This window comes from Lissotriton vulgaris, chromosome 8, assembly GCF_964263255.1.
Source record: "Lissotriton vulgaris chromosome 8, aLisVul1.2, whole genome shotgun sequence".
Classification (NCBI taxonomy): domain Eukaryota; kingdom Metazoa; phylum Chordata; class Amphibia; order Caudata; family Salamandridae; genus Lissotriton; species Lissotriton vulgaris.
Window position 1 is genome coordinate 1,277,269,129 of NC_141696.1, and position 144,179 is coordinate 1,277,413,307.

The window sequence follows — 144,179 nt, forward strand, 5'->3', positions numbered from 1 at the left end:
CTCGGCTGCTTGACATCTGGGGTCGCACTCAGTGAGTGGCCCTCGGCACCTACAAATCAGCCCCTTTCACCCTCCTGTGTGGTGTGCCACAAGGCTCATCCCTGAGTCCAACGCTGTTTAACATCTATGTGTCGGACCTGGTCAGGGTCATCAAAGCCCACGGGATGGGACTCACTTCCTATGCTGATTATACACAACTGGTGCTTACTATCCATAATAATGGAGGAGCCATCGCTGCCAGCTTCCAAGATGGAAAGCGTGCAATCAGCAGTTGGATGGCTAACAATTGCCTAAAGCTAAATTCCGATAAAACTGAAGTTTTGATATTCGGCAAGTTATTTCCTGTTTGGTCCCCCACCTGGTGGCCGACCAACCTGAGACCACCACCTACCCAGGTAACCAAAGTGAGAAATCTAGGTGTCATATATATTTTTTTTAACTTGATTTTTCGTTTTTACCCAGTTATAGCAATACAGCATTTTTCAGTCACTGCCTATCATAATGATAAGTTGTAAAAGCAGACTTGTATACACTAATATCGTACATATATAATTTGGAGCTTCAAGATGTCTGCAATACTACATCAATCAGAAGTCGGTCCCAGTAGCCTCCCCCGATGCTCCGTTCATTTATCATCAATACAGTCACCTCCTGGTATCCCTTGACAACTCAGAAAAATCAAATCCCCAACTGTCAGCATGACTATGACCCCAACGAAGGGCACAAAAGGAGTAACTCAGTGTGTTCGATGCAATTCGGTAGTTACCCCACGCCCTCTGGGACCAGTCCCTTCTCCAATTGAGAGAGTGAGTTCTCTCGCATTGCCTCTAAATATGACCAATACGGGCCCCATATGTCCTTAGGACGAGATGAACTCGGCATCATGCTAGCATACGCTTCACTATTGATGTTACAATATGCCAGGCTGTGCAGCCATTCCCTCAGAATCTAGGTGTCATATTTGATGATAAACTCACTTTCATAGCGCATGCCACCACAATTGTCGTCTCATCTTTATACATTCTTCGAAAGATTTTAAAAAACTCCTCTCATTTCTACCATTAAGTGCCAGAAAAACCCTAATCAGCACCCTAGTAATGTCAAAAATTGACTATTGCAACGGCCTGTTCCTCAATGCCCAGAAAAAGGTCACCAACAAACTTTAGAAGGTGCAGAATTCAGCGGCCAGATTGATAACAGGCACCCCCAAATATCAATCAATCTCGTCTGTAGTCCAAAAACGCCATTGGCTACCCATAATAAGCTGCATTAAATTCAAAGCCCTATTCATCGCATTCAAGGCCATCCACAACACAGGACCTTACTTCCTGATAAAGGCATTTTGTGCCTTTTTCCCCCTAACAGACCCTTGTGCCCACTAGCAGCCAACCTTCTAAAGGTCCCCCTTTCTTCCCTTGCACATCAAATCATGTGAAAATCTTCTTGCCTTCAGGAAACTCTTGAAGACATGGCTTTTTAATCAATAAGCTCCCACCACTGGTTCGACCTCTAGACACTCCATAGCTCAGAGACACCCCAGGGTATTTACGCGCTCTACAAATCACCTAAATAATAAATAATAATGACGTATGTGATGCACTCTCCTGTTTAGCGCTGGGGGCACATTTCAAAAGACATGCGGGCAGGGAAAGAGTTGAAAGTAAGGCACCTGCAAACAGGAAACTGCATTTCCAGCAGCTTCCTGCATGCAGCAGCAATGCCGGCTCCCGCAGGAGGTGGGGAGCCATCTAGGACCGCGGGGGCCTTTAGGCCCCCACGGTCCTCGGGAAAGGTGAGAAGGGAGCAAACAGAGGGATAATTAAGTTCAGGGGGGATGCCCGTTTGTTTTGCTGTTCTGCCCCTCGCTGGGGACCAAGAGACCGGGAGCCAGGACCACACTACCCAGCATCCCTTGCAGCCAGTCTGCTGCCGCCGACGCATGCATGCCACAGCGCCAGGAGGCGCTTTAAAAATCGTAAGGGGCTCCCGCAGCACGGGGTGCCCGTTTGCTTTGCTGTTCTGCCTCTCACTTGGGGCAAGGAGACCAGGAGCCAGGACCACATTCCCCAGCATCCCTTGCGGCCAGCCTGCTGACGCACGCATGCCGCAGTGCCAGGAGGCCCTTTAAAAATTGTCAGGGGCTCCCACAGTGCGGGACGCCTGTTTGTTTTGCTGTTCTGCCCCTCGCTGGGGGCCAGGAGACCGGGAGCCAGGACCCCACTCCCCAGCATCTCTTACGGCCAGCCTGCTGCTGCCGACGTATGCAGGAGGCGCTTTAAAAATTGTCAGGGGCTCCGGTAGCGTGAGACAAGTGCGGGCGTGCCCGGGCAAAGCCCAGGCCAAGGGCTGGTCCATCAGGGGCAGGAGTAGGCAGGGCTGGGCCCCTCTTCTTTGCTGTGCGATCTGGAACTGTCCTTCATCCGTCCGCCCTTTGCACTTGTGAGGACTTCTTCTGCAAAGGTACTGTAAACTATGGATGTCCCCTTGATTTGCTGTTGTTTCATCATTTAGAGGCCCATTAGGATGGTGGGCAGATTGCCCCCGCCAGGCTGGTGGTAGCCACTGGAGCCTGGCGGGGGCAATCCACCAGCCATCCACACCTAAATTCCCCCCCCCCGCCATATTAGGATGGCGGGGGGACCGCGGCGGACGGAAAGACCGTCCTCCGCTTTTCCGCCCCGGTTGCCTTGCCAAGTTCCACTCCTCCATCTAAACGCCCTAAAACCACAAAACCTATCTCTGCTAAGACCAATATAACTTTGTATGACAGGAAAATGAAGGCAACAAAGAAGAAGGCATCTTCCTTAAAAACACGCCCAGGGTCAAAAATCCAGAGAGACTTGAGTAAGGAATTGCCCTCTGCATCATCTGACTCTTTGGTCTTTTCCTCAATAGCGGCATGTGTGCAAGAAATGATAGACCTTATTAAAACATCTGTATGTAGCCTTACTGACCGCCTGAAAGCTGTTGTATGCGCTATATTATCATGTGCAGACAGATTGGGTTCACTGAATATGTAAACTGGGATTGGGAGTGAAGAGCCAAATGTTTCTGACAATACTGCTGGTGCACTTTGTACACTCCCAGTACAGCATCTTGCGGAGGGGTCTTGTGAGGTGCCCCAGCAATTACCTCAACCCCATTATGGAGTTTCAACAACAGTGACCCAGACACAAGCCGTTCCGGTTACGGACGTGACAAGGGTTCATAATAAGGCGACACCACCAATCCCCAATTCCAACACCTATGCAGGGAGTACAACCCATAAATAGCCTTCGTCTGCCAGGGATTGACTAGACCTACCGCCTGATTTCTTAGAATACCTGTATTCAAATAGCTACTCAAGTGTACGGTTTGGTATAAAAGGAGAGCGCACTCGCCCTTTCAGAATAGAAAAAGGGGTTCGGCAGGGGTGCGTTCTTGCCCCTTTTTAATTTAAATTATATATTAATCATCTGAGTAACACACTGACTAGTTTGTGCATGGATCTACCACAAGCAAAGCATGGGACAATGCTTGTTTTGCTTTACGCGGACGACACGGTTCTCATGGCGCGCACTCCTTTGACCTTGCAGCGCCTCCTTGATAGTTTTGCACTATTTATGGATCATCTGGGCCTATGTATTAACGTAAACAAGACATTTGTTATGAAAGTGGGCCGTAGTGTAGCTAAGTGTCATGAAGTTTACATCGGAAAAGAGCTATTACCTCAAACCCCGACTTTTTCTTATTTGGGTATTTAATGTGATTGTGAATGAAATTGGAAAAGTGCTATTAACTCCTGAATATTGCAGTTCGTAAGATCTATTACGTTCCTTCACAATTTTGCCAGGAAATTGGGGAATATCCAACCAAATCAAATGCTAACCACATATTATGCAAAATGAAGAACTATTGCAATGAATGAATCTGAAATATGGGGATACGCAAATGTTGCATCTTTACAGGTGGTGGAAATGCCTTTTTTAAAAAGCTTTTAGCACTTCCTTCCAGTTGGTCAAATCATGTAAGCCACTCAGAATTGGGAGCTAGCTATCTAATAGACCTGGTTGGATTCAACCAGGCCTGCTCTGGCACAAAATATGGACCTCGGAATACATGGACTTGAATCGTGTCATAGTTAAGTACTGTTGTGATTCAGAACTGGCCTAAAAGATTTCTTGGTTAAAGTTTATCAAGAATTTTATGTTAGATATCAGTCGTCTGGAATTTTATGATCAACCTGAATCTCTGTCAAACATTTCTAGAAAAGCACTAAAACAGAGTGCCTAAACCATCTGGAGGACTCGAGATTATGTGTGGAACTGGCCAAACCAACTGTGCAATACAACCAAATGGTCTTCACCACCTTTTTAATGCAACCATACCTTTTTTATGTTGTTAACGCTCAACATAGATTTGTTTTAACACGTTTTAGGCTAAATATATTTCACCGGCTGATAAGATTCCCAACTTTCAACAACTGGTCTAATGATTTACAGCTTTGTCCTTGTGATAATGTGTCTACTTAATAAACCATGCACATTGTATTTTTCTGTACATTGTATATGGATTTGAGAAGATTTGTATTATACCGCTCCTGAAATTACTACATTTTAAACAATTTAGGCCAACATTATTCTATTTGCAACTTCTTCCAAATCTTTATACGTGCGTGATACTTGCAAAATTTCTTTGGGCAACCCAAGTAAGAAGAAAATCTTTACATGCTAAGTGCTAATAGATGAATTGTTTGTTAGAATGTGATTAGTATATTTTTTTATTTTCTAGTTTTAATGTATTTTAATTGTTTGTTCCACTTTTATGAATTTTAGAGTTCATGTATTCTTGTATGATACACCTTGTGTGAATCAAATAAAGATGATTTAAATGTTTTTTTAAAGTTCAGAAAATATCACAAAGAGGCAAGCTAAAGGTGAGAAACGGGCAGAACGAGGCAGAATAAAGGGCAGCAGTGAGCAGAAAGAGGGAAAATAAAGGTCAGAAGGGAGCAGAAAATGCAGAGTAAAGGTGAGAAATGAACAGAAAGAGGCAAAATAGACAGCAACTATGAACAGAAAGGCAAAATAAAGGTGAGCAACGAGAAGAATGAGGAAAAATAAAGGTCAGCAACAAGCAGAAAGAGGCAAAATAAAGGTGAGAAACTAGCAGAAAGAGGCAGAATAAAGGTCAGACAGGAGCAGAAAGAGGAAGAATAAAGGTCAGAAACGAGCAGAAAGAACCAGAAAAAAGTTCAGAAACTAGCAGAAAGAGGCAAAATAAATGCAGGAGTGAGCAGAAAGATTAAAAATAATGGGCAGAATGAGCAGAAATAGGCAAAATAGAGGTGAGAAACAAGTAGCAAGAGGCAAAATAGAGGTGATAAACAAGCAGCAAGAGTCAGAATAAAGGTCAGGAGTGAACAGAAAGAGGCAAAATAATTGGCAGAACAAACAGAAAGAGGCACCATAGAAGGCAGGAGTGAGCAGAGAAGAAGCAGAAACATGAGAGAAAACGATCAGAGGAGACACAAAACATAAGGCAGCAGAGAGTAGCAGACTGTAGGCCTGCTGGATAGGAGGACCGTCACAGGGGGAGCTGGGACGGGGACCTGTTCTCGTGTACCTCCCTAATTCTGTACTGGGCACCTACTGACAGACCTACTCATACACTAACACACCCACTCATAGATCCACTTACACATTCATGCACCCATCTGTATCAATGATGTCATGAGGGATGTCACTGACCATGTCATGAGTGATGTAATATATAAGGTCATGAGCGTTGCATTGCTGGGTTGTAAGTTATAGTTAGCTCTGGTAACTATAGCTGCTGAATTTCAATGCTTTTATATGAGTGAAAGCTTAGCCTAACTATATTGTCCTTCTAACCTTTGTTTTTTTCAGTGAATATATATGTGAATATATATATATATATATATATATATAGATAGATAGATAGATAGATAGATAGATAGATAGATAGATAGATAGATAGATAGATAGATAGATAGATAGATAGATAGATAGAGAGAGAGATAGAGAGAGAGATAGATAGATAGATAGATAGATAGATAGATAGATAGATAGATAGATAGATAGATAGATAGATAGATAGATAGATAGATAGATAGATAGATAGATAGATAGATAGATAGATAGATAGATAGATAGATAGATAGACAAAATCCTAACTTTACTTCTACTAAATGCCTTCTGTGAATACCAAAAGTAGCAAGTTTAGGATTTTGTCGTAAGTTAGTTCTGTGAATCGGGCCCTTAGTTTCCATTTCAAAAAATCCCCAAAATTTGAAAAACAAACAATCTATTAAATTCACCAGTTCTAATATACTAAGCTAATTGTAACTTGTGCCCCTACCATGCACTGCTGATGACTTCACATATTACATCACTCATGACATTTTAAATGGCATAATTAGTGACATCGCTGATGACATCACTGCTAATGGCATAGACATATACAGCAAAGAGGTACTGAGTGTACACATGTGCATCTATAGCATGGAAAAGGTGTAAGCATTGGAATCAAGTGAGTGGCCATGTTGACATTTATATGACACACCATTTATAAATCGCCAATGTTTGGGGTTCAATTATTGCACCATGTTATACAATATAAAGGCTGAGAGTACCTGATTTATTTTGCAGAGGTGTGTTTGATAGTAGGTTGTGAGAAAGATTATCCACCAGTATCTGGGTATGTGTCCATGTTGGATGGTTGTAATACAGTGCTATAGACAATTCGATGTAGTGAGGATGGTAATAAGTTATAGACAGCAACGGCCCGTGTATGGTGTGCCACCGGGCGGTGACATGGAGCGGGGGAGAGACAGGGTGGGGGGTTGTAAAATGCGGAATACGTACGATTTCAGGTAAGTTTTTTTTGGGTACTTACCTGAAATTGGCTGTTTCCCCCATTTTACAACCCCCCCACCCTGCCCCTCCCTCACCCCACGTCAACTCCCTGTGAGATGCCCTATACGGGCCGTAGCTGGTTGTAGATGTTTATTTTCAGATTTTTTTCATAAAGCTGAAGATTTTGAGACATTACAGATTCTTGAACGATGTAGAATGTTGGGGTGTCCCATAGAGGTGGTTTATTTCACCCAGATACATATATGTTAGACCTGTCATCCTTACGGTGGTCCTCCCCCCAACTTTTTGCCTGATTACCTACTCGTTTTGCTGTATCTTTTTGATGTCCTTAGGACTATGAGCACTTTACCACTTCTGACCAGTGCTAAAGTGCATGTGCTTCTCCTCTAAATATGGTAACTTTGGTGTATAGACAATTGGCATATTTAGTTTACTTGTAAGTCTCTTGTAAAGTTGTATACCATATACCTAGGGCCTGTACCCTAAATGCTACTAGTGGGCTTAAAACACAGATTGTGCCACGCACATAAGAACCCTTTCAAAACGGTCTCAGACCAGCTACTGCAGGGATTGTGTGTGCAGTTTACTGCCACTTCGACTTGGTATTTAAAACCACTTGCCAAGCCTTAAAATCCCCTTTTATTACACATAAGTCACCCCTTAGGTAAGCCCTAGGTAGTCATAAGGGTAGGGTGCTGATGAAGTAAAACATAGGATGTGTCCTTTTAGGTTTTACATGCCCCGGTACTGAAAGACAGCTAAAATCGTTTTTCACTACTGTAAGGCTTACTCCTCTCATAGGCTAGCATTGGGAATTCCTTAATTAACTTTTAAGTTGTAATTCCTGATTAGAAACGATTGGCTGCTACATGTTTCATGTCTTTTAAATGTTAATGATAAATCAGTTTTACTGGTACAGTTGGATTTAACATTACTATTTAAAAAATGGCACTTTTACAAAGTGGACATTTCTCTGCTCTTACTGCTCTGTGTGCCTTGCAGCCTGTCTCCAAAACACCTCTGGGGTGGGTGGCAGCTACCCTTTGTGCATTCCCTTTAGACAGCCACAAACACAGGAATGGTGGGTGTGACAGAGAACTCATCTGCATTCATCTACATTCTGATACCTCTTCCTGTGCAGGAAGAGAGATGGGAAACTAACACTTCCACCTAAATAGGCATGTCTTATTTTCAACAAAAAAGGTCTGATTGCCCCCTACTGATAGTCTGGAGCCAGAGCTGGGGAAAAAGGGGATCTGTGCATGTCAAGGTCCTGCTTTGATGCAACCCTCACTGCAAAGGCACATATGGATATGAGTACTGGGGCTCTGACCGTACCAAGGCAGTATACTACTGGACCTGTGAAGATCTGTGACATGGAATAAAGACTGCTGTGCTGCAATACTTGCCACTGCTTGAAAGCTGATCTAGAACAGCAGCACCTGGAGTCCTGCCGTGCCAAGTGGTGCCAATGCAGTCCTGGACCCTTGAAAGGTGACTTCTGCTGTCCAGAACTATCAGAATCAATGCAATGCCGATCGGAACCAATGCATTACCCTTCAACGTCAACGCAGGAGCTGATCGATGACATCACATTGACGGGCTGCGCGGCTCGATGACAATGAACAGCTCAGCTCAATGATGACACGGTGCCTGTATCGTAAGGGGTTCGTCGACGATGCCTTCATCGCCTGCACGCATCGAGTTTTTCTATGCCGACGCTTGCTCCATCCAAGGTACTTTTTCAGCAGGACCTTCGCTATTCCTGTAGCCAGCCTGTCATGCATCACAGTCGGCCAGAACCTTGGATTTACTCTGGTCCAGTGTGACCTCATGTGACCTCTAATCATGATTTGCTTCTAAGCACTACTTTTTTATTTCTTCTTTAAAATTCATACCTCCGATACTACATATTGGATTTTTGATTTAATCATAAAAATAAATTCTATTTTTTTAACTCTGTGTGGAGTATTTTTGAGATGGTTTCAATGTGTTACTGAGTGTGTGTGCGTCTGTGTGTGTATATGTGTGTGTTGCATAAATACTTTACACATTGTTTTTATAGATAAGCCTGACTGCTGGGTGATAAGCTACACGAGTGAGAGCACAGGTTATCTGTTAATGTGTATCTATCTTACCATGACTAGAGTGCTGGATCCGACTTCTACAGGGTGCATACTCTGACAACCAGAAAACCCATTTCTAACAGTATGGTATTTTTTTTTTGAGTTTGATATAGTGCAAACTTGACTTCAAGGTATGAGAGCGCTTTACATGACCAGCAGTTACGTTACAGACGGACACATTAATTTTTATGGTAGGCACAGGGAGATTAAGGGGCAGATTTACAATAACTGGCGCATCCCTGCATATCAGCAGGGATGTGTCAGCTATTGTGCGCCACGGCTCTGCCACCATGGATGCGCCACATTTACAATGCGGCGCACCATGGGGCCAAAACGGCACCGATGCCTGAAGCATCTGTGCCGTAAAGGCGGCCCATTGCTGGAGTTGCGTTGCAAGCGCGACGCAGCTCCAGCAATGCTCTGGGGGCCCTATCTTTACAATGCTGCGTCAATCCTTATGCCTGCTTCAAGCAGGCGCAAGGTTTTCACGCAGCATGGGCTCAAAAGTGCCTGAGTGAATTCTTGCAGATTTCACTCAGCCACTTTTAGGAGGCGTTCCTGCATCGGAACGCCCCCCGCGCAGGAAAGCCTCCTGGATGTGTCACGCTGTAAACACCCCGCAGCATGGCGCTGGTTTTGTGCCGCCGCTGTGTCACAAAAATGACGCAACAGCCGCGTAAAAGAGGCGCATGGGACTTGTAAATCTGCCCCTAAGTGATTTGACCAGAATCACAGGATGTTGAGTGTCCCTGCCGAAACTCAAACCCAGTTCCCCAGCTTCAAGGTTGACTGAGCTAGCCTTTAGGCTATATCTTCCCCCCCTTCCCTCCTATCTCAAAACCCTGTTTGGAATTGTTTAATGATTCTTTTAAGTCAGTGCACCCCAACCATGTGTCACACCTGTCACAAACACATTCACTGGTCCATGTCACACATTGCAAAAACTCGTGATGCACTTCCTCAGTCCAGTTCCTGTGGGTAAAAGAGAAGCCATCGACATCAATTATGATTACTAATTTCTGCTCTGTGAGGGTCCCAATCCTTTGTCTGTGCATTGGTTTATATTATAATTAGGTCACTGTGAAGGGGAGGTCCTAAAAGAATGGAGTCTACCTCCTCCTCTGTGTAGGTCAATTCAAGAGACTACCACAAGAAATAGCATAGAGAACAGGTTTATCTGTGTCACTACATTTAATATAGCAGCCAACCACGTGAAGAAAAGTATCCAAAAACTGTCATCCCCTCAAAACAGGGTCGCCATCCCTTGAAAAAACCCTGTTTTGACACAAGAGGGTCCTAAATCCTGAGGGTTGCATTAGTGGACACTAAAGAGAAAGAGCCAAGATCAGACACCAATATGACACCCACTCTGTGAGGCTTTCTTAGACTAGTTGGACATAATCTGTGTCGTCAAGGCAGTGTATGTGAACTGACTGCCCATACCAAGACCCTGAAACTGGGCCTAAAAAACATGGATATTGTGAAAACATACCATCGTATTTACAAGTTCACAAGCCATTGTAAGTTGAGGTACATTGGAATGACCTGCAAGAAGGTGAAGATTTGCATAGGGAAACATCGGAGTAATGTACGTTGTTAGAAGAACACAAGAAAAATGGCCGATCACCACACTACAAAAGGCCATACAATAAATGACTTTTGATTGGTGGTGATAGAACAGTTAGATACCACTACAAGGAATTAAGAATGCGTTCTAGTTGAAAGAAAGCAACTCTGACTTTATTGTTTACATACCCATATTCCTCGGGTTTCCTTGATTACATAAGTAAGGTGATCTGCCATATGTCTCTCTCCTTTGTGATATCACCTGTCCTCACACATGAACCAAAATATTCACTCATGCACAAGCCCAATAGGGGAGTTTTTTTCTAAAACAATGATCTATTAGGAGTATACCCCAAACAAAGTTGAATATGAATGAAATGTACATTCCCAGATGTGAATGTTATTGGTAAATGCACGTTTTAAAAACATATATAAACGGTCTATTAATTTCTCTGCTCTAAAATAAATATTAATTATTTTAATTAAAAAACACATTTGTAGATAACAGAGGTGTCAATGCTAATGGTATTGGAAGTATATGTAAGCTACCAACCCAATTTAAACAAAGACATGCTTACAGCAGAGTTTCGCTATTTTTCCACATATTGATACCACACAAAATAAGGAACTCTGGCAGGCAGTCAGTGGACTAGAATACGTCAAAGCCTGCATGTACATGCAGCATGTGCCCGTGGTCATGAGACCGGAAATAAGCGCTAACCCAATAGTAACCGCACACTATACCTGACGAAGTCAGGGGACAGAGAGTGCAGTAGGTGATTCCATGGGTCATGACCTTTAATGAAGTAATTTAAATAAAATGGGGGCAAATCCATGGCTATGTGAATCACAGGTTTTAACTAATGTCTACTTTGCCCACCGTTTAAAGATTGACCCCTCATTGCATCCTTATGGTGCCTGACTTAGGAAGTCTTCAATTATGGGTAAATGTTACCTCTGTATTACCACTACTGAATGTTGCATTGAGAAATGCATTACTTTACATACCACACAGTTATTTGTGAGCCACTAATGAATGTTTGATAAGGATGTATAGGGTTCATAATAATTTCTGATTAAGTATTGGGCTTATGTGTGCTTTCATGGTTTCTTCCACCAGCTACAACTGGAGTGCAGTACTCTCGATGTGGATCACAGAAAACAGAATAGTAATTAGTAATTAGTGTTATTAGTGTAATTAGTGTGATGAGTGATCGAATCATAGATACTTTAGGGCATGAGTCATAGTTACTTCAGATAACAATAACTGGTGAATTTCAGTGTTTTTTTTAATTAAAATGGTATAATGTAACTGACATTTACACTTAACTGTAACATCTCTTTAACCTTTGTTTTTTAAAATAAATGTAGATTTTTTTTATGTAAGTTAAGATATTATTACTCCGAAACCGGTCCCAGGATGCTTGTTTCTGGTCCACGGAATACCTGGCCTGGAAGTTTGGTCTGGACTGTTCCAATGAGTGACAGGGTCAAGACTGATTTGCATATGGCTGGGTCTGAACGGGGGTTTCGAATTGAGCAGAAGAATGATGATGGATTCAAACCAGATCTAAAATGAATGGGGTGAGTGTCTGAAAAGTTTCAGCTCTCCGTCCATCATCTCATTGTGTTTGCTTTGAGTCTTTTTTTTTTAAATATCAAGCTACAAAATGCAGCCATAGAACCAGCCACAAGGTGTCCCAGCACGCCAGCTGAAGAGCTCCAGCTCATAGTGCCTTAAAAAATGGTCAGCTTTCCTATAGTCATGGAGTCTCTGTTTTTTACATGTTTCTGGGGCTGCTGCGCTCCTTGAAACCCATTACAACATAAAAAAGGGTTGGTTGCATCCCTGCCCCTTCTTTGGGTACCAAAAACCCTTGCACAACATCGTGTGCTTCATACAAGCTATGTTTCATGGCCCATGCAAACAAGGTGGCAGCTAACGCCCATTTTAAGCTCAAAGTAATAAAAAAGATCATTCCTTACTTACCAGATTCAGCAGCCAAGACGTTAGTCACCTCCTTGGTCCTGACATCGTTGGACTACTGCAACGGTCTTCTGCTTAATGCACAAAGCAGAGTCACGAAAAAGCTTCAGACTGTGCAGAACGCAGCGGCACGCGTACTATCCAAAAAACCCAAGTTTACTCCCATCTCGGACACCCTGAAAGATTACCACTGGCTAACCATTCAAAATAGGGCTAAATTCAAAGCATTATGCATAGTTTATAAGACCCTGCAAGATCAAGGACCGCGCTTCCTCACAAAACTACTAATTCCTTATAACCCGTCTAGAACACTTCGGTCCTCCTCACTGAACCAACTTGTGGTTCAACGAAGTAGAACAGTCTCATGGGGTGATCGCCGCTTTTCTATCGCAGCCCCTAAAATCTGGAACTCCTTACCGAACCACATTAAAATAAGTTCCACGCTCCTCCAGTTCAGAAAGAAACTGAAGACGTGGTTATTCAACCAGTAAACCCAGATACCAATCTGCTGATCAGGGATACACAGCATTGCATACCAGCGCCGAGACGCCTACGGGTATTTGCACGCGCTCTATAAATATCATTAAATAAATAAATAAATACCGCCCCATTTCTCTGCTAAATGTTGACATTAAATTATATACCAAAATTCTAGCCCAACGCCTAGCTTCCAATCTACCTTGTCTGATTGAGCCCGACCAGTTGGGCTTCATACACGAACGACAAGGGGTAGACAGTCTCCGGTGAGTAGCCCACTTGGTGAAGAACGTCCAAGGCCATATTATCCCGGCTCTCCTCATCTCCCTCGATGCAGAGAAAGCTTTCGACCGGGTCAACTGGTCCTTTCTCAGAGCGTTGCTGCAGAAGATAGGCCTGGGCTAGGGTCATGATTGCCCGTATTATGGCCTCCTATGCGGTGCCATCAGCGCAGATTAGAGTCAACAATCGCCTTACCCCACCCTTCTCCATCCATCGATGGTACGTGCCAGGGTGTCCTTTATCACCACTGCTTTTTGCTCTGGCCGTTGAGCCCCTGGCAATTGCCTTCCGCCAATTGGCGAATATTAAAGGCCTCCGATTTGGGGGCGGCAAGCACAAAATCGCTCTCTTCGCTGATGATCTCCTTTTGACACTTACTAACCCCGAGAGTTCCCTCCCAGCGCTGCTTGATATACTTTCCCAATTCAAGTTTATCTCTGGGCTTAAGATCAACCTTGATAAGTCACAGGCGCTTAACCTTACCCTCTCTTCGCAACAGCTTGAGGAGCTTGGGGATGGTATGGTATCCCCTTCCAGTGAGCCTCCCAATCCATACGCTATTTAGGTATTAATATCACGGCCACTCTAGAATCGTGGACACAGGCAAATTGGCCCGCTTACAGAACTTCAGTTAGAGATGACCTCCGGCTATGGAAATCGCTACCTATCTCTTGGTTGGGTCGCCTTAACGCGGTCAAGATGGCAATTCTCCCCAAGATCCTTTACCTCTTCCAAGCACTTCCAACCCTTATACTTCAAAGGGACAGGAGTTTACTGCATTTATTTGGGGTGGGGGGCGGCATGGTTTCCCTACTTAAGTATTAAAGCTGCCACAAGACCGAGGAGGACTGGTGTGCCCTGATTTTATTGTTTTTTATTGGGCGTCCCACCTGCGCAATGTCTCAGAGTGGGTGGCTTGCGAAAGCGAGAAGCATTGGTTCCACATGGATAGAGCTGTGGCCTGCAGCCCGCTGTGGGACCTGGCCTGGTTGCCAAGGGGTGCTCGCCATCACAGCGCTTATATTGCCACCTCAACACAAACTGCTTTAGAGATCTGGGACAGAACTGCAGTGGCTCGTGGCCTTACCTCCTTTCCCTCCCCTAACACACCCTTAGTGCGCAACCTGGGTTTGACCCTGCCCTCCAGCCCACGTCATTTTCAGCATGGGCAGCTGGAGAGTGTTGTACAATCACAGATCTATTTGAGGGGGGGATTTTTAAATCCTTTGAGCAAAGAAGGCATGAGTTCCACCTCCCCAAAGCAGCGCGTTTCGAATACTTTCACCTTCGCCATTGGCTACACACTCCTTCATACACAGAGGGTGCCACGCGCCAACTCACCCCTTTTGAATCCTTAGTCTGTTCTCTTGATGGCTCCTGAGGCCTGATTTCTAGAACTTACAAGGTCCTTCAACACTCACATGAGCTACCACCACATACCTACCAAGAACGCTGGCACACAGATCTTGAGGAAGACATTCTCCCTGATCAATGGTAACAACTATTGAGGGACATTCCTGGCATTTTTAAAAGCAGGAGGCAGCTTACAAAATCATGACTCGTTGGTACTACACCCCCCTCAGGTTGCAAAATATGTTCCCCAATTCCTCGCCTATCTGCTGGCGTTGCCAGGTCGCCCAAGGTTCGTTCATGCACATATGGTAGTATTGTCCACTAATAACGATTTTTTGGGACGGAGGTCTTGAGCCACATCAGCGAGGTGGTGGGATTTCCCATTCTGAGTGCCCCAGGGGTAGTGATTCAAGGACTTCGACCAAGGTCTCTTAAAACCACTACACACTCGGATTGGCGCCTGATCTTCCACATGCTTAATGCGGCGAAGCAGGTTATAGTGCTCCATTGAAAGAAGACCTTGACCCCCTCTCGGTGTGGCTCACCCGTCCATGACAGGTAATGGCGATGGAGCTCCTCTCCATCGTCTAGCCCACACTGAAGCTAAATTCAAGCGCACTTGGCAACCCTGAGTTTTACAACTCTCTAAACTGGAACATGCTCGATCTGTCCCTCCCCGCTTACGAGCCCTCCAACTGTTCAACAACCCTCTGCTCCCTAGGGGAGAATCTTATGAGGAGGAGCGGGGGTAGGCGGGTGAGGGTGGACATTTCTCCCTGGGGTTGGTTGGGCCTGACGCTCTGACCCGCGGACTCCACGCCAATGAGACACTGCGCCATCTCCTCTTATTCTTTTCTCTTATCTTTCCTTCTCTAGTTTTTTGTTTGGGCTCTCTTCGTTTCTCTCCTCCTTCACAGGCTAGCAGAAATAGGGGTTCCTTCGATAGCTTGTTGCAGGCTGCATTTTGTGCCTCTAGAAGCTGTTGGTCCTTGATAAGCTGGGTACCAGCAGACCGCGACAAGCCTATGAGGTTTTCAATGATATGTTACATACCACCAGGGCCTGAGGTGATAACGCACAGTCAGGACTCCCTTCTTGTTATAAATATTATTGCTATCCATGTTCTTATTTGTTTGTTGTATTCATTGCTTGCTGATACACAACTGTCTTCGCAGCTTTCGTAATCTCTCCACAGATTTATAATAGATGCAAATGTTATCCCAGTTATCCTATGCTCAAGTAACTGAGGGACCCCTTTCTGCTTGGGTAGTATTGGCGTTTCTGAGCTGAGAGGGGGCTTCTCCTATTCATTTTGCCATACCGAGTCCTCCTGTTGTTTTTATATTTGATGGCTAAGTGATGTGCTGTATGTTTTATAACTTCACTGATGTGGACCTACGATGTATACACTGTATTCTTGCCTGACTACCATTGGTTATTGCCTGGTGTCTGTTAATACTTTCTCTTTGTTTATAAACTTAATAAAAGAGATTGAAACAAAAAGCCCTTGCAAGGCATTATGGGGCACTCCTCAGCTGGAGCAGTGAATGTGAAATGCGTGGCCAGTACACTCATTTCACATTCACTTGTTTTTAATTTGGGGGGAGGCATGGGGCTCCCCTCCCTGAACCTGCTTAAGGCCCCGTGGGCCTCATCCTTAGGGCCAACCAATTTTTGTAATGGGAAGGGGTGCATGCAGCCCCCCTCCCAGAGCATCACAATGGCCCCAGGGGACCATGTTTATTTTTGGGGAGAAGGGCATATGGCCTCCCTCCCTGAGCATCTTAAGTTCCCCGGGGACCCCATCCTCCGAGCCGATCATCTCTTTCTTGGATCTTGGATCTTGGGGCTTGCGACTCCCTCCCCAAGTCTTCTAAAACCCATGGGGCCCCATTCACCGGTGGTGATGTTTACTGTGGGAGTGGCATGTGCCCCCCTGGGGCCATTTTTAGGTCTTGCCTGAGCCAGCGCATGCGCTGCTCTAGCGAGACATTTAGTAACCGGGTTAAAAAGTGCTACCCACAGGCTTTTGCCGGCCACCAGCTTGCTGTCACACGCACAAGCACGCGTGACGTGCACAGCTATGCTTCTCCTTTTTTCGCGCGCACCACTCATGTGTCTTTTAGCGTGCGCACGCACACACACAACTCCCGGTCTCTGTTCCTCGTGCACCTTCAATGCTTGTTATACAGGCTTTACTAATTCACGTTTGAATTTTAATCATCTGCAAAGTGGAAAGTGGTCACAAGACAGCGTTGTGAAATAAATTACATCAATCCTAGTGCATGCACCTTGTCCCTCTCACCTTTGCGCTCGCACACTCCAGCCCACTCTGCAGTCATCGCTTCTTAAATATACAGTCAGAGGAGTATGTCTGTATCATTGACCTTCAACCCCAAGAGCTTCCCCCAAGCAACATACTGTTGACAAGAGCTCAGCAGTTTCATGTTACCCTCCCTCTCACCTTGGCACTCGTATACTCCAGCCCACTCTGCAGTCATCGCTTCTTAAATACACAGTTACTGGAGTATGTCTGCATCATTGACCTTCGACCCCAAGAGCTTCCCCCAAGCAACATACTGTTGACAAGAGCTCAGCAGTTTAATTTTACCCTGGAAGTTGGAAATGAGGGAGAATACCGAGAAACATCAGATGACCGCCCCTGAGCTGCGGACGCCGTCTGCACGCCCTGTTTCCGATTGTTCATCGCAGGCTGTCTCTTCCTCCGACATCAATGGCTCCCCCGTCCCTTTTGCCTCAGAACAAGCCCAGGCCTGCACAAGGCAAAGGCAGATATTTGATCATCTTATGGGTCCAATATTTATATTAAAAAAAGTATAGACTAATTATTCACTTAAGCAAGATTATTTTTTAATATTTTTTTTATTGAGCTTGTGTAGTAACAACCCTTGTATTTCCACAGTTTTAACTCTATCTTCTTATCCTGAATAATAGTTACATTTAATTGTGACACTATATAATAAATTATTTAGTATTGTAGTGCTATCGACACAGCAAATTCCTTTTTTATGACTTATATGTTAGTCTGTAAGTAGTTTGTATGGTCGAATTCTGTTTGAAAAATCAATATGCATAAAGTGGTAAAGAAATGCAATAGTTGCATTTAGGAAGGGCCTGCATAGGAGATGTTTTGAGATGCAGGTACCACACGTACTTTATTGTTTTAATCTTAAATTAGTGAATGACTTGTAGTTTCCACACCTTGGATAAGCAATATGTGCTTAATTAAGCCTGTGGGGCACGGAAATGGAATGACCCCAGCCTGGGATTCTATGTAGGGTACTGCTTCTTATCGCAATGTGACTCCCGGCGCTCCACTACGTCATCATACGACCCTCTTGTAGGAAGCGTTTTCTTTCAAACATGTATTTGACATGTCTCAATCTTTCAACCTTTTGCTTTAAATGCTTTATTAATGGTTGGGTGGATAATCATTTATCCATAAGAATTCATTCTTTTGCCTTTCCTTTTTAAGCTTTTACGCAAATATATTTTAAAGTACCCATGGCCAATGTATGACACTATACCCAAGATAACCATATCATCCTAGAAAGATAATCGCAAGTACAATCTACCGTTTATAACTCCCTCTCTGACAAGCACTTTTCCTGCCTCCACGCCTTCTCTCCTCAGCCCACGCACTGCCTGGGCTCCAGCCTCTGGCAGAGCTTATCTTTGGGCCCGTGCACCTCAATAGAGAAAACCCAACTTTAAAGGCAGGTCTTCAGGGAGGCTGACATAATGTAGTCAACAACCCACCCTGCCCACCTGCACTGTTAGCCTTTTGAAGAAAACTCAGTGACATCTGTATCCATTACAGGGAGATGTTGGCGCTGTTAATTGCTTATTGGCCTTTACCAGGACAGTGAAGATTTGTATTCTATCGGGGGTCTTTTGCTGTTTGCCTGAGTCAGTCACTACTCACTGCACCCTACCTCACTCACGGATCAGACTTCACTCACTGATATACCCCTTGCTTGCACGTACATGCCAACTATTTTAAAATGGAAGATTTAACAAACAAGCATTGGCAAAGCCAATAGGTGTCACCTTTGGGACCTTATAAGTGCGTAGCCATGCAACAGTTGATGTTGTTGCACCAAGGATATTGGGCTGCATAATTAAATACTTATAAGGTCCCAAAAGCGAGACCTATTCTCTATGCCAATGCTTGTTTTGTGAGGAGAGGGAGTAGGAACCTCCTCCACAATACTGGAGAGGGTCTAGGTAATGCGTCAGCAATCCCCAAACCTCTGAAAGACACTGGGGTTCCCATCTTCCAAGGCCGAATTCGTTTTTGTGCTAAGGAGATTCTTTACTTTACAGAATAAACTGCAGAATGGAATGATATCAAACTTGACATGAAAACAGCATATTTCTCAAGGTTGTGCCATTTCCTGGTTTTGGTGTAAAGGGTTTTGCTAATTTTCAAGAAATTAGTGTTAAAAACGAATATCAGAGATGAAAGTTAAAGATATCTGGAGTGGACGGTTACTCCACTGTTGGCCAATGAACCCAGGTTAGCTAAAAATGTGTGGACTAGATTTTTTAAAAAAATGAATGAATCTTTTTGGCTGGCGGGTAGTGTGCAGGGCCTGGCCAATCAGTGAAGGCTCGTGTTGTTTGTAAATGTATGGGCGGCCTTGCAGAAAGCGTTCAAGAAATGTATTGGTAATGAAACGTACTGTTTATTATTGAGGCATTTCGAAAACAAATAGCTGGCGGTGGTTAATCTTTGACTGACTAACAGTCAAAAGAAAACTCGTCTCGGCTGTATGTGACATTTTGATGCAATGTGGAGAAAAACACGCATAGCTTGTGTGCACATCCTTGCCTTCACGTTAATGCACTGCTCACCTGTGAAAGAACGAGAGCCAAGCTTGAGCCATGTTTTCTTTTCACGTCACACCAAATCAAACCCATGGCAGGCTGAGTTGGGGAGAACAGAGAGCTCGCGATTGTAATCAGGAACACAGCGCATAAATAAAGCGCCGCAGGCGGTCAGCCGCTCTGCTTTAAACCATTAACCAGTCAACGCGGATTAAATCCATTCCCCTCAGTAGCATCCTTCATCGATCAGCTAATGGGTAAAATGATAACCTTTAAGAGATGTGTTCAGCCGAGATAATGCACACAGGCGTTTCATTGTGGGCGCGCAAAGCACACTGGGAGTATTCTCTCTCGAGCCCCATCTTCCACGGTGACACCAATCTCCAGTTTGGGCTCGAAGATATAATGTCACAACTATTTTCCAAATGCCTCAATCATTAATTAATAGTACATTTCATTACCAATAGATTGACAACCAACAAGTATTTCCGGTGCCTCTAAAACGCTGTCTAGGGTTGAGAACATTTTGTTATGATCAAAAGTGGAGTTTTTTTTCGTGTTTTTTGTTGCAGTTTTATATAGCGTGAACTAGACCCGAACCGAATCAGGTATCAGAGCGCTTTACATATCACCAGTAACGTTACATGAGGACACACATTCATTTTAGGCACGGGAGATTAAGTGGTTTGCCCAGAATCACAGGAGGTTTTGGCGTCGTTACCGAGACTCGAACCCAGACCACCAGATCCGAGGTCGAGCGGTGATTCGCATTGAATTGTTTATCATCTGCTATTTGGCAGATTGTTCACCCTCAGAAAATGACACAAATAAACCACTCCATGGTAAAACGAATCAACAGGTTACAGTTTCCAATGGCAGAAATTAACCCGTTCTTAAATAAGGAAAATATTCGCTTTAATTGATCTGTATCTTAATAAATAAAAGATTCAGGCTAAAAAATAGACTGCAGTGATTCTCATTAAGATGTATGTTCGCAAAGAATAACACTGTTCCCTACAACCCCACCAACTTTGGTGTTTACTTCTCACCTCCTTCCTGGTAACTGATTTACTGCTCCCACATTGACATGAGTAATTCTCTGACGATGTCTAGAGTGTCAATAAGCTGAGAAAAATAAGGAATAACGCTAGACTCACAAGTTAGTAGGTGTTTCCAAACTTTATGGCCATTGCTGCTCTCAAAACAACACTGCCTAATCTAGGTAGTAGATTTACTCACACGAAAAGTATGTGTGATAAAATAGTTTTACTAGTGTAAAAAAAATAGTGTTTTCACCCTAACAAGGTCATTTGAGTGCAAAGCGGAACTCGAGTGGGCGAATGCATTTGAGAGTCTGAAAAACAAGTTGCTGGAGGAATTTTTCTACAAGTGCGTAGTCTTTTGTAAATCTACTGAGGAAAATCCCTTAATTTTATTTTAGAAAATGAATAAACTACCAATGAGAGACATGTATTTCAACGTTCTATGGCAGTCCATCCGATATGCTGCGCGCGCAAGCGCAGTTAAAAGCAAGCAAGTGCTCTCAGGCACCTTGGAAAGGAAGGAAAGACTTACGTCTGACTCCACTATGGGCCTCTTTCAGAGTTTGGCGGATGGGTTACTCTGTAACAAATGTGACAGATATCTTGCCTACCTTATTACAAGTGCATTATACCCTAATGCACTTATAATAAAACGGACAGGATGTCCTAACTTTTGTGAAAGGGTACCCATCCGCCAAACTCTAATTGTGGCCCTATAGATTTATTTTCTTAATTCTTTTGTTATTTTTCTTTTTTGTTTAAAATTAGCTCTGATCTTGCGAGACCATCAGCTTCCATTATAAGTTGAAGTGCAGTCATTAACTATTGAAGACATTGACTCATTTCATGATAGTCGTGCCTGCATGCAGTCCTTAACATGCAAAGAATACATAAGCGTGAGATTTTTTTAGGAGCCAGCGGCCAGTGCTGCCAAAGTCTGGGTTGACAAATACTAAGACTGCACAGTTTTGTTAAAACAAGACCACTTACTCCAAATGTCACGCGGGTAACCTCGAAAACTCCCCACTTCTAGACCCAACTAAGGTCCAGAGTCCCCCCCAAAAAAACTCAAAGAAAACAATGTACACCTACAACTGAAAAATAAGGCAAACTGGACAGACTTCAAACCTATGACAGAATGGGAAGTCTTCAATATGATCACATACATGAAGCCCAAATTCCACACTGCTGATCCCCTACACCCTATTAGAGAACATCAACCACGTCAGCTCCCCATTTTGGACCAAAATCATTCATGCTTCTCTTTCATCAGGCCATGTACCTGACTCCCTCTAGCTAGGACAAGTCACACCCATTCTAAAAAATCCAGGGCAGACCCCAATGGCGTCAGTAACCTCAGACCAACCACCAACTTTCCTTTACTGGCCATAACAATGGAGAAGTGTGTCCTGCTAAAACTCAACCAACACATAGACATATTCAACCTCCACGACGCATACCAGTCAGGATTCAGAAAAGGCTGCAGTGCAGAAACTGCTATTCTCAATATAACAGACGCCATTCACAGAACCTTAGATGAAGTTTGCTCTGGTCTCCCAATCCTACTAGGTCTATCTGCGACATTTGATACAGTTACTCACCAAGTTTTACTCGAAACACCCTACAACTGCACTGGCATTAATGGCAGAGTCCTGAGATGGTTCACATCCTATTTACAGCACTGCTCACAATAAATAAAAATCAACAGCTGTGTCTCTAAGCCTGCACTAGTTCCACAAGGTGTACTGAAAGACTCAATCCTCTCTCCCGCCCTCTGCAATCTCTTCATGGATCCCCTCACAATTATTCTAAACCAATCTGGAGTTAAATATCATCTATATGCTGACAACATTCAACTCTACTACAAAATGAAATCACCCAATGACATTGGCCATCTGAAAACCACATTAATCAAGATTCAAACATGGCTAAATAACAACAACCTAAACATCAACCACAACAAAACTGAATTGCTACTCCTCTCCCCAAAAAACAACCCTTACCAATACAAGAATGGATCAAGAACCTGGACACTCTAAATTGTTCTCTCTCACTATCTAACTCCATAAAGTCTGTGGGTAGCACCTTGGACAAAAATATGTCAGTGAAGGAGCACATCAACAACTCAGCCTAAGGAGCATTCTTCACCCTAAACATCTCATGAAAATAAAACCTTTCATTCCCTCCCCTCCATGATATTAAAACGGTAGTACAATCATTAGTCCTGTCGAAACTTGACTATAGTAACGCCATCCTCACAGGAGCTCTAAAAAGCCACCTTGCCCCCTAAGAGCAGTCCTCAATATGGCTGCCAGGCACTTCACAGTAATTAAATGGTTTGATCACATCTCACCTGTCCTCTTGAGTCTCAACTGGTTTTCAAATGAAGGAAGATGCATCTTCAAGACAGCTTGTATCACACAAAAGCCCTTCATACAAAACCCCCCAAATATCTAGAAACCAAACTTTCAAGAGCAAGAGGGAGCCAAACTCTACGCAGCTCCTTTTGCTCAGCTGCATTATCATCTAAATCATGCAGCAAATACTGCAAATTATACAGTGCAGTCTCTTTCATTATTATTTGTATCAATTTGAGCTATAAACAACATTTTTGATGAAATGTGTAAATGTAACAAATTATGTGATACATTTTTAATTGTGCGGTAAATGCTGCAGATGCATAATTGCCTAAATCAATTGGCCCTCACCATTTCCCAATATTTTATTAAATATTTCTCCATTAAAAGTATACAAAAATTAGATATTCTAATTCCAAGGTCCCTTTGTCAGCTGCACTTTGAAGAAAATAGACTTTTCAAGTATGCTGTCCCAAAATAAACATGTAAGAAAATGAAGCACAATGGGGGACAGTGTAACTCTTTGCTGATGTAGCGAAGGCAGGCCTCTGCTTGCGCACATTGCTATGTTAGCATAAGCTTATTAGAAGTTTAAATGCCATTTTGCCCTTTTGTTTCTTTTGCACACAACACTGTAGGTAGCTGTTGTTGTAAGTTTGACTGCGTGAATATCTTCACATGAGAATGGCTTGTTTTCAACATCCCTAGACTTACACCTTGACCTTAGTCTGCACAGTGAGTGCTAAAGCCTCCAAGGTTATCATAACAATGTTAGCTGTTATTCGGGCTGATCAGCTCGCGCTTAGACACAACGTACACGCAGCTGCAGCTAACTGAAATTCTGGCGCCTTTAATATTGCACTGCATACATGATTTTAGGCACTTGGGGAAATTCCGTTTCCAGAGAAAAAGAGAGTTTTTTCAGATCCTGATGTGATTCACCTCTGCTGATCTTGGAGGTATGGGGTCCCCTATTCAAGCCTAAGAGACCTTCTATATTTTATAAAACATAGTTCCTAGCTAGGGAGCGTGGCATACAAGGCACTATACTACCTGTTCCCACTATCATTATAATATGATTTCTCCTTTTGTGTTTTATGGAATTGTAACAATGCTGATCGTATTATTTTTTTTCATATGCCTGCCTATGTTCGCAAAAATACTGCATCTTAGAGCAAGTCGTTAAAATAAACATTTTAAACTTTACTGTGTCTCTTTTTACCCATGTTGTTGGACTGGTATGAGAATAACGAATGAAAGAGTGTCTTGATTCCCACAATTCCTGAGAGTAACTTAAGTCGCATGTTCTGGGTTGTCTAATCATTGGTTCCTTTGCTATAGGACGAAGGGCTAATGTGACACTGATGCTAGTCGGTTAGGTGTTCTAGATACTGAGGTGAGTTTTTTGGTCCACCACAATTCACTGATGCCCGGGGTCTCTGTGCACAGTTCTGTGTATGAGTAGAATCCCTCACCTAACGTAGTGGTCTTATTTTGAGACTCTCAAGTATGCTTATATCAGTCCACGGCATCCTCATTGTTGTTTCCAGTTTACAGTGGTGGCGGTATAACCTACCAATAGTTGCATAGGTTTTTTCAAGCTTCATAATTTAAAAAGGTTTGTACTTTGAGTTACTACCCATTTAGTGCTATGCTACATTTTCTTTGTGCTTCTTCTCTACCGTATCCTTATGGCTGACGTTAAGATCCCCCAACATAGTAGGGTGGCCGTCTGCAATCATTTGCAGACGTATGGCGTCACTGTGGATGGCATGGCAGTAGTTTTTGTGGTGAGTGCTGAGGCGACATACCTGTTTGAGCTTTTCTACTCATGGGTTACCTTTCCTGCAGTTAATGCAGATTCTGGTCTGTTTCACGTTTATACTCCCACGGCCGTGCCTATAAACTACACCCCATATATGACGGTAGAGATTCCTATCTCAGCCTGGCTGCATCGAGTTTGGTTTAATGGTGCCCTTCCCCATTCGTGACGGCAGTTCGGTAGGGCCCTTTGTCTATTCCCGGGGACACGTGGCCGGTTTTGGCCAGTTACACACCACATCCGCATTACCTTACAGTCACTATTGATGAGGTACGTGTGCTATATGCCTCTTTGGTTGGAGTGCACCGGGCTCTAGTTCAATACGTAACCCGCAACGTCCAAGTGAAGGCACCTGGTGCTGTGGCGCAACCAGCTGGACCGGCCATGATGAAAATTATATGGCCTGGTACTCCCCCAAGTCCCCTCTTTTACCTCTGTTACCTACGGCCAGCCCTTGGCCGGATGGGGTCTCCCTCCCTCCTTCAAGGCAAGTATTGAGACCACACCCATTTTTGGATTTTTGGATTAGGGGGTGTAACCCCCCCCGGCTGTATTTATTACAAAATGAAAAAACATTATTTATTAATATTATTTACAATTACGCAGAAAGGCCAGATACATTGTTAGGCCGATGATGTCACATGGCTAAGCCCGACAGCCTACCTACCGGCTGTCACTGCCACTGGAGTTACATGTTTGACCGCTAAGGACCGAAGGCTATGCTTACCAATCATGACCTTACCGCCTGACAGGAGACGCACGACTAAATACGACATTATTACCTGATATCAAATAACATAAACTGACATTTATTCAATATTACACACTTCAATTAGATAACTCTGTAATAACCACTCCTGTTCTTGAAAAGCTTACAAATATTGACACTTTTTTTATAAATTCACCAAAACATTGCATTTACATTGACTATCTACTGAGATCAAACATATCAAATTTACGTTACTTCTATCTCCTGAGAAACCTGCAATAAAATGTAAAAGAACAAAGCAAATACATCACTGACAGACATCATTAACAGGTACCTACTCATCAAGCTTACATTAATGCTATCACCCGAGATATCTGTAATGAATATTTTTTTAGAGAAACCTCAAAATACATTCCTGACCAACGCATTTAGATTACCTGCCTTAGGGGATGGTGGGTGGGGAAAAGAAATTACAGGCCGCTGGTGGCCCGGGTGCTGTGCCCGCGGGGAGCGTGAGAACAAGAGACTGTTCTGCTCCCCACACCCCCTTTTAACAGGGGGGGCACTGGCCAGTCTAAACTGGTCTGACCCCACTGTTGGGTGTCCGTGTGAACCAGAAGCACTTAAAGTGCTTCTGGTTCACGCCACGCCGTAACCTGCCTACTGGATGATAATGGGGGAGGTAGGAGTGCTCCCACCTCCTCGTTTCCCCCAGGGACAGGCTCGACGGCCATAAGGGCGGCCCGCACTATTTTAGCGCTTGGCCTGGTCCATCTGGCCTGGTACTCCCCCAAGTCCCCTTTTTTACCTTTGTTACCTACGGCCAGCCCTTGTCCGGATGGAGTCTCCTTCCCTCCTTCAAGGCAAGTATTGAGACCACAACAATTTTGGGATTTTTGGATTAGAGGGGTGTAACCCCCCCCCCGGCCGTATTTATCACACAATTAAAAAACATTATTTATTAACATTATTTACAATTACACAGAAAGGCCAGATATATTGTTAGGCCAGTGATGTCACATGGCTAACCTTAACTCTAATACACATGACACTCCTACTGTAAATCTAACAATGCATATGTACACTTTCCTTGTGTCCCCTCTAGTCCCTACGGCAAGGTCAATGACTGGCAGCCTCCTGATCCCAGCAAAATACGAGAAATTATTCTGCCGGAGTCGGCTTGCACCGGGGGTACAGCTTATCGGACGGATACTTTCCCCCGGGCCCCCCCTACGCCCTGTGCCTTAAACTCCAAAACGGGGGCTGCAGAAATTCTGCATACTTGCGCCCTGATGCGCGTGCGGTGTGGCCACAGGCCCACTGGGAAGAATGCCTTCCCCGGCCCCCGCACCCTGACAGCCTCCCTACCGGCTGTCACTGCCCCTGGAGTTACATGTTTGACCGCTAAGGACCGAAGACTATGCTTTCCAATCATGACCTTACCGCCACAGGACAGCATAGTTGCCCATGACTATATGTCCTGCCCCTAAGCCCACTAGAAAAGGTCATGCCCTGTAATTTGCCTGCCCCTGGACTTGAACAACCCTTCGTCCCAGGCGAACCGGGTCGTCACACCCTAGGTGTATGTCTACGACACTTCTCTAGTTTCCGACTTACGCACCATGGCCTCGGGGAAACTGCAAGCGAACATAAATGTAGCCCATCCGTCAGTGTATTGCCTTACTGACAGGCTAAAAACGTACACTACTGTACACAATACTATGTAACAGTGTACTGCTGCACCCTTCTCCCATGAGTCACAGGGTCAAGAAGCTTGCAATTCACGTAAACAGAGCCAATGGTACAGCACAGATGGTTAGTGCTCCTAGCCTTTGGATGAGGGGTGCGGTTTGTATGCCAGGCCTAATGCCTACTTTATGAGACTGCACCCCTCTTGATCCGCCCTCACACTTAGCCCGCTCTTCATAGGTATGATAATGTGTGCCACCACATACGAGTCAGATGCGAAAAATGGTACATAAACCAGGGTGCTTAGGTAGTGAATGCTACGACCTATGCATCTAATTCCGGAATGGGACCAAGCACATGCAACATGACACAAACACTGGATAACACTGTAATAAAAGTGCAGGGAACGGGGCGCTGTGTGGCACAATACTTTAATAGTATAAGTGTACGAGCACAAAAAGGGGGTGACGGACCCCAGGCATTTAAATCTTAATTGTACAAGCACAAAATGGTGCCCAGGTACCGTGTGATAACACGGACATCCCAATGCCCACTAGGGGCCGCAATACTGTGTGAAATAATACATAACTCCTCTAAAGTGTATGACCATAAGGGTGCATAGGCACTGTGTGCAAACACTACAGTTGATGGACAGAATGCAGAACCATGTCATACATTCACGCCAGTAGAGAGATCTGGGCCTAAATCCATCATTTTTTTGCACTCCACACCACCCCAGTTTAGACATGGCCATATGGAAATCAGCCTTGACCCTGTGCCTCATGGGAACACTCCAGCCCGAACTGCCAAGCCATGTCTTTACTGGACCGGAATCAAGCATCCTAGGACCGGTTTCTGGCTATCAGCCATCTTCAGCCAGGATAGCTTGACTGCAGTGGTGTGGAGAGCATGGAACTCAAGTCTGAGCATACCCATCCCACTCGGGGTGACAAATGCAAACACAACAGTTGATGGACAGAATGCAGAACAATGTCATACATTCACCCCAGTACAGAGATCTTGGCCTAAATCCATCGATTTTTTGCACTCCACACTACCCAGTTTAGAAATGGCCATATGCAAATCAGCCTTGACCATGTGCCTCATCGGAACAGTCCAGCCCGAACTGCCAAGCAATGTCTTTACTGGACCGGAATCAAGCATCCTAGGACCGGTTTCTGGCTATCAGCCGTCTTCAGCCAGGATAGCTTGACTCCAGTGGTGTGGAGAGCATGGGACTCACGTCTGAGCATACCCATCCCACTCGGGGTGACAAATGCAAACACAGCAGTTGATGGACAGAATGCAGAACAATGTCATACATTCACCCCAGTACAGAGATCTGGGCCTGAAGCCATCGTTTTTTTGCACTCCACACCACCCCAGTTCAGACATGGCCATATGCAAATCAGCCTTGACCCTGTGCCTCATGGGAACAGTCCAGCCCGAACTGTCAAACCATGTCTTCCCTGGACTGGAATCAAGCATCCTAGGATCAGTTTCTTGCTATCAGCCGTCATCAGCCAGGATAGCTTGACTCCAGTGGTGTGGAGAGCACGAGACTCACGTCGGAGCATACCCATCCCACTCAGGGTGAAAAATGCAAAACAACAGTTGATGGATGGACAGAATGCAAAACAATATCATACATTCACCCCAGTACAGATATCTGGGCCTAAATCCATCATTTTTTTGCACTCCACACCACCCAAGTTCAGACATGGCCATGTGCAAATCAGCCTTGACCCTGTGCCTCATGGGAAAAGTCCAGCCCGAACTGCCCAGCCATGTCTTCCCTGGACCGGAATCAAGCATCATAGGACCGGTCTCTGGCTATCAGTCGTCATCAGCCAGGATAGCTTGGCTCCACGGGCGTGGAGAGCACGGGACTCAGGTCTGAGCATACCCTTTCCACTCAGGGTGACAAATGCAAAACAACAGTTGATGGACAGAATGCAGAACAATGTCATACATTCACCCCAGTACAGAGATATGGGCCTAAATCCATCGTTTTCTGCACTCCACACCACCCCAGTGCAGACATGGCCATGTGCAAATCAGCCTTGACCCAGTGCCTCATGGGAACAGTCCAGCCTGAACTGCCAAGCCATGTCTTCCCTGAACCGAAATCAAGCATCCTAGGACCGATTTCTGGCTATCAGCCGTCATTAGCCAGGATAGCTTGACTCCAGTGGTGTGGAGAGCACGGGACTCACATCTGAGCATACCCGTCCCACTCAGGGTGACAAATGCAAAACAACAGTTGATGGACAGAATGCAGAACAATGTCATACATTCATCCCAGTACAGAGATCTGTGCCTAAATCCATTGTTTCTTTGCACTACACACCACCCCAGTTCAGACATGGCCATGTGCAAATCAGCCTTGACCCTGTGCCTCATGGGAACAGTCCAGCCCGAACTGCCAAGCCATGTCTTCCCTGGACCGGAATCAAGCATCCTAGGACCGGTTTCTGGCTGTTAGCTGTCATCAGCCAGGATAGCTTGACTCTAGTGGTGTGGAGAGCACGGGACTCACGTCTGATCATACACGTCCCACTCAGGGTGACAAATTCAAAACAACAGTTGATGGACAGGGTCAAGACTGATTTGCATATGGCCATGTCTGAACTGGGGTGGTTTGGTAAGCAAAATAACTATGGATTAAACCCAGATCTGTGACTGAGGGTGAATGTTTTGCCATTGTGCAACATTCCGTCCATCAATTTGCGTGTTTTGCTGGTATAAATGGGTGACAGGTATTGGATTGATTCGTGTTCTTTAAAAGTGTCGGTGTAGAATTGAGAGTTGTGTGGAGGGTCTCAAAGTGGAGTCAGTGATACGATTCCCGAGACAATTCTATTTGACAAGAATGACAGGAGGTTATTGCAGAGTTCGTAAGATTAATTAAGGGAGTTTAGGCTTAACCCAGGGTCTTTACAGGGTTTGGTGTACCAATTGTTTGCATTTTTGGGGTCATGTTTCCAAAATATGGTGGGGCCGAGCACTTTAGAGCTGTTGTGAACTTGCCAGTTAGGTGGTGGTTCAAAATGGGTGAATGAGCAATGGGTCTAGGATTTAATCAAGCAACTTAATGAATACTTCAGGGTGCATGTTTTTAAAGTTGTGCCATGAGGATGCAGGTGTTATGTTGGGCTTGAAGGCTTTGGCTGGAATGATATCTATAGTGAAATTGATCAGGTGCTCTGACCATGAGGTGACCAATGCTGTAGAGTTTGATTTGTGGGCAATAGAGGTCAGGAGGTCAAGAATATTACTGTCTTTGTGTCAGTTCACATATTCATCGACTACATCAGGACCTGTGGTCCAAAAAATACTCGGTCGAAAATTATTTTTGTTGGGGAAAACCCAATTTTAAAGATAAAAGATTTCAATTTCCTAGTCCTATGTTTAATGAGAATATGAAGAGGGAAATATTAATAACCCAGAGGTCCCTGGGAATGTAGGACTCAAGTTCAAGTTCAAAAAGCTTTATTCGGTTTGTTTTGTACAACCATATAAGCTGAACATAGGACTCTTGTGAATCAATTTTTAGGTTTGCCAGGAAATGAGGACACAATCCCTTTAAAGAAGTGACTATGCTTTATAAATGCAAAATCCTTAATGTGGGTACACATGGAGCGGGTGCCTGGGGGCACACAACAGTAATAGCCCTACAGGGGGCAAAGAATATTTTTTTAATTTAAATAGGTTGTTTGGGACTCTTTTCTTACTAAATCTACCCCAAGTTTCATAACTCATAACGAACTAGGGGTAGGCCTTTTGGAAGATACAGCAGGCCTGGCTCCTATTCAACTGTGGATCAAAATTTGGTCCTCTCCTGGATTGGGCTTTACACGAAGAATAGTGTAAGATTATCTTGAGCTGACCAATACGATAGCAATCCGTTGGCTCAAGTATATTAAAAATACTCTTCGAGACCTAGGATTGAACTTCCTTTTTAAAGAACTGGATAAGATAAGTCCACTTTTTAAGAGTCAGGTTACGGAAACGTTTCTTGCACACAAAGAGGAAGTTAGGTTTCCGAAAGTATTGCACCTGGTTACTGTCCAATCATATATGCCACTATATGCCACTATCAACTACCAATGGCATGGAGCCCTATTTAACATGGGTAAAGGAGCTGAGCTTGTTAAATAAAAATGGTAGGAGGGATTGCCATTGCTTTTAAAAAGCATCTGACAGTAAACTGGATATCAACAATCAGCAATGATTGTTTAGAATTGGGGATATTTAAAGTCACAGTGTCCGCATCGGATGGATGGTATGGCGCCTTAATTTATCGGCCACCTGGACCAAACGTCAAGTTAACTGATCGCCTGATGGAGCATATTGTTCTGCATGTGTTGGCTACAAACAGATTTATTCTGCTGGGAGATTTTAATTTTCATGGGGAAAATCGGTCCGATTCGGAAGTAAATAAACTTTTATCCGCACTAGAATTAATGGGACTAACACTAAGAGCAGAAGGGGCTACACACATAGCAGGCCATCAATTGGACTTAGTTTTTTCTAATATCGACCAGCCTATGTGTAAGGCTCCGGTACCCCTCCTTTGGACTGATCACTTCCTGATCGAGATCAGTGTGCAGCATTTAAACCTACATTCAGCCAACCGACCTGTTCATACAGGCTTCAATCAGGGGAGGAAATGGCATAAACTCACAGCAGATGCCTTTGAGGAGGCCTTTCCCTCAGGATTCTCTACACCCGTCAGTGAGGTGGGGCCAAACTGGAAGCCTTCAACTCAACTCGGCCTTGGAAATAGCATTGGACACCATTATTCCCACACAGAAACAGAGTATCCTAAATAGACGGGCATCTGCCCCCTGGTATACCAGGGAACTAAAACAAGAAAGAGCACGCTGTAGAGAATTGGAAAGAAGGTGGAGGGCAAATAAGACTAATGATAATAAAATACCGTATAGACAGGCATTGGCCAAATATCATTTGAATATGAAAGGGGCTAGGCGGCTGTTTATAACGACCCAGATAGAAAGTGCTTCCAACACCTCCAAAGCACTGTTTGGGATAGTAAAAGAGTTTGTGACCCCTACAGTATGTAATTAGGCCCCAGTGGACCCTCAAGCGCACAGACCACAGACGCGGCTAGCCACCCACACGAGGGCTCTCCAGCAGACGCCGCCTCACAATTCGCCCCCAGCTCCAAGCCACTGACACCGCTCCCGCAAGTACACTCCACCCCCCCCCCACCCTTTCCCCTTATATGTTCCCCATGTTTATAGTATCGGACTCCTGATTCCCAGCTGTAGCCATAGCACCCTTCCACGTCACGGTGGAAAGACGCCACTAGCCGTGCCTTCGACAGCGAGTCCAGGCGCGGGCGACATCTGCTACAACAACAGCTAGGCTACTCCACTTGTCTGCTACACACACTGCTAGCCAGGCCGACGACTGGCGAGGCACCACGGCCCACAGGAGCTGTCCCTCATCAAGTCCGCGATTATCTGCACATGCGCACCACTGACCCCCCAATACACCGACACATTATCAGTGTACACTGCACCGTCTAGAGGGGTCTTCTTTTGGCACCATGCATGCAGGACAGGCACGACGCGGCGCAGCCACGAAAGGAACATTGGGACACGCCGATACGAACTGTTCTGATTCGTTTGCAGAATTCATGGTTTAATTATAGAAAAATTGTAAAATAAGACGTCACTTATGGAACTGTTTATTTGCTGAACAAAAGTAATGTGAACGTAATACCTGAAGTCTAGCATGCCAGAGACAAGTAGGGCGCCGCAGAGCACCCTCCCCTGCAGACCCTCACCCTTACGATCTCCCGCTTTTTTGCAGCCGGCCCGCAGGGTTGTAGGCTTTGCTATATGTACTGCACTTTTGAACACTAATAAACGTCTTACAAAAAAAAAAAAAAAAATTAGGCCCCAGTGGAGTCACAGGAGTTATGTGACTCCTTAGCACACTTTTTTCACATTAAAATCTCAAAAATCTATGAAAACTTCCCCCCTCCAGACCCACACCATGAGGGGCCTCTTAAAATTTTAGGAAGGGCGGATGAAATTGCAGCATGCTCCTTGTGCAATTTCACACTAGTCACGAAAGAGGAGGTCCTGAAAGGCTTAATGACAGCTAAGTCTGGGTCTCCTAGTGATATCTGTCCCCCAAGGATAATGATGCTGCTGGCAACCAGTTGTGCTCAACCGATTACAGACATCTTTAATCAGTCAATACTTACTGGTGCGATCCCTCCAATATGGAAGGAGGCCTTTGTGCGCCCAATCTTAAAAAAACCATCGGCGGACCCATCCACACTGGGAAACTACAGACCGATCTCCCTCCTGCCACTTCTTAGTAAAATCTTGGAAGGGATCATCAATCGGCAATTAAGCTCTTATCTCGAGGTAAACCAGCTTCTGGACCCCTCACAATCAGGCTTTAGGCCAGTGTTTAGTACCGAGATGGCGATCCTAGAAGTAACAGATTCGCTAAGACTCACTGTCGATGCAGGAGGTTCAGCAATCTTAATTCTATTGGATCTCTCCGCAGCCTTTGATGCCATCTCGCACTCTAGGCTGGCAGAGAGATTCATGGAGGCAGGGATTAACGGAACGGCACTTAAGTATCTTAACGACTTACTGTCAGAGAGATTCCAAACAGTGATGTTGGGTCCCTATACATAAAAAAAGGCTTCTGAGCAGAGGGGTCCCACAGGGCTCCTGTTTAAGCTCCACGCTTTTTAACCTGTACATGGCCCCATTGGCCAGGACTGTGGAGCAATTAGGCTTTGGAATCATCTCTTACGCAGACGATACACAGCTGATCGTTAACATCGGATCGAACCCCACTCTCGATAAAACTCGCTTTGCCAAGGGGATGCTTACCATTGCGAACTGGATGACTGCAAACTACCTCCAGTTGAATTCGGATAAGACCGAACTGATGTTATTAGGTAAAGCAGCAGACGTCTGGTCAGATGACTGGTGGCCACAGGAGCTAGGAACCGCACCATCACCTAAAGGGGCAGTGAAAAGTCTGGGATTAAAGCTGGACCAAGCCCTAAACATGAAAGCCCAAGTCTCGGCAATATGAAGCTCATGTTATTACGCCCTCCGACTTGTGAGGAAAATACTACCTTACATCCCGCTTCCTTATCGGAGAACCCTAGTACAAGCAATGGTCACCTCACAATTGGACTACGCGAATGCCCTACTTGCGGAAGTCGGGGAGACGCTTTTCAAAAAAAGAAAATTTTATTTATAGAACTTTCAGATACAAGGTATAGTCTTACTAACATACCCCTCACCCCTCGCCCATCCACCAACTGTGCAGTACTTCCACTTAGCATCAGACACCCGTCCTCACAGTTTCCAATGGTTACACAGCAATTTAGCCAACAACCCATTCATTAGGGCAGGCGGCATTGAAGGTATGTATCTTTGCAGACATATATTATCCAGGCAGCGCTAGGAAACTCCAGTATCAAAACTCACAACGCCCGGTCCCTAAATCAAAAGAGTGCTCAACGTTCCAGGTATGTCAGACATAGCGTCCAGCTTTCTTAGGTCCCCTGAGGCCCCGCCGCAGCAGTGCTGTCAGCCTGAGCCGCCAAATAAGTGTGGTAAAGCCCCCAGAAGTTCTTGGGTCTACTGGTTGGGGGAAGGAGTTCACTATAGTTCTCGGATTGTGTACAGCAGTACAACATGTCATGTGCCCATCTCTTAGGTGTCGGCTTTGGTCCTCTCATCCAGCAGCATGCTACTACTCTGCGCGCAATTAAAAACCCCATGTCAGCCAGCCTGCGGACTGTTCTCGGAAGTTGTTTGGTGTAACCTAATAATGCTATCATAGGGTCTGGGGGAATGACAACTTCTGTGACGGTGCTAATTTCCTCAAAAATCTTGATCAAGAAATCACTTATCCCTGGGCATAGCCACGCTAGGTGCAAAAAATCAGCGTCAGGAGCATGACACCTCTCACAGTCCGCTGTGGCACGGTAACCATATCTGAAAAGCCTAGCAGGTGTGTAATATATCATATTCAGGAATTTAAAGTGTACCAATCTGTGTCGGCCATTCAGCGAAATTTTCCTGGTGTTGGTGCAGCAATATGCCCATGTATCATCATCTAATACCGTTTGTAAATCTGACTGCCAAGCCAATCGCGCTTTGGTGTATGTATGTTCCCTGTGGGATTGTGATAGATTGTATAAGTGAGATAGCAGCTTCTGCGGTGACGTCGCCTTTATGACATACATGAGTTCTTTAACTTCTGGCGGTTCCGCCATGTCCCCCCCCCAGAAGGTCCGAGAGAGCATGTCGAACCCTGAAGTATTGGAAACGCGTCAAGAGTGATGGCGCATCAATACCAGCTACCACCTGCTCCCAGGTCTTTACCACTCCATCCTGAAACAGGTCTCCAGCCGTCTCTATATTGAGTTTCAGCATGTCAACTACCACTCCCTTCTCTCGTAGCGGAGGCAGCCATCTAGTCCAGTCAATGGGCATAATAGGGGAGTACAGCAGAACTCCGTTCTGTCCCTGAAGGAGGCAATGCCACGCATGATTCGTAGCCGCTAGTGAGTCTAGATTCCCCGTACTACGATCAGTTGGTTCAAAAATCGTGTGCGGGAGGGAGAGAGGGCTGGCGAACAGGGTTTCCATTTTATAGTGCAGTATGTCACGATTCCCATGCACCCATGTTTTTAAATGAGAGGCCTGTGCCACTCGATAATATAGCTCCAGGTCTGGTGCACCTAGAACCCCCATTCTGTACGGCAGTGTGATAAGTGACCATTTCGCACGAGGCTGACCGCCCGCCCACGCAAGCTTCGTCATCACCTGCTGCAGCCGCTGGAAAAATATCTTAGGAAGCACCATCGGGATGGTCATAAATAAAAATAAATATCTGGGGAGCACTACCATTTTCATTATGGCAATCCGTCCCAAGAGAGAGAGCGGAAGTTTGCACCAGGCAGTTATATCGTCCTCCAGCTTACTGAAAGCGGTTCCGTAGTTTGCTCTAAATATGGTCTCTGGGTCCGTATGCAGGTGAACCCCCAGGTATCTAATTGGGTCCGTGGTCCAAGTAAGTGGGTACTCCATGTTGGTAGGTTGCGTGATAGGGGTCAAGGGAAATGCAAGCGACTTCGACCAGTTGACTCAGAGTCCCGATAATGCGCCAAATCGGACCACTTCTCTTAGGACCGAAGACAGATTGTTATCAGGGTCACGGACGTATAGCAATGTATCGTCCGCGTACATTGACACCACTATCTTGTAGTTCGGAAAGCACACGCCTTCGTTGCCATGGTATTCCCTTAAGGCGCAAGCCAAAGGCTCCGCCACCAGTGCGTACAGGAGAGGCGAGAGTGGGCACCCCTGCCTGGTGCCTCTAGTGATCAAGAATGAGTCCGTCACTAGATCATTTATTCTAATTCGAGCCCGTGATCTGCAGTATAGAGCCCCTATCATCTGTAGAAAAGGCTGTCCAAGTTCCATGCGCCGTAAGACCATCCTCATAAACGTCCACTCCACCGAATCGAAGGCCTTTTCTATGTCTGGGGGAATTTTTTGAATTCGCAATCTGCGAATTTGCAGATTTGCGAATTCGCAATCCGCAAAATTTGCGAAGTCGCGCAAATTTGCGGATTTTTTATTTTTGCGTGTTCACGGGTGTTTGCGGGTGTTCGCGGGGAACTTTGCGTATTCGCGGGGCGCTTTGCGTGTTCGCAGGTTTTTTTTGCCTGGTTCATCACTGCCACCCTCTCGTTTTTTATGCCCTTCTGCCCTCTGTACCACTTGTTTTTGTGCCTTTCTTCCCTCTGCCCCACTCCTGTTTGTGCCCTTTTTGCCCTCTGCCCCACTGGTTTCTGTGCCCTTCTGCCCTCTGCCTAACTCATGCCCTCTGTCCCACTTTGTGCCCTTCTGCCCTCAACCATAAGTCAGCTTCAACAGGAAGCACTAATAGATAAAGTATAGCAGGTGCTTGAGTTGAAGGTCAAATTAAGTTACACAGTCATTAATCACCCCAAGTTTGGGGTGATTAATGATTGTGCAAATGAATTTGAGATTCAACTCTAGCACCTGCTTTACTTTATCTATTAGTGCTTCCTGTTGAAGCTGACTTTTGTAACTATTTTAGAGGCTCTGGCAGCTTTCCGGCGCCATTCTAAAATATTTACAAAAAGTCAGCTTGAACTTTTGACCCAATCCGTTCTGCTCGCGTATTTTGCGGAAAATTCGCGAATCTCGCGGATTGCGAATTTACCGAAAATCCGCAAAATCCACGAGCGGAACGGATTTTCCGCCCATGCTTAGCCTTTTCCATATCTAGGAAAACTGCTAGCGCTTTCCTGTCTTGTCAAAGATGTTGCATCATGCCCAATACCGTTCGGATGTTATACGTCAGGTTCCTGCTCGGAATGAAGCCAGCTTGTTCTGGAGCTACCAGTCTAGGCACCAAGAGAGCCAGCCGAGTGGCCAAAACCTTAGCGAACAGTTTTGCATCTACATTCAGCAAAGACAGGGGTCTATATGAGCTATACTCCTCCGTGGGCTTACCTGGCTTGGGGATAGTAACTATGAGTGCCTCCCTCATTGATTCCGGCATGCATCCCTCAACACATATATCATCAAAAAGAGCTGACAAATGCGGTATCAGCTGATCTTTAAATGTTTTGTAGAAGCCTGCCGTCAGACCGTCCGCACCCGGGGCGCTTCCAGACTTCATGCTCGCCAGAGCGTCAGTTATTTCATCTTTTTCAATTGGGAGCATGAGGAATTCCCTGTGTGCGTTCGTTAGCTGGGGGATGTCAATATGGCCTAGTTAATCCTCAATGTCGTCCTCAAGGTCCCCCCCCCCTTAGTCGTGTACAGTTTCTCATAGTAGGTTTTAAAGGCAGTAGCTATGTCAACCGGGTCAGTTAGTGCTTCCCCAGTGTCAGATTTTAACTCTGTTATTTGTTGGCGTTTTCTCTCTCCCCCTATGACTCTGGCTAACAGCGCACTAGGCCGATCACGCTCTCCGTACACCCTAGCCGTTGCATACTTACCCATATGTTTAACTTCCCTGTGAAATTCCGCCAGAAGCGTTTTTATTTCCTTGCCCACCTCACTATCAGCACTCTCTCCGTGCCTCTTCTCCAGGGCTTCTAGCTTTTTCTCAATTTCTGCCAATCGTGCCCGAATGGCTTTCAGTACGCCTGAGTGTTTGGACATCACCATTCCCCGTATATATACCTTGAAAGTCTCCCAGACAGTCTGAAAACTCTCCACCGAGCCTATGTTAGTTTCAAACAATACCTCAATTGCCTCAGCGATTTCCCCCCTGCACACCGGATCTAATAAAGAATATGGCGGGAACCGCCAAGTGAATGGCGGAATGGGCTTGCCCCTAGTTATCAGCCAAGCATCCTTCAGGCCCAGGCACGTCATCGCACCCTGCAATTCGACGGCAGCGGCCGCAGGTTTGCGGTATGGGCCCGCGGATCTATCAAGGGCAGGGTCAAGATTGAGGTTCATGTCCCCCCCCCCACCAAAGGTCGCTAGAGTCGTAACGTCGAATTTTGCTCGCCAGGGCCCGATAAAATTCGGGGGAGTCAAAATTGGGACCATATGTGTTAACGATTACCAGTGACATGCCTAGGCCAGTACATCTAGTGATTACATATCTACCCTCCGAGTCCGCTTCTAGGGTTTGTTGTGTTAATTTAGACTTTGGGTTAACCCATGTCATGACCCCGCTGGCGTGTGTTGTGAATCCCGCTACTGCCACATTGCCCTCTAAGCCGCTACATTTCAGCATCGTACTATTATTCGGTAGGTGCGTCTCCTGAATCAAGGCTAGGTCTACATGATGACGCTGCAGGTAGCTGAGCACTTTACGTACCTTCCTGTGGTCATTGAGACCCCGCACATTCCACGTGAGCGCTCTAAGCCTAACAGGAGTCGCGTTCTCTATGCAGTCAGCCATAGCCCTGACATAGCATCAATCGGGCGCGCAGTGAGGGTGTGTGGCATCTGGACGCGCAGTGTGGCGCGTTTGCCGCAAACGTGAGCTGTATTGCAATGAGCTGTGCCTAAACCTGGTTTCGAGGAACTCAGTGTATCCGCACTAGTACAATAACATTTCCCCATTTTCAGGAACCTTCCCTCCCCCACCCACAGCAGACCAACCCCAACTCGACCTAGCATGGCAAAACATCCCCCTACAAACAATCCCAAATTCCCCAAACAGGCCCCAATTGGAACCATTAGTGCTTACAGCGCTAGGGCAGAGGTCGCCAGGAAGGCAAAAACCAACACTACACCAAAGTGTACCTCAATATCCCCCCAAGCGCCATCACCCCATTTGTATCAGTCAATGTGAGCCTAAAGCGTACCACAGTGTGTCTTCGTATACCCCACCACCACAGTTCTTTCACTCCCCTCAATAGCGTTCGGGCAGATCACCAATATACATTGTTCTAAATGTGGAAGCCACCACCGCACCCAGCAGGTCGAAGTGTCTGGCTGGCAAACTGGCGAATATATAATGGAAAGATCTCACCCAGTCTTAGGTCGGCGGTCCGCTCATTGGCCCCCTTAGTCCTCGTGGCCCGTTGCTGTCCAGCGAGCAAAGGTCTCTGTTGAATGGGCTCCAGCCTCTACACAAATATCCAGCTTCACCACAGTTCCACCAGGGGAAAGACCCACCATTGAAACGGCCAGCCTATTCCTGTTCGTCCAGATGGCTGTTATTGTCCTGCTCTCCATTTTGGCTCCTGGGGCTACTCCTTCGTTCCTTAGTCCATACCTTCAGAGACTTTTGGAGCTCTCTAGGGTCAGTGAAGAAGTGTGAATGTCCTTGTCTGTTGATCCGCAGCTTTGCCGGGTACAGCATGGCGTAATCAAGCCCCAGGTCGCGGAGTTGCTGCTTATACGGAGCGTAGTGCCACCGTTCCTGCTGTGCTTTCGCAGTAAATTCAGGGTATAGGGAGATATCCGTACCTTCAAACTGTAGCTTCCCTTTCTCTCGGGCAACCCGCAACGCAGTGTCTCTGTCCCTATAATTCAAAAGTTTTGCAATGATTGGTCTCGGGGGAGCCCCCGGGCGCGGGCGAGGACCTGACATACGATGCGCTCTCTCCACAATGAACATGGGTGAGAAGGTGTCGTCTCCCAGCAGGGTGGTCAGCAGTTTTTCCACAAACAGCTCCATTTTCCCGGTGTGCGTCGTCTCTGCAACCCCCGTGATGCGTATGTTCGAGCATCTTGAGCGGGCTTCCAAGTCTTCTGACTTATCTTGTATGACCTGGAGGAGTTTACCGATCTGCTTGCGATCTTCATCCAGTTCCATCTGCGCTTCTTCGACTTCGGTCAGAATTCTCTCCGACATGTCGAGACGTTCCGTATGCTTGTCCACCCTCTCTGACATACGATCCATGCCGTATGTGAGGGCATCGATCTTAGTCCCTATCGACGCAATACTGTCCTGGAGACCCTTCTCCATTTTCACCAGCAGATCTTTAATATCTGAATATATTGAGCCCTCCTGGCTTTTATTCTGCTGCGTTGGCTCAGGCTCTTGAGATTCGGGAGCTCTCGATCGCCTCTGTTCGAAAGCTAGCTTTGTCTGAGTCTTGTCGCCTTTTCCCATGTTGGCCAGCTAGGCCGCAGAGACGTCGGGCCTCACAGCACGTGTTCAGGAGTAGACCACGGTGCTGTAATCCGGCCACTGGTCCCGCGTCAGACTGCTCTGGCGATTCTAATAGGGTCCCCACTCCTCTATCCCCTCAGAATCTAGTGCCCTACCTCGTAGAGCGGCGTAGGTGCAGTGTGCGTCCACTCAGCCCAGCTCTCTCCTCAGCCTCTGAGCGCTGCCTTTTCGCACTTCGCTTCTCAAAGGAGAAAGCCAAGAAAGGTGGATAATCAGTCTTCAGTGCCCTCCAAGTGGGCGGCTAAAATGCCCGTATGGTATGCGGGGGCCACGGTGGTGCGTTTTGGGTGTGCCAGTCCTTACTTTTTTATGCAGCCCTCTGCCGCGCCCACCTGCATGTGTCCTGAGCAGGCTGGTGATGAGGCTCGCTAAATGTCAGCAGCCCTTTAGAGCTTTGCTGCAGGTGTGGGCTCAGCCCCTTGCGTCTGTAACTTCGGGCCGGGGGCTATCAGTTCCGAGGCCCCCGATGCTCCCCGCAGGATTGACTGCAGCCACAGTGCAAGCGCCAGGCATATGGGTCCCCACCGGTACTCTGGATCCCAATCGCTCACCGGCAGTCCAAGTCCCCACTTTAGCGTATCTTTCACCTCGGGGCAATTTCCGTCCGCCGTGCCCGCCGGGTCCAAGGCCTCAGTTCCGGCCGCACGTCGGGTGACGCACACCGGGGAGTGACTTAGGCCAGTCCGCGGCTTCGCGGCCTAGTCCGCCAGAGCGTCTATGTGCTTGCACGCTCCGTTCTGGCAGTCCGGTGTCACCGCGGCTCCCCACACTGGTGCCGGCTGTCGCAGGGGCGCTCGAGACACCTTTTTCAACGCCAAGGCTCCGCTGATGTCAGGATTATTAACAAGGATCGTGGGTGACGGCGCGGAGCTCCTCTCTTAGGCGTCCGCCATCGATGCTGGCAAGCTCCGCCCCCCCGGGGAGACGCTCTTGGCCAAGTTACAGGTGGTGCAGAATACTGCCGCTAGAATGATCCGTAACCAACCGGCAGGCTCCTCCTCAGCTCCCCTTTTGAAGAAATTGCACTGGCTGACAGTAAAAAAAGGTCATTCTTTAAGATCTGCTGCTTGACTTTCAAGGCAGTCAATGAGAATGGCCCGGCGTACCTACGGAATAAATTACAGAAATATATTCCAAGTAGGAACCTAAGATCCACAGCCCAGCATTTGATACAGACCCCTCACATCTGACTGGCCAGGACGGGAGGCAAAGCCTTCTCGTACCTGGCACCAAAGTACTGGAACCAACTTCCATTGGGACTACGTACAACAACTAGCTACAACGTTTTTAGGAAAAAAGCTGAAAGCATATTTGTTTTAAACTTTGAGCAATTTCCATATGTCCCCCATTAGGCTGGTTGTCATTTTTCTGGATAGCGCCGCGATGCCCCAGGGTGATGTGAGCGCTTTATAAACTATTAAACTAAACTAAGCATAGATTTTATCTCACATGGCTGAAAGGGGTTAAGATATATTTTTTAGCTGCTTTTCCTGTTACAGGCACTTTGTTTTCCTCTTCATGGGTTGCCCATGTGATGGGAAGTCACACCAGTCAACCAAGCACTTTATCTCTTTTACAATAAGGTTTTTACGCCCAATTCTTATTGGAATATCTTTCACTAATCATCAGGAGGGTTTGCTTTTTCTTCAGCAGCTTGAGCGCCCATTGATATGCAGCTCAGTCCTGAATTTTAGTACCCAAGCACTGAAATTGAGAATGAAATGTGAATTGCGATTTAAGGAGAGATAGTCTTTTAAACATGAAAAAAATGTGACTGCCTAATATTTTATAATTGCAATATGTTAAAGGGAGGCATGACAAGCATAGCCTCTTGTTGATAACATTTTATAGTAAAGAAGAATTTTTTAGACGAGATTTTAATATGTCAATGGGGTATGGCATTGCAGTCTGATTGTGATACAATTCCATTGTAAAGTGATATTTTTAGATGAGATTGTATTATGAACATTCCCTCTTGACTGTTAGATATTTTATAATCATGGACATTCCTTCCTGACTGTTTGAGATTGATAATTGTTTTATACCAAAGGGTGGCACATAATCCGCAACTCAATTGCAAAATGATTTTATTGTCATATGATATTACCCAATGAGGTTTTTTATTGTGCTTTTATGGTCTAATGACTAAATAAAGTTAATGACTTGTCACATATTCATATCTCCAAGGATGATAATACGGTTGGAAAGCAATAGAGCATGCTGGACAAAGTTGAATTGGTCTGATTAGAATGTGGGCAGGCAGCTTTAAGGTGATTGATAGACAACCAAGCATATCATGAAGGAGTTGGAAGAGGTGACTGCCTTTGTTAGGGTGCTCTCAAAGGAGGTGAGGGAGAGTGTCTCCTTAATCTTGAAAGGGAGGGAATCATGATGTACCAGATCAACCTCTCCTCCTCTTCCTTGGACTTTATTTCACAGTAAGATGTTCTAATTTGAAGGGAGAGGTTGGAAGTATCGGTGCCAGAGGAGTCTCTAAGCCATGTTTCAGTGATGGTAAGTAAGTGAAATCCATTGTGAGTGACTAGTTGAAGCAGGGGCGTAACACAGGGCCCTGCAGCCCCCGTGGTGCGGGGGGGGCCCTCCAGGGGGCCCCATCAGCACCGCACTTCTGCTGGGGAGCTCTTGATTGAGTCCGGAGGGGGCCCCTTCACGTACCCTGCGGGGGGCCCCCTCAAGGTTCATTACGCCACTGAGTATATTAGAGGCATTTTTTGGCAGTGAATCTAGCATCTATTTGTCTGTCCAAAATGTGATCTTGGATAGCAATGTAGAGGGACATCCGATGAACTAACAGTTGCAGCAATAAGAGAGGCCTGAATTGACTGACATGAAATATCAGGGATGAGATCAGGGAAATGCAATGTTGAAGAAACATCATGAGAAGGGACTCTCAGCGAGTTGGGAGAGGCAGGAATTAAATTAAATGTGGTTTCGAGAGTAAGGTTCACCAGTGGAGAAGAGTGAAATAAAAAGAAGCCAATATCAGGTAAAGGGAAAGTTCCTGTTTAGCTGACCACTTAAGTGTGTTAAATTATTGAACTCACCTTCATTCAACTGGTTTCTCAAGTGAAATGACAGATGAACATCAGCACCATCTATGTGTTTGGGTTAATTCTCTAAGTGGCCTGAAGTATGTCCAGGCGTGGATCCTGTGCTCACTGTGCCACTGGAACCAAAGTAAACCCATCTAGAGAGCCCCAGTGAGGGCAAATCTGGTCCTGGGTTGCTTGTGTGCTAGTTTAGGGTGGACCCGGCCTGAAAGTTCTGGCTGAACTGTTCCTATCGGAGCAGTTCAGGATTGAACTGCATATGGTTACGTCCAAACTGTGATGAACAATGGCTTAACATATTTCATAGTCGGTCATAGATGTAAACATTCAACTAAAGTTATTTTGTCTTCACCTGCCAGGAATCCACAAAGGGATTCCTAGCTGGCTTATATGGAGTTATGTGTGTGGAGAAATCCGCCCACTTAAATCCTACAGAGGGGATGGAAAATTGGTGGTTCAAGGCCTGTTTTGTGTTGGAAAATTGGGAAAGCTCCTAAACGTACATTTGTGGACAAGAAGTTTGGTTGACGTCCAGGTAGTCAAGACCGTATAAGAAGAGAACAGGTCTTCAAGCCTCGTCAGAACTTTAGGATTTTTTTTTTACATTTTTATGTGTTGAGGGAGGAGGTAGTAAACCTGTTTACGGTGAGATGTCTCACTTCATCATGTAAACTTTGATTGTTTAATAGCCAGGAGATTCACAGAAAATAATTTTGGAATTTTTGAATATTTATACACACTGGACAGATGTCATGGAGCAAGGCCATGAACAGACATATGTACGATGCACAGTGTTTTAAAGTGAGATATCTTTTAATCTGGTGCCAATGTAGTGGTAGTTTGAGGGCAGGGTAAGGACCATGTTTGACATAGTGTGTGCAATTAGCAAGGAATAAAGTAAAACAAGCGTGGATACATCAGCCTACAGATTAATGTTGCAAAAATGTAAATTCTTATTTTTAGCAGTATTTGGACTATTTCCAAATGGGACTAAGAAGATTCAAGATTTGCACAAGTAACCAAATAAAAGTACATATATAAAAGATGTAATTTGCCAGAAATGTAGCTGTTAGAATCAACTGAGGAAAAGATAGACTGTCATGGCCCTCTCCACCTCTACTTCCCCCCTCCCCCCTCCCCTCAACGCCCCAATCCACATCCACCGGCACACCTGCTGGAGTATTCCGTCTGCTTAGAAGAGGCAGAACATTTTAACAATTTTCTTCCTGTAATCAGGAAAAATCCCACAGTAGAGGATCTGGCATGCCCTGCCCCGAGTGGTTACTTTCTTTGCGCAGGTTTTTCGTAACTAAGTCGTCGACTTAAAAATCAGCTTATTCTCATTAGTTCCACTGCTATGCAAATGTTCTATATTTTGTTATCTGTGTCAATTGATCCAGGTTCATTATGCTCAGCACCACAACCAACTGTTCTCTAAGGGCCTAATTATTGGTAGCAGTACCCCAGAATGCATAAAAACATTCAGATCTAGGAGTACAGGGTCAGTTTCTTCTCGTCATTTTCGGTTTTGGGCTCCATAACATGTCCTTCACCACTGCTGTTTACCACCTGCTTTCGGCATGTGGCGGCTGCCAATGGGGGGTAGCGCCAGTGCAGGCTAGGGTCTGGTGAGGGAATGGCTGGCCAGGGCAATGCCTGGGAAAGGAGGACAGACCAGGAGGTCAGGGCTGGACTGGCCGTAGCGGGCATCGGGTGTTTCTGCGGGAGGCTGGAAGGGTGAGGGCCGTGGGGGTCGGTTTTGTTACTGGGGGCTGGTTTTACAGCGGTGATACAATATCGGCTTCCAGTAACAAAAGCAGCAGTGATTCACCCATGCACGATCCACCCCCAAGCCCTATGGGACTGCTCCAACAAATTGGCCAAGGCTGCTTTGGGTTCCCAGTCGGCCCTTGCGGGAGGGGACCAGGCTGCGCTTTTGCCTGCAGCCTCTGACTGGAGTGATCTACAGCTTCAGAGCTATATTGTCAAAAAACCTGCATTGATTTCAAGATATTTCGATATAACATATGTGCTTGAGATACCAAAAAAGAAGCACACAGATCCTGTCTGCGCTGGCGGGCAGTGCAGAAAACTACATCATGGTACAGCCCCTAGTGTTCGTTTGCAAGCTAAAAGCGCAGTACTACCTACATGGGCGCTCCTATCCAGTCCCAAAAATGCTGGAAAACTCACTGAGAGGCTCATTACATATGGACCTTGACCATTGATTCACAAATGGTTACATAGGAGGTGTTCTGACATTCAGCACAGCTTAACTGTGAATTCGAGACTTACAGGATGCACATGGATCATGCCTTTTAATATTATGTTTGCATGCCTTACTTTCCTTCTGTCTAGACTGTGCAGAGATTCCCATGATATAATCTCGAATGATACCAAGACATTTCAGCAATTACGACAAAATTCACAGCTGTTAATTCCATGAAAAGTGGAAACCCCCCAGAAAATGAAAGCAAGTGAGGAAAACTGAAAACAATTCCAGGAAAGTGATATCATTTAACAAGTATGAAAAGTGCTTTGGAAATATGTGTGTTCTGAATTTGAGTTATGTTGTGAAGAAAAATCTATCCTGTCTCGACCTAGTCTGCATAAATCTGAGCTATAATAAAAACAATTGAAAACAACAATAGTATGTAGTTGTCCATCCATAGCAGAAATAGCATGAATCAGTCAACTTTTGGGAGCCCAATATTTTCTATAACAAATTACCTCTAAGCACTTGTAACAGGTCATTTGATAGGCGGAGTTGCTAATCCATGTAAATATGATATGAGTGTGATTCATAGTAGCTTGCCAACTGGCACAGGCTGTTTATACAATTAATATGATTGGCTTATTTACCATGTCTATGACTTATTTTACATCCGTTAATGTTCTGTACGTTAAGAACAATTAATATCAATATTTAAGGCAACGTGTTTTTGTGAGAAATTGAGTTGTTGGTTTATAGGGGTGTGAGCCCTGGTCACGCAACAGCCACGATCCCTTGCAGGGTGAAACACAAAAAGTTACTAAATTAACCTGTGTATATTTAACACTAGGTAACTTGGCACAAAAAGCAGTCAGGTTTAACTTAGAGGCAATGTGTAAAGTATTTATGCAGCACACAAACAGTAATAAAGTGAAAACACAAAAAAGAAAAATCACAAACCAATTTAGAAAATTGAGTGAATTTTATTAAATTATTTGTCATCAAAAAGCCAAAATCCAATTAGCAGAACCAGAGATATTGAATTTCAAACTTTTTAGGAAAAATAGTGCCATAAGGAGTCAAGTGCCAACTGCGGCTATCTGGACACGCCAAACAAAGCCGACGACGATGAGACGGGTACAGGGGCCCAGTTAGAACCGCTGAACAAAGTACCTTAAATCCTAGTTCGCTGAGCGTTGCGAGGGACTGCATCGCAGATGTGATGCGCACCCAGAGTGATTAGTCTGTTCCAAAGTGTGGCGAGGCAGCAATACGAGGGCCTGCATTGTCATCAAGTATTTCGTCTATGGTACTTGCAATGTGAAGTCCAGCATAGGAGCAGCACCCAGTCGGGCGATGTGGCTGTTTCGCAAAGCTGAGATGCTATGCAGGTCTTCATGACATGTCCAATCTACTCTGCAGCGGCGATGAGGCACTTCCTCTCGTGTTTGTGCCATGCAGCATGGGAGATGCATCAGGTCCTCTGGATCCACAACAGCTGGCAGAGCACATTAAGCCCATTTCCAAGGGCCCAGGACTGGGGTGGCACCACTTGGCGGTGCAGACTCACAGATGACAGTCCATGTGCAGATGCAGGGTGGTTGGAAGCTTTCCATGTCCCTGAGGCTTCAGATAAGGAGGCCAACCAACAAGCCCTAGGAGTCACTCTGGGTCCTGGGTTCAATAGTTGCAGGTCCAGTCCTTTTCACCCAGGCAGCAGGGCAGCAGTTCTTGCAGAGCAGCAGTCCAGTATACTGGCAGTCCTTGTAGCAGCAAGGCAGTCCTCCTTCCTGGCAGACTATCCACAGGTCCAGAAGTGTGCTGAACAGTTGGGGGCCTTCTTTTATACCCTGGTGTCCTGGGTCTGGAAGGTGGGAGAAGCTTCTTTTCAGAGTCTTTGTAGTACATGGAATTCTGACAGGAAGTAGTGGGAGCACACTGCTTCACCTCCCAGCACAGTTCGCCCCTTAGCATTCTGTTCAATGCAGTTCATGGTACATACTTGCTTCAAATTTCACTGGAGTATTCCACCAAAGTTGGTGCAGGTTAGTGATATAAATCTGTAGACACATGTTTCTGGATAGCATCCGTCATCACTACAGATAAAAACGAATTCTATTTGGGGTTACTGAGCAGGCAGCCACAACCTTTTCAGGTCTCAGTACCTCTCACAGGCACATCTCCACAAGCTTGTCAACTCAATGGCTCAAGGGAACATTTTCAAACAGAAAGGGTTGAAAGCACACTTCATCACCTCCCAGCACAGTTCGCCCCTTAGCGTTCTGGTCAATGAAGACTCAAAATAGAGTTAGTTGCTTTTAGAAACTTACTTCTACTATTGGCAGCATGGTCTGCCCAGGATCCAGGGTCGAAAAATACTAAACCCAAATAGGGAAAAGTTTGGGTGCGTAGTAGGCGTTCCTGACCTGAGGTTATTGAGTTGATGCAGTGTTTTCTGGGCCACAAGTCATTATAAAGGATTTCTTAAAATTGGTGCAGAGCTCTAGGTCTGCCATAAAAGATACAAAACCCCCAACTAAAGTGTGTAGTGCATAATCTGCATATAAGAGCGCGGGAAATACATTTCTATTAATATTTGGTGCATCATTAGTGAAATCTGGCAGGGCATTATGCAATTTGTTTATGTAAAGAATAAATAGGAGAGGGGCCAGTACACATCCCTGTCTGAGCCCTCTACCAATAAAGATGTCCCCTGAGACCTCCCCATCATTACTAAGCATTACCCGCGCCTTCAAATCCCTGTGCTAGTGTGCCAAAAAGTGAACCAAAGCCTTGTCTAACCCATAGTTTAAAAGAACCGACCACAAGTGTGACCTGTTGACAAAATCGAACGCTTAGGTGAGGTCCATAAAAGCAAGATAAATAGGTGACTTCTATGCTATCGTATACTTGCCAATAATGAGTTTTAAATTAAGACACTGTTCAATTGTTCCCATTTATTTGGGACAATGTCTTTTGGGTGGGTCAAAAATTGACTGTTCATAAGGCCTGCATTGACCTCATTACCCTCGTTGTTTGTCAGCTCATGACCGCCTTTCTGGGTTGGTGAGTGATTGGTGGTGTTGACGGTTACATTTGGTGTCAGAGGAGGGCAAATGTGGACCTCCTGCTCCACTCCTTCCATCAAGGTATGTTGGGGTACCGGCCATTCCGGAGATAATTGCCTTTCTGTCAACTCAATCTCTGTAGAGACAATGCTGACTGCTCTTTCTAACATGATGTCTATGGCGGTGGTAGTGGTGGGACGGAAACCTGGTGTGGTGGTGGGTTTCCCTATCACAGTGTCTAATTAGCACTCACCTCACTCCTGCAACACAGCAACTTCTACAGCACCTCTCAGAGGGGTGGCCCAGCCCAGTCTCTTCTGGCCTCTGATGGGTGCAGACGGGCCCGCTGCGGGAGGCCTGTCCCCCTTTAATACGCCTCCCAGCATTTTCTCCTGGCGTGTGCGGCGTATGCGCCGCCTAGGGTTCTGGGAGTTGTGGTCTTGGGTTGCCTTTCACTGAGACCGGCTCCTCTCCCCAAATGACTCCGGTGGTGGTGGCAGAGTGGACAGCAACAACTGGTGGCAGGTAAATTCAAATCCTGTGCTGGGGGAGGCCTGTCCCCCTTTAATACGCCTCCCGGCGCTTTCTCCTGGCATGTGCGGCGTATGCGCCGCCAAGAGTGCTGGGAGTTGTGGCCTCGGGTCTCCCTTCACCGAGACCGGCTCCTCTCCCCAAATGACTCCAGCTGCGGTGGCGGCGTGGACAGCAAAAACTGGTGGCAGGTAAATTCAAATGCCGCGCTGCAGGAGGCCTGTCCCCCTTTAATTCACCTCCCGGCACTTTTTCCTGCCGTGTGCTGCATATGCGCCACCAAGGGTGCTGGGAGTTGTGGTCTGGGGTCTCCTTTCACCGAGACCGGCTCCTCTACCCAAATGACTCCGGCGGCAGTGGCGGCATGGACAGCAACAACTGGTGGCAGATAAATTCAAATCAATCACAAATGACAGTCCATGTGCAGATGCAGGGTGGTTGAAAGCTTGCTATGTCCCTGAGGCTTCAGATAAGGAGGCCAACCAACAAGCCCTAGGAGTCTTTCTGGGTCCTGGGTTCGGGGTTCAATAGTTGCAGGTCCAGTCCAATCCTTCTCACCCAGGCAGTAGGGCAGCAGTTCTTGCAGAGCAGCAGTCCAGTATACTGGCCGTCCTTGCAGCAGCAAGGCAGTCCTTCTTCTTGGCAGAGTATCCACAGGTCCAGAAGTGTCCTGAACAGTTAGGGGCCTGATAGCCTTCTTTTATACCCTGGCGTCCGGGTCTGGAAGGTGGGAGAAGCTTCTTTTCAGTGTCTTTGTAGTACATGGAATTCTGACGGGAAGGGGTGGGAGCACACTGCTTCACCTCCCAGCACAGTTCGCCCCTAAGCATTCTGGTCAATGCAGTTCATGGTACATGCTTACTTCAAATTTCACTGAAGTATTCCACCAAAGTTGGTGCAGGTTAGTGCTGTAAATCTGTAGACACGTGTTTCTGGATATCATCTGTCATCAGTACAGATTGAATTCTTTTTGGGGTTGCTGAGCAGGCTGACACAATCTTTTCAGGTCTCAATACCTCTCCCAGGTGCACAGGTGCATCTCCACAAGCTCGTCAGCTCAATGGCTCAAGGGACCCTTTTCAAACCCTCCCCTGTCCTTGCTCCTGACTGGCTCAGTGACAATGCAGGGTCATTAGGTCCTTTGTTTGAAGACAGGACACAGCCTATTCAAGTGTAAGTGGGACTGTGCTCAGCTCCTCCCTCCTATCCTGCCAGTGATGGCCCACCCAGTCACACCTAAGCTCCCATTGTGTGCAGCTGTCTAGGATGAATACACAAAACCCAACTGTCAGCTACACCCAGTCATGTGACCCAAGACAGGCTGCAGGCACAAAGGGCATAAGGCAGGAAAGTACTAAACATGATATATCTTCAGGCTCCCAACTAGGACTTACAGATTATTAAATGTAATACGGAATCCCTAATGTTATCCTATGGGAGGGTGTCACTGTTCCTATTATTCCCTCAATGTTCGGAATCTATAATAGCCCACCCATCAACCTGTGCACCACCACCTGTGTATGTGAAGTGGTTATGCACATAATACTATGATTCACTGGCACTGTGTGTCAATTTGTAATTATACCATCATGTTTGTAAATATGTGTTTTCCGATAACCTTATATGTGTACTCACACTGCTGTCAAATGTGATTGACAATATGTGTATCCGTTCTTTATTGTCCCTGTAATCTCAGCCCCCCAGCACAACCATGCTGAGCTCAAATATGGTCCCCAACACCGTGTTTCAGTTGGGAACTGTAGCCAAGCAGTACCGCAGGGTTTTCCCAGGTCTCACGAGATTGAAGCAAATCCCGGTGGCCATCTTAGGCACAGTTTGGTTGTTTGTTATTTAAACCGTGCCCAAGACTCCAGAAGGTGCTTTGCCTCAAGACAACCATCGAGAGAACACCCCATCCTGGAGTGCTTCCAGAGATCCTGAAACCTACATGAGAATTTCGGTGCAGAGTGATCCTAAAACCTTACCTGAGAGTCCCTGCTCACTCTGCGACGCCGCAATGGATTCAACAGCTGCAGCTTCTGCAATGGCACATCTATGCATCTTATATCGCCGCTCAGCCTCACCTGAAAAAGACATAGAAATTGGAAGTAATGCCTCTTACCTCCACACCTAAGAAACTGGAGAAGATCAACATAAAGGGTACCCAATGCAAGCGAGCTCATTAATGAATGCTAATTACTGACAGCTTGAAACTGATAACTTGAACTAACTGGTGCACTAATGATCCTCTGATTGCGAACATTAATACTAACAGTGTCCAGAGTGTGACCAAAGTAACTGTATTGTAGGATATTGTTATTCTTAGTTTGTTTAGTGTTCATGCTTACTACTCCGTTGCCTGTCAATCCTCCACCACATTTTGAATCATGGAATATAGCCTGCAGAGGTGCCTGGCTCAACATTGTACATGAAAGACAAATCATGCAGAAGACATATAATGTAAAATAATGTAAAGTTTAATACTTGAATGAGTGGTAATATATGTATTCTATGTTTGTTACTAGATTTATATATACCAAACCCACATCTTGGCTTCAACCCCCAGAGAAGGATCTGGGAATATCTTACAAGACCAGCAAACAACACCACGATTGCAACTAATGCAAGCAACTTCACAGACATCACGACTCCTGTAGTTGACTCACAAATAGGAAGGGTGGTTTTAAGTGCTAGAGGGTTACCTCACTGGGGTAGAGCAACCCTCAAAAGCTTTAATAATTCATACACATATTCTTACCCTAAAGGTTGACAAATACACAAGGGCATTAACGATGATGTCCATCCAATCAGGCCTCCTTCCCTGGCCCTTACCAATCTCCCTCATGGGAACTCATATACACAGTTAGAAAGGTAAGGTACGTGGAGTTGGGTCCCTGTCATCCCTCCAAATGAGACAGTACAGGCTATCAGGTAAGCATGCATTGTTGATTTCTGAAAGAGGGGTAGGCCTCAAAGTAGTTAAATGACTTTAGCTGTGGCGTGGTGTGTTCGCGTGCTTGCAAATCGCTGCTTGGAGCCGGAGCCCGGAGCTCGGAGCCTGGGGGTAGAGAAAAGCTTGTCCGGGTTAAGGTGAGGAACCCGGGAGGAGACCGGAGCTTTGTGCCGGATGCTGGAAAGCGTAGTGTACCGCACTTTTCACAGCGACTAAGCGACCAGAAATAGCATCGGGAGGCAGGCGGCGGCGGCGGCGGCGTCAGCAGGTGAGCGAGGTGCTCGCACTCACCTCCCACGCACTGCCGTGTGTTTGCTGTGCCCGCAGCCCGCAGCCGACCCGGTGCCCAGTTACACCCCCGTGGGTCTCTTGTCAGCTTCTAGCCCCTGGCCTCGTGGACGTCTTGCCGTATTCTGTGTGTGCTCTAGGCTTTGAGGGCTGCAAGGGGGGAGCGCTGGGGGCCAGAGATTGGGGCTTTTGAGCCGCGGTTTTGAATACCGCGGGGGGGAGCAGCCATCCCGGCGGCCCTGAACATTGTGACAGGCTGTGAATGACCCCTGCGAGACCCTGTGAGACCCTGCAACCGATTCGTGAGTGTGGCGGGGGAGCAGGGAAGCGAAGGTTGTGAGAGGGCTGTGAAGAGTGGCAGTCTTGATTGCTAGTCTATTGCCACAGTCTCTAGTCAGCAGGAGTCTAAGTCTAATTCTAAACCAGCTGAATTTCTGAATTTCCGTTCGGGAGTCATGAACTCTTGACTGCGGTGTAAATTTAGTAGGAGGAGCTTGTGAGCGGCAGCGGCAGCAGTCTGGTGTGTGGCGGGCTCACTGTGAAAGAAAACTTCGCCCACAACCCGCAGTTCCTGTAATTTCGATAAACCCCCTCCCCCCACGCCGTAGCGGGAGTTTGGCCAGCGGACAGTGTCAGGTGAAGTGAAACCCGAAGTGAAACAAGTGAATATCTCGCAGTCTAAGTGAGGCGTGTACTGCTTTGGGCTGCTTCCCTGCCGGGATTTGGATATCGGACCTCCGAAGTTCTGTGGATTGCTGGGGGTCATTGGCACGAGCAGGACTGCGAGTCCCAGGGCTGATTGCAGCGCTCAACCGGCGGCACCTGAGACTCTTCCCGCCCGCCTCCTCCTATTTAGCTATTCCCACCACCGCGTTCGCGATCAAGACCGGACCGGGCCACCCCTCTTGCATGCTAAATCGCGTGGGACTAAAAACCGTATGTACTGCAAATCTTCTTATTGACTGCGTGAGTTTGTGTCCCATTGTTGAGCTAGTGCTAACAAGATGGTCACTCGAGAAAGCAGGAGCAAGGCAACAAAGGGGGGGGGGGGACAGCTAAGAGGTACTCTTGATAACTTCATCACTAGAGCTAACTCCGTAATAGACCAATGCATAATTTTGATGGAAAAAAGAGTATCATTGGACTTAGCAGCAGCCAGAAGAATGTCACAGGACCCTGCAATGACCAAAAGATCGTCCCTGGGTCAGATAGCATCTGCCAGAACCCCGGAACATATTGACTGCTCAGTCCCTATTGTATTACTTGCAGATGTTCACCACACTCCTAATTCACATCCCGAGTCATCTACTGTTGCTCAAGTACCAATGCATCAACCCAATGACTATATAATCCGTCCAGGGACAGTTGCTGGGAATGAAGATTTAATCGAAACCTTGGAGCGGGAGGGCCAGGAAGATGAGGCCAGCAAAAGACAATTACGTGGGAGACGGGAGGGTGCTATATCAAAACGGAAACGCCTGATGGCGCCTGCACCTGCTCATAGTAATAGTAAAAAAGCAAAAGTTACAAAAGCACAGGAGAATAGGGACATAGTAAATAAAAAGGGGGAGGCGACAGAAGCAATGCGACAGGTAGCACAACGTGGGAGTAACGAGGCTGATGTTCAAACCATTGTTAATCTAGATATATCAGAAGAAACTCAGGACCCCTTACTTAGAAATGAGCAGTAGTACCAATAGTACCAGTACCTGATAAGACTATACCTGAACCTGCTATCCAGGGCATTAGTCAAAACAGTAATAACGCTATTGTGGAAAAACTAGTAAACCCTGATGCAATAGCCAAAGAAAACCCAGTACAGAATAATAAAGTCTATAAAACCAACCAGCAGAATCAGAAAGGGCATCTGATCGAGAAAAAACCTAAGGGAGGCTACATCAATATCCCACCAAACGTCAGCCCCTATGTAATTGTTCTGACAGGGGTCCCTGAGCTAGGTATCCAACATGAAGAATCCTTTTGGTCACTCAAAAATAAAGTATCCTATTGGTTAAACGAAAATAGGCCCCTTCCTACACACATAAAGAGTAAAATGTTAATGGTACGAAGGGTTCCCTGGGTAGGGCCCACAAGAAAAACAGTAAGTGGTGATTGTGTGGTAATCAATTTTGAAGACCCACGAACTGTGCACCACATATGCTTATGGGATTCACAAGGAGGGAACTCCGCAATTGAAACTAGACCTCTCTCGTTTTTTTTATCCTCCCAGGATGTGTCCTGAAGGTGGCGGAAGTTGGACTAGGGTCAATTATCATGCTCGGAGTGGGACATGTGATAGGGGCATGATTAATCCATATCAATGGGCAGGGGTACCAACCTATAATAGATTCAGCTGTTTAGATGCAGTTGATTGACTGAAGTTAGCCACGGGCTGTGCATCCAGAATCGAGGCAAATTACATACGCCAAGCCACATGCCCAATCATGACCATGGGAAAGGATATATAGAAGTTTCTAGTGCCCTTGGTAGTGAAGGAGAAGCCATGGCAGCTAGTGACCAGGGGATCGGACCACAGGACCTACCAACACACGTATCAGGGCATTTAAACTGTGTATTTACACAGGAAGAGCGAATGGAATCCCTGGAGGGACAGAATCCCTCGGGAGAGCTTTCTACGGGAAATATAATTCCAGATACTAGGACATCAAATTTGGGACTGTTACCCACGAGAAGTAGCAATGATGAGACCCTGAAACTAATATCATGGAACGTAGCTGGTGTAACAAAGAACTTGAGGGATCCTGACTGGGCTAAGTACATCGATTCTGCTGATGTTTGCCTTCTACAAGAATCATGGGCACTTGATACGCCACATAGGGTAGGTTACAAGTCTTTTGGAATTGGTGCTATTCCTTCTGCAAGGGGAAGACCATCAGGCGGTTTAATCACTTGGGTTAGAGTAACGCTGAGGATTAAGGTAGAAATTATAGACACTAGCTCATTGGACATATTGGCATTAAAAATCACAACCAGTGAGGGCAAATCACTTTATCTAATCAATGTCTATAATAGACCCGCTCCAGCACATAAGGAATCATTAACTTTGACAAAGCTGGATTCCTTTTAAAGTAGAATAGTTGATAAAGAAGCGGCCGTTATAGCTGGTGATCTAAATTGTAACTACGAACCAATCCCAGGGCTGAGTGATGTTTTTGATGAAGAGGACCAGGCAAATAACATTCCCCTGCTGGATAATAATGATCCTGTACATTGTACAGCTCTGGCAGTTCAGTTAGTGAAGTTGTCCGCGGAACATGGTCTCAGGGCCTGTAACGGCCGTCTTCCATCAGATACGATCAAAAAACCAACATTTCATAGGAACAGTTGCAAAAGCAACTTAGATTTTGTAATTGTTTCATTGGCCATTTGGCACCATATGATTGACCTAGAGGTGAAGGACAGGATAGAGAGTGACCATTGTCCTTTGGAACTTCAGCTAGAAGCATGTTTGGTATTAGGGGCTGGGAGTGTAAAGATAACTGATTTATATACTGGCAATGTGATGAGATTCTTGTTAGTAATAACAGACGAGCTTTAAAGTGGTCCCACATACTGGAACATGGTGATATTCTTGCTGAAATTTATCTACAACTTGCAAGCTCATTGTCGACCTTTATGAGTTCACCACTTAAGGCAGCTAACCCTGGCCGCTTTATTGCTCTCCACAATGAGCTCTTTAATACTTTGAAGCTCCTTGTCACAAAATTACCAAAAAAGTGCTACCAGAAATCACAAAATCTGTCTCATTGCAAAACCTGGTATTATAAAACATGTAGACAGTATAAAGCAAGTCTTCTACTAGCGATTAAAACTAATTCCTTGGACCAGGTTAGGTTGGCAAGGAAAGCTAACAAGGAGGTGCAGGTTGCTTCAAGGAAAGCCTGGGAGGAGAAAAAATGGGCAGACATGCTGGTAGCTGTAAAGGCCAAAGACAATATAGGCTACTGGAGGTTAGTTGCCAATGGGAACCATGAAGGGAGAATTGTTAAAGATGTTTACCTTGACAAAGCGACATGGGTTAATCACTTTACTACTCTCTACAAGAAATATGATGATACCTCCAATGTAACCAGCGAGGAGGTTTTACAGTTTATACCTTCTGGCGCTAGCATGGATTTTACTTTAGAGGAAACCGAGGCAGCTATTAATTCTGTGAAAAATGGTAAAGCACCTGGCTTAGACAAAATCCCTGGGGACCTCTACAAGCATGATTTAAAGGTCTGGGTACCTTACATTAATCATCTGTGTAACACGCTGTCTTGTAATGTAAATTTCCCTGAAAGCTGGAGTGGAGCTGAGATTGTTTTAATTTTTAAAAAGGGTGATCGGTCGGGACCCTCTAATTACCGACCAATTAGCCTAATGGATATTCTCCAGAAAATCTATTCTAGGCATATTTTAACTCGTGTTAACTTGTTGTTGGAAGATAACTCGGTCGTCACAAAGTTCCAAGCTGGGTTTAGGAACAAAGTGAGCACCATTGACCAAGTTTTTAGACTTTGCTGCCTTTATTGGAAATATGTTCAGATCAAAAAGGGACATTTATATGTCGCCTTTGTCGACCTCAGGGCAGCCTTCAATCTAGTGCCACGAGATCTTTTATGGAGGTCACTTTATAAGGCAGGCCTTCCCAACTGTCTGTTGGTTCAGATAATTGGGTTACACGCAAAGAATTTCGCCAAAGTAAGACGGGGCCCAAACGGGGAACTGACCCAGAATATACCCATTGAGCGTGGGGTTCGCCAAGGCTGTGTTTTGGCCCCTACTTTATTTTCCATCTTTGTGAATGACATTCCTGCTCATTTGGAGGGTTGTAAAAACGACTCGCCAAAATTAAATGGAGAAAAGGTACCCGCGTTATTATTCGCGGATGATACCATTTTAATTTCCCAAACTAAGAACGGTTTACAGGCACTACTACATTCATTTAGCGAATATTGCAACAAGAAAAGTTTGGAAATTAATGCCAAAAAAACTAAATGTATGGCCTTAAATCCCATCAAACCAGATAAAGGTCACCTATCATTAAATGGCCAAAGACTAGAATCTGTCCAAAACCTTTCCTATTTGGGGGTCACAATCGACTCTAATCTTATGTGGAGACGCCAAATTGAGAAAAGTAAGTTAATATTCACCCAGAATACCACACCCATTCTGAAGAAGCAGGGTGCAAGTATTAGCAAAGCTGTGTCACCAGCACTTGAACTGTTTAAATTCAAAGTTCAATCCGCTACACTCTATGGTGCTGAGATCTGGGGGCCAATGTCAAAGGATGTGTTTATGACCTCTAATAATAATTTTATGAGAAGTCTTGTAAGGGTTCCAAAAGGCACCCCCCTAGTACCATTACAGTTGGATCTAAATATCAGATGAACTGACCACTATACCATTATCCGACCGTTAATGTTCTGGGTAAGACTTTGGCAAACACCAGAACTGCTTGACTACAAAAATGGGATAAAAGAGGTAATGGGTATGATAGATCGAATTCTAATGTGTGGCTAAAACACGTTAGGTTGTGGTTAACTAAAATAGGTTTATCACAATTTTGGGAGAATCCGGAAAGGTTGTCACATAATAAAAAGAAAATGGTGAAAATGGCCTTCTTGGGCTTTATTAATAATCAAATGACTAATGGAAATAGTGGTGGGACATTAGTAAATAACTTTCTACGGTTCAAGGATGAACCATTTTTCGAGAACTTTTTAGACTAAGTTGAGCCCCCGCTAGCTAAAACCCTTTTTTTGAAATTAATATATGGGAACCTTGTGACCAACACAACCTTGGCACGCTGGTCCAGAAGGGGTAATGTTGATGAGGACCATATGACTAGTGAAACATGCACTATGTGTGAGGGTAATTACAAGGAGGATGACCAGCACATCCTATTCTTCTGTCCAGCTTATGTGTTGGCCAGGAGGAAGTGGATTAAACCTTTATGTAACCTGTTGGGAATAAGGTCATGCACGACGGCACTGAGAATGATCAAATCTGATACAACGCAAGCAATTGTATTTAGTGTCAGTCGTTTTTTGCATTCCATCTATATTGTGCGTAGGAAAAAAGGCCTAAAGCTATAAGGTCCAAATCATTAACCACTTGTTCACTCGGTTTTATCTGTTTTGTGGTGTAAATGTATGTATTTATATTGTATATTTCTCGGCTCCGCGTCCTATTGCTTTTAAAGCTAGAGATGTACCATTTTTCACATTTGTATCCTTTTTAAATCTATATTGATTTTAATGGCATACCAATCAATTGTTCTAACCAGGGGATTTATTGTGTATATTATTAATGAAATGTTTATGATGTGTAAATCTTTTATGGCAAAGTATTGCCGAAATAAAGATCAATTGAAAAATTGATTGAAATGACTTTAGGAGTTTTTCACTACTAGGACATGTAAAACCTAAAAGTATATGTGCAACCTTTTAATTATACAGTGTTTTCTAATTTCTTTACATATTTTATTTTTTTAAGTAGCCCAGTACTTCCTAGCGAGTAATTAAAAAATATATAGAAATTATATATACTTTTTCTCCAACTAGTACTACTTTAATAAAGCTGCAATTGTTAGGGAAAATGTATTTTAAAAAGTAATGCTTACCTATATCCAAGCCCCTAACCCGCAATACAGGGAAAGTGGCCTTAAAACTAAGGGTGGGCGTAGTAGGCCTAGTGGGGCTACACGAAGCTACGTGAAGTGGGCATGATGCTACGCCCGCTCACGCGCTTCGCGTAGCCCCACTACGCGCCTCCAGCCTCCCTCCCGCCCTCCTTTACATACATAAATGTAAGTAATAAGTGCAGGAAAAGTCAATAAAAGCACTTACCTGGTCCGCGGCGTCCCAGGGCTCCTTCTTCTATTTTGCGCCGACTTCTCCCATCAAAATGCACATGCGTGGCCGCCCGTGCATGGGCATTTCTCACGAGAAATGCGCATGCGCGGGCGGCCTCGCATACGCATTTCGATGGGAGAAGTCGGCACAAAATAGAAGAGGGAGCCCCGGGACGCCGCGGACCAGGTAATTGCTTTTATTTACTTTTACTGCACTTATTACTTAAATTTATGTATGTAAAGGAGGGCGGGAGGGAGGCGGGTGGCGGGCAACTTCGCTCTGTCCACGGAGCGTGCGTAGTGTTGCCTACAACGCCTACTTTGCAAAATGCAAAGTAGGCAACATTACGTACACTCCGTGGGCGGAGCGTAGTCTTGCGCCCACCCTTACTTAAAACAACATGACACCCTTTAACTTTTGTAAAGGCGGTCATTAGCCAATCACATAATGACTTCTCATCACCATGCACCGTGGGAATTTTACAAAATACTGCAACATTTCACAAACCCACAGCAGCCACAGATATCACTAAGTTTAGATGCCTTATAACTTTAAAAATATGAACCCTATTTAACTCTACTACCCAAAAGGATCATCTTCACACCTTAAGGTATAATCTTGCCACATATCATGGAAATCTGGTGAGCCATTTGGCTGCTATGAGTGAGTAAAAAGTAAATGGAAAATTAATTGCCACCAAAATGCGTTTTGAAACTCCTTCTTTTTCTTTGCACCCCCAAACCAATCTCTGCTAAACATTGCATCATCCGGCAATGTAGAAAAAGACATAGTTCAGGACGTTTTGTGATTATTCGTCAAATGGGCGCAAAGTTATTAGCTAGCAAAAATCCGAGGAATTCCTATCTCTGGGTATCCGGGGCCTCATTTATGAGGCTGTGAGTCACTTTTACGCTGTCGGTGCGTCATTTTTGTGACGCAACAGTGGCGTAAAAAATGCGCCCTGTTGCGCCATATTTACAAAGTGACGCATCTAGGTAGATGCGTCACTTTGTAAACCCCTGCGCCACATTATACCTGCGCCAGGTATAATGTATGCAAGGGGGCGTATTGACGCAAGGAAGAGTCGTAGAAGTGACGGAGTGAAATCTATGAGATTTCACTGCGTCACTTTTAGGATGCCGTTGCGTCAAAATCTTGCACCTGCCTCACAGCAGGCGTAAGGCTGACACACGCCCTTTCACATGGGGCTTGCCCCATGTGAAAGGACGCATTTTTGGAGTTGCGTCACTTTTGTGACACACTCCAGCAATGCGTCACTTTTGCGCCATACAGATACGTCAGAAATACTGACGTATCTGTAACTCCTTGCGACATGATGCGTCATACATTAAATATGACGCATCAGGAATGTCGCAAGGAGTGCGCACTGAGAAGTGACGCATCGCTGCTTTCACGCAGCGATGCGTCATTTCTCATAAATGAGGCCCCCTGATTTTAACTACAGAGTGGCTACCACCGCCTTGTATATGTATGTTGTCAACATATTTACTACAATATTTTTGTGGATGAATATTTTTGTGGTGGTCGAAATTTTAACATAAAACCCTCTTAGTTCCAATCTGTCACCTTAGACAGCCCAGCAGGAGGCGGAGGAGAGGGAACGTTTATTTTTTTTTCTAAATTGCTTTATCATCGTCCAGACTAGATCAAGAGTAAAAGTACAATGGTCCAAAAGATGCTGGTAAGAAACAGATCAAGAGTGTGACTGCATGCTCCCTACACACAACACTATTGCCCTCTCCGTCCCGAGCGGCTTTCTGTTCTAAATGGCCCCCAGTCAAATACTAAAGTTTCAGCATTGGGAATGCCTTAAAACCCCCTCACACAAAACTTCTTCCTTCAGAACAGAACTGTCTGGACTCAACGACAAGCAACTTTGAATTTGAAATTAAATGCTCCATTTCTTTTAGGTGATTTGAGGGTTCTAACACCTGCAGGCACATGAAAGGAACAACCCGTGGCACGTCTTATTGATGTATTAATTGGGCATCTCAGACTTTTAACAACATCCTGATATGGACGCAGCAACACCGCCTTTTTTAGTTTTTGAAGTGGTAGCTAAGGGAGTACGTGCTATTTAAGTACTTGTGCCTCTTTTTTAAGACAAAATCATAAATTAACTGCTTGAAAAAAACGATGCGAAATTTCTTTCATCATTCTCGGCACCTAGAGTGATTTTCCAGATCTTCATTCTTCAGTATAATTGTTCTTGAAGAGGTTTTAGATGCTGTAACGGATTTGACCAGGGTTTTTACTACATTTAATCTTGTTGAAAAATATCAGGCTTACCTGGGGATCAACATTCGAGGTTACACTCCGCACTTTTTAACTTGTTTTTCGTTACTACTTAAATTTTTTTAAAGAATATTTGACAATAATCCTTGCATCAAATATAAGTGTTCGGCTCCTTGAGAATTGGCGCATTGCTGCTCTCCTGAATGTTTGGCTGTGCTTGGGAATTTTAGAAAGTCGAAATAGGAGGGTGTATCTGAATCTGATGATTCACGGACATCTGATCCCAGACTCATTTTCAATTTAGATACATCCTCTTCAAAATTTAATGACAGTGAGATTTCAAGACTACAGGCTGCACTACCGACCTTTTCATAGTTCCACGAACTAGCCTTTTAGGTCTGGTTACATACAGCTTTATATGTATGGTTGACCTCTAGTCATCAAGTGATCAAAAATATATAAGAAAGGTTACAGAGAGAGAGTATGGGCACACATGAGTTATCATGTTAGATGTAGAGCTTTTCTTGTTCTGAAAGTAAAAATGTGCATGCACCAAGGGTCTCTTAACGCTGCAACAAAAATACTGGCCCTATGTCAAAACTATTTAATATGCAATATTTAGTTGTTTAGTTGTTGGTGGTTCAGAAGTATTATGTGAGAAACCCATTACGCGGCACACATTTTCTTTACTGAGGACATTTAATGCAGAGTTACTCCATCAAACCCCTCTTTCATTTAGTGTCTAGTGTCCTTGTTATGGCATTACTTTTTTCAGCTAAGCACATTCTCCCATTTCCTATTTCTTTCAGTCTTACTCCCCAAAATCGTTCTAGTCACACCCTCCATGAAGTAAGTGAACGCTCTACCCTGCCTTTCCAATATCCATTGCTTACAAAGGTCCATTGGGAACTAAGGATTGGTGGGCAATCCTGACCCTTGTTCCATGATTGGCTATTCTGGTATTGGTTGTAACTTTGTACACCTTGAACTCATCTCACTTGCTAAGGCGAATAAATTATCAGTTTGGGCCTCAAACCGCATTGGGTGGCCCCCTTTGCCTAGGTAAGTGGACAACGGGCATCATACACTGTACCACAGTATGTCTTTAAAGTTCACTACTTACAGACAAAATGTCATCTTATTCACTCCTTCTCATGAAACTTTGAGGACATAGCCTAACTATGCTAATGCAGTCTGTTCATATGATAGCTGCCCAATAAGTTGCTCTACTATAGGATTTTCTTTGTAGGGCAACTGCTTTCAACCCCCCCGTCGGCAGTTTCTGTGTAGGGGTGTTGGGGCTCTGCCCCCTTTACTTTCACCGTGAAAAATAAAGCAATGTGCAATGATAAATCTGCTTTTGCTTTTTATTTTTTTAAACAACTTGTATGCACACACACAATCAGAAAGTTGAATTAGGGCTTTTCTACACTGTCTTCCACTCACCGTTTTGTTGTGACCCTACAGTGCATCACCGCAAGTCTAAAGAGTATTTACCGGGTCATCGTGTAAAATTATCTGCCACATTAGCGCCGAACGCGGAATTGTACTTTGGCTATATTTTGTACTTAAAGACAACAAACTTGCCTGCCCTGGGAAGCGGTCGATTCTATGACCGGGATCAGGTGGGACAAAAGATAGGCTGTGAGTCAGGCAGCGGCCATCTTTGTGAGGGCTCGCGCTGCACGTCGCGCTATCGAGCGCTTAAAACCAGGAAAATCCAGCAGAAATCTGATTGCTTTTAATCTACTCCTGAGGCTTGAGCCGGGAGGCTGTTTTTATAATTTGTGCTCTGATTTATTCACAATCTTCCCGTGTGTTCGCTCCCTCCCCCTTGCACTGAATTAATAGTGTAGAATTATCTGCCACATTAGCGCCGAACACGGAATTGTACTTTGGCTATATTTTGTACTTAAAGACAACAAACTTGCCTGCCCTGGGAAGCGGTCGATTCTATGACCGGGATCAGGTGGGACAAAAGATAGGCTGTGAGTCAGGCAGCGGCCATCTTTGTGAGAGCTCGCGCTGCACGTCGCGCTATCGAACGCTTAAAACCATACATCCATGGCTCCGCGCAGCGGACGCGCATTGCGTGCGCGCCGATTGCGCGCCGGAGTCAAGCCAGAGTTCTGCCCGTCTGCGCCCGTCCGCGACCAGACGGGGCGCGGGGCAGGGCACTCTGGTTCTAATGTCATCGATCTGGCACCCTACATGGCGCACACTCACCAGCAAATCCGCTACACACGCGAGACTTTACTTGAAATAGGTAAGACCCCTATTAAATCATGCTGGCACTCCGCAGACCCCAGTGCGCTGCCATCACAATGCACTATATGCAATTATCGCTTTTATAATGGTTCTAATTCTAACCATCATGTACCTATTCTAAAATTGATGTTGCTTAACTGTAGATCCATGGTTAAACACAAACTGGAACTTCATGACCTATTACAGAAACATGACTTTGATATGGTGTTTCTAACCGAAACCTGGCTAGAAGAATCCTCATCCCCCGAAATACTTGAGACAGTCCCTCTGAATTACAGCTTATTGAGAATTGACAGGCCCATACAGCGAGGTGGAGGACTTGCAATGATCTTTAAAAAAGAACTGGAATGCACCCTCACCTATAAGGGCATCACTAACAGTGAAAGCGGTACCTTCTCTATTAAAGTGACTCCCTATATGACCATTACTGGGCTTCTCATTTATCGGCCCCCTGGCAACGCCACCCCCTTCTGCCACCAGCTAATAGAAACGGCGACACAACTAGCTATTAAATACAACAATTTTATGATTTTAGGCGATCTAAATCTCCATTTTGAAGATTCTAATGCTAAGGAAGCCCAACTACTTAAGACTGCCCTACACGCTTTGGGGATAACACTGCTCTCTACCTCCCCCACACACAAACATGGCCATCTTCTTGACCCTATCTTTGCAACCTGGGAAGGTATTGATATACAACCCCCTGTCCCAATTATCTGGTCAGACCACCATATGATCACTTTTAACATACCTAAGACCAGGACTAAGAACACTGTCAACAAACCCCTGTATTCTAAACGGCGTAACTGGAAAAATTACACCCCCGAACGTCTGATTGACGAATTAAAAACCCACCCCCCTCCCCAAGGTCAGTCCTTACAAGATACCTGGAACAATTATGAACTATGGTTGGGTAAGGCACTCGACAAAATTGCCCCATGGACGTGCAAGCCCCCAGCCAGGAGAACAAAATCTGAACCGTGGTTTTCAGAAAAATTAAAAATTGCTAAAGCCCGATGTAAAGCGACTGAAAGAAAATGGAGAAAGAACTATTCTACGGAACTTAAGGAGACCTACAAACAAGAACTGAAGTCTTGTCAGAGACTTATAAGAGAGGAAAAAGTCTCTTTTATCAAAACAGAATTGAAGAGGCTATAAATCCATCTAAAGAACTATTTCGGATTTTCAAGGAACTAACAGACACGTCGAGCTTGGATACGCAGGACACATACTCTAACGAGTTATGCGAACAAATTGCGGACTTCTTCGTCAATAAAGTAGAGAAAATTCACGCTACTTTCCCCACTCCCCCCACATCTGGTAAGGAAATACCCCCACCTCAAAAAACCACTCTCACCCAATTTCATACTCCCGACAAAGAAAAACTGTCCAACATAATTAACAGTATCCATTCTGGCTCCCCTAATGATGTGTGTCCGTTAGAAAAGTGTAAAGACATCATGGACCATACTCTTATGGATCAAATAAGTCAATTGATTACCCTATCTTTCAAAGAATGTTATGTCCCGGAGGCTTGGAAAACCGCTCAGGTCATCCCTCTGAAGAAAAAACCCAACATTCCGGTCACCCAATTTCAAAATCTCAGGCCGATATCTCTACTGCCTCAATGCGCCAAGATAATTGAAAAAATAGTCAATACTCAACTCATGGCGTTTTTAGAATCAGAAAACATTCTCCACCCTACTCAATCCGGCTTTAGACCCAACTATTCCACGGAAACAGCGGTTTTGTATTCCACGGAATGTATCCGCAAGATGGTGGACGAGGGTGAGACAGCAGCGTTGGTCATGCTCGACTTAAGCGCAGCTTTTGATACTGTGCTACATGCCACGTTGCTGTCCCGTCTTTCAGACATCGGAGTAAAAGAACATGCACTGGCGTGGATTAAATCTTTTCTCACTAAGAGATCTTTCCAGATACATTGCCCACCCTTTAAATCATCTTCTCGTGACGTGAGCTATGGGGTTCCACAGGGCTCTAGTTTGAGCCCCACATTGTTCAACATCTATATGGAACCCCTAGCTCAGGTCATAGAGAACTTCGGGGTGGGCATTGTCAGCTACGCCGATGACACCCAGCTTATATTTAAGCTCACTCCTGACACCGAGAAGTATGCTTCCAACTTCTCGGAGTGCATGACTGCTGTCGCCATGTGGATGGACAGCAACTGCCTCCGGCTGAATGGAGACAAAACAGAGGTGCTAGTAATAGGGAATAAAACCTCACTATGGTCTCAAGCGTGGTGGCCCACAACTTTGGGCGACTGCCCTCGCCCTGTTGAGAAGGTCAAAAACCTAGGGATCATGATCGACTCTGATCTATCAGGAAAATCCCATGTCAATAAAATCATAGGCAAATGCATCGGCACATTAAGAATTCTCAGAAAAATCATCGACCTCATCCCTACTGAAGCCAGGAAAACTATCGTTCATGCACTTATTACTCCTCATCTGGGTTAGGTACCAAAAACATCTCCACCAGCTTCAATGCCTACAAAATGCGGCCGCCCGCTTAGTACTGGGTCTTCCCAAAAGAACATCAGCCAAGGCGGCATTGTCCAAATTGCACTGGCTCCCCGTTAGGGAGAGAATCAAATTCAAGAGCCTCTGCTATGCCCACAAGATAGCCCACAACAAGGGTCCCACCTATCTAAGAGGCCTCTGACCATCCACCGCCCTACCAGAGACCTTAGGTCCTCAGGAATGTCTCTATTCAAACTCCCTCGCGTCCACAGAGCGAAAATTGGTGGACGTTCCTTTCGCTACCTCGGAGTGAAATATTGGAATGCCCTACCGGTTCACTTAAGAATGGAACCTTCAGAAACTCTTTTCAGAGCCAAACTGAAAACCCATCTCTTTCCTCAATAAGCCTGCGATGATCTCCTTCCGTTCCCTTCTCGATTCTTTGTGAGTTTTTTTCAGCAATCAGCGCGGGGATACACAGCTGTGCAGCCATGCGCTTTAAAAATGTTTTTATTATTATTATTATTATTATCAGCTCAGCATAAACATAGCATCAAGGGCTAGTCTCCGCTCCTGATGATGTGGGGGTAAAGTGGGGGTAAAGTTAGCCCTGGGTGTTTTAGACGCAAGCCCTGCAGTGCTAAACTTCCATGTCAATCAGGGAGTGGAGAGAGCATTGTCATCCCACCTTTCCCAACTCGTCGCGGGGAGGAGTGATCGTCACAGGTCGGGGTGGGTGGGGTGGGACTCACCCTGTGATGAGGTGTGAAGGGTGTGGTAAGACGCTGCACAGACTCGACTTGAGGTGTCTGTGACTGCTTCCCATGTGAGTCACTCCTGGAAGCCATTTTGGATCCGGTGTGCGTGCATTTGTTCAGACACATGATTTACTGTCAGACTAGTGTCAGGCCAGCTAGACTCATGGTGGCAATGGCGGGGGAGCAAAAATCAGTGAGCCCGAGACATAAATAAATTACTTCGCTCAATTGGCCTGGGAAGCTCCAGAAACAGAATAATTAATTGTACATGGTGTGGAGAAGTTAAAATAGGAGACAAGGACTGCATATACAACATAGTCAAGTTGAGGTAAAAACAATATGCCAGCCGGGCCCGTCTGCCTCTTTGACTGAACTGTTGCGAATATGTTTCAGGGCTGTGGTCAGGCCTGAAACAGCTGAAGTTAGCTGTAAATTCTACATGCCCAGGTTTGCTTCTGAGAGGATGTCACTCTACATAGAAGACGGTATGCTATGCATCACATGTAAGGTGACCCAATTCAAACACTCCTGAATAGACCTGTTCTCACGTATTCTGTTTCAGCACAATATAAAATTACCTCTTTGTCAATGCTCACAGTTTTTTGCCCACATGTAAATGTATTGCTAACCCCCCATGAGAATGTAGATTGTTATTCCACTACACTGTGTTCATATTGCTTCCCATAAAACCATTATTCATTGTTAAATATCCATTCCTTTGAAGCCATTTCCGCTGATCTGAAGAACCAAAGAGAGCAAAGTTGTATTTCCATGGAACTCAACTGGCGTTACAATTGTTGGATCTGTCCAGCTTATTGAGCCTCTTGTCAAAACGCCCAGTTGTTGACCCTGAACCCCCACTGTTCAATTAACCATAATATCTCCCTTTATGTTAATTGCTAGAACTGGTAGCAAGCACAACAATGCTAACCTTTCAGTTGAAAATCTTTTCTTGTTTTTTAGTGTGTGTGTGCTTTTCCATTCTCTTCAGAAGCTGTACGTGGTAATTCGGCATGCAGAGACGCACAATCATCTGTTTCTCGTGGTCTATGCTTCGAGGGTCTTTGCATAGGTGCAGTGAAGTTCACCTTTCTCACTTGCTGATTGTACTTGCTTCATGCCACAGGAGATATCTCCCGGGGCACACTCAGGCCTCTTGTTACCTCTGAACCAAATGTTTTCTGCCTACCTGTGCATTTTCTGGCCCTCCAGGTGGTACCCTGGGGCTGGTTACCTGTTCAGCCCGGTCTCCTGCATACCAACAGAAAAGTATATTTAATTCACTTGCGGGCATGCTCAATAGTATGCCACTGCACTGTGTACCCCCTCAATTGCCACCATTCATGCATCGATTGCATGTGGTATACGCATGTAGACACCATCAACAACAGTCACAATCCCCGGGGAGCACTTGGTTCTGTAGATACCTTTCTAAATGCTATACGTTTCGGCACACGGTCCTTTAAATGGTACGACATAGGAGAGACATTTCTGAGCTCGTCCAATTGCAGTCATTATCGGCACCCTTGGATGGCGTCTCCTCCAATGATGAAGATCGTCCCATTGTTGGAGGAGACGCCATGCAAGGTTGCCGATGATTACGGCAGTTGGACGAGCTCAAAATTAACATCTGCCCTGCGAAGGATTGCACGCCGAAACATACGGTATTTAGAAAGTATCTACATATGTACTCATCTATTTCTGACAAGATATACGATTTTTATTATACTGATCTGCTCACGAAAGTATAATTCATCTTCAAAAGATGTTTTTGTCCTGAAGATGGTCTTATAGATTCACCACAAGAATTGTTATTGGATGAAATCTAGGCCTTTGTATAGGCCAGGTTTTTGAAAAGTTGTAGAAATGGGTTTTGCAGATTGCTGAATAGAAGTGTCATCTACGAAGGTTGGACATCTGTCACCAATCTGATGAAGAAACATTTGTACCCTGAAATCTCATGTAAAAGGTTATAAACACAAAAAGAAGAAATACACTTGGCTTTGTTGAAATGTATTTCTTTGTTGAAAGTTAATATATGTTTATGAAAATAATGTTATAATGCTACAGTAGAGCATCCTAAGTATTTATCAATTTACAATTGTTTGTGAAGTAAAATCCCTTGTTGGCAGCTTTACTTGATAACTTTTAGAACGTTGGCATTTTCTTGTCATAACCATTTGGTGCCTGCAGCCTGCATCCTGGGTCACATGGCAAGGTGTAGCTGGCAGTTGGTCTTAGTGTATTACTTACTCCCAGACGGGGTGTTGACAGGATGGACCATCTCTGACTTAATGAAGGGGCGGAGCTGTCGCCTATCACACTTGCACATCACAAAGACTCTGCCTGGTCATAACCAAAAAGGGGTTCCCATTTGTCTTTTGTGACCCCAGACAAGCTGGGGTCAGAGCAGGGAGGAAGAAAATTCCAAACCCCTCTGGAGGTAGAACCCTCCTGAAACATCTCCTGCGTCACAGCAGGCACAAAGTGTAAATATTGCACCCTCAAATCCAGCTTTTTAGTACACCTCTGGACCTGTGGAAAGCTCAGGACAGATGTGATGCTCTGCAGCTTGAAGGACTGCTACTCTGCTGCCTTCTGCCAGTTTTAAACTACCATTTCGACTTGGAAAAATAAACATTTTGCCAGGCCCAATCCTTCTCTTTTAATACATATAAGCTACCTCTAGGGTAGGCCCTAAACCACCCATAGGTCAGGGGGCAGTGTATTTAAAAACTTGGAAATGTACTTTTAACTTGTACATGTCCTGGTACTGATCAGTATGATACAAATCGTAGATCTTGTAAAAAATAGATGAGTTACTCTGTAGACACCTTTCTAAACTCTGTATGTTTCGGCACGCGATCCTTTGCATAGTACGATATAGTAAATACATTTTTGAGCTTGTCCAACTGCCGTCATTATTGGCAACCTTGCATGGCATCTCCTCCAACGATAAAGATCGTCCCATTGTTGGAGGAGACGCCATGCAAGGTTGCTGGTTATGACGGCATTTGGACGAGCTCGATAATTAAGATCTGCCCTGTGAAGGACTGCACACCGAAACATGGCGTTTGGAAAGTTATCTACAGATTTACTCATCTATTTTTGACAAGATCTACAACTTTTATCGTACTAATCTGCTCACGAAAGGGTAATTCATCTTCAAAAGATTGTTTTGTCCTGAAGATGGTCTTATAGATTTACCACAAACCTTGTTATTGGATGAAATCTAGGCTGTATAGGCCAGGTTTTTGATATGTTGTAGAAATTGGTTTTGTACATTGCGGAGTAGAAGTGTCATCTATGAAGGTTAAACATCTGTCACCAATGTGTTGAAGAAACATTTGTACCCTGCAATCTCATGTAAAATGTTATAAACACAAAAAAAAGAAATACATCCAGCTTTGTTGAGATTAATTTCTTTGTTGAAAGTTAATACATGTTTATGAACATGTGTTTATAATGCTACAGTAGAGTATCCTAAGTATTTATGAATTTATAGTTGTTTGTGAAGTAAAATCCCTTTTTGGCAACTTAACTTGATAACTTTTAGAAGGTTGGCATTTTCTTGTCCCAACCATTTGGTGCCATATGACTTGGTGTAGCTGTCAGTTGGTCTTTGTGTAGAACTCCCAGGCGGGGTGTTAACAGGATGGGTCATCCCTGACTTGATGAAGAGGTGGAGCTGTCACCTATCACACTTGCAAATGAGAAAGACTCTGCCTGGACACACTCAAAAAGGGTTCCAGACTTGTGTTTTGTTTCCCCAGACAAGCTGGGCTCAGGGCAGGGAGGAAGGAAATTCCAAACACCTCTGGGGATAGAACCCTCTAGAAACTTCTCCTACGTCAAAGGAGGCACTAAGTATAAATATTGGGCCCTCAGGTCTAGCTTTTCAGTATACCTCTGGACCTGTGGAATGCTCAGAAGGACTGATGTGATGCTCTTCTGCTAAAAGAACTGCTACACTGCTGCCTTCTGCCAGTTTTAAACTGCCTTTTCGACTTGGCAAAATCAACCTTTTGCCATGCCTAATGCTTCCCTTTTAGTACATATGAGCTACCTCCAGGGGAGGTCCTAAACAAGCTATAAGGCAGGGGGAGGCATAATAAAACATGTGGAAATGTACTTTTGACTTGTACATGTCCTGGTAGTGAAAAACTAAAAAAAAATGTTCACTACTGCAAGGCTACCTCTCCCGTAGGATAACATTGAGTTACCCTATTACATTTAATAAGTGATAACTTACAATTGGGAACAGGTAGGAATATTGAGTTTGGTGTCTAAAGAATTGTAGTTAAAAACCCTCTTTAGTTGAAAAGTTGGACTGCTACTTTGCTTCCCTGCTGCCTGAGTGAAAAGGACTGGACCTGCATGTTGAACCCAGGATTATCAGAGTGACTACAAGGGCTAGTTGACTGGACTCCTGAGCAGAGCCTAGGGGACAGAAAAGCCTCCAACCACCTTGAAACCTGCACCTGCACTTAGTCTGCTGTGAGACTTGTCCAACTAAAGCGGTGCCAGACCAGTCCGGAACCTTTAGAAGTGGGTCTGAAGGTGCTCTGCCGGCCCAACTGTGGCCATTTGGATGGAACCGACGCAACTTGACACAGCTCTGCATTGGAACCATCACTGTGGGATGTCTCCTAAACACAGAACCTCACATTGCATCCCAGCAAATCCTCAAAATCTCCACCGTAGGACACATCTTTGAAGCAAGACCTCTCATTGCAACCCACAGCTCCCGGAAATCACCACCAGGCGATGCATCCTTGATGCAGGACCTTACATCGCAGCCTGCAACCAATCAGAATTGCTGCTGGGCAACGTATCCTACACACAATATCTTGCGAAACTCCACCACCCAGATATAAGGTACTTTGTTCAGTGGACGTAACTTGGCCTGCACTCCATGGCAGTCGGCTGAACTTGTGACTCTGTCTAGGTCTAGCGTGGCCCAATAAACACAGTTAGTGCTTTGTGATTTTAGGCTTAATTCTCACTTAGATCTTTAAGATGGCATATTTCCGGTTTTATTGGAAGGATGTTTGTTGTTGTGGGCTCAAATCATTTATTAAAATTGACTTTATATTTCTAAATTGATGTGGGATTTGTCTTGTATTGTGTTTTCACTTTATTACTGTTTGAAGTGCTACATAAATACTTCACACATTGCCTCTAAATTAAGCCTGACTACATTTGTGCCAAGCTACCAGAGGGTGAAGTACAGGTGAATTTGGGATTGCTTGTGACTTCACCCTGACAGGAATTGTTCAACCTCCTCAACCAGTAACCCACTTTCCTATAGCTCCTTTGCCACTTTCTGAAACCAGAGCATGACATATTCCCTTGTTTGTATGTCAATGCTTCCGCCCCATAGTCCTGCATTCTGTGCATTTGCATATGCATGAGTCTTGTCTTGAGAGATGTGGGCTTTCCCCAATACTGATAGGATGCCCTTCACCACAAGGTTGAGTCAATTTGCACTCGGAACATCTGGTATCTCCAGTCCCTTGCAAAGGCTGGTCTGCTGAATCTGCCTCAGAGTCAGGACTCAGCACCTCAGAAACATCCTTCTGCTGGGTTTTACCCAACCTGCTCTATTTTCATCAATCCTTTACTGCCATCAGCAGCTGGAAGAGTGTATTGGAGCCCACTTTTAGTTCTAAGTATTGACAGTGTGGTTGTAAAACAGATCCATTGCTAGAAATATACACACAGAGTGGGCTTTGGATCCAACCCTTTAAACCATTGTCTTTCTTCAACCATTGGCATGAGATATTGCCATTTATGTATTGGCTCAGGGTAGTATTCATCTCTAACCGAATGCTATTGGCAGTTTTGCTGTATCGCTACTTACAGAGAGACATTCCAGCAGCTATTTTCCTTGTTTGTTAGAAATGGGATCTCTGGTTGGCTAAAGCTTGCGCCCAAGCCAGGCAGAGACCACCGCTCTAGTCAGGACTTGAGAGTTACTTGCCAAAGATAACCCCTGCTCACCCCTTTGGTAGCTTGGCTTATCCCGGAGGCCATGTGTAAAGCATGTGCGCACGCACACAACAGCAACAACATCCCAGGCACAATACAAAAGGAACTCCACACAAGGTTATGTAAAAAATAGCCTTTGTATTCTCAAAACACATTAGAATAGTAATCACACCATGTACACTGTGCCAACTGGCACTGGGCAATATTTACAAGGGATTATATACACATGACAGGGCCACATGGACCACTGTCAGAATCCTCACAAAGCAAACTTGGTAAAAGTAAAACAGATCATAAATGTACAACCAGTAAGCACTGGTAATCACTGTACTTAGCGTCAGCCTGTAACATAAACTACATTATGCACAGTATAAGATCAGGTGTGAATTACATTCCGCGCCAACTTCACCATCATAAACACATGAGGCAATCATCTCACAAGTCTAAACACATTAGACCCTAACCTCCTAAGTATAACTCACATTAGGGGCATAAATCACAGAGTGAAACATAATCTCACTAGCATAAACCATGATATGCAGAACAACCTCATAATCATAAAAGACCTCATTTAGAGGTACAAAACAGGGTGCGTCAAACATACTACACACATTACATTTCCTAGCACCAAAATCACATTAGCACATAAATCACATTAGCACATAAACCTAACAATCCCCCTGGCCAAATGGCCATCCAAAAAGGGTCTCAAATGCCCTGTGTCCACAAAGTTAGAGCTGCTGCCTAGGCAGTGAAAGTCAAGGGTGCACCACTGCGCAAACCTAAACGTAGCAGCTGGCACTAAGTGCTGTGCAGGCAAAGATGGGAGTGAAGGAGTGCGTCTCACTCCTGGCTTAACCATGTCCCCAAAAAGAAAACAAGACCTAAACGGTGCAGCTGCCCACTACTTGCTGGGCAGCTGGAAAAGTTAGAATGCGGCATGGGCTCTCACTGGCCCTTGAAATAAATGTGCCAAACGTTGGAGCCATCTGGCTCTGGAAGGAAGCATGTTCCCAAGCACTGGGGAAAGGACATGGGCTCCTCTGGCCAGGGCCGGACTGGCCATAGCGGGCACTGGGCAATCCCCCGGTGTGCCGCACGGTTGGGGGCTGGTTTTGGGCCCCTGGGGGCCATTTTTATTACAGGGATGTTTTTTCAGCATAGCTGCAAAATCGGCCCTGTATCAAATTGGCCGAAAACCGGCCCCGGCAAAGAGCTCGGTGGCACCTCCAACCCCCCCTCTGCATGGGGAGGGGGTGGCCGGCCTCTGGCCCTGTAAACAATTAGGTGTCCCCTTGGTTGGAGCCATCTGGGCTCTAAAATAAATCTGCGGAGTGTTGGAGCCACCTGGCTCTAAAACAACTGATGCCCCCATGGAGCGCACTGGCTTCTGAAAATAAGTATGCGAGCGTTGGAGGCACACATAGGCTCTATAGATAACCAGGCCCCCAAACGTTGGAGCGCACTGGCTCTGGGGGAACACGGGCCCCCGGGACCTCTGGACCCCCACGGGCCCTCGAAACAAAAATAGCCATCGAAACAAAAATGGCCATCGGTGGAGCGGCCCGCATGGCGGGTCCGCTCATACACACAAAAAAACCTGTGCCATGTTGGGGCGGCCCGCTCTCCTGGCGGGACCGCTGTTAGAGGGAGATTTATTACGGGGCAGAAGGTCAAAGGGCTGGGTGTACGGCACAGAAAGCCTGCGCTGGGATGATCGTGAGAGTGAGCTAGGGACAAAGGGGCACCTTCATTTGTACCGGGGTGTCCTGGAACGCTTGCTCTAAAAATAGAGAAAAATAGATATGTGAGCCGTGGAAACTGAGGCTGAAAGTTTAACAGTTTTATTAAGAAGATGCAACTTCAAGAAACTTCAATATAAAGGCATAAAAATCACATTAGTTCTGGATCCAGTGCTCCACATTCTCAGGTAGTCACGTGGATTAGATTTCATTACTGAACATTGCATTTACTGAATATTGCATTTACTGAATACAAGCTTCTAAACTGCTAGAGAGATAGAGTCTAAAACTTTAAAGACACATTTATGATTTGAGGTAGATTGAATACAAAAAGCAAAGTACATATCATTTTGAGAATACTCACATCTGCCTATAAGTGAGAAATCCTGCAATTACAAGTTAAACACTTCAAATGTAATAAGGAAAAAGCAAGGTTAAGAGAGTATATAGCAAATGCAACATTTCGTATGGCAGAATATAAAATAAAGCAGCAAATTTAAAGTACATGTACAAGGGCTCTCAAGTAACCCTTGGGAAGAACTCACTTATGAGGAGTAATTCCAAGAGGTCTTTGTGGATCTACTTTTTATATGCTTTGAGGCGGTGAGAAGTCTATGGTAACGTCATCTCAAGCCACCCCATGCCACTTATCCTAACTACGTCACTTACGGCTGGTCCGAACGTTTCCCATCCATACATTCAAGTGCAGTCCTTCCTGTAACTGCGGCACGTATGCTCTAGACTAAAGGTCATGCCTCGTAGACTGGAAGTTTGTCATAAATTTTGCTTTGGGTGGCAGAAAAGTGTTTTTATTGCACAAAGGGATTTTATTTATATGTGTATGTACCAATCTGTACGTCCTGTTGCCACATCCATCACTCCAGCTTGCGTATCTGCGGTGGGAAGTTCCCCTTTTCTCATGCACAATCTTAGGATGTGGCACATTATGTGTTGAAATAATAGGGGGGATGTTGAACCTTAACGTTCGTGAACTTAGCACACCAGTAGGATGGGGGCTTAACTGGAGCGAGAAGCCTCGCAGTTGGTGGAGCTGAATAAAATATTGATCAGACATGCCTTCTGTGCTTGCTTAATAGAAAATGGCAGTACTCTGGCCAATCTAACCAAGGCCTATAATTTTGAACAGAAGGGCCTACACAGGGGTTTATGCTAGCTAAGTGATAAGAATGTCAAAGGGTATGTATATGGTAAAATCGTTCCCTCTCTCACCGCTCAGACTCTGCCTCTCCCCAGCTGGACTCCCTCACAGTGTCGGGCGTAGATCAGTATCCTGGCAGAAACCAAACTCCTCAGAAGTGCAGACAGTATCAATCTCCTCCCCGAGAACAGACCCTCCGCCGTGGTATAAAACACACAAGGGGATGATACTATTCCAGGAAAAGAGAGAGACCAAAACCAAGGTCAAAGAAAAAGGGAGGCAGGGCGAAGACCCACACTGCAATAAGTCACAGATCCCTGCAGAGGAGAGAGAAGACAACAAGAACAGATTCAAAAACATGTGCAGTTAAATAACTATTACTAGCAACCTGTACCCAAAGGAGAAATATGCTGTCACACTCTTACCTGACCTGTGAGGCAAACAAACGTAATATGTGTTTCCCTGAGCACATAAGAAGCTCTCGTGAGACACAAAAAAGGATATAGAACAATTTGCAGTCTTTAGCTCTCTCCCAAAGTATTACAGGTAAGGTGTGCAGAGTTCCAAAGATGTCCGTCTCTCTGTTTCTCTGTATGGTTCCCAGGAAATAATGTTCCAAATGAAAACAGGAAGATTAACTGGATGAAACGCTCCCTCGCGTTTAGTCGTGCACTTAAAGTTCAATGACAAGGTTCAGATGACAACAAAAAGAAAATGATACTTTGCGTCTTGGTTGCAAAAAAAGAATGGATCAAAGTTTGTTTGCAGAGAAACGCGGCTTCGCATTTTTTAAAGAAATACTATCCGGTAGCAACAAGCAGCAGCTGTTCCTCAGCTGCCGAATCCAGCAGGCAGCTTGATTCACGACCGCGCCTGAAGGCGCTCTGCAAGTCTCCGGTTTGCCGATACACGGCGGTGACGGGGGAAGGGAAGCGGGAAGGCGGGGAGGAGTTGCGCGGTCCGGGAACTCTTTACCCTAGCGGACAGCTAATTCCGGAGCCTCCAGGAGCCAACAAGGGTGGATGGCAATAAATGGGAAAACAATCTCCTGATGCACGGAAAGGGGACAGGATCGGATCACGGTCCAAACACCACACACGTCTCCGGGTCAAAGCGAGGAAAACCAAGTGCCGCCATCTTGGAGAGGGAGGTTTAAGAACCTCCCTCCTTGCCTGTGATTGGTCTGCAACTTCCAATGTCTTCTGTATTACAGGCATCCCACTCTAGCACTCTGGGATTTGTAGTGTCAGCAGCGCGTAACAGCACATTTCCCCCCTAAACTACTCTCAGACCGGCAGAAAAGGATACTACGATTGTGGGCTCCTAACAGTACCCCCCCCTAATGGTCTCCTAACGGGTCTGGGTTTGGTGGGGTGTAATGCATGGAACCTTCGTACTAATTTAGGGGCATGTATGTTTTCTGCGGGTTCCCATGTTCTATCTTCAGGAGGGTAACCCACCCAATCAATCAAATATTGCAATCTACCTCCAAGGCGTCTAGAATCTAAGATTCTTTTGACTTCATACTCTAGTTCTCCTTCAACATTAACAGGTGGTGGAGGGGGTTCAGGGTGCGCTGGAACCAAATAGGGTTTTAGTAAAGAGGTATGAAAGACAGGATGTATTGGCAACTCGGGGGAAGGCTCAATTTGAGAGCTACAGGGGAAAGAACTGTCTGGATTTCAAAAGGCCCTAGGAATCTTGGTTGAAGTTTGCGGGGACCCTCTAGTCTTAAATTTTTGGACGAAAGCCACACTTTATCCCCTACTTGATAGTCTGGAGCAGGACATCTATGTCTATCAGCTTGTGTCTTCATTGCCTTTTTGGCCTGTGTTAATTCATCTTTAGCTAGGTTCAAATGTGTAACAGATTATTGTGTTGTTCTTTAACTGCAGGTACTAAGGAGGGAGAAATTTAGGGTGGTATCCGGTTGTGAAAAAGAATGGGGAAATCTTGGAAGCGGAGTGAGTGGAGTTATTGTAGGCGAATTCTGCAAGGGGTAAGGCCTGTACCCAATCATGACAAGAAGTGGTAATCAAACATCGTAGGTATTGTTCCAATGTTTGATTTGTTCTTTCAGTTTGTCCATCCGTCTGAGGATGGTATGCAGAGGACAATCTGTGATCAATGTGTAAGACTTTACACAATTCTTGCCAAAATCTAGAAATGAATTGGGGTTCTCTATCAGATATGATTATAGAAGGTAGACCATGTAATCTCACTATGTCGCGTATAAAGATTTCAGTGAGTTCCAAGGCAGTAGGTGACTTTTTAAGGGGTACAAAATGGGCCGTTTTGGATAGTAGATCTATCACTACCAAAATAGCAGTATAACCACGAGTTACAGGTAAATCAGTAATGAAATCCATACTAATAGACATCCAGGGGCTGTTAGGAACAGGAAGAGGTTGTAACAACCCAACAGGAGCAGAGTGTGAGGACTTTTGTCTTGCGCAAGTGGGACAGGATTTAACGTAGTTGCTAACATCCTGACCCATCTTGGGCCACCAAAAGCATCTTTGACACATTTGTCGCGTCTTGGTTTCTCCGGGATGTCCCACCAATGGCAAGCTATGACACCAGTGCAGTATCAGTTGTTGTGTTTCTTGGGTGGGTAGAAAGAGTTTATGATCATGAAACCATAGCTTATCCCTTATGACATTGCTGGGGTCTTTTATCCATGTCTCCTGATCTAGGTGCGTGTAAGCATCTTCCAGGTGTGCAAGAAAGGTATGTGAGTCCACTGTTTTATCACCTACCGCAATGATCCTATGCTCTGCGATAATAGGCACAGGTTTCTCTACTGTACATTTGTTCTCTTTTCCTAGTCTGGATAAAGCATCAGCTTTGCCTTGACGTATTCCAGGACGGAAATGTATCTGGAAATCATATTCGCTGAAAAAGGAGACCCACCTCAATTGTCTAGGTGTCAGGGCTTTAGCCGTACGGAAATATTGGAGATTTTGGTGGTCTGAATATACAGTGATCACGTGAGGTGAACCCAATAAGTAATGCCGCCATTCTTGGAAGGCTTTTTTAATGGCAAGGAGTTCCCTTTCTCCTATTGTATAGTTCTGTTCCGAGTGGGTCAAGGTTTTGGAAAAATACGCAACAGGATGGAGAGTACCATTGGACCTATCACGTTGGGATAATACACCCCCTACAGCATACTGAGAAGCATCCACTTCGAGAAAGTATGGTTGTGTTTCATCAGCATGCTTGATAACAGGGGCAGAAGTGAAACTGGCCTTTAAAGCTTGAAATGCTTTCTCTGCCTGGTTATCCCACTGGAATTCCACCCCCTTTTTTAACAATCTGGTTATCGGTGAGACAAGGTCAGAAAAATGAGAAACAAATCTCTGGTAGAAATTAGCGAATCCCAGGAAGGATTGAATTTCTTTTACTGTAGTTGGGCTAGACCACTCAACTAGAGCAGAAACTTTGGCAGGATCCATATGTATCCCCGAGGGAGAAATTATGAAACCTAGAAAAGCCACGCTTTTGGTGTGGAATATGCATTTGTCCAGTTTAGCGAACAGATGATGTTCTTGCAATTTACTTAAGATTGTTCGCACATGTGACACATGGTCTGCCTCATTAGAAGAATAGATAAGGATATCGTCAATATAGACTATGACGAAGACATCCAAGTACTCCCGCAGTATCTCATTGATAAAAAACTGAAATGCTGCGGGAGCATTGCACAAGCCAAAGGGCATGACGTTATATTCATATAATCCGAACTTAGTCCGGAAGGCAGTTTTCCACTCATATCCCTTTATAATGCGAATCAGATGGTAGGCTCCTCTCAGATCGAGCTTGGTAAAGATGGTAGCCTTTCGCACTTGATCTAGTAGGGAAGAGATAAGGGGTAGAGGGTATTTGTTTTTTACTGTCACTTTATTTAAAGAGCGGTAGTCCAGACACGCTCTGAGTCCGCCTTCCCTTTTCGGAATAAAAAAGATGGGGGAAGAGACTGGTGAGGTAGAGTGACTGATGAACCCTTTTTTCAACATATCTTGCAGATAGTCATAGAGGTACTTAGTTTCTGTCTCGGTAAGTGCGTATACCCGACTTACTGGTAAATCTGCACCAGGCACTAAATCTATTCTACAATCGTAGGTTCTGTGGGGTGGTAAAGCAGTTGCTTTTTCTTCATCGAATACATCAGCATATTGATGGTATTCACGAGGTAGGGATGCGCCATCAATGGTAGTTGTGGCACAATAGACAGGCGTATGCCAATGAGTGATGTCCTGATAACAATGGTTTAAACAGTGGGCAGAACGGAGAGTGACAGTTCTAGCAGTCCAGTCTATTTGCGGGTTGTGTGTCTGCAACCATGGCACCCCTAAGATGGCTCCAAAAGAAGGTGCATCAATAAGATCAAAAGACACACTCTCACTGTGTCCATTGTCACATAGAACGATGATTTCAGGGGTCTGGTACAACAACATTCCTGACGATAATTCAGTGCCATCTACTGCTCTGACTTTCTCTGGATTTTCTTTTTTAAGAAACTCCAATCCTAAGGATTTAGCTAGGGTTATAGCCAGGAAGTTACCAGAAGCCCCTGAGTCTAGGAGGATAGCCATAGTGTGTCTATGTTGAGAAGGCAAAATAAACACCACATTAATGGTAAAAGGTTTGGGGATAGGGGTCCAGGTGTTTGCCAAACAATGAGAGGTCTGAGATACACAGGGACTTGGAAGAGCGACCTCAGTACTCCCCAAGTCACTCAGTTTCCCGAAGGCACAGTTTTAGGAACTTTGCTCTGTGCATCCTTGATAGTGTTTTTTGGTTTTATTGGGCATTCTTTCGCAAAATGCCCTGCCTTACCACAGTATAAACATCAACTTAATTTCCTGCGTTTTTCTTTTTCTTCAGGAGTGAGGGGACCCCGAATACCCCCGATCTGCATGGGTTCACTGGTATCCTTTTTTTCTGCTCTGTGTAGCATTAATTTTGGATACTCTCCTTTAGTCTTATCACCCTTACGTTCTGTAAGTCGATGATCCAGTTTTACCACAAGATCCATGTACGCTGAACAGTCTTCAGGGGGATCCACGATCTGGGATAAGATATCCTTTAACTCATCTTTGAGTCCTCTATAAAATAAAGAAGTACGTTTTTCTTCAGGCCAATGGGTTTCTGTTACGAGCCTATTAAATGTCGTAATGTATGATAATAAATCTTTGGATCCCTGTTTTAGGTTTAACAGCTCATTATCACTGGCCTGCAAATAAGTATGCCTAGCGAATAAACTTCGCATTCTGTCTTTGAATAAATTCAGATTATACAGAACAGGGTCATCATTTTCCACAAGCGTAACAGCCCAAGAGGCAGCGTTACCACTTAAATAGGAGATAATGAAGGCGATTTTAGCCGCATCATCCGGAAAGGAGGTAGCTTTACACAAGACGTTCAAATGACATTGATTCATAAAAATGCAATATTTTTGGCTATCGCCATTAAATCGTTCTGGCATGGCAAGAGGGGTTTGAGGGGGGGTCAATACCGTGACTTGGACAGGATTAGAAGCCGCCTGAGAAGAACTCTGGTCAGAGCCGGAGGTAGTAGGTAACTGAAAATGTGCAGGTTGTATATAGCTTCTTTTAAATTTCGTTTGAGGCTCTATGGGCTTGCTCTCTGTTCGTAACATCGTGTTTTCTGACATTAGTCTCTGATTTTCATTGCGTAATAATTTTAATTCAGTCTGTAAGTTCACTACTGTAGTAGCTAAGTCTCTGAGAGTACTTTCATTAGAATCTTCCATTAAGTCGGGGACTTCCATGACTGTCTACACTCGGGAGGAGGTTATGCAACGTGGGCTTGGTTTTCTGTCGGGCGTAGATCAGTATCCAGGCAGAAACCAAACTCCTCAGAAGTGCAGACAGTATCAATCTCCTCCCCTAGAACAGACCCTCCGCCATGGTATAAAACACACAAGGGGATGATACTATTCCAAGAAAAGAGAGAGACCAAAACCAAGGTCAAAGAAAAAGGGAGGCAGGGCGCAGACCCACACTGCAATAAGTCACAAATCCCTGCAGAGGAGAGAGAAGACAACAAGAACGGATTCAAAAACATGTGCAGTTAAATAACTATTACTAGCTACCTGTACCCAAAGGAGAAATATGCTGTCACACTCTTACCTGACCTGTGAGGCAAACAAACGTAATATGTGTTTCCCTGAGCACATAAGAAGCTCTCATGAGACACAAAAAAGGATATAGAACAATTTGCAGTCTTTAGCTCTCTCCCAAAGTATTACAGGTAAGGTGTGCAGAGTTCCAAAGATGTCCGTCTCTCTGTTTCTCCGTATGGTTCCCAGGGAATAATGTTCCAAATGAAAACAGGAAGATTAACTGAATGAAAACGCTTCCTCGCGTTTAGTCGTGCACTTAAAGTTCAATGACGAGGTTCAGATAACAACAAAAAGAAAACGCTACTTTGCTTCTTGGTTGCAAAAAAAGAAAGGATCAAAGTTTGTTTGCAGAGAAACGCGGCTTCGCGTTTTTTAAGGAAATACTATCCGGTAGCAACAAGCAGCAGCTGTTCCTCAGCTGCCGAATCCAGCAGGCAGCTTTATTCACGACCGCGCCTGAAGGCGCTCTACAAGTCTTCGGTTTGCCGATACACAGCGGTGACGGGGGAAGGGAAGCGGGAAGGCAGGGAGGAGTTGCGCGGTCCGGGAACTCTTTATACTAGCGGAGAGCTAATTCCGGAGCCTCCAGGAGCCAACAAGGGTGGATGGCAATAAATGGGAAAATAATCTCCCGATGCACGGAAAGGGGACAGGATCGGATCACGGTCCAAACACCACACACGTCCCCGGGTCAAAGCGAGGAAAACCAAGCGCCGCCATCTTGGAGAGGGAGGTTTAAGAACCTCCCTCCTTGCCTGTGATTGGTCTGCAACTTCCAATGTCTTCTGTATTACAGGCATCCCACTCTAGCACTCTGGGATTTGTAGTGTCAGCAGCGCGTAACAGCACATTTCCCCCCTAAACTACTCTCAGACCGGCAGAAAAGGATACTACGATTGTGGGCTCCTAACACACAGAACTCAACGGCTGGGGGGCAGAGGCAGGACTCCTCTGACAGTTGCAGCATCACTTCTTTCCCGCTCACGGTGGGGGCAGGCACTGGCAATGTGCCTCACTCCCCCTCCGCCTTCCGTCTCCACTGGCCGGTGCCCGCAGGGCTCTCCCTCAGCAATGGGAGCTCCGTACAGGCAGGCGCCATCTCTCCCACTCCAGGCGGCTTTTCAGGCGGCGGCGGCGTGCATGGGACTTCCCTCGCAAAACCGGAAGTCCTGCCAGCCGCCAGGCACATCGTTGCCTGACTTCTGCCCTGTCCGTGACTCGGGCCGCAGCGGTGATTTTAACAGTGGCAAAACGTGGGGTGGGCACCCGCAATTTAAATAACAGATAAGCACAGTGGCCATGCGGGGTGGCACAAGCTAATCAATAATAAATAGCACACAAAGACTCTGGATGGGCACCTGCTTAATTACAGTGATAAAAGTGGGGTGGGCACCCGCAAGGCTCACGAGGAGGGAGGAATTCCTGCGAGGGGGATTCCCTCAGCCCAGGCTGCAGCTCAGCGCTGCTCAGCCCCCAGGCTCTCCCTCGCTGGGGGAACATCCAAGGAATAAAGCCAAGTGCTCACAGGGCGCTAGGGCAGCCTACAGTTCATAAGGCTAGCAAAAGGAGGCAAAAATGTCCCAGGAGTATTTCAGGCATTAGGGGGCAATGTAGGGCCCAGGGGCCAGCACATAGGGCCCTCCAGCAAGGAGGCAGCCCCAATGGCGGTTCCTCCTGGGCCCCACAAACAGCAAGCCCCCCTATGTCAGGATCCAAAAGAGAACAACATCATGGGGTCACATCCCCTATATTTATATCACATGTTCCCTTGTCTACAACTGTAGGTCAAGGGAAGAACCAGATACAACTGGTTCAGGAGCACTTTGTTTTGCTCAGCTCCCCTCTTCTATTCACAGGACAGGCCAGGGACATCAGATGCACCACAGGGGTGGAGCCAGCATTTTGGAGTGAAGGCACAGCCCTATTCAGGTCCCAGGTGCAACTCCTCCCTCCCATCTACATCAGATCTCTCTATTCACCACTGGGCAGACCCATCCTGGCTCCTGAAGCCACCCACATCATCCAGCACCTGGCAATCACAAACCAAACAGGCAATTCACATCAGGCAGGCAGACACACTGCACACAGAAATGCCAACTTCTAAAAGTGGCACTTCTCCACTAGTCACAATAAATCTACGCGCACCATTGCGCAGCATTTATTCTCACGAGTTCGCACATACCAAACTCGCTCCTGCACTCCTCTCACACCAGGAATTACCATGGACACACATATCCCCCATGCATTCCTATGGAAGGGCATTATTATTATTATTATTGGACATTTATTAAGCGCCTGGTTACGCCACTGGCGTGTCCCCGCGCTATGATAAGTGGAATGACTGTCCCCCCTCCTCCTAACCCAGCTATCTACTGAAAAAGATAAGTTTTAAGTTTTTTCCTAAACTGGATTTCGGAGGGCTCATGCCGAAGTTCCAGTGGCAGTTTGTTCCAGCATTTGGGAGCAAGGTATCTGAAGGACCTGCCTCCCATACGAGCTTTAAATATTCTTGGTACTTTTAACAGCCCGACCTGCGAGGACCGAAGACTGTGTGTAGGCTCGTAGTAGGCTACTAGGCTCTGGAGCGGGAGAGGTGCCTTGCCATACAAAATGCGGTGGCAGGTGGCAAGGGCCTTAAACTTTACTCTCCTCTCAATGGGGAGCCAATGGAGCGCTCGCAAGGCTGGCTTGGCGGAAGATCTCCTGGGGAGTCTAAGGACCAACCGCGCTGCCGCGTTTTGAAGAACCTGCAGGCGACCGATGACCCTGCCTGTGGCCCCCAGATAGAGCAGGTTCCCATAATCAAGTCGGGACTCGGGAGGTGACCAAGGCATGCACCAGCGTCTGACGAGCAGAGATGGGAAGCAGGTCTAAGACTTTCCTAAGAGCTCTCAGAACGCTGAAGCATACCCCCGCCACCCGACCGACATGTGGGCCAAAGGTGAGGTCCTTATCGACCCACACGCCCAGATTCCTAGCCTCACGGCAGGGAGCGGGGACTTCCCCCAAACAAGGTGGCCACCACGCCGACGACCACGCCGACGGTGGACCCCCCACCACGAGCACCTCGGTCTTGCTCCCGTTCAACTTTAAACAGTTGGCGGACATCCAGGCAGCAAGGTCTTTCATGCAATTCCTGAAGATGTCTGCCGCAAGACCGGGCGCGCGCGATAGGGAGATGACCAACTGCGTGTCATCGGCATAGGACACCAGGCGGAGGCCGTGACCCTCCACAATGGCCGCTAGGGGGGAGACGTAAATGTTAAATAGAGTTGGGCTCAGGGACGAACCCTGAGGGACGCCCTGGCCCAGCTCAATCTCCCTAGAATAACACTCACCCAGTCTGACCTGAAAGCATCTCTCAGAGAGGAAGGACTTGATCCAGCCAAGCGCAGCACCTGTCACCCCGCCTTCATTCAGACACTGTAGCAAGGTGGAATGTGCTACAGTGTCGAATGCTGCGCTTAAGTCTAAGAGGATCAGTGCCATCGTCTGGCCCTCGTCTACTCCCTGTCTGAGAGCTTCTACCGCCACGAGGAGAGCAGACTCCGTCGAGTGACGGGGACGGAAGCCAAATTGCGAGTCGTGGAGTAGCGAAGCCGTCTCCACGAACTGCATGAGCTGTATATTGGCTGTTTTTTCCGCCACCTTCGCCATGTAGGGGAGGAGTGAGATAGGACGGAGGTTATCCAACTTTTCAAAGCTGACGTTGGCCTTTTTTTGCAGGGGAAGTACCACCGCCTGCTTCCAGGCCTTCGGGACCACCTGAGACTCAAAGGAGACGTCCAGAAGCTGACGTACGTAGGGCTCTAGCACTGGTAAGCTGTCCTTGAGCCGGCTCGGGGTAGTCGGGTCTCTGGGGGAACCGGATTTGATGGATCCACATATACGGAGAAGCTCCGTAGTGGAAGGAGTGACGAACATGGTCAACCGATGTTCCCTTTCCCTTCTAGGGAGTTCCACGGGGGCAATGCCTCTATCTGTCTTCTGGGGGAAGGAGTTGTAAATGTTGGAAACTTTAGTTGCAAAGTACTCCGCAATACGATTACAGCCCTCCGTAGTGCAAAGTTCCTTCGGTGCTGTGGCAGTTTTTCCTATTGCAATGGATTTGTAAATAGAGAAAAGCTCCTTGGTGGACTGTTTGGCTTCCTCAATTTTATTGCAATAATACAATGATTTGGCCTTCCTAATCATCATATGATAGGCACGCCTGCAATCGGTATAAACAGTTTTGGCCTGCGCGGAGTATGCAATCCTCCATTGCCTTTCGGCGCGTTTACATGCAGCCTTGGCCGTTCGCAGATCTTCATTATACCAAGGTGCCGACCGTTGTATACGGCCGCCTGATTTCGACATGCCCAGCGGTGCCACCTGATTCAGGGCTTCCAAAATGCGTTGGTCAAAGTTGGAATTGACTTCATCAGCCCCGTCGCCCCCAGGAAGACCTTTCTCGGTAAGTGCCAGATTGAATTTGGCCTGGGAGAACGCTGTCCATTTCCGTCTAGGATGTTTATCAGCGGGAGGGTCATTGGGACGGGGTTCCTGTAGTTCGATGGTAAAAGGGACAAGGAAGTGATCGGACCATGCGATGGGAATCGGGGCATGGGCGTCCACTTGGCTCCAGTTAGCAAAAACTGGGTCCAGAAGGTGACCCAGCTTATGGGTGGGCAACAGCACCTTCTGCTCAAATTGTAAGCTAGCCATCGTGTGGCATAGCTCGCTCGCCACTTTGTCCGAGGGGGTATCTAGGTGTAGGTTAAGATCCCCTAGGACCAAATATTTGTCCGAGCGTAGAGCGGCTTCTGTAACACCTTCCACTAGTTCTTCAATGAAGGCTGTAGAAGAGCCTGGAGGACGATAGATTAGCAAGCCTTTCAAGGTGAAGCAGCCATTAATAAGAATGGAAAAGGCGCCAGCTTCACTGCCATCAATCGCAGTGCGATCCAGCTGACATTGGTAATCTTGCCGCGCAACAATGGCTATACCGCCTCCTCTTCCGCGTGGTCTGTCTAGCCTTTGTATACCGTAGCCTTCAGGAATGGCCTCAATGATCTCCGGCATGGAGTCTTGATCAAGCCACGTTTCCGTGAGGAATAAGAGATCCCACTGTTTCCCCATGACAATCTCACCACACGCACTCAGAGAGCACACACTTTACACTGGGCCACTGGGCTAAAGTGCACAGAGGCCAAAAATCACTACCATCATGTCATATTAAAAGGGAAAAAGTTCAGGGGTGAACCTGCCATAAGGGCCAAGTCCAAAATTGTTCTTAGCTACCCAGATGCTGTGAAAAACCCACAGGTGTCAAGACATTCTACATCAGGTTTGGCACAGGGCATTCGGTTGGCAGACTTATCTTATGGCTCCATTTATGTAGCAAGTTTGGTAAATATTCTCCTGTTGACTATTTTATCCAGGATTTTACATGTAATCTTGCAGTGCTCCTTTTGGCAAGTTATCATGAAAATCAACGATGATTTAAAACCTGTTGTAAGGGAGTAAATTGTTTATTGGGGTAGGTGGTAGCTCACCACAAGTAATAAAGTTACTAAGCTGATAGGTCCAGACTGGTTTTTATAATTTAATCCTGTCCTCAGCTGTCCTGTAGATCCTATAAACCTATATAGGATCTGCACATTTAGACAATATCGACTGTGAGATTGGTGTATGGACTGATTCCAGACACACCCCCTGGGTATGTTCGCTTGTATACCAGCTAGCTCACAGTGCCCCTAGAAACCTCTGTAACCAAGGAGAGAATCGTTCTTGGTAGCTATCGAACATGACATCTCTGTCCCATCAGGGATCGTGGAAACAGTGCTATACTTTTAGCTCAGTCATTCGTGCTTACTTTGTCTCAGAGACATACACAGAATAAAGGGTGAGGACGTTTTCAATAAGTATTTATTGAACCATCGTAATTCTAGTGTAAAATAGGTGTGCTGATACAACCATAAGACAGAAACAGATATAAATGATTATAAGCACCAACAGAGTAAAAGAATGGTAGAGTTCTACCATAGTGCTAAAACAATGACTACAGGCAGGTATATAAATACCTGACAGTAAAAATGCGTACTCCTACAAAGCGACCCTAACTAGATGTATCTAAGTGTACCTAGCATGTATGTAGGTGTAGAGCCAAAAATCCCTCTAGGATAAAGTCAACTCCATTACCTGAAGTGAGAGACTGTGGGACGCCGTCTTGGTCTCGAGATGGACACCCCGCGAGGGATGTCAGACCACTGCGAGCTAGAGTGTCTGCATGCAGGAGCCTCAGCATCTTGCGTCAGTGTGTCAGCATGGAAGTCCTTTTTCTCTTCTCCCTGCCTCAGCAAAGACATGGTGTTTATATACCCAAAGAGGTACCCTCAGGGGATCTACCTTGCTGTGTCATGTCGTACTAGGATGGCCGAAGGAATGACCCTTATACATAGATATTATGCAGGAGAGGGTAGTCCTGCTGAGATTCCAAGAATCCTCATGCATAATGAATGAGGCTAGTTTTCCAGAGAAAACCCCAAGTCCTGTTAGCAGTACCGTGACTAGGTAAAAGGTCAGTCCCAAGAACCGTTATGTGGTGTAATGGCAGGGGAAAATATAGGTACAAGGTAATGTTGCTACCTATATGAAACATAACACCCACTCCTCATCTGACTAGACGACATACTATAATTTTAATGAACTTCTAGGAATTGTAAGCAAACAACTAATTAGTCCAAAAATAGTGCATACATTTTTTTTATTGAAAATGCTAAAATTGTATCTTAAGCGGTAGAAGTCTTACTGAAATATGTTTGTATATATAGTTCGAACAACTATGAGTGTCTGAAAAGTGTCTATTGCTAAAAAAAATCCTAATTTGGTTGTATTGAAAAAGGGGGAATTTTTTCCCAGCACACGATGAGCCAAATGTTTGTGTCCCGGCTGGGAGGCGCAACATCACTGTTCCTTGCCATTGCCGACGACGATACCTGCAACACCTCACAGATCAGGTCAATTGAGCACAGGTGTATTACCCACAGTTGATGCTGGGGAAGCCTGTGTGACATCCAAGGCCTGAATGTTTGTAGAGGAGCCGGTATCCATTCCAACAGGAGCTGGAGCATCTTGTGGTGGCTCTAAGAATGCAGACATCAACATGACAATACACTGAGGACACAGCAGTACATGGGCTGCTATCAGGTCTAGTAAAGCATCCACGTCCGGTGGAGCACTCAATGAAAGTTTTAGACAGAGATCCAACACTTATTCTGGTCCGCAGAACAGGCACCGGAGGACAGGCAGAACACAGTTGATCCAGACTGGCCTAAATGATAGGAACCAAGACTCGCTCAGTTCGGAAAATCGAGGTGTGCCCAGATGGAGTACCAGGCGATCACGGTATCTGCACTCCAGGTGCATTTTTTCCATGTCCTTGGTGACTGGGATGTCCATTGTATAGCAGAAAAATTACAATCAGGATTCCTGCTATTAGGAACAGGATCAGTAGAAGTCCTCCAAAAATGCTTCCGAATACGGAGTGTATGAAGTTTGGAATCACTCTGAAGACTGTCTGAAAGGGGCTTAACTGTCCGGAACCTATGGTCTCAAATAGGTATACTATACCCGTCGTATCAGACATGTTAAAGATACGTTGTACCATTTCTGTGAAATTGAAAGGGCAGTTTGTTCGTACTAGTGCCAGTATCTCAGTGGAAGACCTTGTGACCTGGAGATCAAAAGTCTCTTGGGTGGAAGTTAAGGGCACAGTTTTCTATAAAAGGATGAGTTTTATTCAGCTCAGAGTATCAAACCGTATAAAGGAAACATTCAGTGAAGGCCATAATGGCTCCTTCCCAACTGTGTGGGTCGGTGGAAACAATACTTGCCTACAACAAGTAACCCTGGAGTCTACAGTGACAAGATATGCAATGCCTGGGAGCATCCCACAACACCCTTGATCATTCAGCATCAAGTAACTCCCATTTGAAAGTAACTTGAATACCAGATTAGTAACAGCAGCTGGGGTCCCTTTCAAGTGACATGATACGTTTGCAACTGAACCATTACAGACCCCATGAAGCATGATATCCTGGCATATGAGAGATCCGCTTAAAGCTCTCTCGCAGTTGATATCGCTAAGAAACACTTCATTGACCCCATTCCTGCATCAAAATCTGTACGACAATTCCCAAGACTCCTTGATGAATTCCCTATCCATTTCTTCATATCTTCCTGCCTGTTGTTGCTCTAGGCAGTACTGAAACTGGAAAGTTGTGACCGGTAGAGTTATATGGCCATGGATTAACCATTCTGTGGATGGTGTTTCTGCCACAGCAAAAGGTAACTTTTCCAGTTTTTCAATAGGCAGCATTATATCATTTGTTCCCCTGTGTGCCATTGTTTTTGCTTTTCAGTGAGATTGTATGCTGAAAATAGAGACGTACTGTTGATAAATCGCCAATGCATATAACCAGAGCATAATGATTACAGCGTCCAGCTTAATAACATAATAGAACGTAGTTTAGATTGTCCGTGTTATAGTATGGACAAGTCCTGTTCTAGTATATCAATAGCAGAAGAGATAATGTTGCCCAGTGAATAAATCCTGGATGTTAATGTAGAAAACAGAAAGGCTTTTAGTCAGAAAAAAGACACTGGGTGCACAACCTAAAGTGAACACACTGATAATGACTTGGCAAGTAAGATGGTGCAACTGGGTGAGTGGAGAGCCCTAGAAACACTCAATGTTTGGTAGATAACTACCAAAGGACATGAATTACAAGATACCCAATGCACTCAAGAGTAAAACAATGTTCAATGACATTCAGACAAATAAATGATGTACAAAGCGACAGAGAGATGTAGGAATCTCCAGTGAGAGAGTAGTCCGATGGAGTCCTTTATTAAGTGAAACAGCCAACCGACACGTGTTTCATCGCTATCGCGAATCCTCAGGGCTATATATGGCTGTGTTGCACCAGAAGGTCACTCAGCTGGTGATACTTCCGACCCAGCCGGGCCCGTGACCATGGAGTAACTCAAAATCAATGAACAGGCTGTCGACCCCTCTATGCGTGGAGAATCCTTGATCTAAGTTCCGTAGATAAACTTTAATCAGTACTTCTATGAACAAGTATTCGGGCGTAAATAGTATCTATATCTCTCGTGATTACACGCTGCTGTTGTGCAGCTCCGAGTCGGGTACGACCCACTTGTATGTAAACACGCCCGTTACTGGTATGTGTACCAGCGTTGCCGCATATTTCCCTTGGTTGTGCTCCTGGTGTACTGGATGTTAATGTAGTCATACCATTGTCAACTACAGCTAATGCTTTTTCTAGGTTAATTCTATCTATTTCACAAAGTCTCTCTGAAACGTCTTGTTGAGAAATTTTCCAGATTTCATTATAGACAGCATAATGGAAACGTTTCTGACGTGGCTTTCAGGGTCCTAATAAAAAATCCCTTAGATCCACCTCATCTGTGAGTAAGATTAAGTGCTGTTTCACCTGGGACAGTGTTGAGGTTTTTCACCAGGCGAGGCACAACTTCCCAACAAAGTATGATGTCACAACCCCTGGATGTTCTGTTTGTACATATTGTGGGTCTGGCCTATGGAGAAACCCTGCAGTTGTACCTCTGAATCTTGGTTGTTATCTATTTGAGTCTGTGGGCCAAACTAACCACCCCTTCCAATTGGGGTCTGGTGTATTGTACTGTGTGATATCATATAATGTATTCCCTCCACGTGATGTGAAATTGATATGTGAACGTGTGGGAAACAGAAGTGTGTTTAAATCCTTGTTCTTGGCTAGTCCAAGACAGGAAGTCTGTTGCATTGTGTCATTCAAAATGATGATCTGCTGTGGGATGAGGCACGCTCTAAAAAGTGCTTCTGTTCCCTGAACTTGCTATTTCTTAGAACCTCAGACTGATTTTGTGTCAATAGTGTCCTTCCATAAGTCAAAACCCTGTTCAGACAGCTGGGAAATAAAGGATTCAGAGTAAATCTGTTTGGTGTTAGTCAGCATATTTTTCTGTTCAAGTGTAGGTGCAACATTATAGCAATGTGAGGTCGGGTCAGAAGTGTTAAACCCTAAAAATGTGAACATTTCTGTGCAAAAGTTTTTGAACTACCCTTTGGTGGTGTTGGGCTATGTTCCCACTGGTGGTATGTAAAAACATTTCTTGACATACTAGATTTGTGAAAGAAGTGATGACCGCAATGCTGGTAACATTACATGTTATCAAAGTCAGATGTTTCCTCTAACATTTCAATGTTTGAAAATGCAGCAGATTCTTCTAAATCAGACAACATATTTTTTACAGTTTCAAGATCCCAATCATCGGAAAATGTACTGTAGGTAATTATATCTTTTAGGGAAATGTTAAATAAACGTGGTGTTTTCAAAAGTTCAGTAGGGCCAAATACATCATAATCAACTTTGTCCCAAACTATACCATCAGGAATAGGAACAGCTGTAATGTTCACGGAAAACAAGTCTTTGTTCACGATGAGATGATGTATGTGGTTTCAGGACCAAGTTCTCATTTGATACTGTAGAAAGTTCTGGGAGATATTTTCCATGTATGAGTAAGCAAAATACAGTTACTAGCCCAATCCAGAACAGAAAAAACAATATTCCAGTTATGACCCAGAGCAGGAGCCAAGGTGATACTAAGTAAGTCTTTTTCAGAAAAGTGTAGATCTCACAAGTTTGTTCCTTAGGGGAAACTGGATCTGGCGTTGTCTCAGGTTCACTGGGATCAAGAGAGAAGGTATCAAAATCAATGAAGTAGCCGGATGCAGTTCGATCTATCTTTGGCCGCTCAGAAGGTTGTGTTGAACTGGCATGTGTCTCTTGTTGAGGCATATTGATGAAGACATCGGTTGAAGGCCGAATTGAAATTTGTCTTTCATTTTGGTTTTGAAGTTCTGTTTAAAGAGGAACGAGTTCCATTTCATTGTTGGAAATTCGTTCATGTTGTATTGGTGACTCTTCGAACATTATGAGTCTTTCTGTCTGAACTTCGTATACGCTAGCGAGAGGAGAGAGTTGGCTACCCAGGAGGCCATGAGGCCTACAATTCAGTATCGGCCACAATATGTGATTTGATCAGTTCAATGGAGATGAATCTGTTTTCTGTTTTTATGGCAAGAGGCGGAAGAAGTACTGTTCTTGTACCTTCGACAGCCAGGACATGTACAGGCTCTCTGTATGATGGCCCAAATTGTTTCTTGTCCTCGATCTTTTCTCTGACCAGATCCCGACTTTTGGGATCCAGACAGGTCTTGCTGTGACAGATTTGACTTCCCCAGTGGCGGTGCTTTTACTTGCATGTTTCTCAGTAGTGGTCTGGATTCGTTCAGATCCTGTAAAACAGCCAAACGTTTATTGATGTCAAATGGTTTTTCATCCGCCACTGTGCTTTTACAAGAGAGATCAGGTACCCCATTCTCGTCCCAAATAGGGCCTCATAAGGAGTGACACCCCCTAGAGAACTTCTTGGCATGTTGTTGAGGGCATGCTATACCCCATATAGATGATTGAGCCAACTACCACCTGAACCTAATACTCTTGCTGTTAAAGACTGATTTACGTCCCACTTTTTCCTCTCCACAACCAAATTTCCCTCGGGTGGTATGGAGAGAAGTACTGCAAAGCTACACCCAAACCTTCCATGGCTTCCTTGTAAGCCCCAGAGGTAAACGCAGGGCCATGGTCAGAATGTAATGTGTCAACTGCGAATGTCCCTATGAACACTCCAAAATCTTTTATAACAGTTCCAGCGTCAACCGAGCGCTGAGGCCATACCCATAGGAATCTTGAGCATAAATCCACTGCCACCAAGATATACTTTCAAGCCCCATCCGAATGTAGGGGCTGCAGTGGTTCAGATAGACACACGCGAGTGGCCTGTCTGATATTAGTAAAGGTGTCTGCCCTGGACACGCCATGGTGGAACCCTTCATCTGCTGACACATGTCGCACTTTAAGACAAAATATTTTGTCTGCTTAGTTAAACCAGGCCACCAATAGCGCTGTTTCAATAATTAAACTGTTGCAGTAATTCCTGTGTGTGCAGAACCTAGACCCTCGTGTGCAGCCAGAATTGAACCTAATCCGCGATCCAAGTTTGGTATTACTCTATCCCCCACTCCTGGAATTTGCGTAAAGAAATGACAGCTACCATTATCTGTCCGTCTAGTCTCCTTTTTGAATGAGTGATTGCAGCTACGGCAGCAGTTCGTACTGCCCACTTTGCGGCTTCATCGGCCAATGAATTCCCTTCAACGTTAATGCCATCACTTTGATGACTCAGCATGTGTATCACGTGAGCTCTTGGTAGTTTGTTTTTCAACTCATCTACCTGTTCCAATAGCATTTTATGCTTAATTGTGCCAACTTTTGAGTCTTTAAACCAATGTTGACCCCAGTAGTGAAGATATTCATTGTATGACTGGACACAGTGAAAAGAATCACACACTATCAATGTGGGGAATTCTCGATCCGTATTTATTAGTGCCAGTAATAAGGCTTTTAATTCTGCTAGCTCAGCCATACAATCTCTTAGAGACTGTGTCTTCGTACTGCTAAGATGGAAGTTGCCATGCTGCATACGAGCTTTTACAGTCACACAAGCGGCTCTGTATTGTTGTTTACTTCCTATGGTGGGCTGAGCAGTGTAAATAATGTATTCTTACTGATCTAGAGGCATTATTTCATTTGGGAGAGGATAGTCTTGTTCATATTGCAGGAATGCTTGTGTTTTTAGGCTAGGGTCATACCTGTATTCTACATCTGTTGCAGTGAGAGAATTAGCCTATTGTATCCATCTCGGATGTAAGGCTTTAGCATTTGGAATGCTTGCCTTTGCAGCACTTCTAAGGCTGGTACTGGATTTACAACAATCATTCATTTCCCCTGAGCCAGTGCTCTTTCTCTTACTACAGCGGTCTGCACTGCTGTCAGTATTTTTTCTGTAGAAGCAAAGCACATTTCAGCATTTGTGTACAAGTGTGATTTGTATACTATGGGTACTGTTTCTCCTTCATTGAAGATTAAACCAGATTAACCCAGATTAACCCGCTATAACACGAATCACCAAGTTGCGGACATTTACGTGTGTCTGCAAGTGTTTGGAAGCTATCATGTCATCTTGTAGGGGACGAAGGATATCTGTGTGTTCCTGTGTCCAATGCCTAATTGAAAAATCAGTTCTGATTTTACGTTTCCTGTGTAATCCAAAATGTGTGTCCTGCCAAAGTTTAAAAATCCCAATATGGATTGTAAGTTCTTCAAAGATTTAGGAGGTTGGAGCAGCGCACACTTTTCTGATAAAGTTAGCTGCCAGGCTTTTTCCTTCAATTGATAGCTCGTATCCCAAAAATAAGACATAGAGGTGGGCTATTTTTGATTTTTTTAAATTAAATTTGTAGCCCTCAAAGGTGAACCCCAAAATGATGTTGCTCACTCTCGACAGATGATCCTTTAAATCATCATCCATCAGATAAATATCATCTACATAGGACAATACATCTTCATCCAAATTCTGAATTAACTCTGTTACCCTAGCAGAGAACAACCCCGGGCTATTCTTATACCCTTGGGGGAGTTGACAAAATTGAAGCTCGGAACCTAGTGTGGAAAATGCTGTCAAATACCTACTATAATTTTTTGGCAGAAAAGTCCATTTGAGAGATCTAGTGTTGTTTTTTTTCTCACAACAAACTTTATTGTCTGAACTCACATATTATGCATAGCTCTGTCATCCAGAGACAACTGCCTTCATCAATGAATCACGAGAATCGTCAGTTACAGTTTAAAAGATGAAAAACAATTGAAAAAGAAAAAAACCCTGTAAGGCATAGCCAACACAGGATGCAGTAAATGTTCAACCCCCCACCCACCCCACGCCCTCCCTGCATGCCCACTCGCCCACCTGTAGCATAGAATACAAACACATTACAACGCCATGTACATATCATGCCAACTGCCATTGTTCATAGTCCATCTCCTCACACTGTCGGGAGGGTGGCCTCCTCAGGCAGTGGGTCCAAGTCCAGACCCCAATAATCCGCCCACCGTTTCCAAATTTTGAAATGCTTCCTGGGACATCCCCTTGCAATAAATACGGGCTGTTCTATACCCATGCAGTAGTCCATTCCGTTCTTCCAGGCTGTGAGCGATGGGGCCCGGGGGGCCTTCCAAGCTCTCGCGATATCGCGTTTCGCCAGTGTAAACCCCAGCAGCATTAGGTGATGCTTATACCTGTTTCCCCCAACCCCAGCCATGACATGCAACAGCGCTAGCTTAGGGTCTCTCTGAATCTCCCAGAACAAAACTTTGACTGTGCAACGGTGGACCCCATCCCAAAATCTCTGCAGCGATGCACACTCCCAAACTGTGTGTAGTAGTGTGCCCATACTAGGCCACAACGAAGGCATTCGGGGGACGCTACCAACCCCGCCTTCCATAAGCGCTGTCGGGTGTAGTATGTGCGGTGCAAATAGCGGACCTGGATAAGTCGCAGGCGCGTGGAGATTGCCGCCCCCTAGGACTTTCAAGGGCCTCCACCCAGTCCTCCTCATCCAAGTCCCCGACCTCCCGCTCCCAGTGGGCTTTAAGGCCGCTCAAGTCCGAGGAGCAGTGGCGCACCAGCGTCTGATAGATATGCGATAGCTTCTTGTCTGGCAGCTCTCCCATGAAAATTTGGGCTTCTAAGGAACTGAATTCGGGGATTTGTTCCAGGCCCACCAATGAGGGTGCCAGGGCATGGCGAAACTGGTACTTGTAGAACTGGGTGCGGGGCATCCCGAAGTCCTCCTGCTGGTTCGTAACGGATTTAAGGGTATCGCCGGACAGTACATCGCCTAGGGTTGAAATGCCTATGACATCCAATCCCCTGAAGCCCATCAAGGCGTTCACCTGGGGAGCCGACCATTGCGCCAAAGGGGGGTTTATTGCGTAAGGACATTCCACCTGCCCATCCGCCTCAGTGCCTGCCTCCACACATGAAGGACCACCTGCATGGCCAAGGGAAGGGTTCTCCGGAGAGGCGCCGCATACAGCAACATATGCAAGGGCGCTGAGTCCATTAAATGTCTCTCAACCGCGTAGGCCGGGTCGCCCCTGTCACCATACCACCAGTCGTTCAAAACCAGGAGATGCGCCGCTTGATAATACGAGTGCACATCAGACGTCGCCAGGCCTCCGGTATATGTCGTCCGTAGAGCCAACCGAGCTATGCCCCCCTCTGCCCCCCTCCCACAAAAACCCGCTCAGGGCCGAGTTAAGCTGCCGAACCCTGCGGGATGGGATCACACGGGGATGATTCTGCACTTGATACACCAGGCGTGGGAGCGCCACCATTTTGAAAATAGCAGACCTGCCGAGTATAGAAAGCGGCATCCGCGCCCAAACCTTCATATCCTCACGTACCTGATCCCACACCGGACTGATGTTGCGGTCCCGGGAGAGTACCACATCTTCAGATAGGAAAACCCCCAGGTATTTCACACCGCCCGACGCCACCTGGAGGCCTGTAGCCCAGTCCCCAATGCTCCACTGACCACCCAGCGTCCACAGAGTGGATTTGTCCAGATTCATGTATATCTCCCCAAACATTTGTAAGATGCGCAGCCCGGAGCGGTCCAAGTCGGTGAGAAAAAACAGTACGTCATCGGCATACAACGCTATTTTATCTGTGAGGCCCGGCGACCAACTGAAGCCCTTGAGTTGAGCATCGGTGCGCACCCAAGTCGCCAGAGGCGAGCGCAAATAAGTATGGGAAGAGGGGACAGCCCTGCTGCGTCCCCCTTTGGACCAGAAACGGGCGGGACAACGCGCCTCCAACACGCACCGACGCCGTAAGGTCTGTATACAGTAATTGGACATACGCCAGAAAGCACGGGCCAAGATTCAGATGGCTCAGCAGAGCAAAGAGGTACATCTAGCTTAGGGAATCAAAGGCCCTGTCCATATCCGCAAGGAACAGCGCGGCCGGCTCCCCCAGACATTTCCAAGCCGAGACCGCTACCTGAGCCCGTCTGATATTATGGTGGGTAGCCCGCTGTGGCATAAACCCAGATTAAGTCCGTAATGTACGGCTCGAGCCTGGTGGCAAGGGCCTTCGCCAAGATTTTAGCTTCGGTATTCAGGAGAGAAATGGGGCGGTAGGAGGCATGACTCTCAGGGGGTCTCACGGGCTTCAAAAAGACCACAACCTCGGCATGACGCCAGTCTGGTGGGACCGCCCCGGTCTCGCATGATTCCTCCACCACCGGCCGAAATAGCGGGCCCAGCTGGACCGAAAACTTCCAAAAGAATTCACTGGGAAATCCATTAGGACCCGGAGCTTTGCCCGGGTTCAGCTCTCCCAGGGCGGCACCTAACTCGTCGTCAGACAGGGGTCGGTCCAATAGGTCCCTCACCTCATCCGAGACAGCCTTCCTGCGGGAGGTCATCAATAAAGCGCTGAACAGTGCTGGCCTCCAAACACTCCCGGGGTGCATACAACGTCTCATAGTACCCGGCAAAACTCTCCGCAATCTCCGCGGGATCTAGCATGGGCTCCCCCTCGGGGGTCACAATCCGGGGCAGTGGCTGGGCATGCATAGTACCCTGGCACAGATGGTACAGCATTTTGCAGGACTTGTCGCCCCACTGGTAGACCCGACTGTGAGTCGCCAACCAGGCCTGCCGCACCTCATTCATAAGAACCAAGGGGTATTGTTGCTGCGCCAGCACCAGCTGTCATCTTGCCAGCCCGCCACCCGCCCCTCGAGCCCCACGCTCCAGTACCTCCAGCTCTGCTTCTGCCGCACCAGGTCACTACGCCTCTCCTTCCGGGCCGCCGCTTATGGCCTCCCATAGAGTAGTCGGGGAGTCCACGGACCCCTCATTCACAGTTAGGGAATGATCTGGTTTGGCCGTGAGATGCGCTTTATAGTCCTCTAGGGTCAAGTGCCAGGCCGACATACGCCACCGAAACGGCTGAGCGGCCGGGCCCACACGAAGCGAGGCAAGCACCGGCGAGTGGTCCGGTAGGGCCAGCAGCAGAATCTCCGCCGAGAATATGCTGGAGGCACGCGCCCGCGGAATAAAGATGTAGTCAAGTCTGGAGAACAATTCTCGCGCCCCAGAAAAGTATGTGTAATCCCTTCTTGCGCCATGTTTGTATCGCCAAGCGTCCAACCAGTCAAGACCCGAAACTAAGGCAGCCAGTCTGGTGGTGGTTCCCACACCCTCCCTGATCAGGAGCCGCTGCCCCACTCCTCCACCTATCGCAGCCCCTATCCATGACATCATTCCAATCCCCCCCTACTATGGACAAAGAGTCAGGCACCTCGCCCCACAGGGATAAGACCTTATCAACCAGGGACCACTGGAGCGGCGGTGGGGCATACAAGCTGCTGAGGGTCACCTTATCTCCGCCTACCTCCCCCTGCACCACGACGTATCTACCATGTGTGTCTGTCCAGGCGGGCTTATGTATGTATGGCACCCTGCGATGTATAAGAACCGCCACCCCCCTTGAGCCCCTCGTGAACCCAGAGTGAAATGCCAGCGTAAACCCTGAACGCTGCAGACACAGTGCTTTGGTGCCGAGAAGATGGGTTTCCTGCAGCAGTAGTACATCCACACCCACCCTTTTGGCATACTGAAAGACAGCCCCCTGTTTAATTTTGTCGAGCATCCCCCTCACATTCCAGCTCATGATTCGTAGCAACCCCGGGCCTACCCGCCCTCCCTCCGCAGCATTAGACATTTGAGCAAGACAGCATATACAGGACCAGTAGTGTCAATACCCAACCGGCATGGTACAAGGCAATCAGCAGGCAGCAGAGTGCACGCAAATAAGACCCCCGCAAAACCCCAATAACTCCCATCCCCACCACCCTCCCCCCACTCCGCACCTCCCAAGCATGGAAGTACCTGTCGGGGACGGATCGCCGCCTAGCCCCCAATGGGGGAGCATGCACCACGTCCACCAATGGATCCCCCAGTAACAACCCATATAAACTAGGCTGTCACTCCCACCCTCCCATACTGAACAGGACGGGCTCCCAGCCTAAAGTAACATTGCATCTGAGCTCCCTTAGACACCATATACTTAATTAACATCCCTCTGTCATCAAGATAGATCTGGCCGCTCTTCATTTGTCGAGTTGTCTTGGCGTGTGGCCGAGCCCGAGCGTGATCTCCTGCCTGATAGTGATCTTCTGCGGCGCCAACGCTGACTCCGGAGACCCTCCCTGGCAATCCCACTCGAGGAAGAGTCTGATTCTCCTTCTTTGGCAGTATTAATCCGAATTTTCACCGTCTCATCAGTCCACTGGAACACTTGTTCCGGAGTGTCAACGAACAGCGTTCGGGACTTGTAAACAACCCGCAGCCTCGCCGGATAGAGTAGCGCATGTTGGAGCTTTAGGCCGCGAAGGCAGGCCTTGGCCGGAAGGAAGGACTGGCGCTGCTGCTGCACCAGCCTCGTGTAGTCCAGGAAGATCATGATGTTGGCGTTGTCATGTGTAAGTGCACACTTTATTCTTGCCTGCCGCAGGATGACATCCCGGTCTGCATGTTTCAGGAATTTTGCAATGATCGGCCTCGGGCGCGCTCCGACCGGGGGCTTCTGCACCAGCGCCCGATGTGCTCTCTCCACCACAAAGCACCTAGACAGGGCATCCGCCGGGATCCAGCTCTCCAGCCACCGTGCTATGAAGGACTCCACCTTATCTCCCTCACACCCTTCCGGAAAGCCCACAAAGCGCAGGTTGTTGCGTCGGGCCCGTCCTTCCGCGTCCTCCACCCTCAGGACCAGGCCCTTCTGTACCTTCTCCATTTCTGCGACTTTCCGTTTAAAGGTAGACACGTCGTCTTCTACCTCAGATAAGCGAGTCTCCGCACCTGTAGTACGCTCCACCGCATTCCGCAAGTCCTGGCGGAGAGGGTAACGTCGGCCCCGACAGCTCCTATCTTAGCTTCAAGCATATCCCTCGATTGTGTGATCACGGCAAGCAGCGCTGCATTGACGGGCGCGGGCGCCGAGGGGCCACCAGGACCTACCGCCTCTGTATATTTATCAATGGGCCCCTGTTTGACCTGTCCCCCTCCGGCTCCTCCTCGTGTCATGGCTCACAGGCAACGCAGTATGGGCTATAAATACTCCCCGGCGGCTTGAGTATCTCAGACTACAGTCTGAGGCTGGAGGGTCAGTCACGGCCGCAATCAGCAGGTATCAGATAGTTGCCTCACCGGACCAGCCACCCACTGTGCGTTCAACAGTCTCAGGGACCCTCGAAAATTCGCCCCCGCCAATTTGACCTTCCGCGACACGCCTCCGTTCTCAAGATGTCACAGGTTCCCTCCCTCCGGGGCCCGATCTGACCCCCAAGTTTCCCAACAGGGCACGCACCACTCACCACCGGTCTCTGCTGCCAAGCATCGTCTGGTTGGGCATCACCTGGCACTCTCTCCTCCACCACCGGAGGCTCTCCGCCGCTGCTGCAATGAGTGGGCTGCACAAAATGGCGGCGCCCCTCGCCAGCCTCACCAGAACTCAGGCTTTGCTCAACTGCGCAGGGCACCGCACCTCCAGGAAGGCCCCCAGCGGTGAGGGTGATGGCTCGATACACTCCTGTTCCCGGGGCGAGCCCCCAGGCAGCGCCTAACTCGCCGCAGCCGCCGACGGATCCGCTTCCGCCAGGCCATACCAAAATCGAGGTCCAGGCTATGCAGGCCGCACCGGATCGCCCGGACCTCAAGGCTCACAGGGTCACTGCCGGACCTCTCCGGGGCTCAGGGGCCTCTCCGTAGTGCCGGGCACCACACTCCCCGGCAGGCCGCCAACGGTGCGAGCGGTGGTACAGTTCACTCCGGTGCCAGGGAGGGTTCTCAGGCCTCACCGCTCCCGCCCCCGTCCAGCCACTCCAAAATTAGGGTCCCGGCTCTGCCGCTAGCTGTGGTGGGTGCCGCTTGTCCTCCCTACCGGGGCCCGATCTATCCCCCGAGAAACCAGATCCCTGGCTATCCCTCACTCACCCCTGCCATGGAGATTATGCTGGGCTGTGCAGGCCGGGTCCGGCTCCTTGCTAGGATCACCGCTGTGTGGGGCCCCTGCCATCGAAGCCTGGCTCCCGATGATCAGGGCTAGCCGATAGCTTACCAATGAATCCTTCTGTTAAGAAGGTTACTGAAAGGTCATCAATAATTTGCACGATAGTTTTTTATGTTGAAATTTACTATTTATTCCATCTTGTTATCTTCACAAGGATGTAAAGTTCATGGTTTTTCATTGCGTTTCATGAGTAAACATTTAAACATTCCCAATGCATTTCGGCAATGAACATGCCTTCTTCCAGGGGATCTCTCTATAACAAAGCAAATAATACAGCATTCAATGTGGTTCCTAAATGTATTTTTGTTCAATAAACATAATTAAAGCACGATTTAACCATAGTCCATAATGCAGAGTAAAAAATTTGTTGATTATATTTAACTCGTAATGGTACAATGAAAAAGTCATTGTGAAACCAAAAACGTAGTTAACGGCGATGTTTAAGCTACGAATAACTAAACTCGATCAACAAAGATGCTCGGGTCTACCACTATCAAAGTGGGTGTGTCGACAAAGGTATTCTCAGTCGTGTAAAACTAATTATCATCGAGTCCTTGTTTAACCAAATGCGTCAAAAATGTGCAAAAACTAACTGGTCTAATAATGTCAGTTAATCAAAGTATAGAGGCATAAAAGCACTCGAAATGCGGGCTTACCGTTCAAATGTTTGTTACGTCCCGTATTTCTCTCATGAACCGGAAGCATTTGACTATGCTCCGGATGTTTAAGTAACCCCTAAGTTAGTTTGCGCCCATTGCTAGGCAACGTACGAGTGCGTATTGAAAACGTAAATAGCTACGGTGTTTTAAAATGTAAAGCTTTCAGGATGTAGAGAAAATAAATGAGCTTAATGATCAAATGCGTGTAATTGAGATGAGAACGATGTGTTTGGGGTGTGAGACGTAGGATGCCCATTATGGTTTTACGTGGTGTCAATAAAGTTCGTATAAATAAAGTTCATAGTTGAAAAAAACAAATGTTGCGTAATATAAGGATATAATGCTGTAGTTTGAATATAACACAGTGAACACAATATATGAACATTTAAGCTGTAAAGCTAAATTAAATCAACAAGTAGATGTATGAAAAAGCCACTTGTCGATTTCAGGAACAAGAAATATGATTATAAGTAACAGGTAAATTCCATACGGTCATTGAGGCCGTAGGGGGTCATGCTGGTCAAGGTAGAAATCCAGTAATTCTCTCTTTGTAGTAGTCTCTTTTTGTGGTCTTGCCCTTCCACTCTGGGTATGTTCTCCAGAACACAAAATCTTAGTTGACAGATATTGTGACTCATCTCAATGAAATGTTGAGCCACTGTTGATTTGAGTAGTTTTGTTCTGATATTTGACTTGTGTTCGTTCAATCTTGTTTTAATCTTGCGTTCCGTTTGTCCCACATATATTTTCCCGCAGGGGCATTTTAACATGTACACCACATTGGCGGTGTCACATGTGGCTGTAGCTCTTAAGTTGATTTTGTTGCCCTTCATAGGGGGATTGATAGTTGTTCCATTAATTATGCTGTTGCAATGGTTGCAATTCCAGCAGGGGAGAGTCCCCTTGTGCGAGATGGGTTTATTGTGAGATTGTTTTATGCGTTCTCCAAGATTTTTGGTTCTGGTGTATGCAAAAATAGGATCCGTATCGAAAATGTGATTAAAGTCCTGTTCAATGCGAAGGATTTCCCAATGTTTCTTGATTATACTCCTGTATTTCTTACTTGCTGTTGAATATTTAGAAACTACTGTGATGGATTCTTTAGTCTTGAATTGTTTTATTGTCTGTAGTTCAGTTCTTGTTTTTGTTGCACAACGTTGTTGGGCCTGTTCGAGGATATGATCAGGGTACCCTTGTGCTTTAAATCTGAGTACCATGTCGGGTGACTGTTGTTTCAGTGTTTCGGGATCCGACACTATTCTTTTAGCTCTTATAACTTGGCTGTACGGTAAATGTTCTTTGAGGGGTTGAGGATGAAAGCTTGAATAGTGTAGTGTGTTGTTTCTGTCCGTGCTTTTCCTGAACAAATCTGTCTGAAAACCTGTCGGTCTTTTTGTAACTCTCACATCCTAAAATGCTATTGATTCCTCCTGTATTTCATAAGTGAATTGAATGCGTGGATCTATGTTGTTGAGTTGTATGAGTTCAGTTTCCAAGGTGTGTTTGGAGCCTTCCCAAAGGAGAAAAATATTGTCGATGAATCTTAGGAACATTTTAATCTGATTTTTCCAAATGGGTTTACTGAGTATGTTATCTTCCTCAAATCTGCTCATAAAAATATTAGCGTACGCAGGAGCTGCTGAATTTCCCATTGAAGTTCCTGTTTTTTGTTGATACCACTCCTCATTCCATGAAAAATAGCTATGAAATAGCGTAAATTCCAAAAGTTCCATTAGGAATACTTTAAAACTCTCCTCAAGATCTGTCCTCAAATAAGCAGTATTCTATGGCGTCCATTCCTTTCGAGTGTGGTATTGAGGTGTACAATGCTGTAACATCTACAGTACAAAGTAGTATGTCGTCATGATTTTCCAAATCCAGTGTTTGTAGTTTCACTAAAAAGTCCGTTGTGTCCCTAATGTATGTCTGTGTAGACATAACAATTGGTTGCAGATATCTGTCCAAGAATTTCCCCACAGGTTCGTGGATGCTTCCAACAGTAGAAACTATCGGTCTGCAAGGGGGGTTCTAAGATTTTTGTGTATTTTTGGTACCAAGAAAAATGTTGGACTTTTTGGATGTTCTTGAGACAGATATTTTTTGGTTTTCTCTGTGATAATCCCGTTTTCCAATGACTTCGTAAGAATGGTGTCTAGGATTGCTTTGAACTGTACAGTCAGATTTGCATCAGGTTTCAAGTATGTTTCTTGATCCGAGAGGTAGAGGATTGCTTGACTGTTGTAATAAGTAGTGTTCATAATAACTATAGCCCCTCCTTTATCTGCTTTGGCACATGTTATATCGTGGTTGGAGGCAATGGACTTAAGGATATTCATTTATTTTTGAGTGTGGTTCTTCTGTTTGGGTATGCGTTGCCAATTCATCTTAGTTATGTCGTTTTTTACCAATGTTTCGAACGTGTCCAACGTCTTGTGGGACATTGGTGCCATATATACACTAATGTGGCGTAAGCCCCTCAGTTGATCTTCCGTTGTCTCAATTGGTGTTTGAACCATATTATTGAAGAAGTGACGTAGACGTAATTTTCTCATCAATTTAAAGAAAGAGATGTCAATTTCAAGTTTGTTGGTATTAGATGTTGGAACAAACTATGTGCCCTTTTGTAAAGTTTGAATTTGAATTCGACTGAAATGGAAATCTGAAATGTTGATAACCAAGTTTTCCTCTATTTTACTGTCTTTGGTTTGTCCTTCTTGGCTGTAACTGTGCGTGTTTGTGGTGGTTCCTTTGCTTTTTCTTTTGGCCCTCCTGGGTCTTCTTGTCTGTCTTGGCCTACCTCTAAAAAGGAATCCGTGGACGTTGATGGTGTCTCTATATTTTTTTGCAATGTGTTGGTGTTCATTTCTGGTCTTTGTGGAAGGTAACGACCTGTCCTTTTTTGTTGATTGCTCGTATCTCCATCTGAGGAAGAAGTGTCAGTATTAGCTGTATATGGTCTGTTTTGGCGACGTTTGGCATAAATTTCTGCCCATGTGTAGACTTCTCCCATCTTATAATTAATGGTGTCTTCTCAGTTTTCTTATCTTTCGTTCACTAACTTCAGCCGTGTGTTTCGACAACTGTGTATTGATGTCCTCCAGGATTTTCGTTAATTCTTCTGGTGAGTAACTGTTTTCTAGTTCTGTTTTCACCTTATTTATGTCCTTGGCTAATTCTTCTAAAATGTTCAATAGTTCTTCAACTATTAATAATATTAAGTCTAATGAACATTTATTTAAAATAGCAAACCATCGGTCTTTGAATTTTTGAACGTTCTTACATAGGGATGGTTTAAGTGGTATCCTAAGACCTCTCGGAATCCTTTGTGCTTTATGGTACTTGATCATTGTGCTCGCATGCAGGCGTTGGTTTATTTCCTTTTTAGACAGGTAGAGTAATAGTTTTATATTTTGTTCCTTTGTCCGATTTGTGGCTACGTCTGTTGCTTCTTCGGTAATGAGTGCATAAATCCTGGAAGCTTCATCGCCCTTGTATGTAAATGTTTCTGCTCTGGTATCTGTCATGCTGAAAATTTCTTCAAATTGCATCCTGTTTTTTCGGTGTGTGCCGCCCTTTGAGGATCAGATAAGATTGACGTAGTGAAAAGGATTGGTAAGGGCGCACTACGTGTTTACTTCTGGTTTGTTTTGGTTGTATGGTGCTCCAAGGTATCACTCTCTGATGAAAAGTATGTGAAATAACTCAAATGGTTGCACCCCATAGATGTGGGGCGTGTCCCCCGGGCTCCAATGAATACTTCTGTTAAGAAGGTTACTGTAAGGTCATCAATAATTTGCACAATAGTTTTTTATGTTGAAATTTAGTATTTATTCCATCTTGTTATCTTCACAAGGATGTAAAGTTCATGGTTTTTCATTTCGTTTCATGAGTAAACATTTAAACATTCCCAATGCATTTTGGCAATGAACATGCCTTCTTCCAGGGGATCTCTCTATAACAAAGCAAATAATACAGCATTCAATGTGGTTCCTAAACGTATTTTTGTTCAATAAACATAATTAAAGCACGATTTAACCATAGTCCATAATGCAGAGTAAAAAATGTGTTGATTATATTTAACTCTTAACGGTACACCTAAACCAATGTGTGGTGGTATGTTAATGAAAAAGTCATTGTGAAACCAAAAACGTAGTTAACAGCAATGTTTAAGCTACACTTACCCTTGTATCAGGTGTTTACACCATGATATGCTCGTTCAACTCCACCGTCAACGGAAATTCCATAAGGTTCTAGCGAGATATTGTTACTTCTGCTGCACTGTCTAGCATCGTCAGAGCCCATTCCCCGTTCAGAAGTTGAGTCCTCAGAATTCTGTGCATGTCTAACTTTGAGACCTGCTACTTTCTTCTTTTTAAATCGAGGTTTTCATTTTGGTCTGCCTTCTTTTTTAGAAGTGTAGTTTGAAGCGTGTTGCATGTCTCTGGACTTTGTACGCTCTTCTTGTCCGTTTTCTGACCGTCCTTCTCTCTTAGAGTTTCTTGGTGAATCCTCAAAGTAACGAGAGGAACGTGTATCAGTATGCTGACACCTGTCAGGTTGTTTAATGTAATCTCTATTCCTAAGGTTGTACCTCCTTTCAGAGTGCTCCTGTTGAGGAGAACGACTCTTGGATTGAGATCTATTCTTTTGTTTTTTGTTGTTATTATCCCATTTCTTCTTGGAAGAATCAGGTGCTTGCTTGGTGTTATCCTTTTCAGGACCACCCATGAGTTGGGGTTTTATTGCTCTAGCTCTCAAACTATCTCTACCTAATTCAGCATAGGTCTCTTCAATAATTTTAGGTAATTCATGTTCCTGTTGTAAAGGAGTAAAATCCATCAGTCGTTGGTATATTGCCACTGCTGCTCCCTCCCCTTTTATATTTGCTAATATAATAGCTGATACCTGGGCAAAATTGCCTAGCAATGTCATCCCTAAGTTCAGAGCAGGATCTGCTCCATACTCAGTCTGAATTTTTCTTAATACATCTGGTATTACTGCTAATGATGGGATACCATGAGTTCTGGTATATATGGTAGTGAAAACTGTACCCCGAATGGTACAATCCTCTATCTGGGGAGCTAGCCCTATTGGCAAGCCGATTGTTAGCATTCTGTGTTTTTCTTGAGGGCTTGTCTGTGGAAATACTGCCTCTAGCTGTGTCCTTTTCTGAGCTATCCAGAATGGCATTTGTTCACGTTTAGTGGGTATTTTACCCATAACTGCATGTAGAGTTTGTGGTGTAATTTTAGTTGCATTTCCCTAAATGGGTCCTTCTTGTGTAGCATTTGTTGGCTAAAGTGTGAGTGTTCTCATCACGAACTGTGTGAAGTTTCTGTAAAGCTTTATTTTTTCTTTATGAAGTGGATGTAAGTCTGCCACTGGCATTGAGTAAATTTCTGGATGCCGTGTGTAAGCCGCTAAGACTGCCCAAGTGGCTCTGTCTCTTCCGAGCGGATCTAGTCTTACTTTGTCTTTAGTATAGGGGGGTGCCTTAAACCAGTTTATGTGCTCCTGGTAGGTGAGCGGAATTTCAATGTCCTCATACGGACAGTATTCATTTGGTGGTTCATCTTCAGTGTAAGAATGAAATGTTTTGACTGTGCATCTGCTTGTGGGAATGTATGATTTGTGTGCCTCAATCACGAAAGTTACTGCCCCACCCCTAGCTGTTAATCCATAGTCTGCTAGTCTTAAGGTAAGGGCAGTTCTAACATTTTCTGAAATGTTAATTTCCCCTTCTAGTTCTTCCTCAACGAACGCACATTGTGCCAATACAGTGGCATCGTCTTTAGTCATTGTTGAAAAAGTTTTTCAAGGAAGAGTTAAGGAAACTGAGAAGGTTTTAGGCACAATAGGAACTGTTTGTCCTTCAAACTTGATAAACCTATAGCCAATAAATAGGAATTTAGTCTACTCAGTTGTGTTCCCTTCCCACTTCAGACGTCTCTGAAGAAATGTGAGTAGGGGTCTCTGAGAAAAGCACGACTGAACTACTCAGATTTCAATGTTAAATAAATACCAAACCAATGTTGGTGCGTCATGTCGTGTAGTTCCTATAAACCCATATAGGATCTGCGGGTTTGGGCAACAGACACTGTAGGATTGGTGTCAGACTGACTCTAGACAACCCTGCTGAGTATGTTAGCCTGTATACCAACTAGCTCACAGTGCCACTAGAAACCCCTCTTACCAAGGGGAGAATAGTTCTCGGCAACTCTCGAACATGACAACCCTGTCCCATCAGGGATCGTGGAAACAGTGCTACTTCTCACTCAGTCACTCGTGCTCACTTTGTCTCAGAGAGATACAAAGAATAAACGGTGGGGACGTTTCTCAATAAGCATTTATTGAACCAGCATCATTCTAGTGTAAAATAGGTGTGCTGAAACAACCATTAGACAGTAACAGATATAAATTATTATAAGCACTAACAGAGTAAAAGGATGGTAGATTTCTACCATTGTGCTAAAACAATGAATACAGGCAAGTATATAAAACATATGACAGTAATAATGTGTACTCCTACGATGCAACCTAAATATACCTAGCATGTATGTAGGTGTAGAGCCAAGAAACCCTCTAGGATAAAGTCATCCCCATTACCTGAAGTGAGAGACTGTGGAACCCCGTCTTGGTCTCGAGATGGACACCCCGCAAGGGATGTCGGACCACTGTGAGCTGGATTGTCTGCATGCAGGAACCTCAGCGTCACGCATCAGGGTGTCGGCATGGAAGTCCTTTTTCTCTTCTAACTACCTTAGCAAGAGATGGTGTATACATACCCATAGTGATACCCCCTGGGGATATACCTCGCTGTGTCATGTCGGACTAGGATGACGGAAGGAATGACTCTGATACATAGTTATTATGCAGGAGATGGTAGGCCTGCTGTCCTGCTGTGATTCCAAGCATCCTCATGCATAATTAATTAGGCTTAAGCTTTGCAGAGAAAACACCATGTCATCTCTGGACATTACCGAAACTAGGTAAAAGGGCAGTACTAAGAACCGTTATGCAGTGTTATGGTAGGGGAGAATATAAGTGAAAGGTTAGGTGACTATCTGAGCCTACATTGGGGTACATGGACCGTAACACCGGCGCTCTGCACCGGCATGTAATTGTCAGCACAGGCTTCTATGACAGTCTGCCAGATGGTGGAGCTGCTTCCCTAATTAGGGTTGAGCACATCAACAGCTTTTTATTAATTGAATATGCATTAACAATGACTAATAACTGCAGCCCAAGCCATTCTATAGCTCTGGGGCCCTGGAATAGTCTGAAGTGCCACACTTGTTGGAGTGCAATGATTAATAGTTGTGTTGGTACTGCCTTGGCAGCGCTGGATGGGGCAATGGGTGGTGCAAGCTGCAGTGGCCTCCTGACGAGGGCCCTGGCACTTATAGTATGATAAATTATGCACTGGGTATGAGTCTTCATTTGCATGAATATCATACATGCAAGGCTGTAAAAGGCAACATGCACGCCTTGCACATGAGGTCCAAAGAGTTCCCATTACACCAAAGGCAGTGAACTATTGAAGAGGGTAAGAAATTCCTACCGCTTGTAATACCTTAATTAACATTTAACCCGTGCACGTTAGGGTTAATTAGATGCATGCATGAACATCAGCAAAACCCTCTTGTACCACAAAGGATGCCATGTTTGCCTGCCAGATCAGCAGGTCACATAGGTGTTGTTCAAGGAATTTGGTAGGACGAGGAAAGATTAACACTTGTCATGTCTGATCTAATTCAACACAGAAAGCATTTATCTGTAATGTGTTGAGATAGACATCAGCGCTGCGACTGATACACCTCGAAGACTTCAAACAAGAGGAGAGGAGATGGTTGTTTCAGATGAATCGCACGGCTGGAGCGTTCACCTGTCCAAATAGCGCGAGCAAGTCTCTGCAAGGCCCCCACATTAAAGCCGAGCAGCCTTTCTTGAGATTAACTGTACCGAGGTGAAGCTCCTCGCTGGCTGAAGAGCCTTTTCCCTCCAACTCGGCGCCTGACAGCTTCCCTTTGTTTGCAAAAGTGCCCGGCCTCACATTAAACGCTTTACCAGCTCGCAGGATCACACCAACGTTTCGCGTTACCTAAATATCCCAGGAATGTCGACGAGAGGCTGGTGTTTTTGACAAGCGCAGCAATTAAAGGACTCCCCAATCGTTTTGCAATAAAAACAGTCAAAGGTTAAATGAAAATCTTCAGCTAACTGAATGATGAAAAGATGTGAAAACATGGAGTGGGACCCGGCAGAAAACAGCGCGTCAGCCTGCCCAATGCCCCGGTATGGAGTGGAGTGGGGCGGGGACACCTTTTCTTGCCAGGGAATAACATTTTACCTCGAGGTGTGTACTGGGCGCAAGTGTGAACTTTGGTTAAAGAAAAATGATGGGGATGCATTACTGTACATTTATTTATTAATTTACAGTTGTCTTATATAGTGCTGGTGTGTAGCCTCATGGCACTTCAAAGCGCTCCAGTGTGACAATAAACCCATCAGTGGTGTTACCACCGATGTTATCATTCGGATGAGCTTGGTAGGGTCCGTTCTCCAATGTCCAACAAACACCTGCGTATTCTGAAAAGTTATATCTGATTGGTGCAGTCCATGGACCTGCTAACTGGGGAACCGGGTTCGAGTCTCGGCAGGGACCTGCAACACCATGTGATTCTGGGCAAATTACCTTATCTCCCTGCGCCTACCAAAATCAATGTGTCAGTCTGTAATGCAACTGGTGCTCTGTAAGCCCTCATATACCTTCGGGAGGAGTTCGCGCCCTACAAACCCCTCCACCCCCCAAAAAAGGTGTGTGTTCCTATTTGAATTGTTTGTTAAACACATTCTTATTACTCGACTATTTTCTCCTTGTCTACAGCAGTATTTCATCAGCCAAGCCTCCTACTTGGCTTGCAACTCTCCACCAATCACAAGGCCTTGCAAATACGATAAATGTAAGGTTCTCGTATAAGTACCAGTAAGTCAATTGTAGTATCTCAAATGCACCCTTCAGCGATAGGCTGGGCTGTAATAACAAACAATGCAGGACAATAATAAGAGGTTTCATGGCACTCGTTACACTATACATATTTAATGCATGCTTGATTTAGTGTGCCTGGGCCTACTGTTGCTTGCTTTGACAGTTCTTTAAAAAGTTTATATTTTAATTCTTTTGAGTAGGCATTGCTTTTAATTCCTCAATTATCTATGTCGATCAGAGTCCCAGAAGAGACGTTGCCTAGTGGAGTTCCCTTGCGTCCTCCATACATTTAGCAGATAAGAGCAGTATATCAACCACAGCTTCAGAAATTAAAGGTACTGCTATAAAACCCAGGTCAGTGTAGCAGATGATAGCTTAGAAATTCTTGCAAGACTCACTCTTCAGTTTTAAACAACTAGGTAAGCAATAATAGGGAATAAATGCCTGTCTGGTGGCATCCCCCTCAACTACAGAAACGTATTTTACACACAGCACATCAAAAGCCTTCTAAACACACATAATCACACAGAAACACGCAAAGATGAACTTCAAAACATGAAAAGTGTCTCTGACAGCAGGTTGTAAATCTCAGAGTACATCACAGCTAGCTAATGTTCCCGCTGAGAATGCACGGAGCCTCTCTTGCTGGACCACTTGCACATTATCAGGAAGACACACAGCGTTTCCATCTTCACAGGGGCTGCCTTGGCATGTGCAAGCTGTGCACCTGCACAGGGCCACAAAACCCCAGGGGCCACCACGCCAATATATATCCTTAATATAATAATCCTCTGAGGATGGATACATATTTGCTTGGCGTCCCCTGGCAGGGATTTGGCGGCCTCCGGCTCTGTTCCACTTCCAAACACCCTGAACCACCCCTCTTCACTGGCCCCCGCCCCGCCCGGACCCCCTCTTCCGGGGCCCCCTACCTACTCTCCCTGCCCTGCCGCCCCTGATCATCACAAGAGTGGTTGAGCGGCTTACATAGAATCATCACTTCTGTGGTCCTGAGGGTGGTGAACTGAACATGGATAGGGAAACTTGGGCTTCCAAGAAGAAGTGGGAGGTGCCATGGATCCTACAAAAAGGAGGTACCCCACAATAACACTAAGAGTACGAATTCAACCGAATTCAACCCAACAGGTTTTTTTTTATCAGAAAACAGATGACAGCTCAGTTCCCAATGGGTGACAACAGTATTAAATAGATCACTGTAACTCAGTGCAGCAGCTGGTATTCCCCATTCCATCGAAGGGGAAATACATTGGATGGGTTACTACTTTGGATGCCAGCATATCAAGGCAGCAACTATAGTGGTTGCCACTAAAGAGATAACAGCTATGTTCATTTAGATCAAGTAGAATAAAATTCACCATAGAATAGTTACTTTAATTTGTTTTAAATCAATAATGACCAGTGTTGATGATGTGCTTCAAATTAAAATTAATTTCATTAGTGGTTGAGGAAGGGTTAATATTAAGGCCAGGTTAAGTGTTTAATTGAATTATTTATCATGTAATTAATTTGAGGCAATTGAATTAGAATAAGGTGGAGACTGGGATTATGTTCAAGCTAAAAATAGTAAATTATTTATTGTAGTGAAATGTAATAAAAGTTCGAACCTCAGAGGACAAAAGCAGTCAGAACAGAAGGTAAACAGTGCTCTATGGAACACTGTTTACTTTCTGCTGTTCCACTGGGACATTACAAGTTCTGTTAGGTAAAGTAAATGCATTCAGCTGTGCAACACTCTTTAAAATACGTCATAACATGAAACAACTGAAAAAGTACTATTATTAAGCATTGTATTATTCACTGTGTTGTAATACTGTGCTTGCTGATAACTAATCGTTGGCTGGTGAGCTTCACGAAGCAGGTTATGTCTTTTTTGGGCTCAGTACCATCATAGCAACAAATGATTTAACGTTTTAGTTCAGTAAGGTAACAGTATTTTACTTTGACAACCCATTACAAATTCAATCATCATCGACATTCTGGAGTCAATATTTTTGTAGATCGACCTGAAAAACCAGTTTTTTTTGTTAGTACACAGCAGAGGCTTATGGTTGCTGCATGGAAATTTTATTTTAGTTAACATATCAGTGCATTTAGGTTGTGTTGCAATAATACTAATGGCGGGTTTTACCCTGTGACCTTGTCCTATTCACTGTATTACTGTTAGCCCACCAATGGATTGTTATCTCCATGTAGCAGGCTATCTCTCAGCCGACACAAGTGCTAGAAAGTATATATATAAAATAAAAACAATATCCATGTATAAAACACAGGCATTTACAAGTATAAATGAACAGGTTAATATACATATAGATATACAATATAATGCATAGTAAGTCCTGAGGGCCTTGGAAAATATCACAACTTGCAGAGTATTGACAATTGTCATGCAAATCCCTATGTTTTGCTCAGTGCTTAATTTGAGCCCGTGGTTTCTTGTGTTCAGCTCCAGCACTTATTAGTCACCACCGGTGCTTCTAACAGTGTGCCTCAAGTTGGCCCTGTCTGGCTAATTTGGGGGTTTGACCACAACAATAGCTAATTATTAATTCAATAAGAATTGGAAATGACTATTACTTGCTGCCCAAGCCATTCTCATAGTTTGGAGGCCAAAACTATACCGAATTGTCACACTTGTAGGTGTGTGAAGGTTCGTAATGTTGTTGTTACGATAATTTATCAGCATGACCGGGGCAATGTGCGGTGCAAGCTGCAGTGGCCTCCTGACGAGAGCTCAGGCACTTACTATTTCTAAAAATTAAGCACTGGTTTTGCTGAATAATTGTACCTCCTTCTTGTCTGAAACAATGTATTATATATAGAGTGCAAAAAAAACCTGCGCAACCACAAATTGATACAGAATTATAATAAATTCTTTGGTCTTGATTTTGTTGCAACAACAAAGGACAGTTGGTAAGTGTAGCAATAATGTTTTATTGCGCCAGCCGACACGTGTTTCATTGGAGTGAAATACACTCCAAATCTTCAGGGCCAAATCCAAAATGGCACAGGAAGAAATAATCCCCCATGACTGGTGATAATTCCAACCCAGTCCGGGTACAAAGGATCTTCCGGTCAGGCGCGCCAGTTGAAAGTCAAATACAGTGGCTATTAGATGAGCAATAATAATCCGGGAAGCCACGATGGGCAAAAGTCGCAGGCACCGCCCTTGGCAGTCGTATCGTACTAGTGAGGTTCGTTCTCTGAAGAGAACCTCACTAGTTCGTTCTCTGAAGAGAACCTCACTAGTACGATACGACTGCCAAGGGCGGTGCCGGCGACTTTTGCCCATCGTGGCTTCCCAGATTATTATTGCTCATCTAATAGCCACTGTATTTGACTTTCAACTGGCGCGCCTGACCGGAAGATCCTTTGTACCCGGACTGGGTTGGAATTATCACCAGTCATGGGGGATTATTTCTTCCTGTGCCATTTTGGATTTGGCCCTGAAGATTTGGAGTGTATTTCACTCCAATGAAACACGTGTCGGCTGGCGCAATAAAACATTATTGCTACACTTACCAACTGTCCTTTGTTGTTGCTACAAAATCAAGACCAAAGAATTTATTATAATTCTGTATCAATTTGTGGTTGCGCAGGTTTTTTTTGCTCACTAAATTATATGTATGTGTTTTCACATTACATTGTCAAGGGGTTGTACAGGTCACCCCTTTCCTAGCAGCACCACTCCAGTACAATCATTGCTTAGACCATACCAAATACCCGGTGGTGCGCAAAATTTCCCTTCAACTAAGTACCTGGCGCTTTGTCTGGATTATTATATATGGAGTATTCCAATCCAACAGGCTTAAAAACCCAATACTATCGTCCAACCCAGTTCACTCTATGTATGTAACATTGCAAGAATGTACTTTGCACAAATCAGGCAGTCACGTTTCCTCAGTCTCTTATTGAAGTCACTGAACCAGAAGGTTCAATTGTTTTGGGGGATAGAAACGTGGGGAGGAACAGCAGCCCTGCACATGGCGGCATTAACAGGCATATGATGGGGTACCTGTGCACATAAGGACTCTGAATGTCATAATGAACATAGCAATCTGCGGGAATATTTGTCTGAAAATGACAAACTGATATTTAGGAGAAAATACGTTTACTTACTAAAAATGAGAAGTTCGCCTCTGCAGACAAATGTGTTGTGTTTTAAAGTGTATACCAAGCTGACAACTAATGTCTAATATTTGGGCAGGTCAATGAGTTTATATAGCAAGCCGATATTCTGAGACATAATCAGTGCATTTACCAAATATCTCACTCTGCTATTTGGGTGATAGTCATTCTGAGTTTGTTACTCTTTGCTACTATTATGGCATCATTTCTTTGGTCACGGAAGCCATTCCCTTGATACTCTGATAGTCTTTTTGTGACTCATGTGGTGGTCTTTTTCCTGATTTGAACTAACAGCCTAGTATGACTTAATTATCCATAATAAGTGACTGCTGCATGCGGGCCCAGTCTGTCTGATCTGTCTGATCTAGCACTCCAGCTTGAACCTGTAAAAGTTGCCTTCCTGTTGGATGGCTCTACATTCTAAGTCTGAAACTGTTATGTCTTTTGTTTTTATCCTTTCCCTTCTAAGCAGAATGTTTGTCAGATATGGCAGCTAAACTACTCGAAAGGGGAAGAAGAAACGGATACAAGTGGAATGAAGAAGTGTAAAGAGATGAGTTCTCTTTTTTTTTTAAATGAGGAAAGGTCCAGCCAATTTGCAAACCTAAATGTTTGAAATTTGAGTTTTACCCAATTAATTTGTAAAACTGCATTTGAAAAGCTCAGTAGGTCTCATCTTTTACTTTTTCCAGAGGTAACTCTCCCCTCAGGATTGCTCAGAAGGCCACAGAGTTTTCAAATGTTTCATGTGGTCTCTTTAACCGTGCTAATTACACCTATCACTAAATAACCGATTTCTTCATGAGTTTGTTTCAGAAAGCACTGGCAATGCCAATAAGTCTGGCTTTAAAGAAATGTTGTATGGTATTGAGAAGCATTACCAGCAAATAGCCCAGTAATGACTTCCCTTCTCTCATCTGTGCAGCTACCAAAGAAACACACCACAAATGTTCTAGTTATCTGAAACACTTTAACAGCAATACAGTGGCTTGTGTGTCCCCCTGAAAACTCAAGCTCAGGAATCTGGATAAATAAACAATACAATCAAAGTTGTATGGAAGGGATAACCCTTTTTTGTGAAAGCACACAACTGCTCGATTTAAACATGTAATACCTGGCTCGCAACAAGTGGGTGGAGTCAAAGACCCTTTCCAGATATACTTACATAATTGTCTAGCATCAGCTGTGCTGTCAAACTAGACCATAAAAAGAACAATTTGATCTAACTTTTTGCAAAACACCGCAGACTCACTGTTGGAAATGGGGTTTGTAGTTGGCAGAGGTAGGTACCTTTTTCCAAGTAGGGCCCTTCTTCCTAGTCAGGGTAAGGGAGTTACACTCCTAAAATAACCCCTGCTTACCCCCATGGTAGCTTGGCACGAGCAGTCAGGCTTATCTCAGAGACAGTGTGCAAAGCATTTGCACATAATCAACAGAAATACAGAGAAAATACTACAAAAGGACACCACACCAGTTTAGAAAAATATCTAATATTTTTATGTATCCAAAACAAGACCAAAACGACAAAAATCCAACATACAGTACTTTAAAAATATGCACTTTGCAAGAATACTTCAAAATTGCAGAAATATCTAAAAAACACAGTGCTCCCGAGTCGGTAGCTCCGTCCGGGGCTACAGCGGTACTGAAAATAACAGAATTCAAACGTTCCGTCTGACAGTGTTGGTCAGGGGTGTCGGCAGGCTCGTAAACAGCACCTTTTGTGTTGCGGCCGGTCGTGGCAACTGTCACGGTTGCGATGTGAAGTGAAGCGGTTAAGGCAACGGCTGGGTGACGGTCGTCCAGTGGCGTCGGGGAAACCAGGACTGCAATGCGGGGTGAAGGCAGTGCTCATTGCGATACTGACAGATCACAGTGCAGGCGACAGAGCAAAGTGAAGTGAGATGGTGCAGAGTGCGGTGCCCACAGGTCACGGTACAAGCAGCGGCTCGGTGGCGGCGGTCATCATCGTCAGTGAGACCAGAGTTGTGGTGCGAGATGCGGCGATGCCTTCTGCGGTGTTTTCAGGACATGGAGCCGGCGACGGAGTCAGTGACGGAGTCGTTTGCTTTTCCCTTCTCTGTGGCAACTGAAATAGCGGTTCCTGCAGCGGTATCCAGAGGTTGGTGAAGTCTTTGCAGTCGCTGAGACTTCAGAACAGGAGGCAGGCTCTGTTTCAAGCCCTAGATACTCAGCACAAGTAAAGAAAGTTCAGTCAAGTCCTTTCACTGCCCAAGGCAGAAGAAGCAACTGAAGGCCAACCCAACAAAGTAACAACACAGCAAAGGGGCAGTACTCCTCCTGGCAGTTCTTCCAGCTCTTCTTCTTAGCAGGTTCCTTGATTCGAGCGAGTTCTAAAGTTCTCATGTCTGGGCCCTAATATTTATACCCAAAATTCCTTTGTTCTCTCAGGCAGAGAGCGCCTGTGCTTAGTCCAAACCAGTTTGGTCCTCTCTGGCCCAGCTTCCCAGCAGGAGGTGGAGACAGCATTGTCCAAGGCAGACAGGCCCAGTCAGGTGCGAGGGAAATCTCCGCCCACCAATCTAAATGCAGACCCAGCCTATTGATAGAATTCACTTTTCGATGCTCTAATTACCCTATGATGACGTGTGAGTTAGCATCATATGACTAACTAATGCATTTCGTATATGCACTAATGCTGAATTCATATTCTTACCTATTACTTATATTCAAATGTATGCGTGACCATATTAGTTTCTTAGCTTAGCCTGTGTGCCACCATTTTGTGTAACTCTCTGTGCCTGCGGGCTCTGCTCGCTCATGCCCCTCCCGCAGGAATACAGAAATATACTAAGACAGCAGTTTTCGTTTCTCGGCTCACTGTGACCGAAACTAACACTTCTTGTTATCTGTAATGTTCTCATGCCCAGAGACGCCGAAGCCTAGCTCCATGGCCTTGAGCAGAGATAATAATGTATCCCTTGCAGGTGCAGATGCCTGCTGTATGAGAGCATTGTCCACTGGTCTGAGGCTCGGTAATTTTCCACAAGGGGCGTACCCCATTTACTGTATTGCATTATAATGTATTGCTGTGATGCAGAGAGTCAGTCCTCTCGTACGCACTCCTAGGAGTGAGGTCGGACAGGGCCCTCTCATATGAGTGTTGTTTGGACTAATAAAGACTTTTGTTTATACTTCTCCACTGTCCGGCTGACTTCCTGTAAGGTAATTATAGGTGAGTGCTGTAAGTCACTCCAGTGGATTTGAGCCACGCTTATCAGATGGCGCCCGAACAGGGACCCCGCGATAAGGATCTTTCTCACCCGTAAGTGGGTAGCAGAAGACCGGGGACCCGCTGGTCGGCACGGTGGGCCCGGGATCCCATTTGATGCCGAGCTTGGTTCTCGCAGAGCTGCTCCACCCTGCTGATCGGGAGAGGTCCCGGTTCGGATCTTACGCCGGGGTCCAGAAGGCGGAACTTGAAGCTGACCGTGTTGGTCCTGGCAGCCGGAGGTGGAGAACGGTAGAGGTCGGTGCCGCCTACGGAAGGTGAGTGGTCCACCTGTGATTGCTGCAAGAACGGGAGTGTTCCGGGAGACTAGAGTGTCTCCGATGGTTTGAGGAGCCGGTGTGCTCCTGGGGCTAGTGTGCTCCGGGGAATTCAGAGTACGAGTTGGTGCTCTGGCAGACTTGACGGGGTTGGGGACGTATGTCGAGGTAATTGTTTGTAGCGATCCGACCGAATGGTACTGTGGTGAAGGCGTGGCTCATTGTGGGCAGACTCTGGTGCGCTTACCCTGAACTCCTAGTGTGGTGATTCAGTGGAGGTGTGATCTGGGTTTCCCGCGGTAAAGTGCGCAGTGATCCACAGTGCCGTACGGGTGGCGGATTTGTTCCCCTTCCTCAGAACAGTTAGCGTACTGTTCGGTCTGCGGTAGAGTCCAGGTTCCCCAGGACTTGGTCGACGGGCCTTGTCCCATTTGGTAACACGTGTTTGGAGATATTGTATATGTGTACGTGGTTCTCTGATGTCCGTCTATATGTTTGTGTGTGAATGAACTTGAGTTGTGATTCAAGATAAAGTAAAGATGCCGTGTTTTAGCAAGTTACGATGTTTTGGATGCTGTTGTCGACCCTCAGATACTAGACTGGCCGAGAGCCAACCTGCACCCCCTGAAGGGACACCGAGTTTTGATATGTATGTTAAACATGGACTGGTCCCGATTTTGTTTGGTACTTTGTGGCATCGGTACACTGCTGATAATGTGGATTTACAATGGCCTTTGACGGGTTCTTTTGATGAAGCTAAATTGGATTATTTGCAAGACAAACTGTTTGCTAGGCGTAGCCGCCAGAGTATGTTCGACTCTTTGCGAGTATGGCAGAAAGAGGCCAGGAAACGTAAGATGCGAGAGGAGAAAGAGGAGTATAAAAAGTCCACCCAGACTATGGCGCAGAAAGCGAGGGAACAGGTGGGGAATGAGAATGCACTACGCATGGAGCGCGCAGATAGACTTTGTAGGTTGAAGGAAAATAAAAGTTACGTAATGAGAGAGGACGACCCAGATGAGATGGAGGACATTTTGAATGACCGGCCCCCTCCCCCTTATGCCCCGCAGCCCTTGTACCCCTCCTTGCCACTTTCGGCCCCTAGTAGTGCCATTCCAGGTCCTTCAGCGAGTGCCCCCCAACAATCCCTACCCTCGACACCCCTCGTTTCTCTACTCCAGACCACTTCACCTGCCCCCTCACCATTTTCTTTAGCACTCCCTACTGTTTCAGCTAGTACCACCCCCAGTCAGGAGATGCTAACACCGAGTCGCGGCGCAGGTAGCGGATTGCTTTCACAGGTACGGAAGCTGCTTACACGTTCTACAGTTGGTTTAGATGAAAAAAGTATGGTGGCTAATCAGGCATGCCAATGGGCCAGGAATAATATTTATTCGTTCGAAGATATTTGGTCCACCATGAAAGATTTTGAGCCCTTGATGCAGCAGCACGCTTTGTGGCACATGGCTGGTGTATTGATACCGCTATGGGAGCAGGGATATGGAGGTGTGGCTCCGGCGGTTTTACGGGATATACAGGCTGGAGCGTACAGAACGAACACGGGGGTGAAGGAAGTGATGAGTAGTCTGCGCGCACTATTGCAATACAGGAATGAATTGCCCTCTGTCGGTACACCCCACTTCCCAGGTCTCCACCCAATGCGAGAGGTGCACCCTATTTTTCATCCTGAGGTCCCCTAGTTGTTAGACCCAGTCACGAGGGCTGTTACAAGGAACAGAATTGATGCGCATTTTCAGGAGCAATGGGTATATACGCCATGGAAGAGAAGTGAGGTGTTGTCATTGAAGGCTCAGCTGCCGGATTCCAGAAAGAATCCGACCGCCTATTACAAAGAGCTTACGGAAGCGGCGTCTTCTACGGTGATGACGTTGGCCGATGTTGAATTGTTTTTCGGGCTTTTGGTCCCGGTTGATGTGTGGCGGCAGGTGAAAGGTACGGATCATAGGGAGGAACTGGGAGGTACATGGCAGGAGTTACAGGACTGGGACAAGGAGCGTAAGCCAGGGGAAAAGCCGAGGGCTGAAATATTAGCTTTACCGGGGCGCATAATAAAGTATATGCACTCCCTTATTCCCCCGAAAAAGGTGGATTGGGACAAGTTGACGGCTTGCAAGCAGAAAAAGGATGAGGCGGTCTCAGATTTCTTTACGAGGTTTGAGGAAACGTTCATGGATTTTAGTGGACAGGATGTGTCACAGGATGGAGGGTTACGACTCTTTGTTAACAGGTTTGTCACAAATTTATTGCCTGAAATATCAGCTAGACTGCAAGCGTCGGAGAGCACGTGGACGACGTCCTCTCCTTCGGGAATACTAAGTATGGCGCAATATTACGAGCACAGGGAAAATGAGAACAAGGACAAGCAGGAGAAGAAGGCTAAAGATTTGAAGACGAGGGTTTTGTTGCAGCAGGTGGCAAGAGGCAGAGGAAGAGGTGCGGCGCTGAGTCGCGGAGGTGGTTTTGGGAGAGGTGAAAGTAGGGAAAGGCTGGGACCGAACCAGTGCGCCAAGTGTAAGCAGGAAGGGCATTGGTGGCGAGACTGCCCGCTGCTCCAGTCAGGTACCGGTCCAGGAAGGGGACGAGGACGAGGTAGTGGTGATTTTGGGAGACAGGCTGCGCGATCAGAAGGAGGCGGGAGACCGGGAGGCAATTACTTTGACAACGGGGCTGATAGACAACAGTCACAGAGAAGCGGGGGCCAGTATTACAACGATGATTACTCGGTGGACGATTTGACAGGGTTCTCCCACAACTAGGACAGCGTAGGACAGAGCATGGGACCAGTACTTATGGAAGTTGATCAGAGGGGACCTTATGTCGAAGCCGACTTACTGGGGTCTCAGCAGAAATTTCTAGTGGATACGGGTGCAATGAAAAGTTCAGTGGCTCGTTCTCGGGTCCCAGGGGCGGCTCTGTCTGGCAAGAATAACATATCCGTGGGTTTCGCAGGAACTCCGGTGATTAGCCCCATTTCTAAACCTCTCACGTTAACGATTGGTCCTTTTACTGTTGATTCACCGTTTTTATTGACATCAAATTGTGGAGAAAATTTGTTGGGTTTAGATTTATTGAAGAGATTGCATGCAACAATTTATTGTTCTCCGGATGGCGTGTACCTTACTCTAGGCCCGAATGTTGCCCGCCCACTACAGTGCTTTTCAAAAGACGACCCGCTGCCACCTGAGTTTCGAGGCATACCCGACAGCTTGTGGGCTGTCAGTGATAATGATGTAGGGAAAATGGATATTGCCCCGGTGTCAATAAGAGTGAAGGTGGGAGCCAAATTGCCCAGAATTCCACAATACAGAATACCTAGGGAGGGTGAGAAGGCCTTGTTACAAATAATTCAAGATTTAATACAGTCTGGAGTAGTGGAAGAGACTGATTCGAATATATGTAACAGTCCTATTTTGCCTGTACTTAAAAGACGGTCACCTGATGCTACTGATAATACTCCTGATGTTTATAGATTTGTGATTGATTTGCGGCAAGTAAATAGAGTAGTGGAGCCACAGTATCCGGTGGTCTCGGACATCACTACAATATTGACTATGATTCCACCTTCGGCCAAATATTTCTCTGTCCTAGATTTGAAAAACGCGTTCTTCAGTATCCCAGTACATGAGGAAAGCCGTTATCTCTTCGGATTCTCATTGGCTGGCCGAAGCTTCCGCTTCAAGAGAATTCCTCAGGGGTACACTGAGAGTCCGAGTATATACAGTCAGGCTCTAAAGGCACAATTGGATGACCTGGAACTTCCACCTGGCAACGTCATGTTGCAGTATGTGGATGATATCCTAATAGCATCGGATGATGAGCAGGGTTGTCGGGATGCTACTGTAAAATTGTTACACCATTTGGCGAAAAGGGGGCATAAAGTGTCCCTTCCGAAATTTCAATACTGTCGAACGGAGGTCACCTACCTCGGTCACCTCCTTTCGAAAGTGGGGAGGAGATTGACGCCGGAGCGCATAAAAGCGATCACTAACATGCAAATACCTAACACGCAGCGAGAGGTGCACGCGTTCCTAGGCATAACATCGTATTGTCGTCAGTGGATACCTAACTATGCGTTACTAACAAAACCCCTATTGTATCTGACTACCAAAGAAGTGCGCGAACCCCTACCCTGGACCCCCGCATGTCAGGAAGCGTTTGAGTCACTAAAAACGTCTTTGTGTTCTGCGCCAGTTCTTGGAACACCTGATTACCAGAAGCCTTTTGTTCTTTACGTGCACGAGGCGGAAGGTTGCGCGTTGTCTGTCTTAACTCAGTGTTTTGGGGGAAAGCAGAGACCGTGTGCGTACTTCTCTGCAATGCTCGATAATGTGGCAAGAGCGCTGCCGAGCTGTCTGAGAGCCACGGCGGCTGCTGCGGTCTCTATAAGACAATCGGCAGGGCTCGTGCTGGGATCAGATCTCACAGTAATGGTACCGCATGCTGTGGATATTTTACTGAACAGGACACAGACGCAGCATTTAACAAGCGCTCGTCTGACGGGTTACGAGATGACTCTTTTTGCGCCCCATGTAACTATTAAAAGGTGTGCCACATTGAACCCCGCCACCTTGTTACCTATCCCCACAGATACTGACACAAATGATGATGACATACATGACTGTTTGTATAGGACTGAGGAGGAGACAAAGGGGAGGGTGGATCTGACAGACAGGCCCATGGAAGAACCAGACGGGGAACTGTATGTCGATGGATCCTGTTTTAAATTACCAGACGGTACATCGACAGCAGCGTATGCAATAACAACATTACAGACGGTGGTGGAGACTTCTAGAATACCTTACAATTCTGCTCAGGCTGCCGAGATTATTGCCTTACTGAGAGCATGTGAGTTGAGTGAGGGGTTGGATGTGAACATTTACACTGACAGCCAATACGCCTTTGGCGTGGCTCATAATTATGGGCGACTTTGGGCAGAACGGGGATTTCTGACGTCTCACGGACAACGAATACAACATGGTCCACTGATATTACGACTGCTAACGGCACTGACATTACCCAAAAGATTGGCTGTGATAAAATGTAGCGCACACAAGACAATAGTGGACGATGTCGGGCGAGGCAACGCTTTTGCCGATGAGACAGCAAAAGAGACTGCTAGAGAAAAATTACCACGCATGTTTGTGGCAGGACCAGCACGATGGGTCCCAGATGTTCATATGTTCGCAGACACGGTACAGAGTGTCAAGAACATACAAAGTAAAGCGACGGATGAGGAATTGAGAGCATGGAAGGATGGGCAGGGACGACTGGATGCGGATGAATGTTGGACAGATGTGACAGACAAGAGACGATGGATGTTACCGAATGCGTATGTCCTTCCAGTAGTGACAATGGCACACGGGCCTGCCCATGTGAGTGCCAAGGGTATTTGCAAATTGTTAGACCCGGTGTGGAGCAATAAAAATATCTCTAAGATGGCCACCAATTTGGTTCGTCAGTGTATGGTGTGTTTGAGACACAATCCTGGAAAGGGTACCCCTGTCCCAACTGGAAATTTTGCACCACCCTCTTTCCCTTTTGAGGTGATTCAGATGGATTACATCGAAATGGAAAGAGTCAATAACTTGAAGTACGTCCTTGTAGTCGTATGTGCTTTTAGTAGGTGGGTGGAGGCGTTCCCAACGAAAGACTGTACGGCCATGTCTACTGCGAAAATGTTGATAAAGGAGTATTTCTCCCGCTTCGGGTTACCTAGGGTGATCTGGAGTGATAATGGCACGTCCTTTAATGCAGAATTGGTGAAACAAATTAGTAAAGGTTTGCATATATCGCAGAAATTTCATTCAGCCTTACACCCTCAGGCAGCAGGACTCGTGGAGCGGTTTAATGGCACGCTCAAGCTCAAGATGGCCAAAATATGTGAGAGTACAGGTCTCCGTTGGCCAGATGCACTTCCCTTAGCTTTGCTTTCCACGAGAGTCACTGTAAATGCAAAAATGGGCGTCTCTCCACATGAAGTGGTATTCGGCCGCCCGGCCAATATCTGGGGGGTGCCTAGGCCTAAATGCTTCACTGAAATACCTTACCCTTTGTTGACAGATTATCTGTATGCTTTGACTAAAGATCTTCGTTCTATTCATCAGCAGGTAGCAGACACTCTGAAGCCGCTGCCAGAGGGGCCTGGACACACCATCCACCCGGGGGACTGGGTCGTCGTCCGAAGATATCAGCGGAAGTCCTGTTTGGAGCCGAGATGGTCAGAGCCTCGCCAGGTGCTCCTCACTACGCGCACGGCGCTTCGGATTGACGGCAGAAAAGCGTGGACCCATGCCTCTCATGTGAAGAGGGTCCCGCTCCCGTTGCCCTATGATCAATGGGTACAAGATGGCATCGCTGACCAGGAGTTTGAACATATCCCGAGGTATGTTCCTTTCTCGGATGCTTCACTGATTGGAGAGGAGCGAAGCGGAATTGAGAATACTGTGAGCTCTACCACTCCTTTTGTTGCTAGCAAAGAGATATCGGAAAGTTCAGCATCTGCCACTGATACACCTGCTTTGTTTTCTGACCCCGAAGTGCCAGGGAGCACTCGCTATAATTTGCGGCCCCGAAGAAAATAAGTACAGTGCTGGAATATGATGGACTAAATACTGGAAGAAGGGCTTAGTGGACATTCTGAAAAAGAAGATTTAGTGGTAGGGATGGACTTGTAAGAGCCCTGGTGTTTAGCCGAAGATTGTGTTCTTTGAGACTATAGAGTGGCGCGGGGCCCGAATTAAGTGCTTCCCTTGTTTCAAATTGTTGAACAGCGACGTTGGAGTAGGTATGGACGGTAAAAGCCTGCCTGTGAGGCTTTGAAGGACACAGGGAGAAGATCCCTTTTTAAGGGTTGAAGAACCCCTCTGGCCGGTTGAGGATTGTCTGGGACTATTTTTCTTTAGTAACAGTGTGATTTTTATTTTTTTGATTTTTGATAATTTTGAACGATTATTCGAAATGTACCCCTTTGGGCGGCCCATTCCTGATGAGGAGCAGCCTTTTGCAGCTCCCCCGAGACGTGAGCCTGATTCCCCCTGGTTGGCCCTTCCCCGAAAGGGAAAAATAGTAGTGATCATAATAGTTTTAATTGCCTTTCTGGTGACTCTTGGAATACTGTTTTTCCTAGATAAACACTATCCCGTTCATACATTTGCACCCACACCTACTGCTGTTCCGGAACACAAAATGATAACTGTCGATTATGGTGAGAGAATGATACGTAAAAATTATAAAGACAATGTTTTTATTAAAACTTTGCATCATGCACATGCCACTACCAACATGACAGATTGCTGGGTTTGTGGGCTTTTACCTTCTGCTGCCTATAAAAAAGATAGGTTCCTCGCTCTCCCTTTAACGCCAGTGAATAGTTGTGTGGGGTGGTATACTCTTATAGGTCTTGTTAAATATTTTCAGCAGCCAGATTCTTTGACTCCACGCCTGCAGAATAGGGGGTGGACAATGACAATGCGAGTGCGGCCTTTGCCTTCAGCCTCCCTTGGACGAATATACACTGACGGACGTTTTGACCAGACTTTTATAGAGACATGTGAGAAAAAGTTGGGTCGATTCTTGACACCTAATGATACTGATCGACTCAGGGATAGTTTCATGAAATTGAACGCCACTTTGTCTTATAGGCATCCCCCTAAGAGTAACGACAGCTCCAAGTCTTTGATACCCCTGGCTGTGGTGGGTCCTCCTCCATTTTTCTGTATAGAGGGAAGGGGTCCCATCAAGGTTGGAAATAGCTCTTGTAATGTGACTGCTTCAATACGCCTGCCCGTTAGCCCCTCTTTGATTGCCCCACCCAGTGTCTATTTTGTTTGCGGTGAAAATGGATACTTATGGTTGCCCGAGGGTTGGGGTGGGGTGTGCTACCTGGCTTATATGATTCCTCCCGTGTATGTGGCCTCCTCTGATTACCACAGAACTCATCGACGATTCCCCAGTCCTCAGGAGCAGCCGCAAGAGCAGCGTAAAAGGAGGGAACTTCAGGTAGAGGACGTTGATCAGACAGATACCTCGTATCAGCAATGGACTGATTTTTCTAAGGGTTTGCTTCCTTTCTGGGGTCCTATATTCAACAGTAGAGCTATTAGACGACTCTCTAGGGTAATGGAAAAGGTGGTTCTGGTTGAGGCTGACATTACGACTAACATCTCTGTTGAGGTTCAGGCTATGAGATTATTTACGATCCAGAACAGGATGGTTCTTGACGTCATACTAGCTGATAGGGGCGGGGCCTGTCGCGTCATCGGGACCTCTTGCTGTGTTTATATCCCTGACTCCGCCCGACTGTTAACTTGGCAGTGCAAAAATTGCATAGATTAGCGACTGAACTACACCAAGATAATGGGACATGGTCTCTCCAAGGGTGGCTCTGGGGTGCCTTTTCTTCCTGGGGCTGGAAAATATTGATGGGTTTGGTTGGAGTGGTGAGTGTAATTCTGTCATGCTGCCTTTGCATATATTGCCTCCCTCCATGTTGTTCAATGTGTGCTGCAAATATACGTCCGAAAAAAAAGTTACATGGTCAATATGCCACTTCTATGATTACTGAAATTCCTGCTGATGCCAGTTGGTTGATGTTTATTGCAGAAGATGTTCTAGACTGAAGAAATACAGCCCTGCCCCTAGAATGGATGTCGGCACTACCTTTGGCAAATAAATGAGGCTATAGTTAGCCAATGATGCTAAAAGGAGGGTCTAATAGAATTCACTTTTCGATGCTCTAATTACCCTATGATGACGTGTGAGTTAGCATCATATGACTAACTAATGCATTTCGTATATGCACTAATGCTGAATTCATATTCTTACCTATTACTTATATTCAAATGTATGCGTGACCATATTAGTTTCTTAGCTTAGCCTGTGTGCCACCATTTTGTGTAACTCTCTGTGCCTGCGGGCTCTGCTCGCTCATGCCCCTCCCGCAGGAATACAGAAATATACTAAGACACCAGTTTTCGTTTCTCGGCTCACTGTGACCGAAACTAACACTTCTTGTTATCTGTAATGTTCTCATGCCCAGAGACGCCGAAGCCTAGCTCCATGGCCTTGAGCAGAGATAATAATGTATCCCTTGCAGGTGCAGATGCCTGCTGTATGAGAGCATTGTCCACTGGTCTGAGGCTCGGTAATTTTCCACAAGGGGCGTACCCCATTTACTGTATTGCATTATAATGTATTGCTGTGATGCAGAGAGTCAGTCCTCTCGTTCGCACTCCTAGGAGTGAGGTCGGACAGGGCCCTCTCATATGAGTGTTGTTTGGCCTAATAAAGACTTTTGTTTATACTTCTCCACTGTCCGGCTGACTTCCTGTAAGGTAATTATAGGTGAGTGCTGTAAGTCACTCCAGTGGATTTGAGCCACGCTTATCACTATTCAGGTGCTAGTGAAAACTCCTCCCACTACTCTGAATGCAGCCCTGACTCATTCAGGAAAGGCAGGCCATACATCAACTCCCCCCCATGGCTGTCTGAGAGAATGCGCTTCCTCAGCCCCTATCACCCCAGAGCCAGACAATCAATACACAAACCAGCAGAGGCACATAGGATGGCTAAGGAAGAAAATTCCTACTTTTTAAAAGTGGTATTTTCAAACACAGAACATGAAAATCATCTTTACTAAAAGATGCATTCTACATTCTGAGTCCAGGTATACTAAACTCCATCTTTCTATCTTCGCCCAATGGAAAGATATATTTATAAGATGCTATAAGTAGCCTCCTATTCTATCCTATGCGACAGATAGCCTTGCAGTGGTGAAAAACAAAATACACCACAATTCATCACCAGGACATGTCACACACACCAGTACATGTCCTACCTTTAACATACACAGCACCCTGCCGAGAGGGGGTACCATGAGCCTACCTTAGTGGTGACTCACATGTAAGAAAAGGAGAAGATTAGGGTCTGGCAAGCGGGTACAGTTGCCAGGTCGACATGTCAGTTACAAACTGCATGCAGACACTGCAATGACAGTTCTGAGACCCCTTTTCAGGGCTGCTTAGGTGGATGGCACAATCAGTTCTGCAGGCATTTGATTTACAGGCCCTGGCACTCTCAGTGCACTTTACTAGGGACTGACTAGTAAACCAAATATGCCAATCATGGAAATACCAATCCATACCACAATTTACAACAGGAGCTCTTGCACTTTAATACTGAACAGCAGTGAGAAAGTGTGCAGAGACATAAAACCAGCAAAAGCAGAGTCAAAACCAGGAGGTTAGAAAGCAAAAAGCTAGGGACACACGTCTAAAGATGCCAGGTCTAACATTCACTTTAAGGGTTTTGGCTTGCCCACTTTGCTCATTTCAACAGCTGCTACCGCAGCAATTCACTTGGTGCGTGTTTTTTTAAGCATGGCCCTGTTTGATGCTGATGAAAAGTCCTTATCATTTAAATACTACATTTGAGGCCATTGTGCTGATCACCCTGCCACTTAAATCCAGTTCATAGTCAGTCTTCCTTGTGACAAAGGTTTAAAAAGCAAGGAATATGCTTACTCAATCAATACAGGTAGTTAACAGTTACACCCAAGAAATGATGGAGTTGCCTCAGAAGCACAGTGAGATTAACAATTCATTGAAGTTAACAATCCCCCATCATTGTGAGGTTCTTTAATTTCGACTCCATTTTACATTCACCGCCATTTTGTGTTGCCTTCACACAGGCTGCTCAATTCACGAAGTCTCTCTGCCCCTTGTACTGCAACGTGTCAAAAAACCCCTCCGTCCTTGTCTTGAAACCCATCTCAGACACCTGCCGGCCTAACTAATCCTTGTCTGGACTACCTAATCTCTATATCAACTATCTGTTAGCCTTTAGTATTCTTCTCTTGCCGTATCTTATCTTTTGGCCTTCGCTATTCTCTCCTTGTGTTTTCCTATTTTACAACCTTTCTTTTGAAGCATACAGACATGTCCTGCCATTGCAACACTGAACCATGGGTACCAGTACTGATTAACTCTGGGGGCTGGATAACACACAAACATGTAAGCAGAGAGCATTCTGGTTGCACAACACCTTGTTTTCAAACTCTTCTGATTGGCTAAAACTTTGTGCGTTGGGTGTATGTTTGTACAGATGTATTTTGGATATAACATTTTGTGAGCCACGGAGTAAAGTGGCAGTCTCCTGAGAACCTACTTGGTGTACTTCTTGGGCAACTGTGCCTAGCTGCAGCTAATAAACTTGGTTTTCTACGCCAGCAGAGTATTCCGTGTCTCTGTGCAACAAGGCAGGTGAACTCGAAGATTGCAGGCGCGCCCTGCGCCGCCACGCCCTAAGGCCCGGTTCTTCAATTGGCGCCCGCGTGGGGGAGCTTCAGAGGTATCGGTTGAGCCCAAGGATCGTGAGGAGCCCCGCAGGAAAATTCCAGAGGAGGCGCCCCCACACCAGCGACCCCTGTATGTCGAAAAGTGGACCGATGGTCTTTTGAAGTGTGGCTTCTCCTTTCCAACGGCTGCTGGTGACTGCTGCCCTGACTGCCGCCCTGCCTTGGTCCCTTTTGGTCATGACTGGTATTGCGAGACGTTAGACGGACCTCTGTTGGCGTGAGAAGACATTTGACTAAACAGAGAAGGGGGTTCCCCGTGGGTATCTTGGTGATATAGGCAGGTAATAAGGGGGAAGACACCAATTATAGAAAAGGAGAGAACCCTGCCTCAGGATATATAGGCCCTAGCTATGGGGTCCTGACTGATAAATATGGAGGGGTGATCTCCCAACTGGCCGACGGACTGAGTCGGCGGAACCCCATCTTGAGGATACAGGCGTCCTGGAATAAGGCAAACCTAAGACGGCCCGGAACTGCGTGAAAGGCTCTTGTAAATAGCAGGGAAATTGAACAATATTGAAACCGCTTTCGAGATGTCTGCCCGCCTACAAAGAGGCATATAGGCACCTTCTGGAACCGTGTATCCCTGTGCTCCAGGAACCCATTGAGAAAGAAAATATCTATATTTGAACTTGAGTGGCATTCTAGAGTTCCAACTCCGTCTTGAACTCTGAAAGGCCCTGTTGCGGTCAACTACTGTCTTGAACTACCTCCCAGAAATCAGTTTGAACACCACTATACCTAAATAGGAATTCAACCGTTAATATTCAGTAAATATAAAGTCCTACGAAACGATCACAGCGTAAACATCTTTGCACCTTATGAGGTCCTTCTTTGAACAGCAGATCTGAATAAATAACCAGAGTTTTATACCTTTGTGCCTGCCCCAGTATACTGCCCCTTGCCCTGACGAAGGTGCGGCCTCATTGGCCGGTCACCGAAACGCGCGTCGGCGTATGTCCCCTGGAATACAGCTATTGTTCTCATAACACCAGGACCCGTAGCTAAAACCAACCACCCGGATGAACATCCCGACTTGACCACCTATGTGCTATAATTGCAAGGGAAAGTAGAATGAATGAGAGAGCGAATGGTGTATGTAACTAGGAGAGAAAGTGTAAGTAGGGTTGCAATGAATGAGTATATGTGTGTTAATTGAGGCTGTTACTGGGTAGGATGAATTGTTGTGACAATTTTGCCTTCAAATCTAATTGTTTTTATATGCATTTGTGATATATCCCAATTAAATTTATATCGCCCCACAAAAAGAGTAATTTCTGTATCATGAAATAAAAATAAAAATAAAAATATATTTTCATAAAATGAAGCTGTTTAGTCCCCTTGATTCGACCATGTGATTCTGCTATGTGCCGTCAACCCCTTGGTTAATCACCCCTCCATATTTATCAGTCAGGACCCCATAGCTAGGGCCTATATATCCTGAGGCAGGGTTCTCTCCTTTTCTATAATTGGTGAGAAGACATTTGGTTAAGTACCGGTGGGTAGCTCCCACTTCTTTGTTTTTGGTTCTTTGATTCAATTATTGCAATAACCGAAGCCAAGGGGTGAGTAAGTTTGTGCTGTTTTGATTAGCCCCTTGTTTGTAAAGGAGCCAGTGAAGTAACGATGCCTGGTTTCAGTAAGTTTAGAAAATGTTGTTGTTTTTGTTGCGATATTGACTCCCGACTGGAGGACTCTTGTCCAATTCCTCCAGCTGGAACTCCTACTTAGGAGCTCTATTCTAAACATGGTGTGGGCCCCATCACCTTTAATGAAGTGTGGGTCCGCTATACAAAGAAAGATGGTGTTTTACAGTCGCCACGTAATGCTAGTTTTGAGCCTGACATTCTAGATAATTTAGAAGCTACTTTGTTTAAAGAAAAGCCCGGCCGGCTATGTTTGACTCTTTTCGCCTTTGGCCAAACAGAAAGAAATTAAACAGGCAAAAAGAGATAGGAAAGAAAGAGGCATGACTGTTATACAGGCTGCCCAGCAGTTTAAGGATGATGAAATAGATTATGCAATTGAGGTCTCAGATAGACATCGCATGGCAATCGATAAATTTTACCCGGTGCTGCCAACTTCTCCCCCAAATACTGATGCTGATCTTGAGAAGGATCCTTTAATGTCCCACTTGTTAGATCGCCCCCGCCCTATGTACAAGATGCTAATGCACCCCCGCTTTTGTTACCCGTCCAGCAACCTGTTATTCTCTCACCAGCTCCAGCTCCTGCACCTCCACCACAGCCCCTTGTGGCACTTCCACTACCGTCATCTCCTTTGCCTCGAGCTCCCTCGCTTCCAGCTCTTTTGCCTCCAACTTCTTTGCCTCAGCCTCCTTTGCCCTCGACCTCCGTTCTACCCGTTGCCTCTTCTCCTGCTCCGTCTCATACTTTATCCCCTGTCATTCTGTAAACTTCCCCCTCAGTTCATAAACGGATGATTGATACCGTTTCTGGCCTTTTATCTCCTTTCTTTGGGTCAGTAAGCATGACTCCTGTCCTTCCCCACAGGCAGACCCGTAGTTTACTCCCAGGTTCCCAAGAACGAGATGCGTTAGATCTCCTTGCCCGCAAGTGGATTATAAATGGTCCGAGTATACTGTACGAGATATTATGGATACTTTTGAGCAGTGGGATGCCCCTATACAAAGATTCGTTTTTGATGCCATGTGTGGCATTATAGGTCAGGAATGAGAGGCCATAGGTTTGGGGTTGGCTCCCCAGGGTTTGCTGGATGTTCGGGCTGACTGTGATAAAGGAATTATTGTGGGTCCTCAGGTTGAGGATGCTATACAGACACTTGTCACCTTCTGATCAATGTTCTTTTCTTGGTCTTTGTCTGAATCTGATCCTTCTGTTAGGCGCAAACTGAAGCACTACCCTATGCGAGAGGTTCCCCCAGTGTGGAGAGAAGCAGTTGGAGCCCAGGATGGTCATAAGCCTATACCAGCTCACTTCCAACGTATATGGGTACATGTACCTTGGAAGAGATCTGAGGTGCTGGCCCTTAAACAGTCCTTACCTGACCCCCGTAAAAATCCTGCTGGTTACTACAAAGAATTATCTCAGACTGTTGATGCTTGCATTATGAATTTGGCTGATATAGATATGTTGATGGGAAATGTTGTTCCACAACCATTGTGGGCTAGGATTCGGAAAGAGAACCACGCAAATGAATTAGGAGGTGATTGGGATGCTATAGTTGCTGCTGATAGACTCCAAGTGGGTGGTGCTAAACCTGATGATTTAATTGCGGAACTTCCTGGTAGAATAATCACCTTAATGAAAACTATGATGCCCGCTCTGCAAGTTAATTGGGATAAGTTAGCTGCCTGTAAGCAGAAGCAGGATGAGAGTGTCTCCAACTTCTTTACTTGTTTTGAGGAAACATTCCTTGATTACAGTGGTCAGGATATGAGCACAGAGGGGGGACAGCGATTGTTCGTAGATAAATTTGTATTTAACTTGCTTCCCGAACTCTCTAATAAATTAAAAGATTCCGAAAGTTCATGGGCTGTTTCTTCTTCAGCCCAGATATTGGCTACTGCCCAGTATTACGAAAACAGGGATAAGGAGGAAAAGGACAAATTGGATAAAAAGACTAAAGAGTTAAAGTTGAAGGTCCTTTTACAACAGGCTTATCCTCCTCATCCTGCTCAGCGCCAGTTTCAGCCGACTCCCCAGTTTCAGAAGTTGTTGCAGAAACCTGAGCCCTTTGTTCCACGGACTCCACTGGGTCCTAATCAATGTGCCTATTGTAAGGAAGAAGGTCACTTCAAGAATAATTGCCAGATTTTATTGCAGCGTACTGGTGGTACGCCTGGGCCACGAGGCCGAGGTGGCTTCCAGTCAACACCTAGGGGGAGGGGGCGAGGTACAATGTCCCAGGATCAACGTTCCTTTCTGCCTCAAAATTCCATGAATTATTTTGATCACCAAAATACTCAGTCTGCCCATTATTACAATGATGATTATTATATGGAAGGTGAGAATCAGGGTTTCTCTAGCTAGGACAGCCATAGACAAAGTTAGGGAGTCATTTCAGTTCCAGTGGACCAAAATGGGCCTTATGTGGATGTTGTTGCTCTTGGTGTGTCAGAGCCATTTCTCTTGGATACTGGTGCAACAAAGAGTTCTATCATCCACTCTAAACTCCCTGGGGCACCTTTGTCTGACTTAACAAATGTTTCTGTAGGATTTTCTGGCACCCCAGTTCTTACCCAGTTTCTTGTCCTTTGCCTATCTCCATTGGTCCTTTTGATTTGGAGGATCCGCTTATTTTAACAACTGGTTTGGTGAAAATGTGTTGGGTTTGGATTTGTTGAAAAGACTGTATGCGACACTGCATTGTTCTCCTTCTGGTGTACACCTTACTTTAGGTAAAAGTTTGATTTCCCCAACATATTTGTCTAGAGACCAACTACCTTCTGAATTACGTTCCCTGCCTAACACTCTTTGAGCTACAGGCCCCAATAATGTTGGCCTCTTGCAGATTCCACCCTACATTGTCACACTCAAATCTAATGTTAAGTTACCTCGCATTCCTCAGTATAAGATTTCTAGTGATGGTGAGAGAGCGTTCTTGGCTAATATTTATGATTTGGTTGAGAAGGGTATGGTTGAAGAGACTAGGGGAAATGTATGTAATAGTCCTGTCTTGCCTGTTCTTAAACGTACTGACTCTTCCCAGCCACCTGTTTATCGTTTTGTGATCGATCTCCCGGAGGTCAACAAGATTGTTGTACCCCAGTACCCGGTCGTCCCAGATATCACTGCTTTATTGACGATGATACCTGCTTCGGCTGCCTGGTTCTCGGTCATTGACCTTAAGAATGCTTTCTTTAGCATTCCCATTGCTGAGGAAAGTAGGGATATTTTTGGTTTCTCTTTGGGAGGCCGAAGTTTTCGGTTCAAGCGCGCACCTCGAAGCTATTGTGAAAGTCCCTCCATTTATAGTCAGTCTTTGAAAAGTCAGCTCGATGCTTTCACTTTGCCTCCAGGTGCCACCCTTATTCAGTACGTAGATGATCTGTTGGTTGCTGCTGATTCTGAGGATGTTTGTAAACAAGTTACTGTTTCACTGTTGCATCACTTGTCTGACCTTAATCATAAGGTTTCGCCCTCTAAATTACAATATTGTCGCCAAGAGGTTACCTACTTAGGTCATCACTTGTCGAAGGAGGGACGGCGATAGACCCCAGAAAGAATCCAAGCAATTGCACAAATGTCTGTACCATGCACACGGAGAGAGGTGCGTGCCTTTTTGGGCATTACCTCTTATTGCAGACAGTGGATTCAGAATTTTTCTTTGTTAGCAAAACCTTTGTTAGCACTTACCCTTAAAGATACACCCCAACCTCTCCCTTGGACAGAGGAATGCCAGAAAAGTTTTACCAATTTGCGCACTTCCTTATGTTCTGCTCCTGTGTTGGGTACCCCGGATTACAGTAAACCTTTCACACTTTATGTGCACGAGAGAGAAGGTTGCGCATTGTCAGTCTTGACACAGCAATTTGGGGACAAGCAACGTCCATGTGCTTATTTTTCGGCTACATTAGATCCCGTGGCTAAAACATTACCTAGTTGTCTGAAAGCTACAGCAGCAGCAGCAGTTTCTATTCACCAATCTGCTGGATTGGTGCTAGACAATACACTTATTGTCATGGTGCCACATGCAGTGGATACTCTCCTAAACAGGACAAAAACTCAGCACCTTACGAGCGCCCGATTATCTGGGTACGAGCTGACGCTCTTGGCTAGTCACGTGCACATCAAACAATGTAATACCCTAATTCCAGCTACACTGTTACCGATACCAGTAGAGAAAGGCATTCAAGAGCAACATGATTGTTTTCTCCGTACAGAGGAAGAGATGAAAGGTAGAATCGATTTGAAGGATACGCCGCTCCTGGACCCGGATGGGATCCTATGGGTGGATGGTTCTTGTTTCAAGCTTCCCAATGCTGAAATGACTGCAGCCTATGCTGTTACCACTTTGCATACAATTGTGGAGACAGCACGCATTAGCCAGAATTCAGCCCAAGCAGCTGAATTGATAGCTCTGACTAGAGCTTGTGTATTGGCTAAAGGGAAGAGAGTGAATGTGCTCACCGACAGCCAATATGCATTTGGGGTGGCCCACAGTTGTGGCCGCCTTTGGAGGGAAAGAGGATTCTTTACCTCACATGGTACTAAAATACAGCATGGTCAGTTAGTGAATGACCTTTTGGAATCACTTGCTTTACCCACTCAGATAGCAATTGTGAAGTGTAGTGCGCATAAGAGGATCACTGATGATGTGGGTGAAGGAAACGCTTTTGCGAATCAGATAGCGAAAGAGACAGCGAGAGATGTGACGAGTCATATGTATGTTGTTGGACCTGCTAGATGGATCAGTCAAGGAGGAATGTGTGAGGACACAATAGAAAGTGTGAAAATGATTCAGGAAGAGGCTACAGAAAAAGAATTGAGTAAGTGGAGAGATGGTACGGGAATGTTGGATGCGACGGGGTGTTGGATAGAATTGTCGGAACACCAACGTTGGCTGTTACCAGATGCCTATGTACTTCCAGTAGTAACTATGGCGCATGGTCCAGCCCACATCAGTCCGAAAGGAATATGCAAGCTTTTGGCTCCAGTATGGCAGAATGCAGGGATTCCTAAATGTGCAGACAATCTTGTTAAACATTGAATTGTTTCTTTGATGCACAATCCAGGAAGGGGGACACCAACCCCAGCAGGCCATTTTGCTCCCCCAACGTATCCTTTTGAGGTGTTGCAAATAGACTACATTCACATGGAGAGATGCAATAACTTGAAGTATGTCCTTGTGGTGGTGTGCGCCTTTTCTAGGTGGATAGAGGCCTACCCCCTAAAGGATAATACTGCCTTGTCTACAGCCAATGTCCTTCTGAAAGAATACTTCCCGAGGTTTGGTTTACCTCGAATTGTCTGGAGTGACAACGGAAGTGAGTTTGTGGGTCAAATCATGCAGAAAGTATGTGCCGGTCTTGGTATTAAGCAGAAATTCCATGCGGCAAACCACCCTCAATCAGCGGGTTTGGTAGAGTGCTATAATGGCACTCTCAAGCTTAAACTTACGAAGATACAAGCCAGCACAGGTCTTGCCTGGCCCGATGCTTTACCTTTGGCCCTCTTGTCAACTCAAACAGCTGTTCAATCTCGTGTGGGACTTAGCCCATATGAGATTGTGTTCGGACGCCCGGCTAATGTCTGGGGTGTCCCTAGACCCAAGAAGTACTCTGACATAGAATACCCAATGTTGATTGACTATTTGCATGACCTCACCACTAAATTGCGTGTTCTCCATCAACAGTACAAGACGCTTTGCCTCAGGCTACTACGGATCCTGGTCACACCATACAACCCGGTGACTGAGTTTGTACTAAAAATTTTCAGAGGTCAAAGAACTTAGAACCTCGCTGGAGAGAGCCACGTCAAGTGTTGTTGACAACACGCACAGCTGTGAAGGTGGTTGGAAAGAAAAACTGGATCCATGGTGTGCACTGCACAAAGGTGCCCTTGCCTTTGCCTTTTGATCAGTTGGTCCGTGAAGGTATAGGTGATTGTGAAAGAGAGAGGGTCCCCCGGCTTGTACCTTTTGGTGATGCACACCTAGAATGGACTCAGTCTGAGAAAGAAGATGATGACGTTTTGCAAGAAGCTATCCCACCACTTCTGAGATTAAACACAACTAATCCAGAGACACTTTTCCAGGATCAGACAGTACCGAACAGAATTACATACAATTTGAGATCTAGAGCAACTAAGGACAATTAGGGAACTTTTTCGTTGTGTGCTTTTTGCGACGTTGACCATCTAATTAGGTTGCAGGGTCGTGGTAAGAGCCTTAGTTAGTGACCCGAATTGTGGCAATAGGTCTGCGGGACTTGCAGTGTCATAGGACGGCTAATAATCACGGCTAAGTGAAGAAGGAAGACTGCCACGAGCAACATCAAGAAGATGGATTCGGCTAAATATTGTAAATTATTATTTAATAGATGTGGCGTAGTACTATGTGTTTTAACTTTGCTATGTGTTTTATTAGCTTGTGTTGGGTTGAATTATTCACACTTTGCAGCCAACATCCGTACCTATTTCTACCTCCCAGCCCATACCTTTTCGCACTACTGTTTCCCCACACCAATTTAATACGCTACCAGAGCATGAGCAAATTAGGAGAATGGAGTATTTCAACAATTCCTTCATTCAATTGTTACACCAACATCAATTGGTGATCAATACCACCGATTGCTGGGTTTGTGGACTTTTACCCCATAATACAGATAGAGGAATGCCATATTTAGTTCTACCCTTCTCCCTAAAAGGATCTGCTTGAGCTTACACCTCTATGTTTGCCAATGCCTATGAGAACCAACATCGACATCCTGTTGGTCCGTATAGTGATGGAATTGACGTTAGTCATGACGCACTGATAAAAGGAATAGTGGCTATGTCAAAACATTGTAAGAAATGTAATGAATTCCCCACTGACGAACGACAAGCATACATTGACTGGAATGTGACACATTACGTCACTAGTCTTACAGACAGAGCCAAAAGGAAAAGATCCCCACCTATATATACTGTGCCCCACCAAGGTCACCTATGTCTCCAAGCAAATGGTCAAAGTCCTAAGGCTCAATTGGGAAAGAGCACTTGTAACATTACATATATCTATACATCCCGAACGTCTCCACCACTGGTAGCATCTCAAGGAACATATTTCGTTTGCCATGACAGAGCCTATATATGGCTACCAGCCGATTTCTCAGGAACTTGTTATATGGCTTTTCTCCTCCCTCCAACATATACAGCTCCTTCGGGACATCACAAGACAAGGTACGGTAGAGGGGTTATTGCTTTGGAAGACACAGTAGGACAAGAAGGAGGCGACTTCCTTAAAGGATTCCTCCCAGTTGGGGGCCCTATGGCCAATAGTGGAAATATCAGGCATCTCATTTGAGTAGTTGAAGCAACAATAAATGAAACTGTCGGAGCACTGGGTAATATCACTGCTGAGCTTCAGGCGGATCGCCTTATGACATTACAAAACAGAATGGTGGTAGACATCATTCTTGCGGATTGTGGTGGAGTCTGTGAATTGATCGGATCCAGTTGTTGCATTTAAATACCTGACAACGCCCCTACAGTATACCAGGCCATCTCTAAATTACACCACATTGCTGAGTCCATCCACCAGGACGAAAGAAATTGGTCTCTAATGGGATGGTTTTGGGGACTACTGTCCACATGGGGATGGAGAGTATTGACCTTTGTTGGAGTCGTTTTGGCCATCATCTTTTCATGTTGCCTTTGTTTGCAATGTGGCCCCGCAATTTGTGGTCTTTGTGCTACTATGTGTGTCCCAAGACCCATGTCACAGAAAACAGAGAATATGAAGATGATGTTGCAGCAACAGCTTCACGACCTCATGACCATCGACATTGATTCAGATTAGCGTGAGTCTTTGTGTATTGCCTGCGTAATGGCAAAAGGAGGGTCTGAGGTTCTTTAATTTCGACTCCATTTTACATTCGCCGCCATTTTGTGTTGCCTTTACACAGGCTGCTCGATTCACGAAGTGTCTCTGCCCCTTGGACTGCAACGTGTCAAAAAAAATCTCTGTCCTTGTCTTGAAACCCATCTCAGACACCAGCCCACCTAACTAATCCTTGTCTGGACTACCTAATCTCTATATCAACTATCTGTTAGCCTTTAGTATTCTTCTCTTGCCGTATCTTATCTTTTGGCCTTCGCTATTCTCTCCTTGTGTTTTCCTATTTTACAACCTTTCTTTTGAAGCATACAGACATGTCCTGCCATTGCAACACTGAACCATGGGTACCAGTATTGATTAACTCTGGGGGCTGGATAACACACTAACATGTAAGCAGAGAGAATTCTGGTTGCACAACACCTTGTTTTCAAACTCTTCTGATTGGCTAAAACTTTGTGCATTGGGTGTATGTTTGTACAGATGTATTTTGGATATAAATGTTTGTGAGCCACAGAGTAAAGTGGCAGTCTCCTGAGAACCTACTTGGTGTACGTCTTGGACAACTGTGCCTAGCTGCAGCTAATAAACTTGGTTTTCTACGCCAGCAGAGTATTCCGTGTCTCTGTGCAACAAGGCAGGTGAACCCGAAGATTTCAGGCGCGCCCTGTGCCGCCAGGCCCACAGACCCGGTTCTTCAATTGGGGCGGAGCTAGCTCGCGACAAAGATGGCAGCTTGAGCCAAGAGCTCCCAGCCTCACTGCACTATCCATAAAAATATCCTGCGTGCTGCACGACTATGTCTGGTCCAGAGCCTGCAGATTAATCAGCCCAGCGGTACCGGAGCAAAATTGCCGAAGGAGCGGGCTTCCTACCTGCCTCCTTCCCGCTGCACGGGCTGTGGCGGCCCTCGGTGCTGGGACTGGCCTGGACGGCGGGACTGCAGAGGCACTTGGAGACCCCTGTGGGTGGCTGGCTGCATGCGTGGTGTGTTGGAGGGCGGTGGAGCAGGTCCTGAGGCCAGGGGTGTGTGAGGAGGACGGTCCCCCCCCGGCGCTGTGTGTCGCCGTGAGACCTGATTGCTTGGAGTTCGTGGTGGTCGCCGGGTCGGAGGAGCGCCGTGCGGTGGGGGCAGTCCCCCGCATGGCCCGGCTGCTGGTGAGAGAGCGCTGAGCTGGGCGCTGTAGACTCGGCCTGTAGAGGGCGGATGCAGGCGTCGGGCTGCGGCCCCACGACAATGGTGATCTGCAGGTAGGCTTGTCCTTGCTTGGTCTGCGAGGGGCGGCCCGGTCCCCCTCCCCCAGAGGAAACCGTCAAGTGCCCCTGGGAGCGCTTCTAGGAGGAAGCGCTAGACGATGGAGTGGTTCTGCCCCCACTCTGGATCTGGACTTGTGTTAACCTAGGGGCCGCAGGAGAGCTTCGCGGGCCCTGCCATTGCCTGGAGCAGCCCGAGGTATAGTCACTAGGCGTGTGGCTGTCCAAGTCTGGTGGCCTTCACATACACTGTGTTGAGCACCTCCCTCCATTTTAATTGAGCTGCCTCTGAGTCTCCTTGCCCGGAATTGGAGAACTGCTCAGTGGGGACCCCGAAGAGAGGAGAGTGAGGGGCCTTTGACCGCGTGGTTTCGAGTTCAGAGGGCTCCACGTGTTTCGGAAGAGCAGATTGCTGCCCCAGCTGTGCTCACAATTGCCAGCCCCACGGCATGATAGGGAACAGTCCAGAAGCGCTTCTACGTTCACCTTGATGGACCCCAGTGGCTGCTGTTCCATGATGTGTGCCGCTTGAGGGAGTGCTACATTGGAGGTGGTAAATCAAGACTCGTGCTGGGGGTAGTGGTGTGCCTGTTCTGAAGTACTGTTAGTTACGGGCACCCCGCTGTCTGTGCAACATCACCCCCTGTACGTAGACGGCCAACGATACCGCGATGGGGCTGGTTGACAGGCATCAAACAAAACTGTTGTTTGACCCGAAGAGGTCCAAATCTAATGAGCCTGCACTAGAGGAGGGGCCCAGCGAGATGGATCCGGCCAGAGAGAACCAACAGCAAGACATTCGCGGGCTGCTGATAGCCATGGAGAAGAGCTTACAGGGAGGGATCGCCTCCTTGGGAACCAAGATGGACACGCTCACCTATTGAATGGATCGAATGGCTGAGAGGCCAGATAAACATGTGGAACGCATAGACATGTCCGAACGGAGGTTGACGGAGGTGGAGGAGGCCCATACCACCCTGGACTCTGAGCACAAACAGCTGGGTAAGGTCCTCCAAATCATACAGGACAAGACAGGACTTGTAGGCCAGCTCTCCGAGGTGCAATCTCCACATCACCAGCCTTCCAGAAACCACCCAAACCGGGAATATGGAACTTTTCATTGAAAGTCTGTTAAAGTCCTTGTTGGGGGATACCGCTTTCTCTGGAATGTTCGTGGTCAAGAGGGCGCACCGATCCCTTTGTCCGAGACCGAAACCAGGAGTGCCTCCCTGGCCTATAATAGCAAAATTGTTAAACTACAGGGACCGGGATACAGCCCTCCGACTTGCTAGCGAGAAGCAGCCGCTACAATATGAGGGGTCGACTATTTCGTTATTTCCGGACTTTACGCCAGGGTACAGGAGGTGAGGCGACAGTTTATCCCAATGAAGCGGCAACTTCGAGACATGGGGGCCGACTACGCGATGCTGTACCCTGCGATGCTGCGTGACAATCGGCAGGGGGGATCTTTGATTTTCACCGACCCTAAAGCATTACAGAAGGCCCTAAAAGAATGGCATAAGGAGCAACGACCCTCTCCGGAAAGGAAGCTATTAGAAGAGGCCGCGGGCGGCGCCATGGACGAACAGGACTAGGATCGATCCATGTCCCATAATGGCTGAGTACCTGCTGTGTCTGTTGATGGACTGGGAGAGATAATATTGACACTGAGGGGTGTATTTTTGTCCTCCTGTGACCACGCCCCACTGTCATTCTGACTGGCTAAAGGGGGGGAGACTAGACATGGTTACTCATGGTTTGTAAATTTGGTATACACATAGCTCCGAGGTTCTGAGGTTCGCCCCCCTAGTGGGGTAGTGCTGCAATTGGCTGTGGTGCTCGCGGGTTCCTGTGGGTGGTGGGGAGGTCTTGGGGGGGGCGGAGGACCCTGCAGGATTCAACGCCCTATAGGACGGCTCATAGGTGGACACAGGTAAAGGAATTTTCATATACTACGGTGCAGCTCACATTGCTAACCCTTAGTGAGGCA